This window comes from Daucus carota, chromosome 6 (assembly GCF_001625215.2).
Source record: "Daucus carota subsp. sativus chromosome 6, DH1 v3.0, whole genome shotgun sequence".
Lineage (NCBI taxonomy): Eukaryota > Viridiplantae > Streptophyta > Magnoliopsida > Apiales > Apiaceae > Daucus > Daucus carota.
Window position 1 is genome coordinate 28067376 of NC_030386.2, and position 120440 is coordinate 28187815.

General features: G+C 34.8%; 15 protein-coding genes and 1 long non-coding RNA gene across 32 annotated transcripts; 6 read left to right on the top strand and 10 right to left on the bottom strand.

Annotated features, from left to right (window-relative positions):
- Positions 1–2136: 2136 nt before the first annotated feature.
- Positions 2137–3915, bottom strand: LOC108225406 (gibberellin 3-beta-dioxygenase 2). The gene is made up of 2 exons (XM_017400257.2): positions 3227–3915; positions 2137–2799 (listed from the first exon to the last, which is right to left on the bottom strand). The coding sequence occupies exons 1-2, from the start codon at positions 3913–3915 to the stop codon at positions 2226–2228; spliced, it is 1263 nt and encodes a 420-aa protein (XP_017255746.1). The 3' UTR covers positions 2137–2225.
- Positions 3916–8885: 4970 nt separating this feature from the next.
- Positions 8886–12984, top strand: LOC108224883 (uncharacterized). 10 transcript variants are annotated; one of them, XR_001807492.2, is made up of 9 exons: positions 8888–9290; positions 9394–9470; positions 9563–9661; positions 9997–10055; positions 10447–10541; positions 11222–11494; positions 12259–12444; positions 12526–12622; positions 12753–12984. XR_001807492.2 is itself a non-coding variant. In XM_064078889.1 (8 exons), the coding sequence occupies exons 4-6, from the start codon at positions 10044–10046 to the stop codon at positions 12304–12306; spliced, it is 333 nt and encodes a 110-aa protein (XP_063934959.1). In that variant the 5' UTR covers positions 8886–9290; positions 9394–9470; positions 9563–9661; positions 9997–10043; the 3' UTR covers positions 12307–12444; positions 12526–12622; positions 12753–12984. The 10 variants fall into 10 exon arrangements, 4 of the variants coding, with proteins under 4 accessions (XP_063934959.1, XP_063934958.1, XP_063934957.1 ...); XR_001807494.2 differs by having other exon boundaries at positions 8886–9290; positions 9563–10055; positions 12354–12444; XM_064078889.1 differs by lacking the exon at positions 10447–10541 and having other exon boundaries at positions 8886–9290.
- A 751-nt stretch (positions 12985–13735) lies between these two features.
- On the bottom strand, positions 13736–14055 carry LOC135147117 (uncharacterized). The gene is made up of 2 exons (XR_010284612.1): positions 13933–14055; positions 13736–13820 (listed from the first exon to the last, which is right to left on the bottom strand). It is a non-coding gene; the product is annotated as an uncharacterized LOC135147117 (long non-coding RNA).
- Positions 14056–16666: 2611 nt separating this feature from the next.
- On the bottom strand, positions 16667–18263 carry LOC108226977 (uncharacterized). Of its 2 annotated transcripts, none has more exons than XM_017401970.2 (5): positions 17827–18263; positions 17646–17723; positions 17435–17557; positions 17209–17322; positions 16667–16919 (listed from the first exon to the last, which is right to left on the bottom strand). In XM_017401970.2, the coding sequence occupies exons 1-5, from the start codon at positions 18095–18097 to the stop codon at positions 16840–16842; spliced, it is 666 nt and encodes a 221-aa protein (XP_017257459.1). In that variant the 5' UTR covers positions 18098–18263; the 3' UTR covers positions 16667–16839. The 2 variants fall into 2 exon arrangements, with proteins under 2 accessions (XP_017257459.1, XP_017257460.1); XM_017401971.2 differs by having other exon boundaries at positions 16668–16919; positions 17239–17322; positions 17827–18259.
- A 3551-nt stretch (positions 18264–21814) lies between these two features.
- Positions 21815–23378, bottom strand: LOC108226833 (auxin-responsive protein IAA1). Its single transcript, XM_017401826.2, has 2 exons — positions 22734–23378; positions 21815–22138 (listed from the first exon to the last, which is right to left on the bottom strand). The coding sequence occupies exons 1-2, from the start codon at positions 23111–23113 to the stop codon at positions 22078–22080; spliced, it is 441 nt and encodes a 146-aa protein (XP_017257315.1). The 5' UTR covers positions 23114–23378; the 3' UTR covers positions 21815–22077.
- Positions 23379–30295: 6917 nt separating this feature from the next.
- LOC108227821 (ABC transporter F family member 4) lies at positions 30296–33873 on the bottom strand. Of its 2 annotated transcripts, none has more exons than XM_017403180.2 (2): positions 33738–33873; positions 30296–32813 (listed from the first exon to the last, which is right to left on the bottom strand). In XM_017403180.2, the coding sequence occupies exon 2, from the start codon at positions 32803–32805 to the stop codon at positions 30607–30609; it is 2199 nt and encodes a 732-aa protein (XP_017258669.1). In that variant the 5' UTR covers positions 32806–32813; positions 33738–33873; the 3' UTR covers positions 30296–30606. The 2 variants fall into 2 exon arrangements, with proteins under 2 accessions (XP_017258669.1, XP_017258670.1); XM_017403181.2 differs by having other exon boundaries at positions 33743–33857.
- Positions 33874–34792: 919 nt separating this feature from the next.
- LOC108227862 (N-terminal acetyltransferase A complex auxiliary subunit NAA15) lies at positions 34793–53793 on the bottom strand. 2 transcript variants are annotated; one of them, XM_017403227.2, is made up of 26 exons: positions 53573–53793; positions 52531–52609; positions 51456–51538; positions 51207–51356; positions 49868–49983; positions 49101–49206; positions 48507–48578; positions 48304–48419; positions 47956–48088; positions 47382–47459; positions 47248–47301; positions 47048–47118; positions 46650–46704; positions 46408–46503; positions 44860–44988; positions 44643–44719; positions 44323–44553; positions 43963–44092; positions 43784–43888; positions 43557–43688; positions 36458–36514; positions 36153–36250; positions 35995–36053; positions 35806–35917; positions 35585–35682; positions 34793–35463 (listed from the first exon to the last, which is right to left on the bottom strand). In XM_017403227.2, exons 1-26 carry the CDS (start codon positions 53621–53623, stop codon positions 35261–35263), a joined length of 2691 nt encoding a protein of 896 aa, XP_017258716.1. In that variant the 5' UTR covers positions 53624–53793; the 3' UTR covers positions 34793–35260. The 2 variants fall into 2 exon arrangements, with proteins under 2 accessions (XP_017258716.1, XP_063935718.1); XM_064079648.1 differs by having other exon boundaries at positions 35107–35463; positions 35585–35679; positions 53573–53761.
- Positions 53794–57605: 3812 nt separating this feature from the next.
- Positions 57606–60334, top strand: LOC108226193 (myb family transcription factor PHL11-like). Its single transcript, XM_017401136.1, has 6 exons — positions 57606–57768; positions 58794–58870; positions 59225–59261; positions 59704–59791; positions 60039–60102; positions 60197–60334. Exons 1-6 carry the CDS (start codon positions 57606–57608, stop codon positions 60332–60334), a joined length of 567 nt encoding a protein of 188 aa, XP_017256625.1.
- A 3027-nt stretch (positions 60335–63361) lies between these two features.
- On the bottom strand, positions 63362–69284 carry LOC108228146 (uncharacterized). The gene is made up of 5 exons (XM_017403640.2): positions 69018–69284; positions 67395–68532; positions 66144–66898; positions 65333–65389; positions 63362–63974 (listed from the first exon to the last, which is right to left on the bottom strand). The coding sequence occupies exons 2-5, from the start codon at positions 68374–68376 to the stop codon at positions 63729–63731; spliced, it is 2040 nt and encodes a 679-aa protein (XP_017259129.1). The 5' UTR covers positions 68377–68532; positions 69018–69284; the 3' UTR covers positions 63362–63728.
- A 2063-nt stretch (positions 69285–71347) lies between these two features.
- Positions 71348–78501, bottom strand: LOC108227720 (protein MLN51 homolog). The gene is made up of 11 exons (XM_017403024.2): positions 77732–78501; positions 76548–76650; positions 76233–76465; positions 75356–76143; positions 75064–75172; positions 74287–74412; positions 73462–73517; positions 73328–73373; positions 73020–73225; positions 71748–71829; positions 71348–71668 (listed from the first exon to the last, which is right to left on the bottom strand). The coding sequence occupies exons 1-9, from the start codon at positions 78268–78270 to the stop codon at positions 73198–73200; spliced, it is 2028 nt and encodes a 675-aa protein (XP_017258513.1). The 5' UTR covers positions 78271–78501; the 3' UTR covers positions 71348–71668; positions 71748–71829; positions 73020–73197.
- Positions 78502–83083: 4582 nt separating this feature from the next.
- LOC108225530 (glycerol-3-phosphate acyltransferase 1) lies at positions 83084–86137 on the bottom strand. The gene is made up of 2 exons (XM_064078954.1): positions 85182–86137; positions 83084–84116 (listed from the first exon to the last, which is right to left on the bottom strand). The coding sequence occupies exons 1-2, from the start codon at positions 85917–85919 to the stop codon at positions 83247–83249; spliced, it is 1608 nt and encodes a 535-aa protein (XP_063935024.1). The 5' UTR covers positions 85920–86137; the 3' UTR covers positions 83084–83246.
- Positions 86138–88702: 2565 nt separating this feature from the next.
- Positions 88703–92128, top strand: LOC108224723 (ribose-phosphate pyrophosphokinase 4). Its single transcript, XM_017399429.2, has 7 exons — positions 88703–88961; positions 89767–90082; positions 90469–90564; positions 90701–90769; positions 90855–90983; positions 91579–91678; positions 91769–92128. The coding sequence occupies exons 1-7, from the start codon at positions 88834–88836 to the stop codon at positions 91903–91905; spliced, it is 975 nt and encodes a 324-aa protein (XP_017254918.1). The 5' UTR covers positions 88703–88833; the 3' UTR covers positions 91906–92128.
- A 762-nt stretch (positions 92129–92890) lies between these two features.
- On the top strand, positions 92891–94657 carry LOC108227154 (anthocyanidin 3-O-glucosyltransferase 2). Its single transcript, XM_017402152.2, has one exon. The coding sequence runs from the start codon at positions 93023–93025 to the stop codon at positions 94487–94489; it is 1467 nt and encodes a 488-aa protein (XP_017257641.1). The 5' UTR covers positions 92891–93022; the 3' UTR covers positions 94490–94657.
- A 1314-nt stretch (positions 94658–95971) lies between these two features.
- On the top strand, positions 95972–97841 carry LOC108227155 (anthocyanidin 3-O-glucosyltransferase 2). The gene has a single exon (XM_017402153.2). It carries the CDS (start codon positions 96187–96189, stop codon positions 97633–97635), a length of 1449 nt encoding a protein of 482 aa, XP_017257642.1. The 5' UTR covers positions 95972–96186; the 3' UTR covers positions 97636–97841.
- A 41-nt stretch (positions 97842–97882) lies between these two features.
- On the bottom strand, positions 97883–104521 carry LOC108227153 (protein MEI2-like 2). 5 transcript variants are annotated; one of them, XM_017402151.2, is made up of 13 exons: positions 104003–104521; positions 102873–102935; positions 102633–102773; positions 102100–102551; positions 101787–101945; positions 101589–101705; positions 101331–101482; positions 101129–101217; positions 100123–101032; positions 99925–100009; positions 99769–99837; positions 99327–99506; positions 97883–98520 (listed from the first exon to the last, which is right to left on the bottom strand). In XM_017402151.2, the coding sequence occupies exons 2-13, from the start codon at positions 102901–102903 to the stop codon at positions 98401–98403; spliced, it is 2505 nt and encodes an 834-aa protein (XP_017257640.1). In that variant the 5' UTR covers positions 102904–102935; positions 104003–104521; the 3' UTR covers positions 97883–98400. The 5 variants fall into 5 exon arrangements, with proteins under 5 accessions (XP_017257640.1, XP_063936684.1, XP_063936683.1 ...); XM_064080614.1 differs by having other exon boundaries at positions 104113–104465; XM_064080613.1 differs by having other exon boundaries at positions 102873–102950; positions 104003–104462.
- Positions 104522–112702: 8181 nt separating this feature from the next.
- Positions 112703–118233, top strand: LOC108227903 (mitogen-activated protein kinase 15-like). Its single transcript, XM_064079668.1, has 10 exons — positions 112703–113063; positions 113612–114020; positions 114281–114408; positions 114504–114563; positions 115333–115482; positions 115593–115748; positions 115882–116093; positions 116201–116302; positions 117060–117238; positions 117329–118233. The coding sequence occupies exons 1-10, from the start codon at positions 113040–113042 to the stop codon at positions 117766–117768; spliced, it is 1860 nt and encodes a 619-aa protein (XP_063935738.1). The 5' UTR covers positions 112703–113039; the 3' UTR covers positions 117769–118233.
- Positions 118234–120440: the final 2207 nt, after the last annotated feature.

Consider the following 120440-nt stretch of genomic DNA (forward strand, 5'->3'; position numbering starts at 1 on the left):
AGCATTTGATCATAACCATTGATTTAACAATAATCTAATGATTCTATATGAGTTCTAAGTTCTAATTTAAAATGGGTTCTAATTTGAACCTCACCCATAATATAATACCTAAATTATTAATACTGCAAAGCCATTGGAGCATGTGGAGTTTCTTGGATTTTACTTTACTGTCCAGAGGCTGGCCAAACATGTCAATCTGCACTTGATACTCACTATGCCGCTAATTTGTCTGCTACCCCCGACGTACGTAGGGCCGCTACTCAACAACTTGAATTTGTTCTATAAATGTTACTGTAGACATAAGTTGTTTTGGTTATGTTTTTTGTTCTTCTACTTGATGGAACATAAAAGCACTAGCCTTTTATACGTGATTACCGTTGGAAATCATCTTCTTCATTGCTGGTTGAATTTAGTTAGTGATCTTTACACGTAAATATTGGATTCCAGGGACCATATACTGTAGCATTTCCTCAAATTCAATCCGTATAGTCAATCTTATACTCTTTCTTGTTGTTGTCGACTGTTTTTTTTATTTTTTGGCGTTTCAATGTGGTATATGTTGTTGATATACATCTAAATCTCGATTAATTATATTTTTTCACAAGTTTTATTTGTTTTTCGAATATTTATTCATCCCGGTTCAACCTTTTGGATTTTTCTGGTTTTAAAAAAGCTTTACATTTTCATTTATTTTAGTTGCTAATTATTTTAGAAAACTCATAGTCATGACTAATTAGTACCAGAGAATGATTTCCTTCCAAAATAACCAAATAAAATCATATATGAATGAAGCCCGTGATTATTAATAGTTATTTAATAGCACAATAATATGATTCGACGTAGATTATCTTTGGAAACTTTTGAAATAATTCAGAAATATTATTCTCTTAGCATTATTACAATCACTGTGAGAAAATTCTGGAACTCTTTGGACTAACATGCATTACTCAGATGTTGAGATATGGAGTACTATGATTGTGTTCCGCAACTGTAGATGTAGCTGGAGCCTGGAGCATAAATACTCAACTAGTGTTTACTGGAAGTTCTAGCTGTTACAAGTAGTTGCAGTTGTTTTCACCAAAATTACTGTTTGTCTGATTTCACTTTTCAGTTATCTCCTGTGACTCGAGCTTGGGAGATTCCCCCACCCTCTTTTTCAGGAGTAAATTTGTTTTTTGTTTCTCGATATATGTAAACGCTATGTACAATTTGCACCACTATCAATCAACCATTGTTCTACTGTATATTCTCAAGTTGAGGTTGTTTTCAACTAAGGCTCCTGGTCCTAGTATCGAGAGATTGTTTTCAACTAAGGATCCTGATCCTACCATCCTGGATATACATCGAAACTGTGTATTGTATAAGAGTTCCCAGGATACACGTGCTGAGGACCAGGACCCTTTAACTAAACTCCAGGTTATATCTTCATACATGTAATAAGTAAGGAAAGATTTTTTCAATTTTCGTTGTTCATATATAAAAGATGGCATGGTAGCTAAGAAAGCTCGATCCTGTACTAGAGTTAGAACATTTGGCGGAAGTTTGAATAAAGATATGGTTCAGACATGACCAAGTTAGTTGACTCCTCTCTCCGTTTCAAAATTACGACGCTTTGACTTTTTGCACGTAATTTAAGATCTTTTGATCATATATTTATATTTATTATTTTTAAAATTTTATTTTTTTAAACAAAAGTATATAGTCAAAATTTTAAAGTATAATTTTTTTTAAAAGAAATGATGATTCTAGGTGATTGGTTAAAACACTTTGAGATGTATGTAAAAAGTCAAAGTGTCATATATTTTGAAACGGAGGGAGTATCTTGTGAGTGTTGCTAATGAGCATATTGCCTCTCTTTGGTATTTCAAATTTCGTTGAAAGACAGCTGGCGATGAATTGTTTCAAAAATGGGATTTTACCATGTTGTAGGGCAGGACAAAGTAGCAACATAGGCCCGTGTTGTGCTGCCTATAATAAAATGAAGGAACAATTTAATCTTTGATTTGAAATCTTTTTCGTTGGAAAAGAGAATTTGCATGATTGATCGCATGATTCCAAAAATTCCAACAGTGAAATCTTGGATCTTATAACCACACAACATACTCAGATAATAATTAACTAAAGTACTCTGGAGAACAAAGCAACAACATACTAGAACTACTAGCAACTAAACAAAAACACAACATTAATATGATCCAGGACAGGATCCATATATCTCTAGGAGCTCAAAGCCTAAGAGAAGAAAGTGCGTTATAGAAAAGGATTGCTTTCATTCCAAGATACTCACTCCAAGTCACCGGCCTATATAGAGGTGGATGCTGATGATCCACTAATTTGGATAGAGGCGAGATCTCAGCACTGTGTGGTGGACCATACAGGTAAGCCATGGAATAACGGTGTCGCTCCCGGTTGACAGTGACCCGGTGGAGCACTGACGGATACGACCCGTTTGTTAGTATGTGGAGCAGATCACCAATGTTCACTACTAATGCTCCTTCAACAGGAGGGACAGTGACCCATCCCATTTCTTCCCGAAACACTTGTAGTCCACTTTGGTTGCTTTGGTGCAGGATTGAGAGAAGAGTGGAATCAGTATGATCTGCTAGACCCATGGCCCGATCCGGGTCGGGACAGACCGGGTATGAGTTCAGCTGCAAGGCAGCTCCAGAGGCCTCAAATTCTCCATTTGGCCCTGCCCATATGATGTCTTCCTTTGTTATGCCTAGTGCCTCCAGCATTATCCACATAATCTTTCCAGCTAGTTTTTTCATTTCTTTCTGGTATTCTTCTGTTACATCACTACAATGCAGAATTACATTGTTGATTAGAAGAACACTGTTTTATAAGATAAGGAAAAAAAATTCTTGTCGGATAAAAAAGATGATTTGATTTATGTGAATGCTATATCTCCTATATCTTTTATATGGGTCCATAATGAAATTAATAATTCATTTCTTGCTTTTTTTGGACAAGGCAACTAGTAAATTAAAGAAAATCTGCTTATCTTTATCTAATATTTAGATTCTACACCTATCGATATGTAGGTACCCCACCTATAAAATATATCTGTGGCCTTGTTTCCCCTCAATTTTCATGAAATAAATCTGACAGTACCTTATGATATCGAAACATTGTTTACAGATTTTCTTGAAAAAGGGGTTTTTCATAATTGAATGCATGCAACATAAGATGTGAAAATGCAATATAATATTTGATATTTAAATACCAGAAAACAGAGTAATCCTCTGGCCAAAGTAGTCGAGCATGTTGAAGAGGAGAGCCAACAATGGTGAAGCCTTCAGACCACATGCGTTTGGGAAAGAAAGAGGAGATCCGGAAAGGGCCATAGCCACAACCCCCTTCTTGGCGCTCAGCTTTGAGCTTCTGTTCAATAGGCAGTGAGAAGAGCTTTCTTGTAGCAGCCTCCATGCTGTCTACAAGTTGGTTAGAGATTCCATGGTTTATTAATTGGAAAGCTCCCCATGTTTTGCATGCATGAACAAGATGTTTCGGGCCATTTATGGGGTCACTTAAGTCGATTACAGGTAAGTTGGACTCGCCATGATCATCTGGACTAGCCGAAAGCTTGTCTAGCTCAGAAGACCATGCATGCGAATCAGGCAACTCTTCGAGGGAGTTCAAGTCCAAATATTGGTTGTGGTTATGTTGGAATACAGGGTGAAGGGCCAGAGAATCTGAAACTCTTGAAGGCATGACTGATGCTAGGAAACTCAGGACAATGTGTGTACAAAAATGGGAGGAGGTGAGTGAAAGAAGCTTCTTGTACTTGGAAACAAAAGTTTTAAGCTCTAGAAATGGATATGTGTTGCAAGGTGGAATGTTTTCAAAGTAATTTTGGTGAGGAAACTTGATGGGATATGTATAGCTTATATATAGGGTAAAATTTGAGGGCATCGAAGGGTTACTACCTAGAGAATGATGGGAAGTATTGGGAAGTGTGTTGATAAGAGACAGGAAATTTCGTGAAAGGAAGTTTGAGGTTAATTGTCATTAGACAATATAATAACAACAATCCCTCGATAGTACATAATATGAGTCTCATCTTGTCCTCACAGACAAAGCAATATTGCAGCAGCTCTCACGGCCACCAATTCTTCTGTCCCGAGAAAGTATCGGGGACTTGGCCGACTTAAAAGCCCAGCTTCTTATGACAAAATAAAAAAATAAGACCCGGCTCCTGATTATATAAGTTAGAAGCAATTTATAAAATATCAAGAAATATTTGTAAAATGCTGAGAATTTTGTTTCACGTTGCTTCTAATTTTTATTCATTTATTTATTTTATTTTAAGCACATTTATTTTAAACCCACCCAACTGGCCAGATAATAGCGCACTCAACCATTTTAAAATAATAATTTTATTTGACTTTTTAATAATTAAATAAACTAATATGTAAATAGAAATTTATCTTTTATAATTTTTAAAATTACTAAAAATTATAGAATAGATTTAAATATACATTCTAATGATATGTATTTTAATTTTGTTTTAATCATATGATATGTGTGATTGTTGATCAAATTTTGATAATTTGACTAAGTCAAAATAAAATAAGACTATTTTTTTTAATTATATAAAAAATTATAATTAAATGGTATGTTCTTAAAATTTATTGACCGGTGACGGTAATTGATCTTTCATAATAATTTTATTATTTTAATTTTTTGAAGCTAAATAAAAATACAAATATTCCATACTTTTTCTCAATAAAAGATTATTCTATTTATTTGATAGTATACACACACATCATGATTAGGAAGAAATAAATTGCATTATATAAATTGAGTAATTTAGATTATTTGATGATATAATTTAAACTAACAGATATATTAGGGAGCGTGTTTGGCAAATTTTAATACCAGTATTAGATTATTTTCCATTCCAAGTCAAAAGTATATAGTTGGATGTTAAGTTAATTTATTATAATTCAAAATAAACTCAAAATCGGGTTAATATTAGAAATAGATAGGATGTATTTTTTTGAATACTATTATTGTTTTCAAATAAATATTAATTTCATTATTGAAATGAATAATTATCAAAATTAATTTTATTATTATATGTTTATCAACATCTATGATATAACTAAACAGATAGCACTCGGGACTAAGTCGCTATGGAAAATTAGTCTCATATTTTTAGTCATTTTTTTAATACAAAATACTTTTTTTTTTATGTATTTGCAGATGGGTCATCCCCTGTCTTCGAGACATCTACTTTATAGGAGTTTTTTCTTGCTGTGGAAGTGCTCGCAGAATGTTGAGAAAAACGAGGGACCATCTCATTGTTAACTAGTACTACTTATGGTGGTCATTCGTTTAGAGATGTTTATACAGATATGGCACTTTTTGGGTTGTCACTGTTACAAAGCAATGCGATTCATCAGAATATCATTGACAGAAAGGGAAGGTAAGTTCAGATTTTCATTTTGAGTGAATATTAATCTCAGTATTACCTTAATTATTCATTCATGATTGTAAAATTTAAAAGTAGTATCTAATTTAACCTGCTGATTATTCTTGCATGCACTATCACTAATAACTATATCATTTTTTAATACATGTTTATATTGCATGAGTTAAGAAGGCAAAACACGGTTAAAATTTCTCATCAATATGTTGAATATGTTGTAGACTTATCACTGGCAATTGAAACAATCAATCTCATTTGCAATAAATTTATTTCTCTCACGTTGTTTTAACAGTCAGTACTATTTAATAATAATCACAATTCCTTTTATTAGCATGTTTTATCAATTATAAAATGATTATAATTTTAATAAAGTTCATCTCTCAGTATGCTTCTATTCTCTTAGACATGATTCCAAAACAATCCAAATTTTCTCTCTCAGTATCTACACTGAAATTTAGATAATAAATGATATTCAGTACTCCCTCCGTTTCAAATTAGATGTACACTTTAAAAAAATTACACAATTTAAGAAAAATAAATGTTCACCAATTAACTGCATTAAATGATCAAAATATGTGGAGTGAGATTGATCTAGGAAATATAAATAAGTGATATGTGGAGTGGAATTGACTTTGGAAATATAATTTTGCATTGAAAGTTGAAGTAGACAATTAATTTGAAACAATTTTTTTTTTGAAAGTGGACATGTAAATTGAAACGGAGGGAGTATAATTATCACTGACACAGCGTCCAGCGTCCTTTCAGTGAGTATAAACTAGATAAACAATGTCTCTGTATTACATCACCTCTGTCATATACGAAAGGCCAACTGTCAGAATATAAATACGAAAGGCCAACTGTCAGAATATAAATAAGTCAAGGGAAGGTGCCAGAAACTGAGAAACTCTGCTCTTGATTTGTCTGTGAACGTCTGTGAACGTGGATATCAGTGCTTAATTAATAGGTCATTGACTGTTATGAATTCTGGTGATTGGTTGTGCTGCAGTGCATACACGTATACTCTAAATTTTCTATCCACATAAAATGATATATATACATATATACACACATGATATATATACATATATACACACACTAAAACATATACATAGATTTTACTTAAATACAATCATTGTATGATTTATTATTAGTTATATTAGTTTTGAAACGATAACCTAATTGTATGGATCAATACAAGTATATCATTCTCATCAGAAACACTTAGTTCATATACATGATTAAAATTTTAGTGTGAAAAACATTACACAATAAATAAATACTTAATTTAATCTTAGATTTCTAGTATACATAATCACTGTGTATAAAAATTTGAACTTCTTATATGTCATGGAGGATTACTTTTTCAAAGTAACACATTTTTCAAGAAAATCAAATAAAAAGAGAAAATGATTAAAAAAATTGTATACGTTGTAAAAATTTCAAAAAAATTATTATAAATTAAAATGTTATTTTCGTTGAACTTTTAAAATTTTTTTTACATAAAATGAGGAGGAAAACTCCTTTAAAACAAACAGTAAATTATATTAATAATCAATTTAGTCATTTAGATTAGTTCTTAATGATCTCATGGATCCGGGAAACAACTGCCAGGCACACATGTACAACATAAAGAAACAACAGTTAGCTTTCTGAATCACCCCCTCTATCTTTTTTCTTTGATACTTGGACCTTTAACACATAGTTGATTGAATAGTAAAAATTATTATTTAATTTATTTGTAGATTAAAATTTATTATAATAATATATTTATATATTGAGAAAGAAAATTTTAAAAATAATATGTTTAATTATCCAATCAAAACAATTAAAAATTTGTGCCAAAAATTAAAGTGTCATATAAAAAATTAGAGAAAATCTACTAATATATATTGTATTCAATTTGATATGACGTTTTAGTTTCTAACTTTCTAAATATGATATAACATTCAAAACTCTCATTTTTAGCCTATTTTCTAAATTTCAAACTTGGTCTATATAATTAATGCATTTTCCGAAGTAGATAAGTGAAAGTATACTTTTTATTATTATTTGTCACTAAAAAAATGCCCATTTTCTTATTTCATTGATGCAATAAATATTTTAATCATACAATTATTTTCTCGTTTTAGTAAAAAGACACTCTACTCGTACATGAATTCATTATAGTATCTATTATGAATGTATAGAAAATGAATACTTCAATTGTAGGTTTTTACTTTTTGTTATATATTTTCATCAAAGACATATATGGAGCTGTTTAAACGACATAGAGGAGTATTAGCCGGGGGAGCTCCGACGAATACCAACTTTCGACATGTACAGTACCTCATTTCAAATATCTAACATATTTTCCTCACGTGGAATCAACATGGTGAGGTTCCACTTGTTTGCTTTTGCTTGAGAAACTTTTAAATTTTTGGTGCAAAGTTCCTGTTTGTTTCTCATTTGTTATTCAAGTGTATTTATTATATTTTTCATTGCTTGCATATAATAATAATAATTATAAAAGAAACCAAACAACTGATAGTGCTATTATGGTGATCGAACCCTGTTTGGGACCAGCTATATATCAGACTCTGTCTTAGTTCTTTTTAACATGCTGCTAATATTAGAACAAACAGAGTTGAAATAGCATCAAGCTTACAGTAAAAACTAGAAACATCGTACCAGAAATTCAAGTAACCCAAGGCCCCAAGCAAAACAGGCGTCTCAAATTTTTAACTCTTCTATGATGCTTTTTTTTCCTTCTTTGAGTTCATATGACACTAATTCGTTGAAAAACAAAATAATTAATTATGAAGACGATATTTCTTTTCTAAGAATTACCTCTTAGAATCAGGAGAATTGAGTATAACTATACATAGATACTTCTGCTAATTGATAGGGTAGAAGTCATGGGTTATTTTTTGCCTAAAAAAAGAAGGATTTTTATAACTGGCCTATATAAACCGCGAGATCAGCTCAATAGGAATTGCATTGTTATTCTTCAACTCATCTCTGGCCACATTCATGTTATAAAGACTAATGCTATTGTCGCTATAACAATGGCTTGAAAATTCTTCATAATGTTCGATGCTCCACTTTTTCTTGCGCCCAAATCAATCAATAGAAAGTAACTTTATTAGTTAACACTAGTACAAAAAAGTCTTTTTGCAACGCCCCTACTGCGTCGGTTCTATGAAACACCGTCACCTAAAACCCTTTAAAGCGTCGGTTCTAATATTAACCGACGCATAAACTCAATTTCTTTACATTTTAGCGTCGGTCTTTTAAATGACCGACGCCTAAGAGCTATTTCCTGCGTCGGTTTGCTTAACTGCGTCGCCCAAAACTGTTCTTTTGTGTCGGTTGACAAACCACCGACGCTATAGATGAGAGTTTTATGCGTCGGCATGTTTTTTACCCGACGTAATAAATAAATAATATACTTAAAAAGAAAATATAAATTCTGAATATTAGCCTCAATCAGCCTAACTCCCAACTCAGTAAAATCAATCCCACAAAATCACGTTCGCTCCCACGACGAAGGTCGCTACATCGCCCCAACTCGATTTCTCCATCGCCCCGACTCGATTTCTCCATTGCGCTGGAAATCAATTGCTTGTTGCCTCCATCTCGACTTCTCCATCTTAATTTCTCAGTAAAAAGGTTGGTGTCATCTCGATAAGTTGCTGCAAATATTCATCTCGATATGTTGGATTTTGATTTGGTGGGTTTCAATTTGTTGGGTTTGAAAGCTTAAATTTGTTGGGTTTGAGAGCTTCAATCTGCTGGGTTCAATTTGTTAGGTCTGAGAGCTTCAATTTGCTGGCTTCAATTTGTCAGGTTCATCAAAATTAGGGGATTTTGAAATTAGGTATGTATGTATTATATACATTAGTTCAAATTAACGCAATTTGAAGGAACAGATATTTGAATTTGAATTTGAAATTGGGGTTGTGTGTTGACTGTTTATGAAGGCGAAAAAGCTGAATAAAAATCTTGCCTGGTCTCCGAATCAGAAGTCAAGAGAAGCGTTAGCTTTAGTTCTGTTCTGGTGAGCATTTTTTTAGGATTGTTGAATGTTTACAACGTGACTTCAGTTTTTAAACTCTCACTAACGGGATTTCATTTTCTTTATATTTTCAGTATTTAGATGAGGTGCAGTTTTACATTCCTGTCAGAAGAACTAATGAACACAATAATCTAGCTTTTGCTGCCAACAGTGTATCTGTACCTCTTCACCTGGTTTGCACTATTACTTCTCTCTCTTTTGTTTTCTTAATATATATGAAATTTCCTAGCTGTTTGACTCAGTACTCTCACACGTGATAACTAAGGGATATTGTGAATAGCATGCACATGAAAATAGTGTATAGATTGAGCACATTTTTGTTGCCCTGTATTGAGTCTACATTTGTGTCATATATAGAGATTAGCGATTCTTAGTAGTTTAATTAAGTACATTTTTTTGTATTATACTTTTATTTTGATATATTAGTGGACATGTGTTTATATGAAATTCTAGTTTTATAGTCTAACTATGATAAATTTTGTTCTGTTTTATTCACAATTTTATAAAGATGGCAGGGTTGTTTAAGGGAAAACAGAACATCCTGGGATCAGTTGAATGACTTTGTTGGTGAGAGCTGAATCTATATACTGTTGGTATTTTAGGTCACACTCATTTGCAAAATATGTAGACCGTGCCTTTACCTATTTTAAACTACACCACTTCGTTATCAGACAAAATAAGAGTACAAATTTGGCAAGATTCACTCTCTAAATGCTCTACATGGAGTAAGCATCAGAAGTGGCTAACCTGCATATGTGAAAATGTTAAATAACCAATAACCACGCATGACATGATTTTCTTTTGATTAAAGTTATAAATGAAAATTCCTTAAATACAGAGCTCTATTCTAAGTCAGTTTAGTTATCAGTGTGTTCCCCCTTCCATTTTTTGACAAATAGACATCTAGTCATCTTAACTCTATCTTTTTTTTATGGCAATAAGTTGTTCGGTGTTTCAGAATTATTAAAATCAAGATGCGGGGTTATGTCAAAGGTGCAGAATATTTAGTTGTTGAGGGTAATTTGGAAGCTTGACTATATGGATTGATGGAAGGTAATAAGGTCCTCGGGATATTTACATACTTATTACATTTTTTTTCTAGTAATAAGGTCCTGGTAATAAGATTATTTTCTAGTAATTAATAAATATTTTTTATTTATATAAATTTGTATTCTTGACAGCAAATAAAATAAAATGCCAACTAATACAAGGGTCTATGCTTTGTAAATAATATCATTTATGAACAAAAATATGAAAATATCAAAGTGAGGAACCTTTTTTTATATTTATAGGAAAACTCAAGTAAGATCTGTATATAGTGGTATGGTGGTAACTTTTATGCTATTTTAATTCTTGTAAGTTGATTTGGAGTTACCTAGTGGGCTACATGTAGAACTTTAGAACATAGGGATTAAATTTCCTTCCAACACCAAAGAAATTAGTAATAGATAAACAAGCATTTGTCGTCGCTGAATATGGACAATTATAGAGTTTATATAGGTCAGTTTAATCAAAAATTGAAAGAAGAGTGCTATTCACTGTATAGTAATACAGGTTAACTGAAAACTAAAATTAAAGTCTTTCTAGATCAAACCAGAAATGTTATAGTGTATCATTCAGTGTATATTTATAATACTGATAATTCTGTTTGCACGCTACCATTGAAGTTTTTAATAGTTGAATTCAAAAAACCTGTTGCTAAGCATACATATATGGATTGTTTTCATATGCAGGTAATAGTCATGGATGAAGAAGATAATGCAACATCGGGTTCTGGTTTAGCAAGCAACAAAAAGACCAGGGGTCCTACGTTCTGCAAAAAACTGAAAAAAAGACTTGGAAAGTGTACCATTAATTTTGATGAATATGGTCAGCCATGTGGGGACATGCTTAGAGATTTCACCATTTATTTAGGATCGGTTGTCCGGTTTCAAGTTGATATAAATTTGGAAAGTTGGGATGCAGTAACTCAAGGATTAAAAGATGTAATTTGGAATGACATTAAGGTATGAGTTCTATATGAAAGTTTGTCATGGGTACTGCAATCTGATGATCCTCTGTTTCTAAATTTGTTTACAGTTTGAAATAATATACTATCCTGTGTTTCTAAATTTGTTTACAGTTTGAAATAATAAACTTGTTTTCAGCCATTACTTCATACTGCAATATGAGGTTTGTTTTGATTAACTATTCTTATGTGATTTTTATATGATTCTGATGTCTGGCCTGATATCAGTTTTAGCATACATGAAACTTTTACACCTTAACTAATAACTTGGACTTAGGGACCAAAACTTTGTTATGTTTATCATATATAGCAGCCTGAATAGACCCATTAACCTTGATGAGGCTTAAGGCTTACTCTGGAACTACAGGGTAGGTTGTGATTGTACTGTTTTCTTTTGAATAGATAGTTCATTCTTAAAGGGTGCTTGACCTTTTACTGATCCTGAAATATAGCTATTCTCTTAAAGTCCAGTAACTTTTATGAAACATTTCCTTGTGCTTGATTTGATTTCATTTAACTTATCTGAGTCTCTAACTTGGTTGACAGTAGGCGGTATTCCAGAGATTTAACATGTGCTTGATTTGGGATCTGGAACATAAACTTAATAATGAAACTGCCCTTAAGTCATCTACTGGTAGCATTCTGCACAAATAATAGTTGATCACCTTAAACTATAACTCCTTGACTGCAAGATTTCTCAACTACTCTAATATGGCCAATGCAGACCATTTATTGTTGAACAATGTTTTATGTCATTGATAGGTCGTATTGCTGATTGTCATGAGCTCTTCTGGGATTTTCTTTCCATAGTACAGAATACTTATTGCTGGATGCTTATGTTTTCCACGCTTGATTAGTTGACATTCAGTGTTTTACAAAGGAGCTCGTTTTGGAAATGCTGAGGGTTGTTTTGTGCAGTGGCCTAAGGAGCTCGTGATCTTAGGACAGGTATATAATTTATATTAAGGTACTGAATTTTTTTCGCATTCAATTGCTTTTCTTTTTGTGCTTCTAACTGTGATTTATTAGGTACCCGTATCGTTGGAGAAGAAAAAAGGTCATGAAAAAAGGCCAGAAAATGTTGTCACAAAGCCTGAGTTTTTTACAGTTGAATGTCTATGATCAGGTTTGCAAACAACTTCTTCCATTAATTAAATTATATTTTTCACTTCACTATATAATCAGGTACAACAAATTATATGTATTCGTTTGTAATCATTGAACTCCTTATTGATTTGTTTTGTTTATATATACAGCTAGTTGACAAACTATAATGGCCACTACAAGCTTTTTAGTGCTAAGGACGAGAGCGAAGACTTCGAGGCAACTGGCTTATTACTACACTGATTTCATAATTTTTTGTGTTGACATGTAATTTCACAAGAAGAATTATGGGTTGTAATACATTTTAATCTTAATGTACATTGATTAATTCCCACATTTAAGTTTTTGTAATTTAAGTTTAATTAGTGCTATTGACTTTGGGTATTTGTTGTTGGATTTAATTTACATGAATGAATGATGCGCAGGGTTAATATATGTATTATATAATATAAATATGGCACAACAGCTAGGAAAAAAAATTAAAAAAAAAATACTTTAAGCCACGGCAGTTTGATTGCCGACGCTTTAAGATTAATCTTTAGCGTCGGTCGTTTGACTGGCGACACTTATGACTTACCAACAAATCATGACTTTAAGCAACGGCATATTGACTAACCGACGCTAAAAGAATGACTTATAGCGTCGGTTCTTTTGACCGGCGACGCATAAAACTCTAGCTTAAGCAACGGCATTCTGAAGAACCGACGCATAAAATGGACTTTAAGCGTCGGTCAAAAGGTTTATTGCGTCGGCGTTTAACCGTGGCTTGATCACTTTAAGCGTCGGTCTTTTTAACCGACTCAAGAGAGACCACCCTATAGCGTCGGGTTCATATACTACGCTGAAACACCGACGCTAAAGGCCTAATCTGACCGTAGCTAAAAGCCTATTCTGTACTAGTGTAAGTACAGCATAATATTAATCGGTCTATGTATTTTAAATATTCATAATAGTTCGAGTCATCTAATTTTGCTCGATAATAACTTTTGCATAACAAACACTTAAGATCATCTACTTAAATGATAGAGGGCCAGTGATTGGCCGATTTTATGAATGAATGTGCATATTTGTTTTATGTTAGCCATTTTATAACTGTGACCTTTTGTATCATCTTGATGTTCCTCCGTAGTCCGTACCAGTTTTCGGTGTGCCTGCAGAACTAGTACTGGGAGGTGGTGCCGGCCCTAATCCAAGGTCTTTACAATCTGCTCCAAAGTAGCCTGAAAGATGAATAACATCTCCGAAGAGGTTAATTTCATCACTTGTACAATTTTTCGTAATCGAATTATTTCACACGGGGATAATTCATGACTAAAGAGAAGAGCAACTTACATTGTTCAAAACAAGCATCTGTAGATTTACCGAACAAATTGGCGTACCCTTGGTCACATTGGCAGTAGTAGCTAGTACCATTTACCACGCACTTTCCGTTCCCGCAAAAAACAGAATTACAAGCTGCAAAATCATGAATGATCATATTTTTGTATTATAATTTGTTTAATTACATATCCAAGTTAAGTAAAACATAATAACATATACTATTTTATATTTATAACTTACGGCTTGTAGAATTGTCGGCTGGTTTATATTTCATGTGTGAAGAACATGGTAAAACACTGTTAAAATTTCTCAGCAATGTGTTGCATATGTTGTAGACTTATAACTAGCAATTAAAACAATCAATGTCATTTGCAATAGATTGTTTCTTTCTCAAGTTATTTTAACAGCCAGTACTATCAAATTCCTTTTGTCAATATGTTTTAAAATGATTATAATCTTTTTTAAAATTTAAATAATTAATAATATTATTTAGATTCATCTCTCAGTAGCTTGTATTGTCTTACACATGATTCCAAGACAATTCAGGTTTTCTCTATCATTATTTGCACCAAAATTTAGATAATAAATAATATTCAGTATAATTATCACTGACACACAGATTAGATTATATATATGTGTGTGTGTGTCAGTGTGTGTATCAGACAAACTATTACTGAATGTCTCTGTATTGCATCGTCTCTGCCATATACCAAAGGTCAATCGTCAGAATATCAATAAGTCAAGCGTAGCCTGCAAAGGTGTCAGAAACTGAGAAACTTGATCGTGGTCTGTCTGTGAACGTGGATGTCAGTGCTATTGACTGTTATCAATTCTCGCGGTTATTCGTTATGCACGCTGTATACAGATATATCCTAAATTTTCTATCCACGTAGAAGGATATATATATATATATATATATATATATATATATATATATATATATATATTTATATATAATATATGTATATGTATGTGTGTGTATATATATTAAAATATAGAGTTAAGTTCTATGGAGTACACAAAAACAACTTTAACAAGTATTAACATTATTGTTCTGCTTATTAGTTATATTGCAGAACATAGAGTCCTTTAATGTATAAAAATCATTATTCTACTTTTTGATTACAATGTTTATGTTGTGTAGAACATAATGTGCAGGTTATTAAATGTTTACGAATATTATTGAACAAAAAAATTTAAATTTAGATGAATAGATTACATTTTATCCAATTTTGTACTCCAATACTCGTACTCCATTGAACTTTACTCTTAAAATATATACATAAATTTTATTTAAATACAATCATTTTAGGATTTATTATTAGTTATATTAGTTTTGAAATGATCACCTAGTGGTATGAATCAATACAAATATATTATTCTCTTAATAATAAACCCTTAATTCATAAGATGTGTGTATATATACACTGATTAAAATTTTAGTGTAAAAACAATGTACAACAAACAAACACTTAATTTAATCTTAGGTTTCTAATATACACTATTAATGTGTATAAACATTTAAACTTCTTAAATGTCACACTTCTTAAATGTCACAAGGATTACTTTGAAATAGTTCACCTATCTCTAGCATTTTTCATGTATACACTTCAGCAAGCGCACATGTGTTCAAAAGTTAGCCAGATTAGTTGGGTCACGAATGGCTTCCGTTATATTTATGCCTGGACGTCATGTTCAATTTTTAATTGATATATTCGATTAAAATTTGATAATTGTGAAAAAATAAAAATCAGAAAATATAAATTTTTTAAAGTTAAAATTAAAAGAATAATTTAATGTAAAAAATACAAAAATGTTGTAATTAGGATAAAAAAACCATTCATCAATTTTGGATAAATATAATATAACTATGTATAACATATATCTTTGTATTAATTATATAATGTAGAAGGTCGAATTATATATGTAAGATAATTTATTAATTTGTTAGCGATATTTGTTAAATATCTAATATGCATTATTTTTATGATATATAGATCCTTAATTATAGTTTTGATTTTATTAAATAAAGTCTAACATATTACACGTAAAATGATTATAGATAATTTAAGCTTAAATTAGTCATTGGTTTTAAAATACTACCTCTTGCTTGTATGTACCAATCACATATAAATCTAATTAATTCTCGATAATTTGTTTTAATTTTAGTTGGTCGAGATGATGCGGCAAGAATAACTATAAACATCATTAATTTTAAATATAAAATTAATTATTTATTTATGTATTTACAAATTTATACTATATATGAAATAATTATATATTACTTGCTCCCTATGTGTCATTTTGTGTGAACCAAAGTGACACATTTTTCAAGAAGATCAAATAAAACGAGATAGAGATTATAAAAAATTGTAATACAAGAATGTGTGGTTATAAAAACTTTAATAAGATTTATAAATAAAAATGTTATTTTCTTGGGATATTTAAGAATTTTTTTTCATAAAATGAAGAAGAGGAAAACCCTTTTTTAAATAAACAATTAATTCTATTAATAATCTGTTTAGTCATTTAGATTAGTTTTTAATTATCTATCCCGGACACAACTGCGAGGCAGAAATGCATCGATGCCAAGACATATTTCACTTATTTCTTCTCACTTGCATGGAATCAACGTGGTGAGGTTCCAATTAATTTGTACTATATCTTTTCTTGTTCTAAAGCTTTTGTTTTCCTTAAGTTCACATGAATCTAATTCGTTGAAATACAAAATAATTAATTATGAAGACAATATTTCTTTTCTAAGAAGTGCCACTTAGAATCAGTAGAATTCAGTATAACTATACATAGATACCTCTGGTAATTGATTTGGTAGAATTCATGGGTTATTTTTTGCCTGAGAAATACTTTAGGTACTTCTATGTCTACACCAGTACACCCTTACATCATCTCTAGCCACATTCATGTTATAAAGACTAATGCTATTGTCGCTATAACAAGGGCTTGAAAATTCTTCATAATGTTCGATGCTCCATTTTTTCCTGCGCCCAAATCAATCAATAGAAAATAACTTTATAAGTTAAGTACAGTATAATAGTTGGTCGAGATTATGAAGAATGCAATCCTAAAATAATAACTAATACTCAAGAGAATATTCTACTGTATATTAAATATTCATAATAGTTTGAGTCGATCTAATTTTCCCTGATAATAACTTTTGCATAACAAACACTTAAGATCATCTACTTAAATGATAGAGGGCCAGTGATTGGCCAATTTTATGAATGACTCTGCATATTTGTTTTATGTTAGCCATTTTATAAGTGTGACCTTTTGTATCATCTCGATGTTCCTCCGTACCAGTTTTCGGTGTGCCTGCAGAACTAGTACTGGGTGGTGGTGCCGGCCCTAATCCAAGGTCTTTACAATCTGCTCCAAAGTAGCCTGAAAGATGAATAACATCTCCGAAGAGGTTAATTTCATCACTTGTACAATTTTTCGTAATCGAATTATTTCACACGGGGATAATTCATGACTAAAGAGAAGAGCAACTTACATTGTTCAAAACAAGCATCGGTGGATTTACCGAACAAATTGGAATACCCTTGGTCACATTGGCAGTAGTAGCTAGTACCATTTACTACGCACTTTCCGTTCCCGCAGAAGACAGAATTACAAGCTGCAAAATCATGAACAATCATATTTTTGTATTATAATTTGTTTAATCACACGACCAAGTTTAGTAAACAAATATTTTATATATTTACGGCTTGTAGAATTGTCGGCTGGGGGCGGAGGAAATGATATTGGTGGAGCTCCGCTTCCGCATTGGAAATCAACTGTGCCTGCAGTTACATAAATCAAAATGTCAAGGACTCGAACACATAACATTGTCACGGGGTAATTCAAAGCTCCTAAGGAAAAGCGAACACTTGGGATGAGACTTACAATTAGGAAGAACACAAGAGGGAATGGCGAAAGAAACAAGAGGAATCTGCTTCCAACCAGGACTACAATCACATTCGAAACCAAGCGCTGTTGTGTTCGAACCTCTGCATGTTCCTTCTCCACAGTTCACTATTCCGCATGCTAGGCCTTGCAGAAACCCTGGCAGACCTTGGGAACTAGTTGGAACGATATTGGTGTAGGAGAAACAGAGGAGGAGAAGGACTAGTTTGAAAGTGGATTGGAGAGAAATTGTCAAAATGCAACTTCCCATAACTTTAGGCTAATGGGCTCCCACTTATAATTTCAAGTTGGTTTTTGAAGACTATTTATCTTTGGTCATAGCTGTACATTTATACAGAAATGCAGTTTCTACACACTTTCTTATTATGATAACTCATATTAAAGTATAGATTGCTGTCATAACAATAGATATAATGTTTTATAACTTAGGTCTAGATATAATTTACAATGGAAATTACAATAGCAAAAGTTGGTTTCAGATATTGGTTAGTCCACCCTTGGAGCACACCTGTGGGAAAGCTAGAAATATAATTCTGCTTTTTGGACAAAATTACTCCTGCTAATTACATGCTTTTGGCTTTTCCTTTGTCCTTTTTCAGTGATCGACTGATGCCGATCATAATTTGTACTTTCTTCGATCCAGGTCCGGAGTTCGATTCTCTTTCGATCGAGAATTTTCACCACTGCCCCACAGACTAACAAAAGTTCCTCAAATACACTTGCTATATGAACTTCTAGTTTATTGTTTGTAGGAGACATTTTTTAATTCTACTCAGTATAAAGTATCTTGGCTATTTTGTACCCATAGAGACGAATCAATTTAGAAACACATCAATTGTATATAAATAATTAAGCCCAGAACAGTTAAAAACTTGATGCCAACGATCATATTATCTCCTAGCTCTCTGTCATATAGGGAACGGGGGCGAAAATAACGAAGGATGTGAGAGAACGAGATGTTTAACGACCAGTCGACCATATTTTAATACTCCACAGCTACGAATCCAAAACAAATTTTAAAACAGACAATACCATACACGCTTCCATTATATTTTTGCGACAAAGCTGTTGTTTAGAACGAGTAGATTCGTTGAAACCAATATAAACTATCTTCTAGAATGAGTGTCTAGCCTTGGGGATTAAATTTATGAAACAAACGTCGTTTTCAGAGAGATTCTCCAACGGAGGAGAAGGGGTCGTCGATGATACCGCTGGAACACTGATCCTTCGTTAGTTCTGGTATTCAAAACCATTTTTTTATTCACTTGGAGAATCATCACAGTTGAAAGAATTGATTACATAGCACGAGTCGCAACATTTCTTTAATTTGACGTGGCAGGGGTGAACATTGTTAAACCTGAGAATAAGATCAGAGATATGTATCGAATATAATAGAGCTAACTCATGCCGAAAATTTTATGATATAATTTTTTGTTACAGGTTCAAGTTGTAGCATGACTCGGTTATTGTGAAATTATGGAATTCAAAGAAAGCAAGCATAAGAGCCTTAAGTATAAGAGTATTTGCTTAAAGGTTTTCCGGGACTCATAGCAATTTGTTGACATGTCCCGGAAACAACAGAAGTTTCTGGAAATCAAAACAAGCCTGTATTTTCCTCGAAATTATTTCACTTCGGAGGATATATGCTATCTGCATATAATAAACATACGTATCTTTAAGTTCCACATTCACCATAACACAAGCTGATGTCAATCTTGGCAGAGAAAGAGAAGCATCTTCGGCTTCATTTCCGCGAACGCATACATGCTGCCTCAAGGCAAGAGTTCTTTCGACCATTATCACTTAAATTCATAATTAGAGTCTTAAGATTTTTTAAGAAAACCGCAAGAGTGCTCTCGAGCATCTTTAAACATCTAACATCGAACATAGCTACCAGTACAACTGCAAATAAGTGAAAGCTTTCAGCTTTTAACTTCTGCAAAATGCAAACCACGTTCATTATTTTATGTTTTACTTTTCTTCATGTAATATTAAAATTCACTAAATTTGTGAATTTTTTTTTTTGGAAGAAGTTTGATTTAGCATTTTATTAAATAATAAGCATGACACAATTATCCTTGCAAAAAAAGAAAAAGAAAAGCATGACACAATTACACCGAGATGCAGTGCGTGCATGGGAATCAAACATATCGGCATTTTTAGAATAAAACTGGCTTTTGCTTTTTCAGTACCGTTTGAGAAAAGATTAGAAGCGCTTATAATGAGCGGTGAGAAGCCCCAAAAAAGCCAAAAAAACTAGTTTTTTCTAAATAACTTATAACTCATGATATTCAAACACATTTAATAATTTATAAGTACAAATCAACTTCTCAGTTGTAATCCAATTTTTTACTTTAAACAGTAAGTTGTTTTTTAATCTTAAACAAACGACAACATATCTTAAGTCAAATTGGCCTCTATCTTTTCTGGTACGTTTTTTTATAGTAATTATTTTTGAATATTTTTTTTGAATTACATAACTTTGTATTTACAAATTTTATTTAGAAAATTGTAAAGGAAAATTTACCTGTGTATCTAAATCTATAGAATATGGTCGGCATAAATTTTCTTTTCTACTCTTTTAAAACAGATATATGAAATACAAAAATCAACCGGAGCAACTTCAGGACCAATTATTTTATTTACTTAAAATGGATGTCGTATTTTTTCCAATTTTTACCAAGTGATTTGGTATGTGAATAAGATGAGTGTTAGGTGTACAAAATTGTGTATAAAAAAGTTTTATATAATGATATAACAATTGATGTGGAATATGAGATGTGTAATGTGAATACACTAGCCTTATTCCAATTAAAACCCGTCACATATTATTATGTATAAAATTTTGTATCCAGAAATATTTTTTCATAAATAAAGTCGATAGGCTGCAAGTAAACTAATAGTTGCGCCCCTCAACTAATTCTCTCCATCATTTATTCGATCCGGATCGAGAGACAATCAGACAACAGCTCAAATATCGTACAAAAGTTTGGGTCACATCATTACAGGAACTATAACGAATCATTACAGGAATTGTAAGGAATGTAATTCTGTGTTGTCGATGTCATGTATAAAGTTCTAACCATTAAAGTTCAACAATTTACAGACGACAACTTTGGAATTGATATAAATCAAACGATTGGATCCGTTGCTCTCAAAGAGGTAGACATTCCGACTACTAGTAATTTCCAGTTTGTCGTTACCTGGGGGCTCCGCCTGCGTAATTTTCCTTCAGACAACGAATTAATAGATGGTTTTGTACTTTTTGTCTGTTGTTTTCGCCTCCACCCTTCTCTTTTCACCTTGATTTCTTCTTTTGTGTTCTTTTCGCTAATAACAATCATTTTAATTGTGTCAAACTCATGTTTGAGGATTTTTTTTATTTTTTTTTTGAAAAAAGCATGTTGAGGATTTTTAATTTTTTTGACGCAACTATATAAAAATTTATCATTTATTTATAGGCTTAATGACTATTTAGCCCTGAAGTTTGGGTGGAAGTTCCGATGTGGCCTCGAAATTTAAAAACGTACCTTTCGACCCTCAAAGTATCTTTATCATACCTTTTAGCCCTTACGGCGTATACCGGTATATAACGGGGTGGACAAAGTTGACATTTCACACGTGAGAGTTAAAAGGGGCATTAAACATTAAGGGTTAAAAGGAACATCTAATGTATTTTAATGTATTTTTTAGGGGTTAAAAGGAACGAGATGTATACTTTAAGGGTTAAAAAGTATGCCCAAACTTTGCCCCGAATATGAATTGTCAAATTTATCCCCCGATTTATATTGGTATTTTTAAAAAGGGCTAAAAGATACGACAAAGATAATTTGAGGGTCGAAATGTACATTTTTGAACTTCGAGACTGCATCGGAACTTCCACCCATCGAAGTAGGCTAAAAGGTCATTAAACCTTATTTATAATATTGATTAGACGAGTTTATTCATTTATCGATACTTTGTACAAGTAGTACTATCAAATATGTGCATAGTAAATATATTGCTGAATATAGCAGTACAGCAACATGCACGATCCAAAAATGCAGTTAATCCCCATTACAATAGATTCTACTTGTATGTATCACCAACTAGAGCTAGCTGTATAAGGTGTAGAATCTGAACCATACATGTATGCTATATATTGTTCTTTATCAATCTACAGTTCTTTCTGGTTTAAAAGAAGAGAGAAAACTCTCTCCCCTTTACATAATGATATCCATCAATTTGAACTTAGCATATTGAAGGTGTTCTCGTCATCAACCTTAGCCTCTTGCACGACTGAGCAAACATTCTGAAATATGCCAAAACAAACATTGGTCAGTTCACTACTAACAACTCCATAATTTTATGTAGCTTGCAAACTCTGTACAATCTAGCTAGGTCACTTCTACTAGCTAGCGAGATGGGTAATTTGTGTATATGATTCAAGGAGCAAATTTGTACTAAACCTAGCTAACCCTATTTATAAGTGTGCAATTAATATGACTGTATTTATGTAAAGATATATATAAGATCCGGGTCCTGACATACGAATATCAGTCATATTAGCATCCGGAAATTAGTTGAACAGCTTAACTCTAAATCTTTGAGATATATGCAGAGTTGCTACACTATTATCTAGCTGAAAATTGTCTCATTCTCGTCCTTTGTTTTTCTTTCTTGTGGGATGTATGTTACTAACAAACGTATATATATGGAGGACAGCCGTGCTACCTCTGGTTAGCATTTTAACAATAATGAAAACTGTTTTGTACTTTTTAAACATTATTCTGAGCTTATGTTACACATTTTTTTGTTAACTTTTAAGAGTAAAAAAAAATTATTACATTTTTGGACTAAAAACTGTGTTTATCTCTGTTGACAGTACTAATTAAATAAAGACTTACTTCCATGGAACATCACCAAGAAGCATCCAGTCACCATCTTTATCTTCATAAGTCGGTACATATTCAAGTGTCCCATTAACACAATCCACGAGCTTCTTCTCATCACTCTCAGTAAAACAGCCAAACAACTCCTGTAACGCACTCAGCAACTCATCGTAGTTACCATAACTTTGTAAATCAACTTTTCTCAAATAAGGAGCTCCATCCACCGCCACTTTCACGTATCTCCGACTCATTGTAATACCCTTCCGATGCTCCTTTACCGGCGGCCATCCCACCACCATAGGCTTGTCGCCTTTGGTTGTCGCCTCCCCGGAAAGCAAACGCTTCGTGCCTCGTCCAGGCAACCCTAGAGTAAGCTCAGTTTCCTCATAGTTCATGTTAACTAGCAAGTGATTGATAAATTAATGTATTAAAACCTTGTATGTATGTGGTACAACTTTCTCTTTTCTGTTTTGGCTAAGTTAAGATGTACAACGTTAATATTGAGACAATGTGATAAGGAAGCTTGTTTGGGTGGTAGCTAGTGTTTGTTGTATTGAAAAACATGTTATGTACCTCTATATTTATACAAGGCGGAAGGGTTTTGATGGGCGGGAGATATGATGACCAAACTAGACACGTATCTTCATGTCACCCGCTCTTTCGAAACGGAGTACAAATTAAACTTATGCGTGCATGTGTTTCCAAATTTGAGTAATAATAACTGGGATCCGGATTGTCGGTATAAGTCGGTCCCTCAATATTATTCCTTCCCGTTATGTTAATTATTAGTACTCCTGGGTGCTTTTTAGTTGTCACCTGGTTTTACCGATCAAATTGATCAAAATTTGACCAAAATTTATTAATGTTTTATCAATTGTGATAAATAAAAAAAAATCACCTGAAATAATTTTTAATTTATTTTAAGATGTAATTTTCAGTTTTTTAAAATATGAAAGAGTAACTTATAATCTTTGATCAAAAATTAGTTAATTTGACCAATTAAAAATAGAAATGTGACAGCTAAAAAGGGACGAAGGTAGCATATGTTTATAATTTTTGTATGATTTATTCTAATATTTATAACTTAATTATACAATTCGTTATAATTTTTAGTTTCAGCTAGTATTCAAATATATATATATATATATATATATATATATATATAGTTTTCATTAATTTTAAGATTATTTTATATCCATATTATAGTGGGTATATATATATATATATATATATATATATATATATATATATATTCAAATAATTATTCTCAAAAATATAAACTTTAAATTAGGTAGAGTATGAGACCTAATATCAATTAAGTAGTAAAATTCAAATATCACCATCTATGCTTCTATACATCAAATTCAATCATATCGTATGTATTGACTTTAAGCATAGTTTTGGAAACTTTATTTTATAGCATGAATGAATGTAAGCATGCAACATACATGTCTCTCTTATTGTTTGCCTTGATATATTTACAATATCAAGCACTTCACTTCCATCACTTCCATCACATATATAGTCATAATTCTTATAGTTGTGTGCATAGCTGAATGAGCATTTTCTCTTCATTATTCATCACAATATTTTGGTCATGAGTGTTCCATGATCACATCCATTTTCACATAAAGCATATGTTCCGATATATTATTATAAAATATATTTTGTCCTCAATGTTTATATTCAAATGATATTTCATTCACTAGCCCGTTTCGTAATGTCTTTTTTTTAATTTAATTTCCATTTAAATAGTCATTATTGATACTCTGTGATAGTAAAACTGAGAAGACATTTTGAAATATAAAACTTAACATATTACTGCATTGAATCACGTCCTAAATAAAAATTCAAATTTAGTTTGTAAAATTAAAACCCAGACCAATTTAATATGAGCTCGACATAATAAATTTCCGCCATAGATTTCTAGACTAGTCGCACTGTCGCGGGATATGTTGGTATTCTCATGGTGGCCCCTTATCTTAGGCCCCAACTAAGCGTAAGACATGCAGCTAAATTTAAGGGCAGGATTAATTTCTATTTAGCCTGTGGAAAATGATTTCTTGCATTTTTCACATACCGACTATATATAATAATCTCCCGTCCAATATCAAGTACTATTAAAATGCATAAGTTTCAATGTAGTTTTTTTTGACAGAGGTGTATGAAGTACTCAACACTGTATTTATATAAAAATTACATGAATAAAGAGTGTGGCATTAAAATTTCTTATTCAAAAGTTCGTATAATCTGCTCTCTTAAGTTAATATGAAATATAAATGGATTGGAGTTTTTTTTTTGAATAAATGGATTGGAGTTGATTTTATAATATATATAAGTTTTATTTAACTCAAATTTAATATTATTGCTAATAATGTGCTCAAAGTCGTAATTGAGTCTGGGAAGCATTTCAGTCTGTCTTGTTTTGGTCATAGTTAAGTTTAAAATTATAACAGCCGTATGCTTCAGATTTTGCTGATTGTTCCTTCCAGTTGCAGAGTTTGTTGAATTTATGTCTCTTAGTATTAAATTTTTCAGCATTTGCTTAAATTTTTTTGTCAACTGCTTTGTTCATGAAAGCTGCAGATTCAATAGCAGGTCGAGCAAGATTAACATGATCTTTTTGTCTTTCTTCTTGATAAATAAGAAATAACAACTGTGAAAGCTTAAGCATTTGAATCAGCACTATAAGTTGTCCTCTTATGTTTGTATATAGTTCACTCAATCTCATTAAGAGTAGAGTAACCTTCATTAATTCATCATAATATTGCTTCAGTATGATACTCCTTCCGTCTCATTTTAGTTGTCACCTTTGGTTTTGTGCCAGTCAAATTGACCAAAATTTGACTGAGATTTATTAATATGTTATCAATTGGAAAAATAAAAAATATATGTCACATGAAATAACTTTTAATCTACTTTAAAATGTAATTTTCAATTTTTTTATATAATAAAAAATGATTTATAATCTCTGATAAAAAATTAATCAATTTGATCAACAAAAATAGAAATACGACAACTAAAATGGAACGGAGAGAGTACAAGGCATCCCACAACATCTTAAAGTAATTATTGACGGTATTTCTTGATCCAACATATCAAATCCTTTTTTTCAACTCGAATATTTAAGGTCCATTACTCTAAGTTTAACGAACATCAATATCATTCGAAAAATTAACACCAAGAGGAATAAAACTAGCTAGGCCACATCGCATCTCATGTCAATAGATGATTCACCTGGAATCTTGAAATTTCCAGCAACAAAGTTGGCTTTTAGCTGACAACGAAATTGACATCGATCGTTTCCATTGATTAAAGTTTTAACCAGTAAAAACTGTACTAAGACCATCTCCAACCCATGACACCATTTTGGTGTGAAAAATACACCAATTTGGTGTGAAAACTACACCAAATCAAAATTTCACTCCAACCCATCAACACCATATCCAACACCAAAAAGAATCTTTTACACATTAAATGGAATATTCTCTCTTTTTAAGGTATTTATATCATTATTGAATTTGTACTTAAATTTTAACATGTTCAATAAACAAGGACCTAAAATAATTATAAATTCATTAATAAATTCAAGAGGACAACTTAATTATATGAATTCCCATGCTCTTCCCATATGTGCTCGATCAAGGCATTGCGAAGTTCAAAATGAGCTTCCTTATCTTTAATTTGTCGATATCTACTAAGAAAATCTTGAAATTCGTCATCTCCATTTCTTTCCATTTCGACAGCGGCAGAAGATGTTTCCACGTAATCATGTACATGTCTCGTTCATCCTCAACTATCAAGTTGTGCATGATAATACATATGTGAGGGTATACATATGTGAGGTAATTTTAATCATTGTGTATTCCATTTTTAATCAAATCTATTTAAAAAACATATCTTCTATATAAGAATATAAATTTATTGATATTTGGAAATAAATAAAAAACTTGAGTAAAATAGTAAAGAAAGAAAATTTAAAACAATTATGATTAAAGAATAAATAATATAACATAAAACAACTTTAATGGGACATAGATGGAATAATTTTGTTTTCATTAACATATGTGAGGGTATAGTAGGTATTTTGGAAAACTCCAAATTTGATGTAAAAGTTGCACCAAATTAATACTTGACACCAAATTTGGTGTCAACTTTACATCAATTTGGTGTTGGGTTGGAGTGAATTTGACACCAAATTTGACACCAAAATGGTGTTTTGGTGTTGGGTTGGAGTTGCCCTAACAAGAACTAATCCCAGAGATGATTAGAAGCATGCAAGTAGGCTGGATGACTTGCAATCAAGTACAACTGAGTTATGGTCATTTTCAAGATCAGTCTCAGCACTTATTCGATCTATATCGTCCCTGTTTTCTTCAATAACAGCTATTAATGTATGCTCATCAGATGCGTCGAACAAAGAACAATGTCAAGTCCAATTATTTTTAATTGAGATTTACTCCACAAGAGCAAGAACATAGATCAAGAATAATAACTTTATATGAACGATTAAGACTTCATACGCGTTTGGTTCATGATTAATGAACCCGATTAATGGAAATCGGAACCTCAAACCCATGTGTTAGTGTTTGGATCAGCAATTTTGTGATTTTCAGTTGGAAGATAAATCATTCCTTCCACTCGTCTTGAGATACCCATTTTCATATATACTCTTCATTTTTATTTCTGATTCTCATTCTCAATTCTCACTCATGTCATCTAGAATAGCGTAAAAATATTGAGCTATCACTTATTGAAAAGTTAATGAAAAACATATCATTACATTTAGTAACTATTAAATTCACATAACTTTTCTTACAAGATCGTTGAAATTCTGATTTCATGTTTCAGTGACATCTTGTGTGAAGTAATTGAGGATATAAACCATCACGATACACCATTGCCTCATAACAAGTTTAAAACTTTAAATACATAATTGATAATAGCAGTTGTGGTTTGAAAATAGAAAAAATAGGAAAGGGCGACAAGAAAATAAAAGGGATCGAAGCTGAGTTTGAAATTGAAGCAGATAGGTAGGTGAGGGAGCACCACATGAGTGTTGAATATTATGTGTTATTCCGTGTGTCGAACTGTCTAGAAAGGGGCCCAAGTCAAGTGTGATGAAGTCTCGTGTGGATTTTACTCTATCGTTAAACTGTAGTGTTAGCCTACTTGTACAGTACGCGCTTCATGTGATGCTGTTGGTTTGTCGGCCTACATGCAGATTCTAGACTATGCGTCTTCAACCCGTGGCCTTTCTGCAACCGATTATCATCCCAACTACACTACATTTTGGAGTCTTCTTGCGAGGGATAATCTAGAAAATTCAGGAATTGTTGGAAAACTGCAGTTCGGATGAGAAAAACTCAGTCGCATAATCAACTGGAAGAGGTATATAAAGCTTCCATGATTAGCTAGGTTCGACTTGCTGGATCAACTTAAACTGCATTTGATTAATTAACTGGTGATTATATTAACAATAATTTCGAACAGATCCCATGTATATCATGACATGAGATGATGGCTTGTAAATTTATCTCACTCTCCATACTCCTCGACGTGGGAGTGGGGTGTTACAAATCGTTAGACTACCCGTCTTTAAGTTTTCGAGAGTTGGCTCTGATATTATACCTGACAACTCAGGTCAAATCCCGAGTCTTTTTCGAACATTGGGTCAAGTCCCAAACTCCGAATCCAAAAATAAGTTCAAATACACTTGCTCAACTACAACAACTTGATAATCCAGAAGCCAATCTCATTGGTGTAATTAGTAGCAGAGTAGTAGAGCTTATACCTCCTAAGGAGTAGTAAACACTGTCCAGGACTGTTCACTTATTGAACAACTTAAAAACAGTATCAAACTTGCATCGAATGATTATGAGATCGTTTGGAGTATGAGTTATAGTCCTAAGTAAGTAGTTTAAATAATTTAAAATATAAGAATAAATTCAAGGGTGGGATTGAAATTTCCAGATTTTCATAAAATATGGATCTATTTTAAAAATAGCTATATTTTTTCAAGGGTGGGAGTACAAAAAGATGGGGGCAAAATCATATTCTTTGCTCAATCCAATTTCTGCAGCTAATTAATTTCACTTTGTTTATCATCAAATCTGTGACTTTTGACAGACTAATTCCTTGTGCACAGATCAACTCCATGCTTTCTCAAGCCTTCATTATGTTTTAATGACTAAATCCAACATTAAGTAGAAAAGTAGCAATCAACGCCAGAAGTACAATACTGTAACTTAAAAAAAATATTGGACAGGTTTCGAAGTCATTGGATCCTTTTACGCGTTCGAAAATCCCCCCCTTTTCCACTCCATCCCGAAGAGTAACTAGGACCAATTTAGTCACGTTTTCATGTTTCAATTGAACACTTTCCTTTTTTGATTATTCTCAAACTCAAAGGAGAAGATTATTCTCTTTACCAAACATATGCGTATCCAATCACGATCTTATAATAAGAACAAGAGATCTTTCTCGATCAATCCCTTTGCCCCTCATTCTTCGAGAATCAGAAAGATCCTTTTCAAGTTTCAATTTGTTCATTTGGAATCTGGGTTCTTCTATATTGACTTCTTTTTCTTTTTTTTTTATTGAATATTTTCCCTCTCTTTTTTAAATTTAGTTTTAAGTTTTGAAATTTGAATAGGTTGATTTTAGTATTGTAGATCTTTATTGTATTTTATATGGTAAGTTGACTCCTTTTAAATTTGCTCAGATTTGGAATTTGAATTTTCTTTAAGTACTTTAATTTGAATATTTTCTTGCTGATTATTGTACCTGAATTTCATAATTCATGGGGGCCATATTAGATGGTTTTATTGTGCCTTAATGAGGTATTATTACGTCTTAATGGTTGATTGATTAATTGGTGTATACCAAATTTGTTGTGCCTTAATGAGGTATTATTACACCTTTAAGGTTGATTTATTAATTTGTGTATACTAAATTTGCATTGTGTTGATAATAATAGTGATACATATATTTGCCAAGATTTTGTTTTATATTTGACCAGATACATCTTAACTATGTTTTCAATATCCAAACTATTTATGTATTTTTGTTCTCATAAGAAAGATTGATTTATTTAGTATTACGTGTCTAACCAAAGTTCTTACTTTGGTTAGACATTATCACTTTTCATAATTGTATCTTATTTTTATTAGTTCTAAAATTCTTATTTTTGAATAAGATGTTATATTATTATAATTATTTTTGTCAGGATTTATATTTCATAATTGGGTTTATTTTCCTCCAACATACTTTTTTTCTTTAATTTATCATTCTTATGCTTGTTTTTGCTTGCTTTGTTTTTCAGGATATTGGAGAGAGACCTTACGGGTTTTCTTATCAGACTTTAAAGTCTTATTATCTAAACGTCCGGAGATATATTTGCGTATCTTTCGGTTAGATGATAAACTTTATTAGATGAAAGTAATCCCTGATATGGCTATTGTATCTATGATACAACTCATCTATGTAGATCCTGACAAAAAAAAATGAAGCAAAACCAAATGGAAATTCTAAGGACACGATGCTATTTATATAAGATGGCAAAAGCAAGCCACCACTTCCAAGAAAAGGATATATGAATCCATATGTTTGCATATAGTATTATCTTTGTGAGGCACAGGCCTACAGGAGGTAATCAAGTAAACATCAGACAGACTAAACTTAAATGCTGAAAAAACTATTGTGTTCACACTAAACAGATAAACTTACGCCTTTAATCCCGCAAAACAAGTGGGTTAATTAATAAAATTCTGAAAAACACAAATATAAATTCTTATATAACATCTGCAACAGTGAAAAAGCTCATCAAGAAGCCGAAACAAGTACCTAATGCCACTGAAAAAAATAGGTACATTGTTCACAGGCTGCATCAGTCATCAACCTCTGCTCGAATTTCCTGTTGCAGCTCCTCTTTGTACTCATCAAAGGTACCAGGGAATTTCTCCACAGTTCCATTCTCAACCACCCATATCTCACTCTTCTCTTCATCACCACAAACACGAGATATTAATCTAGAATCATGGCTGACAAGGACAACTCCGCCTGTAAATTCATCAAGTGCATCAGCCAATGCATCGATACTCTGCATATCTAAATGATTTGTGGGCTCATCCAGTAACAGTATATGTGGCTTTGACATAGAAATTGATGTGAAGACTACCCGAGCCTTTTGTCCTCCAGATAATTTTGCGATTGGGCTGAGGTGATTATGACTAGGAAGTCCATATTTCCCAAGCTTTGCACGTACAGCCTCTTGTTTACTAAATCCTTCTTGATCTGGATGAAGACGAAGAAGATACTGAACAGGAGTTTCCTCCATTGTCAATAGATCCACAAAGTGCTGTGAATATCTCCCAACTCTTAACTTTTGACTCCTTCGCATTTCACCCTCACTTGGAACCAAATCCCCTGCAAGAAGATTAAGCAAAGTAGATTTCCCAGCCCCATTAGGTCCAACAATAGCAACACGTGTCCCCATATCAATACCAACATCTACATTAGAGAGTCTGAAGTCATCCCTGTTGGGATAACTAAAGCTGACTTCAATTAGCTGCATAAGAGGTGGTGTCAACTCAGTTGGTTCAGGAAAGTGAAACTCAACAGTGTAGTCCCTCCACTTTCTCGGGGCATCTGGTAGCGGCTCATCGTCATCAACTTTACCTTTTGATTTATTCTTCGAAGCTTCCTTGGCAGCAGTAAGCTTGGCTCGATTTTTTACCTTCTCCTGAGCAACCCGGCTCCCGGTCCTCTTGGCAGCTTTAACCTGCTTTTCATGATTTTCAAACTTCTTGTTTGCTTCTTTGCGTCGCTGCTCATATCCAGTCTCAAAATCGTCAAAGTTACCACGGTACAAGTGGAGTTTCAAATCATGTAGATGAATGATCTCATTGCAAACTGTATTAAGGAAATCTCGATCATGTGACACAACTACAAGTGTTTTCTTCCATCGACATAAATACTCTTCTAACCAAAGAACAGCCCTCAGATCAAGATGGTTGGTGGGTTCATCCAACAATAATAAAGTTGGTTGCACAAAAAGGGCCCTAGCTAGTGAAATTCTCATTCTCCAACCTCCACTGAATGAACGAGTAGGACGACCTTGCATTTCTTTGGTGAAGCCCAACCCAGCGAGAATCTTTGCTGCTTGAGCCTCAGCAGCATCTGATCCCATGATCTGCAACTTCTCATACAGCTCAGTAAGCTTTTCCGCTGCATCAAGGCTAGCGGTACCATCAGCATCTTCATCATCACCAGCAGCAGAAGATGACTTCATCAGAGTAGCAACTTCTTCACGGATCTGGATGAGTTCTTCGTTTGCTGAAACGACAGCATCAACTGCACTTCTGTCATCACCAACTACCTCTTGCTCAACCAATAGCACATCAATATTTTTTGGTACAGGAATCTTCCTCCATGCAAGAAGCTTTAATAAGGTAGATTTACCCATTCCATTGGGTCCAACCAACCCGTACCTTTGCCCATGAGATATCTTTACTGATGTGTTCTTCAAAAGTTCTTTCCCTCGAGCTGAAACAGAAAAATTTTCTATAGTTATATCTTTAACATTTGCATCAGCATCATCTTGACCCTCGAGAACAGCTGCCCTACTGCCAATAACAACAGTAAAAGCATCACGATCATCCTTAAGTGCAACTTTTTTGGCATACTCAGCAGCTTGGGCAGTAATCATTTCTTTCTTCTCCCTTTTCTTCAACTCCTTCTCAGTTACAGAGATTTGAAGAGGTTTTTCTTCGGTCTTCTGGTGCCGAACTGTCTGCTTATTGGCATCACTTGTTTCAATCTCTTCTTCAGAAGCAATATCATCATCTTCTTCATCGGAGGGAGGTAGATCTAATCCATCAACATAAGAAGACACCTTTGGAGCTGCTTTTGGCTTTGATTTGCCCGCAGTTGAGCTTGATGATGCTTTTTTGGTTTTATCTGGTTTCTGGTCCATGCTGGCAAGCATTGCTGAGACGGAGATCTTCTTTGCATCTTTTGGGGCATCTTTACTGTTTGTTTTAGCCTTTGCATTTGCTCCGCTTTCGTCTGATTTTTTCTTTCCCATTGCAATATCTAAAAAATATATCCGATAAAATTAGTATAGACGTTCTACAACCTAATTAACACAATTATTCTAAAAAATTTCACATGTATGTATTTTAATTTGACCTAAGCTTGAAACATTTTTATATAACATTAAAAAAAAAAAAAATCAGTTACAACTGTAATATGAAATCACACCCAAAGACAGACAAGGTTAAAGTACGATTTCAAGACCGAGCAAACAAATTAGTTGAAGGCAGATTAAAGGGAAGATTCATTTAATAGTTTGTGCAAAATACACTCAACATCGAACAGAACAACGACATTTCATGATTGATATGTGCAAGAACTGCAGAAATGAAACAGCATGAAAAAATCCCATCTTTAATACACCCATACTCTTCTTCTGAAAGTTGAAATAATAGAGCAGAAGATAGACAAACAATTACAAATTACAGCTTTTTACCAACTATACTCCATTTATAGTTTCATCGTCTTTGATTGTCAGGGCAACTCTATAAATTAGCCATTTCATATAAAAAAAATCGAAAATCAGCAATTATAAACATAAGCATCTTCTTATAAACTACCTCATATTCTATTCTAATAAAAGCACGAAACCATATCACCATAGCCGCAAGCTAAACACTACTTAAGCATTAAAGACAAAGCTGAACCCCCATCAATTCTAACACTAAATCTCACACCCACAGTAAAAGCCCTAAAAATCAACAATTTTATCAATTCATCGAGTTTAAAATACACTGCATCCGTTACATTCAGGCCTTAATTTAGCACATATCAACAAACAGAGTATAATTAAAAGGCTGTAGGAATCAATATAACTATAATCGGATAGATCGGCAGACTCGAATCGATATATGTGTACGTGCAGAATCAGATAAGCTTTATATGTATATAAAAAGAGAAAAGATAGAGGCGTGTGTTGTTTACCTTACCGGAGATCGAGTGAGCGGAGCGACGGTAGGATTTTAGATGAAAATCTGCGCGATAAGGTATAGAGAAAGAGATGTATGTATGAGATTAGGAAAACCCCAGGGTTATAAGTGTAAACAAACTAAGCCTGCTTATATGATTTTTCTTTTAGGGTAACTGGGTTCATTTTTTTTATAGGTTTATAATTTTATTATACAGTTGTGTGTATTTTTAAATTCAATATAAGGGTGTTATAAGAGTGAAGCAGGCATAGAATCGTTTTTTAGAATTAAATCGTTTATTTATAAAAAGTGTATGTAAATGTATATTCTTTTTATAAAATATATAAATCATTTTGTAATTGAGAAATGTTAAATATTTAATAAATAAAGGGTTTTTTGAAAAATATACCATTTTTTCTTCTTTTTGTATGCAAAAATATGTTTATTTTTTAAAAAATTGCAAAAAGTTATTCTTTTGAACATTTTGTAAATTTACTGTGTTGCAAATAAATATAACTAAAATCAAAATTAACTGTAATTTTTTAGCGTCATTAAATTTGCAGAATAAAAATCAAGGTCTCGTCACTAATTCAGTATTACACATTTACACTTAGTCTATATATTCCATGTGCAAAAAGTTGAGATCCAATGGAACAGGCTAAGATTGTGTTCACTGAACGGCGTGGGAAAGAATGGAATAAATTTTGTACTCTAATATAGTAAAATGGTGTTGATCAAAGAAAATGTATATAATTGTCATTCCTTCAATCATTCCAACATTACTATTTTAACTATAACTCTAACCCACATGTTTCGGAAGGAATACTCATTCCAATTCAACATCATGTTTCTTCACAATCTTTCTCACAAAAAAAGTAACTGCATTCATATTTGTCACCGTTATCTCATACTTTCTTCTTTCTCCTTAAAACTTCTATATAATTTTTCATCTTATTCTCCCCTCATTCCATTTCATGAAGTGAACACAGCCTAAATCTTTAATGTTTACCCTTCTGAACATAAAGTGAAATCAATCAAATGGGAGCAGAAAACATATCTTGTACTATGACATCTTCTCAAAAAATTTCATTTACTTGAGACTACTCTGTATAGTACATTATACATGTCAGCTTAATGGGCAACAAAAAGGGAGGCTTTAGCAAATACAACATGCTCTCTCAGATAATTTACTGCAGGGTATTTGTTCTATGTTTGACATGAGTCTATAACCTCGAGCTGTGCAGTTCCTGCAATAAAAAAAACATATAACCCTCTTCTCTCCTGGAAGGGATTCAAATGTACTTGAGATATGCGTCATCTGATAACATACACATTTCCAAGGAATATTAAATTATGCGACTCGAACATCCTTTGAGGGTTATATCAGCAAACATATGACAGCATCACCTTGGAATTTGCATAAATCTGGATAATGGTTCCCTGGCAAGCTCTACTAAGATCAACTTTTGCCGGAGGGGCATCTCCAATCAGTAACTTGACATGGATGTATTCTCTTGCACATACATATATTGTGTGTGATTAGATGGCAAGGTTCTTAAGTGCCTCTATATTTTCTAATTTTCCATTTGTCGAAAGAGGGGCTGCATTCTGATCAGCTTTTAGATGATTCATGCCTCCGTTTACATTGTTATCAGTTACCCGGTTTTTGGTAACCACGGAACTCTGACTACCTTCAAAGTATGTTGAGTATGGGAAGTACTCACTGCATCTCTTTTTCCATCCTACAGTATAAAAAGAATTATCACCCTGAATGGGACTGCAAATTAAAAGTTTAAGAATTTTCCAGAGAGAAGTAATATTGAATAACTAGATAACATGTGGGCATTTTGTCACTTGACTTACTTGATGCAACAGCATGATCATCTGATATTGTTCCTAGAATTTTGTGTACTGCTATACAGTCTTTCAGTTTCCATTCTCTCACTACGCCTGATACACTTCTGATACAGCAACAGTGAAGAACATTAAAAAATAAAAAATATTAGACAGTATGCCAGCACAACCAACAAAAATGGTATTCAACAAAGATTGCGGATGAACACTACATAAATACAAGGCATTACTTCAGTACAGGACTGTTCGGTGACTCTTCGATAATCTTAATAGCCTCAGCTTTCCTCTTTGGCTCTAGAAGATGTAACATTTCTGCTGCTGCCACTCTATGCATCAAGGAATCTGCCAATATTTACAGGTGTCTTAGTTTTAAACTAAGCGTGCAAAGTATGCACATAAGTATTAAAAAACCAAGTTACCTTTATGCTTTTCAAGGAAAAGAGCATTCGCGTCTAGGAGAGATTTGCCATGCAACTGACTGCAAAAGCACACAGAAGATGCATTTATCAAGTAATTTTCATATTACTTGTTTCTAAGCTGTCATTTAATAAAACTAAAACTACAATAAAATTGAAACCTGAAAGTAGGTTGTTCCGCTTCTAAGACACTCCAAATAAGTTTCTCAGCTTCGGTAACTGGAGTAGGGATAGAAGCCACCTTGTAAAAGAACCTAACCTGCAAAACCCATAATTGAAAATTATATTGACAAGACCATTGCCAAAACACCAGGTAGATTTATTGGCTGATAGGGGCGGAAACTAGAACGGGAAGGAATCGTACTATGACGAGTGTAAGTATTTACTATTACTTAAGCAGTGGGTTTTCGCCTTAACATTGCTAACTAGGCACATTGGCGACTTCATAAAGGTGATGAATTATTACCATGCAACAATGCGAATCTGGCTTCTCAGCATCCAGTCGATGTAGATGTTTCAGAGCCTATCAGAATGTGAAAGAAAATTTAAGAAATATAAAATTCAAAGTAAAGCAACAGCACAAGCCTTTGTTTTATGCAAAGTAAAAACTTTTAACATGTTTAAGAAGAGCTATAATCTCAGTAATGGAGAGGGAAATGTAAAGAGCAGTAGATGTAATTATATAGCATCATTCCAAACCAAAAGACAACCAAAAGTTCATTTTGAAAATTTTGTGCTTCTCTTAAAATAGTAGAGTTTATATATCTCGCTAAAACAGGATGTTTAGATGAGTACATCAAACAGGTGATATATGTTCTGCATGTCCCAAATCAGAGGGACAATCTTTATTTTTAATATCCCCTCAAGTGGGTCCATCAGAAGCAATGAAGCTTTATGTAATGAACTACGGAGTTGGATTACTGAAATATAGTACTGATTAGAACAATTACAAAGAGAAAAGCTACAATCGCCTGGACTATTCGAGATGCCCAGATATCTCCCACAAAACCCTACTACTTTCTTGATACCCTCATTTCTCGTTACTCCTCTAACTTATCCTTTCCGCCCTTTACTTTCTTCCCAGACTACCCCTTGACTCAACTACTTTGACCCAACTCTCCCAAATGACCATTCAGCCCTTTCTTATTTCTTCTTGCAAATGTTATTACTTTCCTGTCTCCCACTCGAGGCATTACATTACCCTGCTCCCAAAGAATCACCTTGTCCTCAAGGTGGAATTCCGGAAATTGCACATTCAACCTGTCCGCTTCCTCCCATGTGGCTTCATAAGTCCGGTAAATTTTTCCACTTCACCAAAACCTCCAATTCTTGCTTAGACCCATGCTGTCGATGTCGTACTTCCAGCACCTCTTCAGGTTCGACCATCATTTCCAAATCTGCAGTCAATTGCTCTAGGATATGAGGAGATACAAGTGCTTGCCCAACTGCCTTCTTAAGCTGTGACACATGGTATACCGAATGAATTTTGCTTCCCACTGGCAACTGTAACTGATATGCCACCTTCCCAATTTTCTTAAGAATCTGGAATGGCCCATAAAATCGACTGGCCAGCTTTTCAAATTGACGACGAGCCAAAGATTGTTGCCTATACGGCTGGAGTTTCAAATATACTAGGTCCCCGACCTCAAAAGTTTCATCTCTCCTACGTTTGTCAGCTGACACCTTCATCTTTGCTTGAGTCAACAGCAAGTTATGCTGTAACTCATCCAGAATCGCATCTCTTTCCAGCAAAAACTCCTCCAAACTATCCACCATTGTTTGCCCCTTATCAACTCTTAATACATGAGGTGCCTCGCGCCCATACAGAGCTTTGAAAGGGCTCACTTTCGAAGACAAATGCGTGGCTGTGTTGTAAGAAAATTCAGCCCAATGCAACCACTTAGCCCACGACCGGGGTTTTCCACCTACAAAACAACGCAAGTATGTCTCGAGTACTTTATTCACAATTTCCGACTCACCATCCGTTTGGGGATGGTATGCAGCACTTCGTTTCAACTCCGACCCTTGCAGTTTAAATAATTCTTTCCAGAAAGTACTCATGAAAATTCGGTCTCCGTCCGAAGTGATCGAGCCTGGGAACCCATGTAGCCTCACAATTTCCTTGATAAACACCTTGGCTACAGAGAAAGCGTCAAATGGATGGCGAAGGCCTATGAAGTGAGCATACTTAGTAAGGCGATCGACCACCACTAACACCACATTATAGCCCTGAGAAACCGGCAAGCCTTCAATGAAATCCATAGTTATCTCTTCCCAAACCAAACTGGGAATGGGCAGGGGCTGTAGTAGCCCGGCTGGGGACTGTTGATTGTGTTTATTCTGCTGACAAGCGGTGCACTGCTTCACAAACTCGGCTATAGTTTTCCGCATACCCTTCCAATACCAATCCCTTGCCACTCTCAAGTAAGTCTTTACTTCCCCGGCGTGACCTCCAACTGTGGAGGTGTGGTATTCCTGAAGTAATCCAGGAATCACTTTCGAGTGTTTAGAAATCACCACCCTCCCTTTAAGTCGCAGGGTGTCATCCACCAACTCAAATTTCCCACTCTCATGCCCCGCTGCCAAACTGCGAATCACCACTTGCAGGTTCTTGTCTGCCATACTCTCCGTGCGTAACTGATCCCAATTAATTTCATGGGTGGAGGTTAGAGCACACAACACTATCTCCCCTGTAGTTTTTCGGGATAATGCATCTGCCACCCGATTTGTTGTGCCTGGCTTGAACTGAATCTCAAAGTCATACCCTAACAGCTTTGCCACCCGACGCTGATATTCGGGATTAATTTCCCTCTGCTGTGTAAGATACCTCAGACTTTGTTGATCGGATCTAATGACAAAGTGTCTGCCCAACAAGAAATGTTTCCACTTTTGGACTGCCAACACGATCGCAATAAGCTCCTTCTCATACACAGATTTTTGCTGCCCTCGCATTCCCAACAGTTTACTAAAATATGCTATAGGCCTTCCCAACTGCATGAAAACGGCCCCAACACCGTACACCGAGGCATCCGTTTCCACAATGAACAACTGCTCAAAATCAGGTAGCTGTAGGACTGGGGAGTTGGTAAGTGCTTGCTTTAGACTACAAAACGCTGCAGTGGCCTCGGCATTCCACCCAAAATTATCTTTTCGGAGTTGGTCCGTCAAGGGTCGAGCCAATTGTGCATAATGTCGCACAAATTTTCTGTAGTATCCTGTCATTCCCAAAAATCCCCAAAGTTCTCTCAAATTAGTAGGCACTGCCCACTCCAAGATGGCTGCCACCTTATCTTTATCCACTTCCACTCCTTCCCCAGATATTACATGTCCCAAATACCCAATGGAGGTCCTGCCAAACTCACACTTACCCTTGTTCGCATACAACTGGTGTTCCCGGAGTTTGGCCAGGACAGCTCGTAGATGTTGCTTGTGCTCTGCTTCCGACCGACTGTAAACCAGGATGTCATCGAAGAAGACCAACACGAACTTCCTCAGAAATGGTCTAAACACGTCATTCATAAGCGACTGAAAAGTAGCCGGGGCATTGGTCAGCCCAAACGGCATGACCAGAAATTCATAGTGCCCGTCGTGGGTCCTAAAAGCCGTCTTGTGGGTGTCCTCACGCACCCTGATTTGGTGGCATCCCGCCTTTAAATCCAGTTTCGAGAAGATTTTTGCTCCGTGTAATTCGTCCAACAACTCATCAATCACCGGAATCGGGTATTTGTCCGGGATTGTCTCCTTATTCAACGCCCTATAATCCACGCAAAATCTCCATGACCCGTCTTTTTTTTTCACCAACAGAACAGGGCTCGAGAAGGGGCTGGTTGATGGCTTAATGATCCCAGAGGCCAGCATTTTTTTTATCAGTCTTTCAATCTCATCCTTCTGACATTGGGGGTACCTGTAGGGTCTGACCCCTACCGGATTACTGCCTTGCTTCAACTGTATGGCATGTTCGTGTGAACGTGAAGGAGGGAGGCCTGTCGGAGTTTGAAAAATCTGATTAAACTCACTGATGTCTTTTGCCAGAAAGTCTGGAATGGAAGGCTGCTTAACACCACTCTCTCCAGTTGCCAATTGCCTTAATTCCATCACCTCCATTCGCTGACACTCCACAATAAATCCCCCACCACTTTTCCTCAAGGCTCGAGTCATGGCCTTCAAGGATATTTTCGCCCGGACTAGTGAGGGGTCACCTGTAATGGTCACTGGTGCTCCTTGGAATTCATATGTCATCTGTTGCTTCTTCCAATCCGTCATAACGACCCCTAAAGTTTCCAGCCACTGCACACCAAGAATGACATCCGAGCTGCCCAACCCCTTGGGCAAAAAATCTGACTCGATATCTACTCCTCCTTCCAGTCTCAGCTTAACTCCTTTGCACAGTCCATTTCCCTTCACCGAGTCACCATTACCCAAGCAAACCGCAAACTGACCCGACTGCTCTATAGGAATGCCCAATTCATGCACAACTTCTAAGGAAATGAAATTGTGCGTTGCACCCGGGTCGATCATCACCACTACCTCAAAATCACCTATCGCCCCCTTTTAACTTCATAGTCTTCGGATTGGGAATCCCAATGACCGAGTTCAACGACACTTCTGTGACCACCTCCTCAGTAGGTGACTGCACCAGGTCTCCGTCCCCCGTTTCCACATCCTCCTCTTCCTCCTCAATCAAGAGGACACTCAATTCTTTCTTTCTACAGCGATGCCCCACCATCCACTTTGCATCACACCGATAGCACAAGCCTTTTGCCCTCTTCTCCTGTAGTTCCTTCTCCGTCAACCTCTTCACCTCCCACGTAGCTACAGAACGTGCCGGAGACAAAGGTGTGGGTGAGTGTACTGAAGACTAGGGCTGTGCATTCGGTTAACCGAAACCGAAACCGAATTTTTTTTCGGTTAACCGAAACCGAAATTCTACAAAAATCCCTACCGAAAACCGAACCGAATCAATTTCGGTTTATAACCGAACCGAAATTTAAAATTCGGTTATTACCGAAAACCGAATTTATAAACCGAATTTTTTTACACAATCTGAGAATTACTGCCAAAATAGTTTTAAAAAAAACCAAAACCATATCATCTTTTGTTTCTTTCAGGCTGCAGCACTTCAACAAAAGTGAAGCAACACACACTCTGCCACAAAACACACAAATCTGAAGCCCCCCAATCGGCAGTGGCGCACAAAGAAAAAGTAGTAAAAATACAAACCTAGGATGATAAGCATACTGGCATAGTGGATGATTCATATACTGATAGTCTGATACCCACAAAGATTCAAACATGAATCAATTTAAGAAATCGATTCAAGCATATAGACACAAAACTGGATCGACGATACAAGAATATATACCTCGACGTGTTCGAGTTTGATTGTTTGATTCTTTTAGGAGCTTGGTTTGGAACCTTCATAGACACTACTTCAGTCCCACAGTCACAGACTCAGAGACATACACACTTATAAATTATAATATTTCTATTATTAGTCAAAATATTAATTTTTTTATAAAATATATAAAAGTTCGGTTAACCATTCGGTTTTCGGTTAACCGAGTTTAGAAAACCGAAAAACCGAAAAACCGAAAAATCAAAATTTGGCTACCGAAAACCGAACCGAAATATAAATTTCGGTTAACCGAACCGAAATTATTTCGGTTTTTCAGGACAGTTTTCGGTTAACCGAACCGAATGCACACCCCTACTGAAGACTGAGAGTCCATTGACCTCGCACCCCAGTTTCTAGATATTGGGGGGCTAGTTGGAGGTCCATAAGAGTAACTGGCAACTGAGGGCGCTCCTTTAGAGAACCCTGACAACGAGCCCGTCCTGATGGTACTCAACCCCGACCTCCTACTCGCCGCCACTCTGTTGCGTTCCTCCACCTTCGTAGCCAGCTCCATTGCTTGCTCAAAACTGACAGGGTTTAACAGCCTCACCTCCATTTTTACCTCCTCTTTCAACCCATTGAGGAATTGTCTTATAAGTAAATTTTCAGGAATACGTTCTAACGGGGAAGCAGTTTCAATAAACTTGCGACTATATTCACTTACAGTGGTGGTTTGGGTTATAGCGAGCCATTGCTCGTACAGAGATCCGCCTTGCAGGGGCCTAAACTGCCTCAAGATAAAATTCTTCAAATCGTTCCAACGCCGAATGGGATGCCTTTTATTTTCCCATTGATACCACCGAAGTGCGTCTCCCTCCATTGCCACAGCCACCGCCTCCAACATCTTTTCTTCTGTTAGCTTGTAGAACTGGAAATACCTTTCAACACGCAAAATCCACCCATCGGGGTTCAGATCCGTCAAATATGGGCATGTCCAGCTTCCGAAATCGCCAGTGGCCCGGTCCCCCACCGGATCCGCCACCGCCCCCAAACCCACTGCCATCTACGCGCCCACCACCCTCAACAAACTCCTCACTGCCTCTACCAGGTGTAGGAAACCCATTCAGAGGAGTGGTCATACCTGCCATCACAGATCCTGGGTGATTGATGCTCCCCTCGAACTTCTCCTGTCTCGGCACAAGGAACAGCTGCAACTCCGTTAACGAACTACGGATCTCAGCTTGAAATTTGAGTTGATCCGTCCTCATAGTGTTAATTAGAGTATCGTTGTACTCCCTACTGCGCGCAATCCGCCCTTCAAGCTTGGTAGCCACCGCATCCACCTCCGCCCCCAATTTGGCAGCGAGGAGCGAGGTGTCCAGATCTGACAACCTCTCCTCTATCGCGTCCATTCTTTGATTCACCGTCGGCGGCCCCATTTGATCTGTGCTCTGATACCACTTGTAATGAACTACGAAGTTGGATTACTGAAATATACTCCCTCCGTCCCAATAGATAGTATACATTTGGTGTGGACACGGAGACCAAGAAAAAGTGTAAAAAATGAGTAAAGTTAGATGAAAAGTGAGTAAAGTGGCGGGACCCATTTATATTTAATTATAGATGTGTGATAGTGGGGGGAAAATAGTGGGTGTAATAGTGTTTATATTATTATAAAATGAAGATAGTGGAAGAAAGTAGTTGGTGTAATAGTGTTTTACATTATTAAAAGTTGCTATTTTAGGAATGTATAGAAATGATGGGACGTCCCAAAGAGGAAACTGTATAGATTTGACCGGGACGGAGGGAGTAGTACTGATTAGAACAATTACAAAGAGAAAAGCTACAATCGCCTGGACTATTCGAGATGCCCAGATATCTCCCACAAAGCCCTACTACTTTTCTTGATACCCTCATTTCCCGTTGCTCCTCTAACTTATCCTTTCCTCCCTTTACTTTCTTCCCAGACTACCCCTTGACTCAACTGCTTTGACCCAACTCTCCCAAATGACCATTCAGCCCTTTCTTATTTCTTCTTGCAAATGTTATTACTTTCCTGTCTCCCACTCGAGGCATTACACTTTATATACATGCACAGTATAATTAAAGGGCAACACACCACATGCATGCTGAAGTAATAATTATTCAATACTCATAGGCAAACATCAACCCCTCTTTATTAATATTTGCTGAAAATAAAAGGCTTAGACTACCATCAACATTGAGCTACCTGAAGGGCAAGCAGGATTTTTTGCTTTCTCATATATACTTCAAAAGAAAGTAAATGTGTCTCCAAGGAATCAAGTGAATGCTTCTGAAGCAACTTTAAATATTTTGCAGCTTCCAACAAAGGATCTTCAACCTACATCATTATATTTACTCAAGAATATAAGAGATCAAGGCATGATAAGTGATATTTTTTATACCTAATTTGTGAGTGGAGGGGTTTAAGGAGACCTGCAATAACTTTTCACCATGAGGATCTGGATCAACTGGTTTGACATGCCGCATTCCTGCTTTCGAGACATTAACACTGGATTCCTCAGATCTTACTTCTGCCTCCTGCAAAAACAAATATTAGTAAATAAACTGAAACAAAAAAAATAATAATGAGTAACAGGGAATGTCTGATTTACTTTCTTAGCTCGGGCTTCTGCTTTCCTCTGTTTTTGCCTATTCTTTTTTTTCTGAGAAGCGGGTAATTTTGACATATCATCTTCTTCAGCAACAGTTTCTAAAGGGGCATCATACAGCTTTATATAGCACCTGCAGCTTAACTAAATTAATGAACATGTAAAACTAGAAGAATACTGTAATTGATCGATGAACTTTTACAAAACCAAATTTGTGTATGACAAATGATTAAATTGCATTACCAAGTTATTGTGAAAGCATCTCAACACTTAGAGAACAGCATGATTTTGAACAAAGAGAACAGCATGATTTTGAACAAAGAGGTGTAAAATGTATAACCAGCAAACAGATGAAAGTACCACCTGATAGCACCAACTGCTGCTTTGCGAAAATAAGTATGTGAATGAAGCCTGTCTTGAAATTTTAACATTTCAATATAACCTCGTAGAGTCATTTTTCTTAAGCAGTAAGTATGGAAGTCAAATTGGTCCTCAGTGATATCAGCATAATGCTTCTCCACAGCTAAGAATTTCTTCAGAGCTCGTCCAAGGTCACCTTGGCGGAAGAAACTTTCTCCAGATGCAAGCTCATACCTTGCAATAATTTAATTTTACATCATATTTGACAATCTAGTCAAACTAAGCACTGACATAACATGTGTAAGAAACAGAGGAAACTGTACCACATGCACTGCATATCTTGTAGGCTCTGATCCCAATCTTTCGTGAACAACGCAGCGGTTTTTTCTGCCAGGATAACCTTAAAAGCATTCGATGCAAAAGGTCAATTATCATAAGAGGTGAGGTCACAATTAGAGAAGAATGGATTACTGAAGCAGCACTTCAAAAAATATAATAAATGCCTGGTAATGAGACAAAAGAGTGTTGGCAACTCAGTACCTGATCAGCTTGTAGCATGCGTTTCACGCAGTAACTATTTGCATAACGATCAGAAAGGTCCATGCACCTTGCTTCATCTGCCAAAGCAGCAGCAGCTTCCAAGTCACCTCCATGCTTCAAAATTCGGCTCTGATTTTGATAACATCTAATATTAGCAATCAGAAGAAATACGCCCCAAATCCAACAGGGCTAAATAAATTACAGCATCATCTACCTATATACATTAATCATAGTACAAAGGAAAGAAGGCAATAATCTACCACATTCGATTGCAACCTTCACAAGCAATATAGTTATGCCACCACTATACTCATTAAGCAATAGGTCATATGGCGTATTATCGATGTAGAGAAGAAGCACAATGACCAGAAATTTAAAAGATGCAAGTAATTTGTTCAAAGAACAAAAAGGATTATGAAAGAAATCTGTCACAAACATGCAATAATTGTGGGTAACGAAGTTTGAAAACAGTGCATATACAACAACCTAATGTGTTTTCTTGGAGGTAAATTAGTATTAAAGGTTATAAGGACTTGCAGCTCATGTGGTTATGGTAGGAAAGCTGATATGCCTATTTGCGTAAGGTGACCCATTGGTCATATAGGCTTTAAACTATGTGAGCTCCCCAGATGTTAATGCATCATTAACCTTTGAGTATAACCATATATGTGATAACCTGGGTCAAAGACTGAGCCTTTTTCAGATATCAGGTCAAGTTCCGAATTCCAAATCTGAAATAAGCAGAAGTACACTGGCCCAAGTTGTCAAGTATACAACTTGGGTAGTCCACAAGCCCACCACATGCCCCCAAAAGATCATGATTTGTTGGTGTACTTGGTAGTAGTGCTTTGTTAGTGAGTTTGGCATTCTGGTTTTCATATCATGGGGTATGCCCCTAGACATGTATCTTGCTTTTTCATTATAAATGCTTTACTTAGTAAAAAGAAATCCACTCTACTAGATGTGCAACTGGGGTGTAACAATATAAGTCATCGGTCTCTCAAGCTAGGGAAAGGTAGCAGAACCCAAGTGGTCATTAGAACTCAATGAAACCCGTAAGTGTAAACTATAGTTTAGCACAGTGGGTGGCAAAAAACAATACTACAAACGGAAAAAAGGACAGCAGTTAAATGTTTTCAAGCATACATTCATCTCAAGGCAACAAAGTAGATGAAGTTGCAAATTAACTTTTTAATATTGCAAATCAACAGCTGGAAAATCATCTTATTAGATAAAAGATTTATTTTTTGGAGGAAAAAGTTCTAATGCATTCACCCTATAACCATAAACTTCGATTAATGTGAGTTTAAACCCTACTTTAAGACACTCCCATGGTGAGATAGGCTTGCTCTGATGTAAAGTTTATAAACTCAATTTGTTGTTGCCATGTTTCTTCTTCAACAGATACCTATCTTAATATTATCCATTGGACCATTAAATAGAACCAAAAAGTTCTCATAGCATAGTTAAAGTTATAAGCTAACTGATGGCATATTAATTAATTTATACTGAAGACATATGAAATTAAATGCACAAGTATAATCAGACCTTTATAGTGTATAACTCGATCACAGTTGGAGTGTGTTTGATAGCTTCGTCAATTTTAGCAAGAGCAATAGCGTAATTGCCTCGTCTATCATAATTCTAAGAAGAAGGAAAACAATATTAGCAAAAAGGTGAAAATTAATGAAAACAAGTGCAACATGATAAAACTAACAAAGTTAAAATCATATTTAAAATGATAAAACAAAAAATTGCACCTACGGATTTCCAAATTTATGGCAACAAACCTGAGCAAGATACAGAAATGTCCACATAAGGGTTGACGGGGGCTCTTTATCTACTCTGTAGGTAGAAGACACAAGCAGCAAATTATGACATTCGTTACAGACAGAAATTATAAGTTTTACATGGCTTACTAGATAATAAAGTATTAAAATTTAAAAACGACAGGTCCCCAAGAAGAAAGGTTGGCAGAAATTTGACGTAGCGATCTACCACCTAATATCAACCTTCTCCAGAGGACTAATAAAATATATATTGTAGTTAACCTATCCAGCAAGGCTGGGTCTACCAAGCCAGAACTGGAACGGAACGAGGTGTAACTAATAACTAATTCTAAATAAAACAATGAAGATGATAAATGATTCAACTGTCAATCTAAAGAGCTTGAGCAAGTTAATGTTACCTTCCTGGATAACCTCCTGCTGTCTTAAGGGAATGCTCAAACCTAAGGGCCAATTCCTCTAAAATGTTAGCCTGTAATATGGAATCATTTTCAAAACGTTCCGAACCAGAAATAGGACCGAATAAATTAATATATAGACGAGCATTAATAGTTTAGTCATCATTATATGCGGATATAGAAACTTAAAGACCTTTACAAACCTTGCCAGGTTGATCATAGAGCGGAGAAAGATCAGAAAACAGTGAAGGAACTCCCTAAGATGAAATAAAAATTGTGAGTTTCCAACCTCGAGACAAGTATAACCAGTCAAACAGAAGATACAGGATTGGATTACCTTTGTTAGGAGAGGCCGCATATAATTATCTGCTGCCTCCCGAAACTTTTCACCACTAAGGAAATCAAGTGGTATTCTCTGGGTCAAGAATACAGATTTCAATAAGCATAATGTAACAGATTTATGATATACAACTTTATAGCAAAATCTAAAATCTAATTAAATCACTGTCGGACATGCAAATCTATGTCAGGTAACACAATTAAGTACTCTCTATATACATAGAAAAAACCTAAAATGCAGACAAGGAGAATAACAACTGAATGAATTAAAGGTACACATCCAGGCAGATGTACCAAAAGAAATTGCAGGTTTGATAATTCTTAAAGGTTATGTTTCAAGGTGGGTGAATATGTTTCACTTTTACTAAAGCTAGATTCCTTAATGTAAGTTGTAACATTAATGATGAGGAAGGTGGGGGTCGGAGACACGTGATTGCACACATGAATCTTTCAAAAATCACAGACATTAACTGACAAAGTTTTTCCAGCTAAATAGTTATTGCATTACAAATTTGGTGATGAAAGATTATCTTAAAATGAAATAAGAGGCAATCAATCAAAGGATTTTACACCTTAGCAGCAGATGACCAACTGTATTGCAGCGCAAGTGACTTGTACAAAGCCTCCAACTGCTCAACTTCATTAGAGGAATACTGTGCATTTTCAGAATGTAGTCCTAAACACTTGTGTAACCCTTCATAGTATCTATATAGATCCAAATAATAGAAAATGTAAGACAAATTTATTTCAACATAATATCATCTACTACAGACCCAACTGATGTTTGAAGCTGGAATGTAATATAACTAACGAAAAATATCTCCCAATATAAAAGATAATATTTGCTTTAAGTAGATAATGTCCTAAAGAAACGCAGTTATTTGAGTCTTCAGTTTCAACAACAAAAACAAATATATTACCTGTAATTGTCAGGATTCATGGAAAGCAACAATCGGTACAACTTTTCACCTTCTTCTAATTGGCCAAGCTTTACGAGAAGAGAAACCTCAACTTCCTTATAGGACAACTTATCAACCTGTGGAAACAAGCACCAATATAGTCCATATTAAGGTTCATCCCGAAATATAACCTACTTGCAATGCTTGTTGTAATAAGCACTTACAATTTTAGACTTCTTTCTGTGCAACTCCTCAAGGGCTTTCTCAAGTAAGTTACATTCCTCAAGTAAAGAAATCTGAAAAGTACAAATTTCACTAAACAGTAAGCATCTTGTACAGTGTAATAGTTTCCTAACCTTATGCATCACTGCTACAATTAAGTACTGTAATGTCATTCTTAAACTATTTCATGGAGACTGAGAACCTGTACACATCTACTAACGTGCAACATGTCATTTATTAAAATACAGAGTCCTTGAAAATATATAGAGACAATGGAGAGAGGAAGACTGAAAATTTTAAGCTCTAAGAGTACTGATTCATGTTTACAAAGTAAATTATAGCATACAAAAACCAAGCACTGTGACTGGATTAGTCAAAAAAATGTCTGGTTAGAATGTTTTTAGGATGCATAGGCTCAGTATATTAGTCAGATCAAACCACTTGGATATTTATAATTCATAAACATTGCAACTAAATGTGTTTGCCGTAAAATATGTTTTCTCAAACAGAGGATAAGGACACAACAATTCGACTCAAAACTTGAACACGCACGTTAAAGCGTTTACGATCTAAAATTCGTATTTCAGGCAAGCTACCTTGTACAACAGCATTTCCCCATGCTCACAACGTTCATTTTCTGGAGGATGATTATTGTCGAGAGTTCCCTCATAAGCTTCAAGGATGTCAAATGCCTTTGATGCACTACATAAGTAGAATAAACCAAAATGAGTACTGCATCTAAATAAGATATGGGGGATTCTTTAGTTTCAGCCACCAAATGTTTAAGTTGTTGCTGATAACACATAGTATGACAAGATTGCACAAAAATAAATAATCCAACTAAACCAAAAATTCAATTGCCTCTCGAAGATTTTAACCTTTGACTTTCATGTTTTATCATATAATTGTCAAGTAACTTTACTATCTAATATAATTAAGTATACATACTATTTAAAGGCACAATCATATCCAATAGATGACAATTGACAAATAAAAATTCTATGGTTGTAATACTCACAAACGGTTAAAAAGCTGATATAAGATCCATGACATTAACAATCAAGTTCACCAATTATTACATGTCAGTGCATAAAACATGCATAATCTCTTACGTTATCTAGCTGATTCCTATGTAATTAAATATTCTGAACAATAAATCAGAGCAAATTGATGCAATTGAACTCAACAGGCTTTGCTGAAAGAATTACAAACAATTGGTAATACCATATGCGATACACAAATAACGTATTCAATCTGTGACATATTGCATTAGATCTCTAATGTTAGCGTCACGGCTAAATTTACAAAACTGCAATTAAGTTTCTAATGATTAGTTTTAACATTTATTGTAGAACATATATACTTGGAGTTTAAGTGATGGGCTACAGCAAAGCCAATCCAGTTCATCCGTTGACTTGGTTTCAACGTTAGCAACTGTTGTCTAGTTTCCACAAAACCTTCCAAATCCCGCATCTGTGCCTGTAACAGAGAAGCTCCTCTTTGGTGAATAATCATAAAATTCCATCAGCTGTTAATGGCAGAATATCAATGTGACAGACACTCTAATACCGAAATTAGGACAGAAAACATAACTTACATATAAGTTTAAATAGTTTGCAAGTATTCTTTAACATATATTTTGGAACTGACATTAGGGGTGGCAATACCAGACCCGACCCGACAACCAGACACGAATTCGAACCGCAAAGTATGAATTCGGGTTGGACTTTTTTGGGTTCGGGTCGCCCCAAAATCAACCCGAAAAAAGCGGGTCGAATTCGGGTTACCCGAAATAGATCCGAAATTATGTATATATAATACAAAAGTCTTGTATATTTATGAAAAATACATATATTTATATTAATTTTGTATTATCTATTATTTAAGTTCAATACATATTTTATTTTGATTTTATAAAAATTAATTTATTTGGATTAAAAGGACTTATTTATTTATTTCTTATTTAAAAATATATTTATTAATATATTATTATGGGTCGGGTCGGGTTCGGATTACCCGTGGGTAGTGCCGGTCGGGTTCGAATTGAGTCAAATTTTCCTAATCCGCGTCTGTCAACCCAACCCGATACCTGAATTACCAGGCACCAGCCCTAATTAACATATGGGTAAAATCTAATGATATATCAACAACAAAAAATTACTATTGTTATATTTGAGATAGGTGACCAATGCAGGCATTGCTCTTGATTGGACAGTAGGCAAGATAAACATAATGTTGTGCACAATCAGGCTTTATATCTGCCATTTGTTCTGTCACAGTGCTTCCATTAATATATGGTACCATCTGATTTATAGGGTTTTTTGTCATTGCTTCTTTCAATTTTCTGCATCACAAAGGAACTAAGAGATTTATCTCCCAAACTTGTGAAATCTAATTCTTATAAGTCCATGTATGTCACTCAAAGGCCAAAGTATACAAAAATGTGGCATTGGGCACATAATAGCACTTTAACATAGAATACCTGCCAGTTAGTATGGAGAGACATGCATATATGCGAGGGGGAAGGACATTTATAAGCTCATTTATTATTATTGTAATTTATTATTATTGTAATATAAAAACCTTTATATATATGCATGTGTGTGTGTGTATAATGACATTGAATCTCGAAAAAGCTCAGCAAACTACTAATGTCCAACTTTAATCCTAATGCCCACATACAATTTGCAAATGCAGCATACCTGTAAAAGAGACAGGTCCCTGAGTATTTCTAGGTTGTCAGGATCAATCCTTAATGCATTTCGGTAGCATTTAATCGCCTCTCTATAATTCCTGTCCGACCGGTATAGGAGACCAAAAACGTGCCAACAAACATGACTTTTTAAGTCATTCTGTATTGAAATTGTGAGAGATTTAGTTTCAAAACAGATAAATGTGATATTTAAATGTTAATGTAGCAAGTACTGTACATAAGGAGGAAACCTTCTCACCTTCAGTCCAAGTCGGACAAGATCATAAGCTTCTGACTTCCGGTCCATGCAATTCAATGTGAGCCCCTTCATTGACAAAGTTTCTGGCATTCAGCCAATTAGAAATGTGAGCACATGATTAGGGGTCCATCATAACATTTCTAAGTCGTGTAGAAATTATACAAATAACACTAGTTAATTCTATAACATAGTTTCTGAAACTTTGAGCACTTGCTAATACATTAGGTCCAGAAAATACCCATAAAAACAAATATTATTTCCTCTTCCAACAAGAACGGCTACAAAACATACAATCTCTAACTAATACTACTAACTAACAACAAGATACACGGCAATCACTAAAACTTGAAAGCAGGACTAAGGCAAGATTAATATCACTAATTTGCATTAGATTTAAAACATTCAACGTCTTTTTACCAACTCGGGAAAGCACTTGTTTGATTCAAATAAAGAATCATGTAACGGCATGTCATAAAAACAAAATAAAATAGATTGGTTGTGCTGCTGGAAATAGGTAGATCTCATATAAAACCACAACACACTTTTATACCTCAGAAATAGATATAAGTGGTCTTTACTGCATAATAACAAAGTCATGAACCTCGCCACATCATTAAATTATTTTCTACAAATTTTGAATGCATAAAGCAAAAAATTCGAAGTACATGTCTCCACAGTAGGAAGTCCTATTTCATCCTTGTGTCGTTTTTTATTATTTCTCCAGTTTCATCATGACTACCACTACCCTGAGCATTATGCAGCACATCAAATCCTAAGCTTCAAGAAAGAGTGACAGTTTCTCATTCTTTCAATTGAAAATCGTAATACACAGAACACAGATTCCACTCTATTTGAGTTGAATACTTCAGCTCTTTGAGTATATTGCCAAAGAACATATAATGAAATCAAACAACTGATAGCATATATAGAAGAAAAAAGATTTCAATGAAATGAACAAATATAGGGAAACAAGTACAATTACACAAATAAGCTTATAATATCAGTTCTCCCTGCATATATAATATTGAAAAAAACAAGCTATGTAAGAGTACAAATAGCATAGATTCTTACTCACCTCCATGATCGGGAAATTTCTTTAGTATAGAGTCTGCAGCCTTTAACCCCTTCTTATATTGTTTTGTTTCATATGATTTCTGCAACAATATAGGCATTATTATTACATTATCACGCTTCTTGGAAGTATTTAATCTGCCAGCTCCGTCATAGATAGGAACAGCAGAAAGATGCTGACAACAAAACTGTGAGTAGAAAGGTATTTATTCTTTTCTGATAGCTTCAGAACAATATTTCAATCATTTCGTGCCATGAAAAATTCCGTATGGAAGGATAATGACTTTAGAGACACCATGTAAACTCCTGGTGAAAGAACAGTATAGGACATTGTATACAAACCCGTCCAAATGTCCAATAAGGATCTAAGAAAACTCAGAATGCAATATTATGTGATCCAGTGTAATCCTTTGCCTTAGCAAGATCAAAAATAGTATTTTGTGTTTGGATAATTGTTCACTATGTGTATTATATATCCAATGTAAGCCAGCTAAATTAAATTAAATGACGAACGCTGCCAGATGATTATGTTTGTGACATCACAAAGCAACAAGTTCAGGTGATGGAAAAGATAATAAGTCCTAGTCAACATCAAGGAAATTCCTCTTAGTTGACTTGGTAATACATATTTCTCGAGAGTCTTTACTTCATCCTATTTGTTCAATCAAAACTCCATTCTTCTCGTGTTCGCTCTCAATAAACATGTGATTGCACATTACATGCAAACACACTTGCATAGCATATAAACCTTCAAATACGACATTTTAAAGCCAACTCAAAAGTTCCCTATATAATATCAATTCAATTTTAAGTTCACAAGGCCAATAATAGCATTCTCACCAATTTTAATTGAATTAGAGCTAGGTATTAATTCAAAATTGGACAGAGCAATCAAAACAATAAAAAACCAAAAGAGAAGCAAAATCTAGGGTTTTAGTGAAAAAAGAGCGTACAATTTAGTTAAACGACAATTAATAATTAATTTAATTTATTCTGTAGAATAATAGTGGAAAATTGAAAGTGAAGTGAGAACACATAGAGCTTACGACGATGAGTTTGAAGAGCGTGGCCTCTTTTGGAGGAAGAGAAACTCCCATTGTTAGAGTCCAAGCTCAGGTTGTATGTATAGATGAGTGCGTGTGTGTATATATGGCGGAGAGAATCAGAGTGGAGTGGAGTGGTGGCGTTTATTTGCTGCAACCCTACTACTGCGAACGACCAAGAAGATGAGAGAAAAGGAACATGTAATCGTAAAAGAATTACGTGTAAATTTTTTACTTTTTTCTGACAAAAGAGAATAACTTGTAATTAGGATTTCAAATGATTTTTTTTATTTGAAACTTGATAGTATTAATTCGTATTTTAAAAATGTATTACAATTTTGGGATATTCAGTTGAAATTTTAAATTTATATTAGGTGTTATCCAAATAAAATTTTAAATTAGGTTTAGAAATCAGAATATTCTATACTACACTAAGAGCAACTATAATGGATGCGAAATGGGTGCCAAAAAGAGTGTAAGTGTCATGTGCTAAAATGTGGCATGGCACTCTTGGCCTCTTCATTGGAGTGGAAGGATTGCCAAATAAAGTTACCAATTTTGGCACCCTCAAAATAGAAAATAGAAAATAATGTATATATCATTGTAAAGATATATAGTTTTCTATATTGTTATACTTGTACAAATATGTGGCAATTTTGGGTGCCAATCATTGGAGCAAATTTTTATGTAAAAGTTGCCAAAAGAGAGAAAATAAAATAATGATATTTTTGATGATTTGTCATTTTAAACAAGTTTAGTTAGCACCCCAATTTGGAGATGCTGTAATGGAATTGGTTTTTGCCGATCATACTATCACATTTTTGACTTCCAATGATGTAATTATAATTTTCTAATATAACACCCTTATATTAAGTAAAATTTAATAGAAATGATTTCGGATTATAAAATACATTGTACATTTTAAATCCTTATTAAAAATATATGAAATAGGCTTTTAAATCATGTAAACTGAGTTAAATTGAGTGAGATGTATATTTAAACTTCATAACCGAACTTTGATCATTTATAATTCATTTAGTTTATCTCCGGTTTATATGATTCAAAAGTCTACTTCATGTTTTTTTTTTTACGAAGATTCCATTATATAATTTATTTTACACTCTAAAATCAACTTTATTAAAATTTTACATACTAAAAGGGGTGTATTGGATTGGGATTTTAAAACTCTTTTTTTTTTGCATTAATGAAATCCGAGGGTATACGATTGGGATTGTTTGAAATCCATTAAAATCTTGAGGTATTCAATTGAGATTTTAAATTATGCTACAAAATTTGGTGGCATTCAATTGGGATTTTAAATTATGCTTTAAAATCTGATGACATTCAATTGGGATTGTTTAAAATCTATTAAAATCTGATGGTATTCAAATGCTGATAGATTTTTTTGCATTTTATAAAATGATGGATTTTGTGGCATTCTTCAGTGTATTTTAAGTTTTTTGAAATCCCACCAAAATCAATGGGATTTTGAAGTATTGTGCTTAAATCCTAAATCCTATCAACTCTGCGATATTTTATCAAGAATCCGCACAAAATCAAAATCACATACCATCTATTAAAATCCATAGACTAAAAACAATCCATTAAAATCTCTATCAAATACACCCACGTAAGTTATCATCGATAGCAGTCAAAAATATGATGGTATCAGAGGAAAAGTCAATTTCACAAGTGTACCACAGTGAATATCTCTTAAAATTTGATGGTATTTAATTGAGATTGTTTAAAATTCATTAAAATCATGATATTCAAATGTTAATCGGTTTTTTCGGACTTTGATTCTTTGAGACTTGTTCGGTGTATTTTAACTTTTTCTGAAATCCCCTCAAAATCACAAAAATTGTGCTTAAATCTTAAAAAATCCATTTATCAAAAATTTGCACAAGCACAAAATCAAAATCAAATATAAACCATCAAAATCATTAAAAACAATTGATTAAAATCCTAGCTGAATATACCCCTCAAAATAAAGATAGTCTCCGCATTTTTCAAGATAAATACAGATGTTATAGAAAAAGCATTAGAAATTAAGTACTTATATTTTTTAACATTTGGCCCAATTTTGGGGAGTTTTTATATAAAATTTTAAGGATTCGTTTCAAAAAAAATGTATTTATTTAAAAAAAAATTAGATATAAATGTTAAGAAGATATTTTATATTCGTTATTTTAAAAAACAAGAGCTTATTTCAGAAAAAAGATGAGTTGCGTGTACTTTTCGCCAAAAATAATCTTTTATTTCTGAAAAATAAGTTTAGGTAAATGGTTATAAGAAATATAAAAAACAAATAAACATTTTAAAAAAAAATTAATTATGTATTTTTTTCAAAAAAAATAGTACTCTCTCGTATTGGCTGACATTAAACAACACTAGGATTATTCTAGTTTTAAATTCAATTAAAAATTATGTAATCGAGATTATTAATTTATCATGACAATTTTAACAAAAAAATATTTATTTAATTAAAAATAAATTATTAATTATATATGATATTGGACATAAAATTTAATAATTATATTCACATATAATTTATATCATTGTTTCATATTTAAAAGTTATAATATTTAAGATATAAATTTTAAATTCCCTATAATTATATGAAAAAATGATTTATTGATGTATATATATACTATAATTAAAAAATATGAAAATTTAATATAATAAATTCAAGATAAATATTTTCTAAACTATATTTATACAACAATTATTATCTCTGAATTTAAAATGAATCAAGATATTTAGCTTATAAAATATTAGCCAACAGACCATGGACTTGAAGGATTAAGGCATTCGGTAATAGCTAAATCACTTTGTCCCATCATAGCTAATCATAGCTCTCATGCAAGGAATGTCTTAGATTCATGGAAATGTTGTAATGAATCCTTCAAAGTACTGTTTGATCAAAGTCCAACTGATATTAATCTCCATGTTGATGGAAATGATTTTGAGATTAGACTGGTATTGACATCATTGGAGAATATATTTTTCTTTTCTCTGTGCTATTGTGTATCTTGTCTATACAAGACAAATGCATTATTGTGACTAAATAATAAATTTGTACTGAATATAATAAGATAAAAGAGATATTTAGAATTAATCACTTAATGTTGTGTATTAAAATTAGTTTAATAGCATCTTCTTAGTTAAAATATTTGCTTAAAGTGATGTAAAATATTGATTAAGTTAATGATTATGATATATGATGTATGTATGAATTTATCATCTCTTAATAAAGGATAAGTTTGTAAACAAGTATGCTTTGTGAATATAATAATATAAAAAATTATTAATTAGTAGTAATCGCCTTTTGTGCATTAGATATAATATAGAGTATTGCTTGATTAAAATAATTGTATAAAGTGATTTAAAATATTGATCACTTTGAATTTCCTGGACTTGAAAATAGTTTGTTGAACTTGCAAATAATTATTTACAATTTCAACAAATTTAATATAATCGATATTTTACATTACTTTAAGCAATTATTTAAACTAAGGTCATGCTCTTATACTAATTCTAGTGTATAAAACTTGGTGACTAATGTTAAATATTTTCATTACAATATTATATTCAAAGACATATTTTAATATAAATTAATTCCTCATTCACTCAGTCCTATATATATTTGTCCTATATATATAAGAGACCATAAAATTCCACAACATCATATATAATTTTTATGGTGGATCATACAAACTTACAAATTTAGCAAAATTAAGATGATCAATATTCATATCACTTAAAGAATTAATTCAAATGAGGAGATGCTCTTATACTAATTCTAATGTACAAGATTATGTGATTAATACTAAATATCTTTTTTATATTATTTTATTCAAAATATACTTTTTTATAAACTTATTCAATAACATGTAATCTTTCATCACTCACCCACTATATATATATACAAGTATAAGAAACAGAAAACCCTTCAACATTTAGACAGCGCCGCAGAGAGAAAAGATCTAGTTGAGTTTTCACCACACCTCTTTAAAAATTCGCCTACAACATTGCCATGAATGCAAGCCACTCCATGCAAGGGCCGCAAGCCCCAAGGGGAGTTCAAGAAGATGCCATAGTCCTTCAATTCGATCGTCTCTTAGACGGACAGGGAAAGCCTCGTCTACGCTGGACAAAAGAGCTGCATGATCGATTTCTTGAGGTGGTATTTGAACTGGGTGATTTTTTTAGTAAGTTTTCTTTGTCCATCTCATTCACAGAATTTTAACTTTAATCTCTTTGTCAAAATATTTGATTTTAATTATAACACACTCATTGTATGTTTAATTGTTAGACTCTTATGCATCTATCTATTTTTAGATTTGTTCATTGTATGTTTAATTGTTAGACTCTTATGCATCTATCTATTGTTAGATTTGTTAAAATTTAAAGCCTATGAAACCATATGCAACCTTTGCCTTTACATAAAACATTTTATAATCTGTTTATTTAACAAATCTGCTAACATTGCAAAGTTTTCCAATTACAAAATCCTCAATTTGTGTTCTATAATTAAAATAATAATATAGCATGTTTATGTTTTATTTTCGTACAAGAGATAAAATGTAACTAATATCTATGTACAGAGTGAGTATACATGTATTACAATATCGTATGTTTGTATATATTAAAGAATTTATCTGCAATTTATGAAATAAATATCTAAAAAAAATGTCAACTTCTTAAAAAGATTGAATGGTACTTGAAAATGTATATCATTTTACTATTATTTTTGTTAAAAAATTATACCATTTGCTTCATATCATTCCCATTAAATAGAAAATTTAATATTAATATTATTTCACCTACTACATTCAACCATTTTATTATATTTATCAATTAAATACTAAAAAATTCCATCATTTTTAAAAAAAATCTTTTTATTTTTTTATATCTATAACTTTTTTTAAATTCAATATGTCATCCAAGCAAAAAGAACTAGATGGAAATGTTATCTTTAAAAAATTTTCTACACATTTCAAAAGTTAAAAAAATTATCTTTTATCATCTATTGTGTCCCGTTATGACACAAATTCCAATATTATTTCATAATGTGTTTTTCTAATTTGAGAAGATGTTATTTTATTATACTATACTCAATATCATGTATTTTCATATGATATTCCTACACAATAATTAATTGATGATAAATACTATCCAAAATATATTTTCATAATTCATTTTTCTTATTATTATCTTATAGGTGTGAAGGCTAAAGACGTACTAAAGAAGATGAATGTGGAGGGGCTGACAATCGACCATATCAGGAGTCACCTCCAGGTTTAACTACTTTGTTCTGCATTATGTCTGTTTTAATTTGATTTAATATTTAAAAAATCACACATCTTACTATCTTAGATTAATATTATATATATATATATAATATATATATATTATTGTACTTATATTTACTTATTATACTTAGAAAATATATAGTTAGATGTGAAGTTAAGTATTACAAAAAATAATATATAATTCTTTTGGAATAATCATAAAAATATACTAAGTTAAGATATAGACATTATATAAAAATAATTTTTTCCAGAAATACAATTAAAGATAAAGAAGGCAGTATTATATCTATATATTGGAATGGTAGTCATTGTTCTTAGTTACAGTTGTTTATCATTGCAGAGATGTCGAGAGCGCACCAAAAAATCAAAGTCTCAAGGTAAGATTCTTAACGTGTTTATCTGCTATCATATTAAATTCTTAAATTATTTTTCTTTAATCTTTCCAAATTTTATTATTGCATATAAATTAGTTTCATCGAATTATATATTAATTACTATTTATTACAAATATAAATATATATATATATATATATATATATATATATAATATGATTATTGTCTGCATCAATTTAACATCTTACCACAATAATAAAGTCAATTTTTTATGTTGAAAATGATGTTCTCTCGTAAATTTTGCTAACCGATTATAGTATATTATTGATATTAAAATTATTGAAAAAAACAATAAAAAGAGCTACGATTATACAGATGTTTAGGAAAACATATACTATATCATATATAGTATTTTTAATTATTTCCTCAATAATTTGTTCAAAACCAAAACCTATTTCCTCAATAATAATGTAATAATCATTTTAGGTAACCAGAAGAGCGTTAATAGCCACTCTCAACTCTCAGGGGAAGGATCCTCAGCATCCAGGTCAAGATCAACTGCTCCTGTAAACGGGTAATTAAGATGAAGTTTATATTCATGCATCTCTTATTACAAATTACAAAAACACAAAACTGCTTGGAGTTGAAAATTCAGTATTGTCATACATATTTAAATATTTGATGTCTTGTGTATACAAATGTTTTTCAAGATGATATACAAAATTTGACTAATTTTGTCAGAATATAAATACAGTATTAAATATTTTTAACGAAATAATTGTTATACTATCTGCTCATTATATTTTCCCTCGTCCCTATAGGAATGGTTTGGAGACCTCTCAAGCTCAAGTTGTAGGGTATGGAAATTTTCCACAGAGTTTTGAGGTATAAACATTTTTCTAAACAACAAACACCAATGCAAAATTACTTGTCACTGATATTCTTTTCCTTGCAACTTGACATGTGTCATATGATGCAGGCTCCAAATTACCATCAGAATCTTGTGTCTGCACAAATGGGAGACGATGGAGATGACTCCGTACTGGTTCCAAATTACTTTTTGGAACGCCTAGGATACAATGGAAGCAATGCAAATAGTTCAAACTTTGGCTTTTGAGGATGGTTCCGGAGATCATGGAGATGCAACGGTTCAAACTTTGCCCTTCGAGGACTGTTGCAATTTATTTTCCTATTCTTGCATTTATTTTCAGACATTTGATGTTCTTGTTGAACCAATGTAAACTGTTTCCAAATTTGATATGACGATTTGTGGAGGTTATTTAATTTCTAAATTCTGGAGATTATTATTTTTAAATTTGGTATTATTGGATGTTTAAAATATATGAGGATGAAACATACATCTATTTCTACTTGATTGTATGTACCTATATTTTCAGCTGATGTAATATAAAAGATTACACGCAGCTAAATAGAACTAAACCAACAAGGTGGTGAGCACGATTGGATAGTTCGGTGATGGATTTATCCTCTGTTGCAACCTTGCGAGGGCTCAGGTCTCCATCCTTGATTTCTGTATCCTCAATTGCCGGTTGGATCACCATAATTACCACCCCCATGCATCCTCCACCGACAAATTATACTAGCTAGCTTCACCACCAGTAGATGAACTATTCGGGAAACCGCCAGGCCCACCCCCAACAGCACCATATATATGTGCAGCTGGATTTTTATATGGTGGATAACCACCACCAGTATTCTGATGAGATTGCATGTTCCTGCTGGAATCATGACCTTCATATGTACTTGCATTGTTTGCCACTAGATGCGCCATAGCTCTAATACCAAGTGTAGAAATTAAAAATCCAAAACTTAGGTACTGTATTTTCAGCTGATACAATATTAGATTACACGCAGTTTAAATAGAACTGAACCAACAAGGTGGTAGCATGATCTCTATAATCATGTTGCTTTTTTGGAAAATCGCAAATCTCTGTTCTTACTATCGAGGTGTGTTAGCAGGAGTGTGGTTGGGCATACTAACAGACGTAATTTCCTGTGACTTCTCCACGTTTTCTTTGTTCTTCCACAAGTTTAGGTTTTCTGTTTACTTCCTTAGTCTATGCACATTATTATTTAGTTAGTTTCTTAATAGTTTTGCATGTGAATGACTAGTTGTGCTGTTAGAGTTTTGATTTATTTGAAAATAAATAAAATAATATTCATAACATTCAAAGTTTCAAACGATCAAGTACATCTCCAAATTTATGCGAAAGATTTACATATAATATTACTTAATTTGTGTAGTCCGTCTAATCTGAATGTATTCAATGTTCATGGGAGGAAGCAGGCAAGGCGCAGCCATGACTGAGGTGATGACTGCAGCCGGAATGCCGGATAGATTCAAAAATTACAAGAAAAAAAAAAAATAACGTCAATTATAAGCAATCCAAGTAGAAAAATTGTAGCCCATACTTTTAGTATAAGAGCATCTCCAATGTGAGGTGCCAACCAAAGTTGCTAAACATGCTTATTCATCAAAAATATCAATATTTTATTTTCTCTTTCCTCTGATCCAGGAGGCATAATGACAAATTCTGCTCCCTTCGGGAGTCGAACCTGTGACCAAGAGGATACATGTCCTCTCTTTTAACCAGCTGAAGGCACCCCTCTTATCAATATTCACTCCAATGGTTGGCAATTAAAGTTGTCAAAAATACTATAATTTTGTTTATCTAAAATTAGATAGGATATTATAGGCTTTTATGACAATAAATGAATTTTTCCCATTTTGGGTAGGTGCCAAAGGGTGCCAAAAATTGACAACTTTGCTTGGCACCCCTATCACTCCAATGGGTAGCCAAAAAGATTGTCATGCCATGTCATGCCACATGGCATTTTGGCACCTCTCTTGGCACCCCCATTGGAGATGCTCTAAGTTGCAACCTGCAGCCCAATGTACTACAGCCCAATGCACTAAAATCTATTTACTTAAATAATAGAAATCCATGGCCATACACTAAAATGTAAATTTTAAAAACGATTGATATTATATGTGTGTAGGTGTATAATATTTCAGCAATTCGATTATTCCGGATCTTTTTGTCCCGTCATCTCGATAGTAATAAGAAGGGTTCTTTACTAATTACAATGACATCCCAGACTTCTTCTATATATTCTTTCTTATCTTGTCTTCTCTTTTTTATCCTTTTGAAATTTGTAAGCATTTAGATTTATCCAACTGGGAAGATTTCGGACATAGCTTCACATTAAAACAACCATATGCATTTGATTTTATCATAATTATTTAGGAAAGTTGACTCACCATAATCTCATCATCACATTTTCGCTTAACAGCCTTCAATAAACTCAATGTCTCCGAGTAGGAAGCAACTATAGAACCCGTTATTTCCATTTCTACAAATAACGAAATAAGAAATCAAAAAATTCAAGCATCTCATATTCAAAGGTTTCTGGTATCTCATCTATTCAAGCATATGAAATACTAATACACACAACTGATATACATATAGGTAATTATACATATATAATATAACAGATTTCATATAATCAATAGATAAACTCATAAACATGAATAGTTGAGCAGACAAAGGAAGACATTGTCATTTTGAAGTTTATAGTACAGGAGCTCTATGTGTTCCTCTAAAAACTGAATTGTCGAACTTTTTGCTATGAGGTATCCATTAGACTGTAAATGCTAGATATCATACTATTAAAGGAGCATATCTCATTTGTGTTGTCTTTATAATTTACCATTTTCTAGTATTTATTGTTTTTCGTTGTTCCATTTTCAAGTTGTTTTGTCTCGAGTATGGACCACCTTGCAGGACCTTGCATATGTGGCAAGTTTATTATTTCCTTGTTTTATCTTTTGCACTCTATAAAGATCTGATTCATACGAGATCAAGTGAAATGGAATAATATATTTCTTCCCCATTTCTGTGTTGTCTTTTGTAGTAATGCTTAAATTTGTTCGCCATTAAACTTGTTTACACATGCCTTTCATGAGACATGTTACCTTGTAATTTACTAATATAAATACAGAAGAAAGTGCATGACTTTTTTTCAAACTGCAACACTTCTGAGGCGGAATAATGAAAATAGGGAGCTTTTAAATCACAAGTGAGGCTTGGATTGGATATCGATATAATTTAACAGAGTAACAGAAACAAACAAATTGATTCACTTGATATATCTAATCTAATACACGATAGCTGATAGGAGTGATAGCTCAACATTGGTCAAAATACCTATGTCTCTTTAATAGTATAAGAAGAAAAATCACAACAACGAAGTTTATACAGTCTTGAGCAGAAATGAATAACCTGCTCATCTCTTTTTGCTGGCAATCTAAGCTACAAGGATTAACCAGAAGTCCAGAACTAGGGATATGTCCAAAGATTCGATCCTGTAGATGACTAACTGGTGAACCAGCAAAGACGACTTGGTGGACAGTGAAAAGATAGTGCTGCTTATAGCTAGCTCACAAATTCCTCACCAATAAAAGAATGAAGTAAACCGAGTGGCTGATGTTACTTAATTCTCATGGACTTGAATAGAACTCGTGCAAGCAGCTTGTACATGTGCTTTTTCAAGTACATCTTTTCAACTTTCTCTCTCCCTCTAATTCCCATCTCCTGCCTTGCAGAAGGATTTTGAAGCAGATATCGAAGATTTTCAGAAAGAATGTGAGACCCAGGACGCCCTAAAGGATGAAGAAGACCGGTTAAATTGTGTTCAACAATCTCCTTTGTGCCTCCAGCATCTGTACCAAGTACCTGCATCACAAAATCAAGGCAGAAAGAATGTATGTGAAACAGTGTTTGCTGAGCTTCATGTGTAAATCAAACGGAATTTCTTGCATACTGTTCATCCTGTGGAGAGCTTTTTAAAATATTTCAGCAACACTGAACCATTTTCTGATACAAAAAATTGTGTCTCCTTAAAATGTTGCTTTTACAACACTGGGTTATATAGTTGTCTCATAATTATGGCCTAATGAAAAGTCTCTAGAATCTGATAATAAACATGCTAGAATATGATCCTGGTAAGCCCTCCTCCTAACACCTTGAGGTTTTAGGAGAATTGGTCACTTAACAAAACAAATAAATAAGTGTTTAACTTTTCAATAGTCATGGGCATTGCTTTAGTGTTGGACAGCAAAAATTTTCTATCCAGTCATGACTAATTTTAAGCAATACAATATCTTTTACCATGACAGATAAACTGTGACCAGATGTAAACAGGTGAGGTCCTCAAAACTCATTCTATGATTTGTAAACTAGCACAAGACAGAAAGTACAGGAGTTACTTAAAACCACATCCATACAAACACTTGTTTGTTACCCATAAAAACTCAAGGTTCCTAATTACTGCTTTACTGTATCTGCAAAAGTATCATGATTTTTTTTTTTGCAAATATCATGAATGGAATATTAAACTACTTTTAATACTCCCTCCGTCCCCTTTTATATGTCCCTTACCTTTTGAAAAAATTACGCATCTTAAAAAATGTTGGTTGAGTTTTTTGTTTCCTTGTCTACCCCTAATAATTGCAGTGAATTAAATTGAGTTGTGTGAGCATGTATATTAGTCAGACATTAGAAATTGAATTCCAAGAGTATTCTTTGGAAAAACATTCAAAAAGTTGTTTGAGAGAGAGAGAGAGAGACAAGTATTTGGGAACACTTTTTTTTAAAGGGACTAAAAGGGGACGGAGGGAGTAGAATATAGTTAAGTTGTATGTTATGCTGAAAGACCAAACACCTAACCAAAAGTTCAAAATGTCCCTTTAGATCTTTGCTCACAAACATGAGATGTTTAACTTATCGCACCCATTTTAAAGTGCTTTGAAAATATATTTACTTCTTAATATTCATCTGTATTTCTTTCTTCTTTCTGGAATAAAACTAGTGTCACTATATTTGCATATAGAAAAGAAATACAAGAATAATATGAAGGTATAAATATATTTTTAGTGCACCTGAAATGAGTAAAAAATATATAGATCAGATGTCTTACATTCAAGAGCGAAGGGAATACTTTATAAACACATGGAATTTGATTGGTGGAAGCTGATTTCATTTGTAACATATCAACTACTATAAACAGAAAGCATAAAAAGTTGAGAATGTACCGGAAGTCCAAATGCCATTGCCTCGATCGTAACTCTTCCAAAAGTCTCTCCCAGTCCCTGTACGCAAGATGAAATAAATTAATACCACTTGTTTTGCAGCACTGGTCGTGTCAACATTCGCAATTGCAGATATGGATGGTATAAGTTGGCACACATACATAGCATATACGAAATGTCTTAACCAGAAATCCAGCATAAAGAAACTGAAATATTTAAGTGGCAAAACCCTTTACATTGTACCTATGCAATCTACTCTAAAATGATACACCAACATAATATAGAGAAAAATTTACTTCAACTGAAGCCCATAAATTTGAGATCTTGCTAAGGACAGGTGTGGGGTGCTTCTGAAGGTATAAAAGCTTAGAACACTAGGGTAAATACAGGTCACAAGATTTGCATTCTCTAAAGGTTTTAAAGTTGTACATTTCCTAACAGAAACGAAAAGAACTGCCAGAGAAAGTTACAGAAAATTAGAATTGGAATATATTAAAAGAAATGTAAGAGTTAAAATAATATTAAACACCTCTAAGAGACGCGTAACATTTTTAATAAGAGGAAGAAATATGATCCATTACACAACACTGTGATGTGTTATGTAACAAACATGAATGATAGATGCTGTACGTGCCAATCTGAAGCAGTGCAGCCCCGCAGGGAAAATATTCTGGAGTATATTGGTCAACTATAAAGATGTAAATACCAAATATATGTATACTTGGTAGTAGAGTATTCCATAAGCTATAAACATCTGCACAAGCTACACTAATAATAAGCTTTCTACAATTTATAAAATTTTCAAATTAATCACCTGAGAGTTTATAACATATACATCTGCTGCTGCATAGAGAGAAGCAACACGTGTAGTTGCTGGAGTCCAGAGCACTGACTTTGACAAATTTGGTTGGTGAGATAAAAGCCCTAGTATTGCTTTTACATATTTAACTTTATTGCTCTTAGATCCAACTGACCCAATCAGGACCTTAATAGTTTTTGCCTTCTTATCTACATTATCAGAAAACAGTTTCCTCATATTGCCCAGACGTTGAGCATCAGAGTTATTCATGGACTGATAATATCCATCCTTTTCAGCTAAACTATCAATCGCAACATCATCAAGAAATGATTTTTGTTCAATCATGTACCGTACTGATTCCAGCAGCAAGAAATGGCCCTTTCCAGGATTTATACTGCTTAATGACATCACAAGCATATCATCATCTGTCAACCCTAACTCTTCTCTGACTGACTTTCGAAGTAGCTGCCTTTTCTCCAGCATATTTTCTATGCTAAAAGCTGGGGTATTTAGCGAACAAGGAATGCCTGCAACAAAAGCCAATTCGTCGTTGACAGAAAGTGTGACTAGTGCAGGCTGCATCATCAACTTGATATTTTCTTCCGCACACCAGGCAAGCCATTGCTTAGACTGCAAATCGGATAGAAAAATCAGCATTCTCACACGACTGAGAACACTCTTTGAACGATCAAAGTACTCGCGCCTATTTTCCATTATCCACCATACAATTTGCCGTGAAGCAGTAGCAGTAGAATGGTCAAGGTATTGTTCTGATTGCACAATTAAAATAATCATTAGTAAATGAAAACCATAAACTCATTACCAGTGCATAAAAGACAGTTTCTTTATCTGAGATAATTCAATCAATCTAGTGAACATATCCAGACAAGTAAAATAAACAATAAAATGAAAACAACACCAAGATACCATGTCAGACGTAAACTATCAACAAATATAAATGTTTTGTTTTGACAATGTATGCTTGTTCACAGCTGTGTATGGTGTATACTTGAAATCCTTTACCATCCAAATCAGGACAACTTTTTACGAGATTGTTCAAACCTGTGTATCTGTTGCCACCAACGGATCACAACATCTAATTGCCTACTTTTATTATTTTAAAATTACTTGCTTTAAAGCTTATCTTGGCACTAAATTTGGAAAATTTTTAAGTATAGGCAAATATTTTAAAATTAGGACCAGATTCTAGAAATGAGATAGTTATTAGTTAAAAAGGTTTGTGGAGAAACTAAAGCAATATACTACCTATCCATGATGCACAGACTGCTGATCCTGCAATGACAAGATCTGCCTTCATCGCCTTCTTAAAGCTAACTTTTTCTTTATCTTCTACTATTTTAATCTTTCTTCTAGCAAGCTCAGGCATCAAACCACCCTTTTGGCTAAGAACTACGGCAGAAACTGTTGCCCCACAGCTCAGAAGCTCAGTTGCTAATTCCATCATTGAAAGAGGAGCTCCAGTCATTGAAAGCTCATGAAATACCAACACAAACTTTCTGGACCAAACAAGACGTTGAAATTCACTCCTCCTGTCACAGGTTCCTGACCGCTTCTCAGGACTCCATTCCAAAATGGCATCCTCTAGCGAGCCAAAAGGACCCACAAGAAGCCCATAAGAAGAATTGCTCCTAGGAATGTCCTCCTCCTGCACTTCTTGCACCTCAGTATAATTGTTTACTGTATGTAGAGGTGTTACTTGCTTACCACGAGCCCCCCTGCGTGAACTACGTCTAGATTTCTTGCTCTTCTTCTTTACAAGTATAGGTGGATGAGATGCGGCATCTTTCCCCTTCTTTTCTAAAATCCCATCCATATCCTCTGAATCAGAATGATTTTTACCTACCTGTATCTTAGTTGACGAATTATCTTCATCTACAATCAAGGCCCGACGATGATTTTGTTCAGATACAGGATCTTCATCACTTTGCGTACTTACATTACCAAAAATCCCTTCCTTATTGTCCCCATGAGCCCACCTTGACTGGACATAAAACCCAGCATATGCCCAAAGAGTAATTAAAAGCAGCCACAACACAATCCGATTGCTACGAAACCAACTGGCACTAAAGACACTACTACTTCGACCTTCCTTTCGCGGTGTTCGGCTAGAGTTAATTCTCCGAAATGAAGGAGAATTCCTCGGACTTGATCTTCCTGATAATGAAGACTTCATCTGTTTCCCAAAATTTCTCTGCAAATCTAATCTATTTATATTCACTTCCTCCATTACTCACTTTCAAAAATACGATAATCAGCAACCAATTGCAAAACACATCATTTCTACTAAACCTTTATTTTAAAAGGTCAATACAACTCCAAAAATCAAAATCTCGACTGCACGACAATGCTTCCCGTGCAGCTATAAATATAAGAGATTCTGAATCTGCACAATACAGAAACCAAGCAATCAAGCTGAGATCAGTAAATATCAGTGCATACTTGCCAGATGTCCCGCCTTTACTCTCAGCTAATAAATGAACAAAAATGTTACTTAATACAAGTAACCGACACTACTTAAGCTACGAAGAGGACAATCCAAACACGAATTTGGAAACAATTTATACATACACACACAGATTACACACAATTTGTTATTTATTGAACAACACATGTTGAGTGACACAAGTAATCATCACTAATTAGGCTTAATAAACGACATTGCGAAAACATATAGTGCTGAAATTAGAGTGATTAGAGTACGAAATACAGTGATTGAGATTCAGGCTTTCAGCACATGATAATTGAATATATATGTGTATATATTAAATATTGATATAGTAAAGAGGAGATTGAAATTAGAATGCAGCGTAATTAAGTTAAGTTGAGTAAGCAAATAAATATACAGCGGATCTCTTGATTATGACTTACTGTATCACTTAGATCGCCATAGCTGAGAAGCTGCTAAAAGCCCTTTTAGACACAGATGCAATGTGTATCTGCGTTATACACGTATTTTATATAATACATATATGACGATGGCAGAGAGAGAGACAGGAGATACGTTAAGACTGGGGAGAGAGGGAGAGAGAGAGATAAACAAATAAAAATGGTTAAAAAAATGTGAGCGAGAGAGAGGGGGAGAGAGACAGAGACTTGGAAGGAACGGTGGTGAAGAGATGTTTGGGGGTGGGTTTTAACTTTTGACTTTTTTGGCGGGGTAAATTAAATTGCCTCTTCTGTTGTTTATTTCGAGGGTGTTTGTTTTAGTTTTTTTTTAAGCATAAAAATCAAAAAAGTTTACTCGTACTACTAATTAATAAATTAAAGATACTATATTTTAGAAATTAAAAACTTTATTTTTTTGGTGACTTATTTTTCTTTTTAAAATTTTATTTTTATAAAAATATTTTAAATGATAATTTAGAATACTTTATTATTATATTAATAATTTTATATTCTAATATGTTGTAAACATCAGAAAAATTATCAAAACAAATAAATCAAAAGTTACAAATCCTTTATAGCGGCGATTGTATTTCGAAATACAACTCATCTAAGAACCCTAAAAAACACGAATTATTTCATGTAATAACATCTATTTATGGTTTTTCACATATAATACATTTATACTGTGTATGATTTAAATGTCTATTTCATGTTATTTTTTACAAAAATTTCAAATAATTAAGTTATTTTACAATCTGAAATCAATTCTATTAAATTTTACATAACATGGTAATATTATATGTGGAAAATTATAAATACATGATATTAAAGATAAAATTCGAAAATGTGATGTAGCCATCGAAAAAAGCCAATTTTACGATGATACTGTATAGAATCTCCCTAAATAATACATACAAATTGTTTTAATATTTCAATAAGACATTAATATCTTGGTTTTCTTAACCACAAACGGCAACTATTTTATGATTTTTGTGGGTTTGTGCCTGTGGAGAAGTGGAAACTGTGCATACCATTTGACTATACCAGTAGTATAGTACTGTAATAGATAATTTATATGACGCTTTAACTTTTGGCACACACTTTTAAGTGCTTTGATTGGGTAGTTAAAAATATTATTTTTTGAATTTTCTTTTTCTGAATAAAAATATTGATTATATATTATTATTCAGAAAAAAAAAATTTAAAAAATAATATTTTTAACTACCCAGTCAAAATACTTAAAAGTGTGTGCCAAAAATCAAAGTGTCATATAAAAAAAACAGAGAGAGTATGTAATATGGCTGTCGGTACCACCACTAATACTGCAAATAAGATACTAGTACTAGCTACTAATATCCTAAACAATTTTGTACAAGGAACTACAATTGCTACTAATCTTGGTCCGTCTCCTACAGCATATTATATTATTATTAGTGTATGTATTTTTTATATTATTTCAATATTTTGATGAAAAAGTAAGACATTATTAGATAATCTTACGGAACAATTATCGATTTGTTAATATTGATTTTATCAACATCTTTAGATATGAAGGTCGATGTTCTCCGTGTCAATATTTAGAATTTTAATTGGATCGACGTATAAGCAACATAGAATATTAAAAATGACATCCACGAGTTCTACAATAAACTTATTACATTAAATCAATTTAATATCCCGAATTAAATTGAAACTACGAATCCTCAATGAACTGAATTACAAATCATAGATTGAACTAAAATGCCCCTGGATTGGTATGCACAGTACATAATCTAATACTCTTTCCGTCCCGCTAATTGTTTACGTTTGAACACAGAGTTTACGAAATATGTATAACGTGGTATAAAAAAGAACAAAAATGTGGATTAAGTGGCGGGACCAATTAATTTTTAATGAATAAAAAAGAGATAGCTGAGTAAAGGTAGTGTGAAAAAGAAGGAAAAATTGAGAAATGATGGGATCCATCGACTATCTTTGATAAGTTTTGTAAAGAATTGGATGAAAAATCCAAAAAAACCCGTAAACAAATGGTTGGAACAGAGGGAATACTACTTTGTTAAAACAAGTCCAAGAGATGCCAAGTTATATAACATATAGTAAGAAATGCCCTAAAATATAACTTAGAACATGATATAGCAGTTCAACTTAAAATAGAAACCAGAGTCGAGATGCATCTCGGGTTTAATTGGGAGATTCATAATTTATCACTGTGATACTGAACTCCTAGAAACCTGAGTACAGGGCCATTACCAGAATATATATTAAAAAAAAAAAAAAAAAAGAAATATCTACACACAACAATAGCCAAAAAAAAAAAAAACAATAGAAATAAATTAACTTGGAGAAAACAGCTCAACACTTGAAGATATCTAGGAAGAAGGTACTGTCTCCTAGATAATAAAACTACCCCAAATTCCTTAGGAACTCAATGCAAACAGCAATATTAAGCAAAGACTAGCTAAAATAAACTAATAATCCACTTTCAATAATAAGGAAATACCGACTCTTGAAAGTATCAAAGAAAGTAGCTGCACAGTACAGTGCTTTCTTTCCCACGTTTCCCATTCTAATAATATGAAGCCAGCACTGAATTTGACAAACTTCAATAATAGAAATACCAAGCCACAAGAAACCTGAAATTTTGAAGCATACTGTCACAAAATTAAAATCTCAGTGCCCCACAATAATTAAAATCTCAAAAGCATTTCCTACCACAAACTTGAACAAAGAATTGCCACCCGTCAAACTGCTACTATTCTGTTTACCACAGCATGAGCAGGTGTTTTGTACATACCTATAAAATATAAAAACGAAAAATGAACATCAACAATATCCGGAGTAACAAATGAGAATTCACATGTACTATAAGAAAAATCATCACAGAGATGAACTTCCACAGAATACTTAAAAGGCAGCTAAATATCCATTCTCTAATAACAAAACACAAGCACAGAACATAATCCCGGAAAAAACAAACTACATGACAGTGAGCATAAATTGTTCACGGCTAACTTTGATGCCTACAAATTTTCAACAAAATAAACAAATTACAAACAGAACTTCTGTATAGGGTAACAATCCAAATTTCTAGATGCTATTAACAACAAAATTTAGTGTTGGTGATGACAAAGGTCATACTTACTAACACAAACCGATGCGTGCAAGCCTTCATCGCATGGTGTAGGTGGAGCAATGTGACCGTCTCCACAAAACACATCAAACGCAATAGAAAACTAAATGAGTTATATTGACAGTCATAAATAGCAGATCTAGAAGTCTTGAGACCCAACACATGGACATACCAATCAGATATCATATAAAGAAATATAAATTAAGATTAAAATAGAAAAAAATCATATTATAAAATATATAATTATACTAGGTCACAATCACATAAATCTTTAAATGTCGGGAAGCACCCAGTGTTCAGAACTCTGAAGGATCATCATCCGGAAGGTCATTAGTTGACATGAAGGAGAGGGAGGATAAAAGGGGGTTTTGGGGATAATGTGAACATAATGTTGTATATCCATACTTGTTCATTATGTAAGCTTCACTGTGACTTGTTCTATAAAGCTATCATTCTTATCAATTCGGCCATGCTTTGAATGTGAATTCTGACAAAAAAATAAATAATTCTGACATGCTTCAGCATCTTATATATTACGAGTACAGATATTAAGCTTTAACAAATTTTGCATTACAGTATTAAATTTTTTCATGTTTTGCCCTTCACTTCGCATTTGGGCATTGCGCTTATGCTCCATGATATCTTCATGCTCTTAAGAACTATGAGAGAGGTGGCCAAAGAACATTTAAGTGTAAAGAAACAATACAAATGAATACTATACAGTATACACTTGGATATAATCCTAGAAAATAAAATATATCACAATCTGAATAATAATTGTTTCATGTTGAGCATAAACAAAAGAAAGCAAGAAATAGAAAGCATAATGAATAAAATGCATATGCTGTGATTACCTAAAATTTCATGGAAAGTATAACAGCCCAAAGTGATCGAGAAAGGATGCTGATGATTACAAAGGGCCCGGTAGAAGGCCTGCAACACAGTACCACCAACCACATTTGGAACAGGAACAACAGCAATAGTTAAATTATAAACCTTGGAAGAGGTCCAGCTCTTAACTACCCATGCCCTTCACTGGTCAAACTTCATCTCTGTATATCTGCAGAATATGTAAGAGGAATTTCAAGAGGCTATGACACATTAGATGGATACGTATACTGGAAATTAGGAAATTCCACCAGAAAAAGACACAATCACTTGCCTGCGAGCTTTGTTTTGTCTTTGACCAAACTCATCATTTGCAAATTCTGTAGAGAAAAAGAATTGTAAGTAACATATCACTCAAGATCAATCTATTCAACCATTTATATAGGTTCCTAATGGGTGAAAATGTACCTTGTTTCCGAGAAGGCATCATATCATTAACAGGGTTATTCATATCGTTGTCTTTGCTGAAAAATTAAAAAAGTTCATATCTAATAAGATGCGCAGCCGAACTGATGAAAGCCACCAAATTGTAACACCTCCAAACCCCCTCCCATCCCCACCCCCCAGAGAAAAAAAAAACCAAGGTAAACTGTTTGTTCAATATCCAACTCTGCTCTCTAAAGTATGAATACGTTACTTTTCTCAAAATCTATTCTATATAAACTCAGCCTATGTTGTAACACGCGACACTAAAATGGTATTTACCCTAAAGTAAATTGCATCTTCACCACTAAGCCAGAAACATACATTGTTTCAATGTAGGATTAAAATGGACCTTACCTGCTTCATAGTAAATAAAACTTATAAGGTAAGCATAGCCATGCCAGAATGTGCAACTAGAATAGCATAGTATGTCAAATTACAGGGAAGAAGTGCAAACCCCATTATGTAAATCTTATTAATAGACATTGGTAACAAGTATCCGAGGATAAGGACATATGACATATCCAAGTCTTTTTTATAGTTGTGCTGATACTGTACACCTAGCCAAAAATGCCACCTCAGGTAAATTTTGTGTTGATTTCTTTCTGTTGAATAAAAATAGTTCCCAACATATACTTGCTGTTTAATGAACTCAAATTTAATAATAATTTTGTCCATGTTCTGGATTTCCTACCTTTTTTGTTTAAACAAAAGATACGAGTTATTGCTCATCAGAAAGAAAAAACAAGCAGCATGGAAGATAACCAAGTACGAAGTCAGAAAACTACTTAAGACGTCTACACCACTAACCTTGAAGCAGCAGCCAAGGAAGGAACTTGGCCAGAAGGACGAGCATGATAGCCACCATCAACAGAAAGGTACGGAGAGTTATATGATGCGCCTAAGGCTCCTGCAGGCCCTGCCAAAACCGGAAGCCTGCATATTACAAATAGAATGTTAAAAATTGCTCTAGAAGAAATTATAAACCTCAGTGAATATATATATATATATATATATATATATATATATATATAAGTAGATTTGATAATAGAAAATAATTCAGTATGCGGGGATAACTAACAATTTTCGAAAATGGCTGAAGAGTGAAGATCAATTTCAGACATGCATTACTAGACTACATTCTGCCACCAATACAAACTTATGTTATATGGAGTTCTCTTACGTTACCGACAAATTAAACATAGCGGGCATCTGGACTGTTGATAAAAATGATTTAAAATACAATGGGGTATGTGGAGAAAGTGTCACCTGTTTAACTGGAATAGGTTTCCCTCTCCAACCAATTAAACTTTTCAATCACACTAGAGAGATGGAAATAACTTCCCGATTTCCATTAACTAGGCTGAACTACAATGAATCAAACAGCCCCAAAGAGTAATATGATTCTTTTAATGTGATTTCAGGGTTATGCTGACTAAACCAATAATATATATTTGAAACAACACAAATAGATGTAGAAAAAAAAAACTAACGACTGGATTTTTAAAACAATTGTTCCAACAAAAAGTTAAAAAAACAAGTAACAAGCTCTGCTGTGCCGAGAAATTGTTTTAGAAGTTGAATTACCATGTCATTTCAGAACTCCCTGACCCCGGATTATTAACATATCCCGGGAATGCCATACCAACAGCAGGAACCCCAATTCCACCGGGATGTTGACCACCAAATTGCATAACTGCAAGTGTTTCATTTACATGAGAGTTTATTTGAAAAAATCGAGCAGAAGAAAATTAAAAATACATATATGATTGTCAGGGGATTAGTAATTAGTAATTTAAAAGGACGTTTTAACTAAGACAGGTATTACTAGTGCGTCATATTTATTATCAAACTTTGATGTAATTCAAAGCAGTATTACCTGGCAAGAAAGTCGGCATTCCAGGAAAGTTAACATCACCATGGGTGTTGCCCAAATTTCCAGAAGCTCCAATAACCTGAGCCCCACCATAGGGAAAAGAGCCTCGCCCATTACCTTGAATGTTCTTTCCTTTTCCAACTAACACGGTATTAGGTTTACTTGTTTCCGGAGGTGATCTGGTTTCCCTATATTCAACTGAATTAGCCGTGAGAGCTGAATCTGGCGAAGAGGAAGCTTGAGTTCGCTGTCCTAACTGCCGCCCAGAAATTCGCAAGGAAACCTGTCGTGTTTGAGAAGGAGCTTGCTGGCCGTTACGATGTTGAGATTGATTAGAGATTCTGTGAACTTGGTTCTGGGGAGTTGACTGGTGATTCATCTTCCCCATTTGAGAATGAACCTTTCCTTGAACCCGTGAACGAGGAGATTGTGCAGAATTGGTCAATGGCTTCCCATTGTGTGTTGGGGCCTGATCATCAATGTAAAGCTTGTTTATACCAATAAAATCAGTTACATCCTTTCCTCGCATTGTGTTTGATTCAGACATAGGGAAGCTCTCATCAATAACAGATGTTTGCTGATCCCGGTGAAGTGGGACAGCTTGATCCTTTTTCTGTGCTGAAATAGTTTCATTGCTTGATGAAGCCGAGGGATAAAATGGAGGAGAAGCAGAATTCAGACTCGAGAACACATGTTTTTGAGCTGGAATTGTGTCAGATTCTGCGGTCAATGTACGTTCTGACACTTTTGCATGAGTAGCATATGAACCTCTCTCCCCCGACTTCCCATGTCTATTTAGGAAAACAAAATTAAGTTATGTCACATTCTGATGGGCAACTGAGCAAGCATAATGCACAAAAACAAAAAATTGTCTACTCACTGTTTATTTTGTGGAGGAACCTCGCTCCAGTTAGATTGATATCTCCTAGGGCCTCTGCCTCTTACACCCTTGGGTACAAGGTTTGGATTCTTAGGTGCAATTTTCTGATTGTTGGGTGTGTTGTTCAGACTGTCATTGCTGAACGTTTTAGGCCTGTTACCCCGTGGATAACCATGTTCTTGGCCTTGAATTTTCCCACGACCCCGATTGCGACCTCTAGAGGCCTTTCTTCCCTGCAAAAAAATAAATATTATATCAGAACATCATGGAATAAATCTAGATTCCGCAAGTACCGGTAATCATAACACCATTCACCTCTCCATAGTGTGTTTCTTGAGTAGTCAGCTCCTCGAACTTGTCATGCCCCCATTTTCTGTCATCCTTTGATTCCCACAAATTTCTGGCACCAGGATTCCGCCTAAGCATCATGCAAAAAATCAAAAAACCAGAAGTAACACTTTATCTAAAGAGTAAGAAATCACTTAAATAAAGTTATACAGCATATAATCACCAACACTACATATCCAAAACAGATACCTACTTTTTTCCTTTGTTTTTTTTTGCAAGTCAAAATATATACCTGTCTATTCATTAATTTTAAGAAAAGCAAAGATATGAACCCATCACAACCCAAATGTAGTTGCAGAATATAAATGCAATCTTTAACCAAAAATCCAAGGTGGCCAATTAATTGTATGGTGAGAAGACAGAAATCCAAAGGTAAACTCTTAGTAAAAAGCAGTTACGCGTGTTTATTTTTCAACTAACTCTAAGTCACTGACTTGAGCGCAAATAGTTGGTTAAACAAATACTGAATTTACATTTTGCCTTTGATAGTGCACAATTATAAAACAATATACCAATACAGTTTTGCAAAATATAAGAAGCTATTATCATAGAGATTTAGAATAATCCATTAGATTGCATGCTTATCAGGCTTTAATCTATTCTGCACATATGAAAAATGAAGTTATCTCCAACATTGTAAAGAATATAGTAAGCTGGCTAGATTAGGAACTAAGCTTGTCCCTGGATATTCTATTTTAATTTCCAAGATTGAATCACCCATATTTTCTTTACATGTCTTCATTGTACAGAATCGATAACTCCTCCCTACTCTTCTGTCTGTAATGAGGTTAGGAAGAAAGGGGTGTTGGTTTGTCATAAAAGGGTGCAAAAAAGGGAAATGCAAGGACTTCTACAGGTTTATGTTTGACGATTCAATTCTCACATAAGAAAGATTTGACGGAAAAAGCGGAGAAAACCCAATCTATATTAACTAAACGCTTTCATTAATAAACACAACTAGCGGGAACATAGCTAAAGAAAGTTATTCATATTTCTACACCCCATAATAATACTACAGACTAATTACACTCGATATCACAAATCACAAATAACCTAAACAAAGACAATGTAATTAGAAACCATACTAAACAAATAATTCATAAATTCCATAAACCTCAATTCAGCATCTCAACAAAATTCAAACACAGTACCTATGACGGCCGCCGCCACCACCGCCGCCAGGTCCACCACTCTCACGAAACCGATCATCGTGCATGTAAAAAGCCCCAGCAGTCGGAACCGCAAACGGCTCATTCTCCTTCTTCTCCTTCTCATTCCTCCCATCCCCGCCATTCTCTCCACCCTCACCATCCTCCACATAATCCCCTCCATCAATCACTTCCTTCTCCTCTTCACCCGCCTCGTTCGCCCTCGAAAACTCTAATTCCTCCCCATCCACATCCAATTCAGCTCCACCAACCTTCACATCACACTCAATCACCTCAACCTCCTCATCATCATCGAGTTGATCAGACTCCTCGCCATCGTACTCCGCAGCTGCACCTTCAGACACACTATCCCTATCCGATACTCTAGAATCGAGTCTCCGCCGCAACGACTCCTTATCATCTTCTTGTTCGTCATCATCTTCATCGTCACTAGCTTCTCTTCTCCGCATCTTTAGCGATAATTTCGCGTCTTCTGGATCACTCTCCAAGTCCAACAACTCATCTTCCGCAACACTCGCCATTGAAACAGGCTGTACAAAAACCCTAGGCTAGGAATTTAGCAGTTGATTTGATTGAACAAAATCATGGAATTGAGAAATTGGAGTTTAATTAGATTTGATCTGTAGGTACGAAGAACCCTAGGTTAGGATAGATTGGAGTATTTTGTTTTAGGATTAGGAGAAAGAAGAGGGGGGGAGTGATAGAGAGAGAGATTTTTATTTTTTAGTAGCACGTCACTCGTGTATACACGTCACGTAAAAGACGTTACACGATTTCGCCCGGAAAAAAAAATCTCGAAATCCGGCCCAAGGTTCAGTTGCAAGTCGGAGTAAAACGCGGTCTGAATTATTAAATTTATTTATAAATCTGATGTAGTTGTAATTTATTTTTAAGTACATGGCCAAATCTATCATAATTATCATGTGATTAGTTCACTCACATGTCATCATACTTGCAACAGATTTCGACAATATATCATATATCATCTTAATAATACATGAACAAGCTACTTTCACTTATGTTTTAATAAATATTATTTAAATATGTTTTATAACTGTTTTTCATTATTCCTTGTAACAATTTTGCGCAAGTCTTATCTATATTATAATTATTTTTAACTTTGACTCTGTTGATAGAGGAATTTGGTAATCAACAAAGATGAGGTTCATGGCCGGAATCAAGATCTGTGACGGTGGTTTTGGTCGCCGGAGAGTGGTGGTTGTTTGTTTTAGGGGGTGGCTGAGATTAGGGTTTTGAGTTGGTCTCACGTGCTCTCAACTCATGATCCCCCAATGTGCCTACGTACCCCTATATTTATAGGGGATCAAGCCATACGTAGTTCTATTGAACCAAGACTCCTAGTTTGATCAGGATTAGGCCTCTTGGGGATAAGACCAACCCCGGGGTGGTGACTTATCTCTTAGACGTCCAACGCCTTCAGAGTCCTACTCCAGTTAAAATTAGTCTTAAGGCTGACTACCTCAGATTCCTAATCCAAGTAGATCACGGATTCGACAATATCTCCACTACGAGAGATAGCATCTACCACGACCCTTATGGAGAAGTCATCTGGGAGAGCTATGACCGCTTCCTGAGGTGTGGGGACGCGTCCTCACCTCCCGGTGAGGTCTTCATCGTCAAGTAAGGTAAACAAGAAGCCAAATTACACGATCGTCTCAATCCCCCGATGAGGGCTAACTCACCAGAATATAGGATTCAGACATATGATCGGCCTTCATGTTACCCCGGAGGGCCTTCAAGAGTCATGATCACCTCAAGCCCCCACACGAGGGTTAACTCGGCAGATAGCAGGATTGAGGATTGTAGATCATGCCCGGATGAGCCCGGGAACTATCAGATGAGCCTGATAACTACCAAATGAGCTTGGTAACTACCAAATGAGCTTGGTAACTAGTCTTCATATCCCTCGGAAGGGTCGTCGTATCCCCTGGAGGGGTCGTCATATCCCCCGGAGGGGTAGGTCTTCCTATCCCCGGAGGGGCGGTCTTCGTCTCCCTCGGAAGGGTCGTCACTGAGACTCACTCATCCTCTCACTCAATATATTTACATGTGGGAGCGACCCCTGAGGGCGCGCCCTTGCCTTCGCCGTCTCGTCCCATCGACCACTCCAACAACACATCAGACAGGTCCTTCTTTAACATGAGGTCGCGCCCCCGAGGAGGCGAGGACACCCCGTTAAAGGCACGCCCTTGGTCTTCATCTCATGGTCATCTTCTTACGAGGGACGCGGCCCTCGGTCACCTCCGAAGAGGGCGCGCCCTCCTCCACAGATTACACGACGTGGGTGGACGGAGGTCGGTCGCGTCTCTCCATCAACACTCTCAAGTAAGGCGTCCCTCCTTGTGACTCGGAGGACGCGTCATCTTCACGCAACACCAAGGGTCGGTCGCATCCTCCCTTTATAAGCAGGAGGACGCGTCCTCTTCATGCAACATCGAGGGTCGGTCGCATCCTCCCTTTCAGCATCCTTCAGGGTCGCGTCCCTCCTTGTGACCCGGAGGACGCGACCTCTTCATAGGACACGTGTGACCTGGAGGACACATCCCTCCTTCCGACGCGGAGGACGCGTCCTTTCAACTTAGCTAAGCATGTGCTTAGCCCAAAAATGATGTAGCCAAAGACCTCTGCCAAGGGCCGCGCCCTTCGGGACAGACCCGGAAGAGGCGCGCCTTCTGTCTTAAGGCAACGACCAGATTTGGTCATAACAGACTCCTCATGAGATTATGAGGTATTTGGAAGGTTGGTGGGAATGAAAATGAAAAATGGGAATGAGAGTATGGAAAAGGGAAATGATTTAATGTCCAGAGGGATTTCACACAAAAAAATTCTAATCCAAACACAATGTATGGGTATGAAGTTCCGATTTCTGTTAACCGGACTCATTAAGCATGAACCAAACACCCTCTATATATTTATTTCTTAATAGTAATTATAAAATGTCATTTAGTTTGTAATATAAAACCAAAAAAAGAAGACTAGAGCTTTTTCCATCATCATGCTGCAATAACTCTTATATAAAAATTTCAATTTGATCATGTCATGAAAAATGAAACTCCATGAAATGAAGTTGTGAATTTAAAAATGTTATAAATATTGTGTTAAAATAAAATTGTGAATTTATAACTATTTTGAATATTGTGTCAACGAGTATAAAATTCCTGTACATTAATAAACCAATTCAGACTTAACATACTGCAAAGTCATTTGAAAAAGGACTAGTGTCCCAACCTGGAGTCTGGGGATGGACAAGTGCTTATGTATCATAAAATTTCCTCCAAACCTATCTCATATTTTCAATCACAAACATTAAAACACTATTATAAAATATGAGATTTATTGAAATAATGAAACCAATATTCACATTAACATTCACGGTAACCACCTCTTCGTGCATGGACCATCCATCCTTTATTTTACATGTCTTTATTTATATGTCTTTACCTCTGGTATCTAATACTATGTTTGCTATCTGATCAACATGTTTTTTATCATTAGATGAATCATATAATTGGCTATTTAATTAAGACGTTTTTATTGTAACCATATGAATTACATGTCTTTACTTCCGGTATCTAATACTATGTTTGTTATATGATTAGCATGTTCCCTGTTGTTAAATGAATCCTATAATTGACTATTTAATCAATACGCTTGTATTGTAACCATATGAATTATTATTGAGCTCTGTTGTTTGGCCTCAAAATTATGTGTGTGTTCATTTCATTTAGTAAACAGTCAGTTACAATGCAAATACAGATTCATTCTCGATTTTGCCAAACTGAAACGTCTCTTTTCATTCTCTGTTATATTCATCTTCCGTACACAAATTTGAAGGGGTATAAGACTTATAATACATCTTTATACTTTCCGCCATATTTAGTAAATCTCTCGTGAAGATGATTATGGCAAATTCAAGATGAAATTGTACTAAACAAGAATGAATTATCATTGCTGCAATATTAAAGCACAATTCATGTCTCTTAACATTTCATTTTTAACATTATTTTTGTTGTAATAATATAGCATCGAGAAGTGTTGTTTGTTGATGTTAAACCAAAAATTATCCTCCGGTGCTAATTTTATAATAGCTTCAAAATTTAGTTTTTCTTAATTTTTAATTTCAATTTTAATATGTATTAATATACATACAATAATAATTCTGTCCTGCAATTCATTCATAATTGTCTTATAAATATTGGAAACATAACTCCTAGCCTAGATGTGTCCGGATGAGATTGAGGAAATTTTGGGTGTGTATAAAACATATGTAAACAATGTGTCTATTTGGCAATCAAATTTTTAAGAAAACAAGTCCTTATTTTTTTTAAAAAATGTATGCTTTTAATTTTTTTTGGATATAAATGTTAATGTTTCATATTCGTTGTTTGATAAAAAAATAAATACTTATTTAATAAAAAAATAGAGCGTCGTGTACTTTTCTCCCGCATTAAGTCCTTATTTATGCAAAATAATTTAGCCAAACCGTCCCAATGTTTTCAAATTCTTGCCTACTTCCGAATTTTTTTTACCGATTTATCGATTACACTTCGATTCGACTAAAAATCTTTGATTTATCTAAAAAAAATTCGATAACTCTCCTATAAATTGGTAGCTCAACTTATTAGATCCGATTTCTGATTTCATTTAATTTTAATTCAATTTTTATTTAATCATTTACCTATATATCTATTTATCTAGTCGCCGTCAACTAACAAATTTAAAAACATGGCAACAAAATGTAGCTGTAATTAAAGAACGATTTTTCTATTGTGTGCACATGGGCACATGCTAAGCGCGGAATTTTATAAGTTTTGGAAATTTTGATTGGCCCTTATATCTTAATAATGGTGGACCCCCTCCAAATACACCAACCACATCAACCAAAAACTCTCAAACATATCAAATTCGGCGCTTAGCATGTGCTCGTAGTCACACAAATACATGCCCACAGTAGAAGTATTTAAATACCACTTGGGGCTGGAAAGGAATGGGCCGACCTGTGTGTTTCTTCGTGAAAGATCTTCTTAATAATGAATATCAGTGAATCAATTATGTTAAATACAGTGGTATATCTTAGTACTAAACAGCAAAGAATATATATACAGCAAAAATCACATGCCTCAACAGCCAATATAATACATCCTGGATTTATACCGGAACCAGAGTTAGGTAGAATTTTAATATGCAACAAAATAATGCCACTACACTACTGTGTTTGAACAGAAAGTTTAGCTAGTGCAGATAAATCCCTGTAAAATCCTGCATTTAGCCGAATTTATGAAAATAAAATGATCAATTCATAATAAGGTGGCGTTAATTAACAAATTAATAAATAATATTAATCTCATAAGTCATAACAATATAAAAGTAGAAAACCTCTCTACTACAGTACTATAATTTACTCAACAATAGCCTAAGGAGTACTGAACAAATTAACATAATTCAAAGCAAAAAGAAAAAAAAAACAATTATTTCTTCATCTCTTATTGTCCTTGACCACTCCTTCATTTCCAGCCAGCATCAAATACTTGTCCCTCCTCGTAAGAGTCGTACACTCGAATCCCAATGCATCAGCCAGCTGTCTCTGAATGTTATTCGCCACCTCATGGCTCGTCTTGCCGCCAGCACACGTCATCTCCCTCGGCACTTTCCCAAGCACATGAATGTAATATGCGGGCCGAGGATTCATCAAGAAAAATATAGGATCCAGACATTTTAAGCCACTTGCTGTCGTCCCATAAAACATCCCAACCTTGGTGTCTATAGCCACTGGGACAATCTCTTCTGTTAACTCCGCGAATAATGAACTGAATCTCAGCAAATAAGGCTCTCTGCATGTGGTTCCTTCTGGGCACACCACGAGATCTCCTTCACTTAATAATCTCTCCATGGTCTCGCCGTCGATCTTGCGGTCTCGGGTTAATCGGACGGTCTTGATGGGGGCGATGATTTCGGAGACTTTGCTGAGGCTGTAAGTGACTGCGGTGAGGGATTTGCCGAGTGATGTGCTGAGGAAAACCGGGTCGAGGAGGGTCCGATGGGTGCAGACGTAGAGGACGCCTTTACCCGGTTTCTGACCCGGGTCGCAGCCTTTGGCTTGGATGGTGACGCCGCTGACGCAGCCGAACAAAATGGCGAGTTTGTAGGGTAAGTAAATGCCTACGAGGAGTCTGAAAATGGCGAGGATGATTCCGGGTGGGAGCCACATGAACATGGCGAGGGTGGCTAAGGGGGTTGGTAAGAAGGCTAATCTTCCGTCGTGAAAGATGAGTGGCTTTGGGTACTTGTTCTTTGGCATTATAGTTGCACGGTTTTTCAGATCTTCCTTGCTCACCACATAAGCTTCCTGTCAATTAGTCAAGGCTTAATAAATTAATAATAGTAACTTTAAAATGTTTAAAAGGAAATGAATTTATAAATTTATGTACAGTATTATGTGCAGTTGCACCTAGCACAAGGAATAATAAGAGAATTTGGGTAAGAAAAAGAGAAGGAGCTTGCATCATCTGAGTGTAAATGTGTACTGTAATTTGTTTAACGGTTTTTCTATGGTGTGCCCATGGGCACACACTAAGCACCAAAATTTATGAATTTGGATGGTTTCTATTGGTTTAGCTTCTTTAATAATGGTGGACCCCCCTGCAGTTGCAACAACCACACCAATGAAAACTCTCAAATTTTATAAATGTTAGTGCTTAGCATGTGCCCATGGGCACACACTAGCCAAACCCTTTGTTTAAACTGGAGTTGTGTAGGTACTTTAAGTTGCTAGTCTCATGAATTAGGACACCTAACTAGCGGATTTATACGACTTGAAATCTAAGACAATTGGCTGAGCTCATGTTTTAGGTAAAAGACTGGAGTACTACTGGACAAAGAAAGCAGAGTTGGCAAGAATATTTCGGCTGTTACACTAAGGGAAGGTAAAACAAAAGGATCAGATATATGACATGAAACGTGATACAGATAAATTTCGGGTTGAGCGATAATCGAGAGTAACGGAAAATTAAACAGTCATTTCATAGATATAACGGTCACATAAATATGTTTTTTATGCTTGATATATACATATGACCAAGCCTAGCTCCCCTGTGTTTGATTATTCAAACTGCATCTGAGTTCTAGGGTGAAACATGCATGATCCAGCGTTTTGTGTTAGCATCTCGTTTTGCTTTACATCTATTCACATAATGAAATAACCGACAACAAATACTATAGTACTCATATTTATGTAGATGCACAAATATCCTGACAGAACAACTCACTGCTAAATATACTACTAGTACATTTATACGGCATGTTTTACCATACTGCACATAACAAAAGAACAACTCACGTTTTCAATAAAAAATTGTATCATTTGAAATGCATAACGAGATTTACAGTTGTGTATCAAGAAGCTGAATTTTACCTTGCATAGAGACATGAAGTGTTGATCACGAGAATTTGGACCTCCGATTCCGACATCAGGCCTTGTTTCAGCAAACAACTCTTTAACAGCCTTGTGCTTGACAAGCAAGCCTGAACTAGTTAACAGACCAGTAAAACGTTTACCAGAAGTGTGCAGCTCTGTTCCAACAACATTGTCAGCACTCAGATACTCCTTAAGGAACCCTTCGACCATAACTCTGGGAACACTAGTACAAACCACTCGACAACCTGCGGCGGCCCAGACCTCGTAGACTTGAAGATTCAGGTTTTCAAGAAAGAACTTGGGCAGCACAGCCCTTCCAACACTGTCCATGTCTTTCAGTCTGAGTCCGCAGAATGTAATGAAGATCATGACTCTTAACTTCAACTCGTAGTTCAGAAAACAGAGGAATGGATATGATAAGAGCAGTAAAAATGCTCTCAACAAGTTACCGCCTTCGAAAGCGACTAACATGAAGTAAGGGAAGATGGAGTGTGACCTTAGCAAAGTACTATCTATGTCACAGACCAGAGTTTCGGATCCTCTGTTTTGTACTCTGCATTTCGTTACACCAGGGTAAATACTGGGAGAAGCCTGGTGCTGTTGTGATCGAAGAGGTGGATTTCTCGAGAAGAAACCGTAATTCTTTACCTTCATTGCAGCTCGGTAACATGAATTTGCTAGAAGCTGGTAGATTAGCCACTCTACTAGCTTTAGAAACACCATGGTAAAAACCATGCTTTGTAATGGAAAAATGATATGTATGCAGTAGGGTTGAGAGAGAGAGAGAGAGAGAGAGAGAGAGAGAGAGAGATGAGTTTATTGGAATGGGGTGAATTGAAGAGAAGATGAGGAGATGTGCAGAGGGATTTATACAAGTGATTAAAAGGTGTGAAGCCGAGGAATGGCGCTAGTTGACCAAGGGAGCATTTGGTTAGCCACACCGGTGGCATTAATTGCTTGCTCAATTTTACTTCTAATATTCACATTTTATGGTTTTTGCGTGTTTTGAATATTTAAAAAACAAAAAGAAATAAAAATGGGGAAGCACTCTCTACGTGGAGGTTTCATATTTCTCTCCTTGGTTATCAACATGCTTGGTAGGTTCAAATGTTGGTCACCACCTTTTTTTCCCCAAGTTAACTTAGAGATCTAGGTATGTTACGCCGTATATATGTGACCATGTACTACTCTTACTAACTAAAAATTATTTATCTTAATAATTTATAATCAGCAGATATAACGAATAACTATAAATGATTTTAACTTTCATTCAAAATTCACAAAACACACTACTATGCATATTCATCATGCATGCATCTCTTATGATATAACTTTGGTCTATATGGTTTGAAAACAAATCCATTCAACTTTATTGGCGGTTGGAAAGAGCGAATCTCATGCTCTATTTTGTAATCACCCTTGCTCATTTTCTTAATAAGAGGATGATACATCACATTTAAAGCCAGGCCTCACTCTCGCATATACAATTATCGTGCACAGTTTGAATATGACGTTTTTCAATCTCAACTCTCAAGTTATGCATGAATAATAAACTCCCATAGCTTTATACTACTGCTACGTATTTTGTAGTAGCAGCATTATGCATGTGTGTCTCTGTGGACATGTACTGGTACAGTAGTATTTGTATTGAAATGTGTGCAGAGGCTAAATGAAGCTTCATGCCACACTGCTTGATGAACATTAATCAACAGTCTGCAGATGGGCACAGAAAACATCAATGTTCCTAGCACTTGATCGATCAACTTGAAGCTTAATGTTGATCATCTACACAGGCTCCTTCCATTTTGACTTTTTAACGTAAACTACTCAGTAGCATAGTAATTACTCCTATAATTTGGTTGGGAAAGCTACTAGTCAAAAGTCGCTGCTATATCACTTGCAGCAAGCTACCATTTCACAGGGTTGACTTCTACTCTGTTGCAATTTCTCAACGTCTGATTTGTTAATTACCATTAATTTTGTAAGTTTCTCAATGGAAATACGGTTCTGTTCACTTGGAGTGAATAGGATGGAGGGAGAATAGAATAAATTTTGTACTTTAATTGGGGTTATCAAAGAAAATATATATAATTTTCATTCATTTAATTATTCCAACCTTATCATTTTAACTATAACCATAACCCCAACATCATGTTTTCTTCACAATCTTTCTCACAAAAATATTAACTACATTCATATTTTGTCATCATTATCTCATAATTTCTTCTTTTTCCTTAAAATTTTTATATAATTTTCATTTCATTCTCCCCTCATTTCATTCCATGAAGTGTACAAGATAGAAAAACCTTGATAACTGAGTATTTTATAAATTAATAATTTTAAATAGATGACTTTCCTGGATTTGGGCAATATAATAATTTAATAATATGACAAAATGTATAAAATAATGATTTATAAAAAGTTTCTTAACGAATTTATATAAATATGAAATAATAATTCATAAAAAATGCCGCTTTTTTTATATATAATTCACGATATTTAAATATTTTCTAACTTTACTGTTAGGAGACTTTTTTAAATAAAATTTCAGCAAATATATGTTTTATTTTTTCATTTTATTTTGCATTTTATTTTCTATATTCATAATAAAATAATATTATTTATTTTATATCAGTTTCACGATAACTTCATGCTATTTTTGAAGTAGAAGATATTAAAGTTAAAAATTCGTGCTTGTTTATATATATATTTTTGAATTCTGGTTTGTCTTTTTAAGTTATATATCTGTTTTGTAAATATCTTTAATATTTTGATATATTTTTTGATGGTAATTTTACTTCTTTTTTTTACGTTTTATAAATCATATTTTAGAATGATATTGATGAAATTTTTGTTTTATAATACAAGTAATTTTAGTATTTAAAACCGTTTGAAACTTCTTAGTGACGAGAGTAGTAGGCATTCATGTACAGTTACAAATGTAATGGGTCAGTGCTCCCATTATTTAAAACAGACCTTATAATCACTAATCACTAATTTAAATAAGTTTTAAGATTTAAATCTAGTTTAAAAATAATTTTAAAATATAATATAGATATTTTTTTGCATATTAAATTCTGAACTCTTATTAATACTAGAGGTTCTAATGGGTTCTTAGACTAAGATTTGTAAGATGCCTAATTTTTCAATATCAACTTTTTTATTTTATATGTGAGAATAATTTAGGGATAAAAAACATTATCAAGTTTTTGTACTACACTCGTGTTAACTTATTAGAGCACAGTATAGATAATTTTAACTTCACGCGGGTTAATGGCAGAATTTATTTCCATGTGAAGCTGTGTGCGAAACATAAAACATTCAGTATAATAAATATATAAAAATGAAAAAAAAAACACTTTACCATTCATGCGACATGCCGAATAATAATATTCTTATAATTTTTTTTTATAATTTTCCAAGAATAAAATAATTGAGCTGGGTGGACTAAAAAGGACAGCATGGGCCATGGCTAATGACCAATAAGTCACAAACTAGAGTTGTGTTTGTGTGTAAATCCCAGCTCAACTCAACTATAGTTACAAAACCACTCGACACATATATAACTTGGCGGGCAAAACCCTTTATAACCGCCGCCGCGAGAGAGACAAAGAGAGAGGGGGATAGAGATAGAGAGAAAACGAGAGAGATGAGCACCCATATAGACAAGGCAAAGAAGAAGCAAGTTCTTCTTTTTTACTGCTTGGAATCTGAAGATTTAGCTCGTAAAATTGCTTCTCAGTCTGAACTCATTCAACTTCAATCCATTAATTGGAGGTTCTTATATATATATTTGTATATTAATTTATATTCTTTTCCTGTACAATTATACATGTATGTTTCTTTTGTTGATTTGTAAACTTGTTCTTTTCGCTTAATATTTATTTTCTTCTCCGATTAATTTATAGTGTTCTTTTTCCCATATACAATTTGTGTTACATTTGAAGATATGGGCATATACAGTATACATGATTTGCAGGTAGTGGAGATGCTGGAATTTGCCACACTTGAAAACATTAATAGTTGTGGCTTTTATTTTTTGTTTTGGAGGATTGAATTAGTAGTAAAATTAGAAAAGTGCACTGTAAATATGTGTGATAATAATGTCTCTAAAATTAAATAAATGGTCGATAATTTGAGCCCTGATGGAGGCATGTGTGTGTAACGGTCCCTTGCAAACCCTACTTGCCTTTCAGACTTTAGCAATGAGATTACAATATTGTGTTTTCAGATCAAAAGGGGTGACCTTTTTTATGTCGAAACATGAAACTCACATCAGTTTCTGCAGCTTTACTGATTTACACTCTACTGCCTGCTGACCTGGTCCTCTCATTTCTATGGGGTGCAAATCAGTAACGCATTATGCCAAGTATAAGACTATAGGTTTTCAATTGAATTGAAAATATTACTAATTCATCAGCTGTCTTTGTTCACATTTTTTTTTTCTATTGCTGAATGTGTGTCATACTTGTCATGGTATATTATTTAGTTTTCTTTATTAATTGTTAGGCTTTTGGTGTTATCTTTTGTTTTTAGTTAAACATAATTTAAATCTTCACATGTACTTTGGTAAATGTATCAGGAGTTTTGACGATGGATTCCCTAACCTATTCATAAACAATGCACATGAAATCCGTGGGGAGCATGTTGCGTTTCTAGCATCTTTTAGTTCTCCAGGTGTCATATTTGAACAGCTCTCTGTCATATTTGCGCTTCCCAGGCTATTTGTTGCGTCTTTCACACTGGTATTACCATTTTTCCCCACTGGTTCCTTTGAGAGGATGGAAGAAGAGGGAGACGTAGCAACTGCATTTACTATGGCAAGAATATTGTCAAATATTCCGATATCGAGAGGAGGCCCAACTAGCTTGGTTATATATGACATACATGCTTTGCAGGTTGGTTTTGTGGCCTCTCTGTCTGAATGTATTATGATTATAATATGCAAGACACATTTTGAACTAGGATGTGTTCCATGTTTTTTTGTTTTGCTTTAGTGGTCAGGAATGACACACGTTTATTGTAACAACTAACAGTTCTCTTTTGAGGTTTTATCTCCACAAGTAACTCGCAGACATTAATCACATGATTATTCATTGATTATCTTTTATTTATTTTATGCTATAGTGTCCCTTTTATTATTGTTAAACAGGGCCGTTTTTATTTTCCATCTTATTTTTACAAGCTCAAAGCATCCCATTTTCATAAAGTTTGCCCTCTTTCTCACTTCTGATTATGATAAGTGTTTAGCAAGATAGTTACTTTTCTTTTTAAAACTTTGTAGGAAAGGTTTTACTTCGGTGACCATGTTTTACCTTGTTTTGAAACCGGCATTCCATTGTTAAAGCAACGGCTTCACCAGCTCCCAGATTCAGAGAATGTGAGTATTAAACTTTAACTCACAGTACTGGCTTGCCTATCATAAAGCTTCTGGGTTTCCTGTGTATTACTGCACATATATAATGAGTATGAGTCTATATTCGATCACCATTAATGACAATCTATTTATCTTCCAGATAGTTGTTGCCTTTCCAGATGATGGCGCCTGGAAGCGATTTCACAAACAATTAGATCACTATCCTATGGTTGGTGAAAACCTCTGACTCTAGGCAAGGTTACCCGTGTTATTCATTTCATCTTAATAAAGGGTTACATGCTGTTTGATGGCAGGTTGTTTGTGCAAAAGTTCGTGAGGGAGATAAGCGAATTGTTCGGCTAAAAGAGGGCAATCCTTCCGGTTGTCATGTAGTCATTGTTGATGATCTGGTGCAGTCAGGAGGTACCCTGATTGAGTGCCAGGTAATATCTGTTTTTTAAGATGATCTTTAGTAACGTGCTTTTTTTTACCCATTAAATGTTTCATCCATTGAGACACTGTAGAGTTCGGGCTTACATAATCATTTTCCCAAAATCTCTTAAATGATGCCAAAATTTTATCTTAAATATAATTAGTGAAGGGACTTTATGTGGTTGGTTGTCACGCCGTTCCACAATGCTAAAAAATAGTAAAAAATAATATAATGTACTACATACTATATATATTTAATAGAAAATAAAATACATATAAATAGAACACATCAATAATAATAATCTAATATTTTTAATTATGCCTGTAATTTAGATAAAAATATAAGTAACCAATTTATAAATTCGATGATATATTAATATATTTATGCATTATGTCAAATAGAATTAAAAGATATTGAAAGAATAACGATATATGTAAATAAGAGAAAACCAAAAGAATATGATAAACATCAATTATAAATTATAAAAGTAAAGCAGGGGATAGAGGCAAGTTGCTATAGAGCATGTAACGAGTAAGTGGTGTTGCCTTTTTTGATGAATCGTGAGATCCTGATTATTATCTAATATTATATCCGTCATCCACCAGAAAGTTTTGGCAGCTCATGGTGCAACCAAGGTGAGTGCATATGTCACCCATGCTGTGTTTCCAAATCGATCGTGGGGAAGATTTCTTCACAAGAATTGCGGTAAACACCTAGACGTGTATTTAATATCCTCATTTAATATACTTGTATGTGCCTCATTCTGATTTTCCATCCACTACCAATGTCACTTAGAAAATTCCTCCGAGAGAGCCTTTGCCTACTTCTGGATCACTGATTCATGCCCCCACACTGTGAAGGCTATAGCTAACGAAGCTCCATTTGAAGTTTTGAGTCTCTCAGGCTCCATTGCAGATGCTCTTCAAATTTGAATTACCCCAAGGATTCATATATATGATCTGCTGAAAATGGCATATCAAAAATAACCTTGTAATATTTATCATTCTCCAAGACAGCTGAACTAATGGGCTCCCCTCATGGGGGAATCAATATGTGAACTAATCGCTCTCAACAAAGTATGAATCATATGTTACTATTTGCACATTTGTCTAGATGATGAAGAGAATCTTAATTCATTGACTTTGGATTTGCAGAGTTTTTTTAGTATTAAATGTATATTATCATCTCTTGATTTACTTGGATTTGCCAATGTTTTCAACATATAATGAGGGGAGACTTATAAAGTCAGCGTGACAAAAAGTTCGATACGTAGTTATATCAGTTATCTGTTCTGCATTTTCTATTTTGCAGATATTTCACATTTTCAATGTTATTTGTTCTTCAATTGAATTTAGTGTTTTCATTCTTTTCATGCTAAAACGTTTTCTTCACAGATGATTCAATTATATCATCAAGACAATAATTATAAACATACATGTGAATGGTAAACAATAAAGATATAATACATACTCCCTCCCTCCGTCCCAATAGATAGTATATATTTGGTGTGGACACGGAGATCAAGAAAAAGTGTAAAAAATGAGTAAAGTTAGATGAAAAATGAGTAAAGTGATGGAATTGGTGTGAATGCAGGGGGGCCACAAATATTTATTACCTATCCACCAATCAGGAGCTAGTATTTTCATGAAAGTTGGTGACTATTGTGTGCCCATGGGCACACCATAGAAAATTCGTTATTATAAAATGAAGATAGTGGAAGAAAGTAGTTGGTGTAATAATGTTTTACATTATTAAAAGTTGCTATTTTAGGAATGTATAGAAATGATGAGACGTCCCAAAGAGGAAACTGTATAGAAATGACCGGGACGGAGGGAGTAGGTAAATTTCTCCGTGTAAGGGTAAATCTTGTGAGGAGAGGAAATCTACTTTTATGGTTTGAAGTTGAAGGATAACAGTTGATTCTTGTAGGTCCATCTGATCATGTACCTTGTTGTTCCCGTACTGTAACGTGTGGTCAAGTTTTCTTGGATCAGCTCTATAGCATTTAGTGATTTCAATTTGTTGTTCATCACGTTCAGCTAACAAATTATGAAAGCGGAGCTTATAATTATCCCCGCTCCGGGGGCTGGTCATCTGCTATCCATGGTTGAGCTCGCCAAGCTCATTGTTAGTCGAGATGCGCGAATTCATGTCAGCATCCTGATAATTAGGCTCCCTTTTGAGTCCGGCGTTGATGGTTTCAACAAAGATGCTTCTGAAAATGTAGCCTTTCTAGACGTCCCTGCTCTGGACGACATCGCCCTGGCAGAGGTCAAGTCCCTGCCACGGATATCTTTCCTGGATTCCTTCATTGCGAAGCACGGGAGTGCGGTGAGAGATGTGGTCTCAGCAATTCTGAAGCGCTCCGAGTGCTCTAAGCTATGTGGATTTGTCATTGATATGTTCTGCACCTCGATGATAGACGTGGCCAATGAATTCAATGTCCCGGCTTATGCGTTCTATACTTCTGGCGCTGCTTTTCTTACGCTCAAATTTTATGTCCAAGCTCTCAAAGATGTGGAAAGCAAGGATATATACAAGTACAAGGAGTTGGATGTTGAGAGGCTGGCTGTCTCGGGTTTTCTTAATCCAGTTCCTGTCGAGGTTTTGCCTTCGGTGATGCTGACAAAGGATGGGTGTCCTGTGGTCATTGCTGCAGCCCGAAGATTACGGGAGACCAAGGCTATTTTGATCAACACGGTGTGGGAACTCGAATCCCATGCTATTAAATCCCTGGTTGATGATGCTAAAACCCCTGTTATATACCATGTAGGCCCTGTAATTAATTTCAAGAGTGGCGAGGAGCCATCGAATGGCAGAACATCAGGAGAGGATGTTGTTTCCTGGTTGGACAGGCAGCCACCTAGCTCGGTAGTGTATTTGTGCTTCGGGAGCAGTGGAAGCTTCGATGGAGAACAAATTGGAGAGATAGCGCGTGCACTGGAGCTCAGTGGACAGCGTTATTTGTGGTCTCTACGACGCCCGTCTCAAGGAAAGGATCAAGTGGTATTGCTACAAGATTATGATGACTACAATGAGGTGTTGCCCCAGGGGTTTTTAGAGAGGACATCTGGAAAAGGGAAAATTATTGGATGGGCACCGCAGTTGAGCATCCTTTCCCATCCAAGTGTGGGAGGATTCGTGTCTCATTGTGGATGGAACTCTATATTAGAAAGTATATGGTGCGGTGTGCCAATAGCCACTTGGCCTATGTATGCTGAGCAGCAAGTGAACGCGTTCCAGCTGGTGGTCGACTTGGGGTTAGCAGCCGAGATTAAGATGGATTACAGAAAAGATAGGGTTGCTGACATGGAATCAACGGGAGTAGTGAGTGCAGAAGAGATAGAAAGGGGCATAAGACGTGTGATGGATGGCGAGAGTGAAATGAGAAAGAAAATGAAGGAATTGAAAGACGCCTGCAGGAAAGCCACTCAACCGGGTGGTTCATCTTACACTTCACTTGGGGAGTTTATCCAGGATGTCACGAATAGCATCAGGGAAGGAGCTCTAAACTGAATGAATAATACTTGCAAAGCTTTGAACTCGAGTTATAACTAAACCACATATACAACTTGAGTTTCTGGCAAATGTGGCACACTGTTTATCTAGTTATCCATATATTCTGTATATGCTACCAATGAATAAGCATGAGGTGAATATGTTTGCTTCAGTTCTTTCGTCCCATGTCGGATACTTCACATGTTTCTAACTATTCTTGTTGTTTAAAAATCAATAAAAGAAGTAAACAGGTAGTGGTTGTGAAAGGTTAGGATGGAAAACGAAACGGAATGTAAAACTTTTACTAATTTTTAGATTTCGTTGTAGGCTCTTTGGCCACCCAGAGAGTTTGTTTCCAGGTAATTTTGTGTAAATTTCAAACATAGGTGCTCGAAGCCAAACATTCAGATATGTTAACTTTATATTTACTAGATTGAGTTACACAAGCTATCCTTTCTTCTCATCTTTTAAATTAAAAATGCAAATTTTTGGTTAATTAGTCAGCAATCTAATCTTGCAATTAAAAATTTAGAATCAACAGAATATGGCTAGCACAGCTTGATGAATCCTCTTCTCTGCAGACTGCTTGAAGACGGTGAGCCTGATGTGACGACGGAGGTAGCATGGGTACTTTATAAGAAGTTCATGAACTTGTCTTGGACATGGAAGGAAATCTGGCTGCATAAAATGATATTTAGTTTGGATTTTTTTAGCAAGTCTACGGAGTTCATTAGAATAGTGAACAAGTGTTGTGGGAGGTTAGTAGTACAGAGTTCTGGGGGACAGAATTATTAAAGCAAAACTTAAAATTTTACCCACTCTGGACCATAAGCTTATTGCAATCAAGTATCAACATACAAAAAACATGCACAAGAAAATGTGAATGACATGGATAAAATAATAGCATCTTTAAACAATGAAGAGATCATCCAATCCACAAAAGGAGAGTAGCATTTTCCTCAACAACAACAAAAAAAAACTTTCATACTATAACCATACTTTTATCAAACGGTGAGAAAAACAAGTGGTAGGTGAATCGGGTAGGTGAATTGGGGGTTATGCAAAAAATCTTATTTTCACGGAGAAAAGCATTCCAACACCAAAGCTTTCACTATCTTTACCACACACTTCAAGTTCTCTGATCCGCTCTGCATTTTTTGTCACAGTACAAAAATACATCGTTTAGTCCTCATCTTTTAAGTAAGTACTATGCTTAAAATTCATTCTCATTACAATAAACACAAATGGAGAAAATGGATTAATCGAAGTATCCTGCACCCTAATTTTCTTAGAACCCTAATTTTCGCTCTCCGCGCGATTGTGCAAGATAAACCTCTTTTGGACCAAAATGATTTATAGGATTACATGTCAGATATCAGTGTTTTAATTTTAATTTCTTGTTTTTGTCATGTCGGCATTGACTAAAATCGTTAGTTCCCTTTTAACGGGAGGATGTGAATCAGAAAAATTCGAAAATTTAAAGATCACGTTATTGGGAGAAAAAAAGAAATAGGGGCCTGAATAATATATAAGCAGTTCAAGGACGTCTGAATTTATGATCCCATCTATAAACAGCAGTAGGAATAAAGGCTTTTGTCTTAAAGTTGTTATCTTGTACTATGTCATGATGATCACGCCCCTTGTTGTTTCTATACCAATCTATGCTTAAGTTTTGTTGTTTCAATTTGTTTATCTCGTTCAACTAAGAACAAATTATGAAAGCGGAGCTAATAATTATCCCCGCTCCGGGGGCTGGTCACCTGCTATCCATGGTTGAGCTCGCCAAGCTCATTGCTAGTCGAGATGAGCGAATTTCTGTGAGCGTCCTGATAATCAGGCTCCCTTTTGAGTCCAGCATCGATGGTTTCGACAAAGATGCTCCTGGAAACTTAGCCTTTCTAGATGTCCCTGCTCTCGACGACATCGCCTTGGCAGAGCTCATGTCCTTGCCTCGGGTATCTTTCCTCCATTCCTTCATTACGAAGCACCGAACCGCGGTGAGAGACGTGGTCTCTGCAATTCTGAAGCGCTCCGAGTGCTCTAAGCTATGTGGATTTGTCATTGATATGTTCTGCCTCTCGATGATAGACGTGGCGAATGAGTTCAATGTCCCGGCTTTTGCGTTCTTCACTTCTGGCGCGGCTTTTCTTTCGCTCCAGTTTTATATCCAAGCTCTCAAAGATGTTGAGGGGATAGATATATATAAGTACAAGGAGTTGGATGTTGAGAGGCTGGCTTTCTCGGGTTTTCTTAATCCAGTTCCTGTCGAGGTTTTGCCTTCGGTGATGCTGACAAAGGATGGGTGTCCTGTGGTCATTGCTGCAGCCCGAAGATTACGGGAGACCAAGGCTATTTTGATCAACACGGTGTGGGAACTCGAATCCCACGCTATTAAATCCCTCTCTGATGATGGTAATGCCCCTGGTATATACCATGTAGGCCCTGTAATTAATTTCAAGAGGGGCGAGGCAGGAGAGGATGTTATTGTTACCTGGTTGGACAGGCAGCCACCTAGCTCGGTGGTGTATTTGTGCTTCGGGAGCAGTGGAAGCTTTGATGGAGAACAAGTTGGGGAGATAGCGCGTGCCTTGGAGCTCAGTGGACAGCGTTATTTGTGGTCTCTACGACGCCCGTCTCAAGGAAAGGATCAAGTGGAAGTGCTAAAAGATTATGATGACTACAACGAGGTGTTGCCCCAGGGGTTTTTAGAGAGGACATCTGGAAAAGGGAAAATTATTGGATGGGCGCCGCAGTTGAGTATCCTTGCCCATCCAAGTGTGGGAGGATTCGTGTCTCATTGTGGATGGAACTCTATCTTAGAAAGTATATGGTGCGGTGTGCCAATAGCCACTTGGCCTATGTATGCTGAGCAGCAAGTGAACGCGTTCCAGCTGGTGGTGGACTTGGGGTTAGCAGCCGAGATTAAGATGGATTACAGAAAAGACAGGGCTGCTCACATGGAATCAACGGGAGTAGTGAGTGCAGAAGAGATAGAAAGGGGCATAAGACGTGTGATGGACGGCGAGAGTGAAATGAGGAAGAAAATGAAGGAGATGAAAGACGCCTGCAGAAAAGCCACTCAACTGGGTGGTTCATCTTACACTTCACTGGGGGAGTTTATCCAGGATGTCACCAATAGCATCAGGGAAGGAGCTCCTAACTGAATGAAGTATACAACTTCAGTTTCTGGCAAATGTAGCACCGTGTATATCTAAGAATCCATGTATTCTATATATGCTACCTAGTTCTTTCTTGTTGGGAAGAATTCCAGGCCTAGGCTCTTTATAATTCCCTCATGTTAGAACCATTGTAATCAATAAAAAATGCCTCCAAGTATTTGGTGGTGAAGTCTTAGTATATTCTTAAATTACTCGAGTCCCTGGCTATAGTAAACTCTATCAAAGAGCTAAGTACAAGATCAATAAATATATGTGCATAGTTATACAAGTCCATTAGTTTAGTTTGGTACATAACAAAAGATCATTCCTTGGGGGTCTGTTTCCCTTTCTTCTATACACTTTAAAAAACATCCCCATCCTTACTTACAGTAATTTACATAAACATGTTTCATATATTTACATAGAAAATTCCATCAGCAACTAGAGGAAAACAGTTGTACTTGAAAATCTGAGGAAATTATGGGAAGATCATCCACAAGCTGCAGACCATGTTAAAAGCTTCAGCTGGAAGAGCCAAAATATTCTTCTTCCTTGCTGATTACGATATTGTTGCCTTAAATGAAAATACTTCCTTCGCCAGTTCTCTTTGATGCCTCCTGCGCCTGTTAATTACTGTGGAGTATCCCTAAAAAAACGGATACTGCGTAGTGCATGAACATAGTGTCCTTTTTTCTTTTTCTTGATATGTACAATGAAATTGTTAGCACTCATAAATATCGCCTATGAACGCTAGCTACATTCGTTGCATGTTTAGCTCAGATAAGGGTTTTTGTCCTCAGGGCTACTGGTGGGACTTTCCAAGGAATCACCTGAATATGATCCATCCGGTTGACGAATACATATGTTCAAGTTGTTGTAGGGAAATGGTTCCTGGATGATTCAAAAGAATACTCGTTAATAGACCTATCAATCAAAGTTGTTTATATTTAACATGATATCCAGAGTGACAGTTATTAGGTCTGGTTCTAGTACAAACCAACCATATCAGAACTAAAATGAGAACCAATAAAGTTCAACACATTTAATACTTCAGTTACCTATGTTAATACTTGAATTACGTATGTTGAACCATGCCTAATATATCCCCTAATTGAGGAACAGTGAACCTCAATTGGATCAGTGCCAGAAAATAAAATTAGGATATTCGGTAAGTTGAACCTAGTTATAGCCTCTGAGTGTGCTAAACCTTGGTGTTTTTTCATTGGTTCACAATTTATATTTGGTTTGTATTTGATTCAACCCCTGTAATCATCTAAATCATTGTCAACATATCTATTTTCCCAGGTATGTATATTCAATCTTTTCCTAATCAGCTACATTGAGATGGGAACTGACTGTGGTACATGGTACTGAGTCTAATGATAAAGCTACAGATGTGGAAGGAAGCCTGGTCAAATCAGCAGTATTATTCAAATTTCCAAGGCTGCCCCTCTGGAACCATATACAGTACAAATCTAAAAACACTGCCCTTTTGTAGGATTCTGACACGATAGGATACCTAAACATACATCCAACATACAACTATCTCAAGAAAATAAAATATGTCTATTGCTGTGCAAATGGAAGATGGAGCAGCCAATACAAATAACTGAGGATGACATAAAACTGGCATATGCAACCCGAAGTGCAAAGTTAACTAGTAGAAAATTAAAAGGCATTCAGCTTAATCATGTTACCTTATCGCCAAAACTTTGGCCCTCGGATTGGAAAAGTATAGGCCTGCATCGCTTGTCTTCATTCATTAGATTTGAATTCTGGAAATGAGTAACAAGGGCTACCTTTCCCTGGATGCGTGCATATGCTAATGACGCAACTTTTTCACTATTAAACTTTTCCCATTTCTTTCCATTAAAGGCCTGCAAAAGTTAAGTAAAAAAGCTTTCCTTAAGGAAAATAAAAATTATAGATTTAGGTTTCCTACTTTGGCAAGTAAAAACTAAAACCTCAAATTTTCTGAAAGAGTAGTGGTATAAATTATTAAATTGCACTATACAAATACCGTGCAAGTATTACGATGGACATAATATAGCTTGAAGTCTCTTTGAGCAATTTTCGCAAGTTAAAATGTGTTGAAGATAATTAACCTTACTACAATAAAGCAAAGAGTAGAAGCTCAACCTGATAGAAGGAGATTATATGTGAAGGTGAAATCATGTTGATGAAGGCATAACCAACATTACATTTATTCTGTAGCCAAAGAAGGAAAAACGTAACAGTTATGTGTCTTGTCCAGTCAAACAAAAAAGAGATTAATTGCATATGTATTGATGTTACCTTGAAATCAATTGGCAAGTACAGAAAATCATAAGTGCCACCGTGATTTTCATCAATAGCTAACAGCAACATTTTTGAAGTGTACCTTAAATAAACAGTGTAAAACACAAATATAAAGTTTTAAGATGCAGGAATCTTAATGAAGAAATAAGAATCTATAATAATTTAACATTGATGGATAAGGATAACAGTTCTTACTTGTTGGGGATATTTTTTATCATTAAGGTAGTCCTACGGTCTTCCCCACTCATAATCTTATCCAATTCAAGCTGATACTGTTTCTTGTTTTCTAACTGGTTCCCAGCATACTCGATCTGCCTTGCCCTTGCCCTTTCAGCCAATCCATCATGTATTAGTCCAGTTCCCTGATATGAACCATTCCCAAAATATATAGGACCATTCCTTGGAATTGACATCATCCTGGAGCTAGGAGAACCATTTTCAAACATGTTTCCAAGTGGAGCAATGCCAATACCCAATCCTGCAAGAGGAATGTTTGTCATATAGCTTCTGTTATTGCGATTTAAACCTCCATATGCCACTGGGCTCAGAAAAGATATCTCTGGCGACTCAGGTAAGTAGCTGATGTGCCTGTCAAGTGGCATGCCAGTCGGAGCAGATCCCACGTGATGGTAATGATGTGAACCAATACTAGTGCTAGGACGACTGGGAAAGAGGTGTCCTTTTCCCTGTCCATTTGATGTAAATGAGACCCCCGTGGATGAAGTTGGCCAGGCAGAAGTATTGCTGCTCATGGAGTTAGTAGTGGGACTTCCCCAGAGAAACTGAGGACCGGAAAGAGTTCCAACGCCTGATGGATTAGAACTGGAGTCACCTAAAGAGGACACAGCTATTGGACTTGCACTTGGTTTTTGGTCTGGAAAAGAATGGGAATGCTGATAAGCCACTCCTTGCAGAGACCTTCCATGTTCTTTAGATTCTTTACCAATCGGGGCAATTTTGACAGGGTTTGACAAACGAGCCGGAAGAATGGAAGCCAATCCATGAATTTTCACCTGATTGCTATTTACAGGGCTCAGTGTTTCCCATCCTGGTGACAGATTAAATCCTTGAACTGAAACTGGACTACCAAAGTGTGTCCAGTTACCTGTCATGATTACACATCATCAGATGAGCATTTAGTTGTCAAAAACTTTAATAAAATTTTGTCTCATTTAATAAAAAATCATGCAGAGAGATATACCTGGAGGAGAGTTCAATGGTGAACCAACTTGATTCCGAAATGTCCAGGTTTCATCTTGATCCAGCTCTTGACTTAATTGTTGCAACAAGCTACAGGTAGAAGGCAAATAAATCACATATGAATCTAACTCAACAAACAGAAAAAAATCTTGAATATTTGCTTCAGCCTAGTATATTCAACAAAATGCTATTATGATACGTACTTCCGACGGGCCCCACCAGGCCGGCTAGGTTCAAGCTTTATGCGTTTCCCAGCTATATCAATCCTATTTAATGCTTTAAGGGCTTCCTCTGCAGCTCTAACATCATAATACTCTATGAACTTGTGGTGTCTCTTGTGAGGGGTTTCCCTGATCTGTAAAAAGGTTAAAGGATTAACAGGAATAAAATACTAGGAAAATGTGTCCATCTTCAGTTGAACAATAGGTTCATAAAAAAAGATATAATTTTGAACGACTCACCTCTTTTACTTCCCCGTAAGCCCCAAATATATTGCGCAGGTCATCATTTGATACAGATGCATCCAAGTTGAAAACTACTAGGGTGCCTTGATTAATATCCTTTTCGGATGGGTTATCCTGTATGCAGCGAGTATGATACAGATGTCAGTCTTACAACAGTACAAAGGTAATGCCAAGAGATTAGCTCATTGTTCAAACCTTTGGAATTGAAAAATGAATGTCAAGCTTTCTGCGTCTCAAAGGCTTATTTTGGAGTGCACGCATAGCAGTTCTAGCAGCTCGAATGTCATAGTATGATATCATGACAAAGCCCCTGTGCTTGCATGCAGTGTATAGGGTTCTTATATCTCCATATTGCTGCAAAGTAAAAAAAAAAATCGTCACAAAACAATAATTATTTCTGGATCTGACAAACAAAAACTCAAAGTTCCCAGTAAATATAGATCAATGGAATCAATTATACACGATCACAAGTATTAAGAGGTAAATGGATACTAATTACTACAAATACCTCAAAGAGGGATTTCAACTCAGAATCCTCAACGTTGCTATTAATATTACGAACGAATAGTGTCCTTGAAGGATGTTCACCATATGGATGTTCACCAGCAACTGTCCCTCCACTGTTTGTAAGACTATGGCTACCAATGCCGTTGTGAACCCCATCAGACATGCTTAAACTGGAGACACCTGTCAGTAGGCTATCTTGGAAGTCAAAGTCCATTTCCATCCCCCCTCCGCTGTCAAAAAGTTCATCTTCCAAATCCTCCAGTTGTGTAGGCAAATCACTAAGATCAAAATCGTCCATTACACCAGCCAAAAGATCATCTTCATTTCCAGGAAGTAAGTTGCCAACTGCATTTGACTCGGTAACTGCACTTTTACCTTCAGCTCCGGAACGAATCTTGCTCAAGGGAGGAAAGTCATCATCAACAGATAGACCAGAATGTCCGATGTGATTTACTACAGGTAAAGACAATTCTCAATCATATTTCAAGTGATACTAGGCCAAAAAGCTTTAAAAAAAATTAAACTCAAGCATACACTTCTTATGTGAGAGGATGGGCAGGGAGCTTGAAAACAAGCTAGCATCAGTTGACGCATAATGCGCATCAGTACTGTGAGGGATATTCCAAGCATTTCCTGCTTTTCTTGATATGTCTGCTGAGGGTATTATTGAGGAATCTAATGATAAAGATAATTGAATGTCAATACAAGCAAGTTAAAGTGGTAACATTCCCTAAATCTGTAAAACGAAGAAAACAGTAACATCTTTATAATTACCTGTACTAGAATTTCTCGAGAACTTTGACATTGAATTATTTAAAGCAATCCGTGTACCATTACCTGAAATAAGTATCACTGTATCACATATTGAGAAAAACAAAACTTGGTGAATAAAGATCCAAAATTCAAAAAACGGTAACAAAAGGAGCCAAAAAGCCCTCTGAAACAGATATCAGAACCAGAACGAAATGCTATTATTCAACTATACCACAAAAAAGGTCTGATAACAAAACAGTGCTGGAGTACAGCAGAAAATTTGTTGTGAGGAGCTGCAAACTCACAATAGACCTATACTCTATACACGCTTTGAGTTCACATTATGCTTGACAAATAATATTACTGATAAGTTCAGGTAGAAGAGAAGGTTGTGTTGGGATAGATCATCAAAAAGACAAGTCCGGCCAGAACTTGCTTATTATCGGTCTTCATAATGTACACGGGTTGTCTATGATCAAGTATAAATTACCATTTTTCGCATCATCCTGTTTATCAAATCATCAATTGTCTCGAGTGGAATGCACTACAAAACCTATCCAACATAGAAACAGAAACAAATAGATGCAGCCCTAATCTGAATCAGTCAAAGCACAAATATTATATGTACTTGTGATCGAACATGGAAATATTTGTAAAGGCTAAAAGTGAAGTCATTAAAGCAAAAACATGCAACATGGCTTTACCTACTTTAAACCAACATCACCCATTACTAAATCTACTGCAAGAAACAAACAATTCTCTTCTGCCTTTTCAAGTGAAAAGATGATTGCAAGTTACAAATACAGTTAATACCATTATTAGCCCTCCAACAACCTTCATAAAACACACAAGATTCTATTATTGGACCTTCATTAAGCACATACACTAGTTCTGTTTGATTCACCTAAATTAACACCACATATTTCTAAGAGTAGCTAATTTTAACATTCTTAAAGTGAAATCATACAGAAACACTCAAACAAAAAAAAGAAAAAAAAAGGTCAACACTGATCAAAACTAGAAAAAGACAAACATAATTGAACACAAAAAAAATAAACAAATAAGCAAATACACACACAACTTAAACTCAGTTTGAGCAAGATAAACACAAACATAAGCTGATAATCAAAGAACCCTCATAGCCTTCTTACCATCTGACTCTCACATGAACAAAAACACACAGGAATGAAGATAAAGATGGCAACTTTATGGAAAACCAAGAAGATAGAAACCTAATTATGCACAGAAATGGAGGACCCACCAAGGTTTGGAAGAGAGTGTGGTTGAAAAGGGAGGATATATACACAGAGGAGAGGAGAGAGAGAGAGAGAGAGAGAGAGAGAGAGAGAGAGAGAGAGAGAGAGAGAAGTGTAGTGGAGATTAAGTAGATAAATTAATAAAGGAGAGTATTATAAACAGAGGGCAGTTCCGTAGAAGCTTGAAAAATGATTTCTTCTACTCTTCTACTTCCTTCTCTCCCGCCGGGGGACTAGTGAGAGATGATTATAGATTAAACAAAGGGAACAAGTTGATTTTTAGAGAGAGAGAGCCGGAGAGAGATACAGAGAGATTGATTAACGAAGAAAATGAAAACCCACAGACACCGTGGTCCCTGATTGGAGGGAAAGTAAGTGATGTCTTAAATAATTGGGAGATGTCCTAAAAGTGTTCTGTTCGTAATAATATTTCAATATTTTTATAAATACTCCGTCTTGTTTTTTTCTCTCATGTCACATTATATTTTCTTATTTAGTTATGATAGATAATTTATATATTATCAAAAATAATATAAGAGCAGCTCCAAAGACATTAGACATGTTGGGTAAAACTACTTATGTGGCACATTTTATTCAACAAACCATTATCTTTTAACAAAAAAATATAGATAACCAAAATTGGGGTAGTTACATTTGTAAAACCTCTAAAACTATTATGTATAATTTTAGATAATATAATTATACATAATACTATTGGAGCGAATCTAGAACTTTTAGCTCTAATTTTAGATGATTATCCATATATTATATTATAACTAACAAATATACATAACATTTTTGGAGATGATCAATTTTAGAAAAATTGATGAATATATAATTTAATACGGATACATGTTTGGAAGGACGTAAGAAAATCGGTATTTTAAAATCAAGATAGAAGAAATAAAAGATGAAAACGATATTTAAAATGCGAACTGATGATGGGATATAAAAAAGTGGGTATCATTTTTTTCTGCTTAAAAAAAGATTATTATAATAAATGATTGTGATCTAGAATATAAATTTATTACATGGATCATGGATGTGCATATATTTATGTAAATAATTACTTAAGTACTAGTACATGTTTATGTATTTATAACTATTTGAGTACAAAAGAAAATATTCAACAAGATGCTTTAAGTACTACTGCTCCTAAAATACTCTTTGTTTCTCTCTCCAAAATTATTTGAGAGGGAGGATATATAAATTTGATTTGGCGTCCGTTGACGCAACTTGTCCCGCATTCATAACACAACCATGAGTGCTTTTGGAGTAAAATATTTACAATATTATTTGATTATTAGAAATTTTTATTTATTATTTTTATTTATATTCTTAAATTCTTAAAGATCATATGTTATTGTGCTCATTTTAATTTGAAACAATAATCTTCTCAGAATTATATCATATCAAATACTCCATTAATTATTTCGAGGTTTTCAGTTGGGCTTTTATTGCTGATTTATTTATCAGGATTTCCAGTTTTCCACCAACGGTGTGGATGAGCCTTGCTGGTATAAAATATCTGGATTATGTACGTCCAATTGGATATGCCCACGCACACTAGGAGCCGAATAGGTCACCACCGCGTAATGTACTTAAAATGTTTTTATTATATATTCTCTCTCGCCCCGATGCATGTGATTTCAATTTTATAGTAGTACTCATGTAATTGGAGACCACTCTTTTCCAAGTTATTGAATTGCTCTTCGTTTTAGTTTAAAAAAAAAGGGTGGTAGTATTGTTTCCATCTTACTCTCTCCGTCTCAATTTATTGGTTCTTTTTGAAATAAACACGCATATTAAGAAAATAGTTGGTTAAATATAACTTTATCTAATTCTTTCTCGAAGGATCAACAATAAGATCGAAATATAACTCTCTCTCTCAAAACCCTAGCCTCCCTAGCCTCCATTAAAGATTTTTGAAGGGGCTTCCATCGGTTTTCATCGGTGGAAAGCCCCAATTCCTTGTTTTCTGTGTTCTTGTTTTGAAATCTTATTTCCTATTCAATAAGTTCCCAATTTATTTGGGTTTTGTTTGTCTCTCATTCTTGTGAGAGTTGGTTTGTTTTGTTTTGGTGTGTTTTGATGTTCTTCATGACCGAGGTTATAGATCGGCATGATTTTCATGGGTTTGATTCAGATTTGAAAGTTATTATGGGATCGCATCTATGGTCGATTGTTCAGAACACTCAGGTGAAAACCAATCAGATGGAAACAAGTGTGTATATTCAAATCATCTTCAAATCGCTCAGTTGCCTCTCCAAGAAGGAAGGATTCAACAGCGATATTCTTCAGCGTCTGTCCAATTTCGATTGTGTTTGTAGATGCCGTATGGCTTTAATTAATGAAATGATTCCTTTTTACCAAAAAAAAAAAAAATATAACTTTATCTTATGTATCATTAATTAGTACATTGATAAGGGAGAATATAGTTGAGTTTAAAAAAAATCACAATAAATATACTCCCTCCGTCTCAATTTATATGTCCATTTTGGGAAAAAAATTTGTCTCAAAATACTCGTTCCTATATTCTTTCAATGCAAATTTATCTACATATTAATTGTGATTTTTTTGAAACTCAACATTATTCTCATTACTCAATGCACTAAATCCCTATATTTATTGTGATTATTTTGTAACTCAACTATATTCTCACTTATCAATGCACTAATTAATGATGGCATGAGATAAGATTCTATGTAACCAATTTTTTTCTTAGGGTTTGTCTAGTGTGTGCCCATGAGCACATTCTAAGCGCGGAATTTTATAAGTTTGGGAGGTTTTGATTGGTGTGGTTGTTGCATTTGCGCGCGGGGGGGGGGTCCACCATTATTAACATGCAAAAGCCAATCAAAACCTCCCAAATTTATAAAACTCCGCGCTTAGCATGTGCCCATGAGCACATACTAGAAAAACCGTTTTTCTTAATATGTGTGTTTATTCTAAAATGTACCTATAAATTGAGACAGAGGGAGTAGTGATTTAGTGCATTGAGAAATGAGAATAATGTTGAGTTTCAAAAAATTCATAATTAATATAGAGATAAATTTGTATTGAAAGAAGAGAGAGAGACAAGTATTTTGGGACAAATTTTTTTTTGTAAAAATTACCTATAAATTGAGACGGAGGGAGTAAGATAATACATGGGTGATCAACTAATAATGTAGCCGTTTTCTGAAATCGTAAACCAAAATAATACAAGTATTTTGATCAAATAATCAAGGTGCACCGTTAAATGTTGAACTATAATTATAAAAACTCATTTATAATTGACATAGATGTTTTAATAATTTTTCAATATTAATAAAACACGACCTTATTCGACATCTTCTCGCACAGTCCCAGGACAAAGCGACCCCATTATCAGATAAAAAGAAGTTAGTGCTGGAGACTTTAGATACTCTTCCTGAGAAAAACGGCATCTTTGACGCTGATTTCCTTGCAATGGAATCCCATTTAAAATTACAAGAGTTTTGATCCAACAAGCAACTCCACCTACAGCTTAAGGAAAAAAATGTAAGGGGTAACCGTACCAAGAAGCTTATAATCTACATTTAACAAACTTGCAATTTTGTATTTTTCCATAATGCTGTTAAAAAAAATGCAAGTTACGTTTTGTCGTGATGTTTAATTCTCTGAGTTGTAGTTGTTGTTGTTGTGTTGATAAGAATCTCTCTAGTATTATTTATCTGACTCCATCTTAATTACTCTTTCCATGGATAATGACCACTAGTATCTGTTACTCTATCCATTATCGTGACGTAAGAAACTATTAAGGTTTGGTGTTGATTCTGAGTTTTTGATTAATTTTATGGGTCTTTCTAGTGTGTGCCCAAGGGCACACATTAAGCACTAAATTTGATGGGTTTAGTGGATTTTGATTGGTGGAGTTTGGTGTAAATGCAGGGGGGCCATCCATATTTATGATTACATAACCAATAAGAATGCACCAAACTCATAAAATTTAGTGCTTAGTGTGTGCCCTTGGGCACACCATAGAAAAACCGTAATTTTATATCAGAGGCTACATCATCCAATAATACTCACCCCGTCTCGTTTTAGTTGTCATTTTGATTTTGTGCCGGTCAAATTGACCAAAGTTTGACTGATATTTATTAATATTTTATCAATTGAAAAAATAAAAAATATATGTCACCGGAAATAACTTTTAATCTACTTTAAAATGTAATTTTTCATTTTTTAAAATAATTAAAGAATGATTTATAATCTCTGATAAAAAATTAGTCAATTTGACCAACAAAAATATAAATGTGACAACTAAAATGGGATCAGAGTACTGTCACCTTCCAAACATTGCATATATACAGTATATGATATACATTAATAATAAACATGTCTGGGAAAAAAATTCCACATTTGTTCTCTCTCTACCAAATATTTAATTGTTTTAAAAAAAAATAGTCGATCAATTGCTGTTCAGATGAAAAATATCTTCATTAATCACTAATCAGATAAAATATCATTTTTTAAAAATCAGTCAAGAGTTATATAAATCGATCAAAAATCGGCCAAAACCCGATCAATTAGAAGAATATCTCCGAAACCTTATGAGTTATGACCCAGCTTCTTTAACTGGATTTGTTACTCATGCAACCCGATCACCCGTTCTCATCAAGTGTCTGGGTCTGAACTGGGCCAACAAAACTGGATAAGAGACCAGATGTATATGCGAGTGTGGGATACCAAATTTCCAAGTTCCAATCATGTTGAACTCACTAATTCAAATGAAATGATATACCTATACAATTAAGGATTTAAAAATCATGCCTGCAAAATAGTGAAATTCTAAATTATACTTGTAAGTAATTTTGCAAAAAGGTTTTTTTTTTTTTTTTTTATAAATGAGTTAATTCAATAATAAAAAACCATACGGAATCTACATAAACAGTCGCGTCGAACAAACAAAATACAAAAACAATCACCGATTAAACCATTTTTTTTTGAGATAAAATCACGTGATTTTGTTGAAGATAATATATACATATACTTCGCTACTTTTGCTTCCGCCACAAACAGTTTGAGTTATCGACTGAGAATGCAGTCCCCTTGCAATTTCTATTACTAAATCAGGCATCATACCCACACAAACGGTGAGAAAATAACAAAAGTTACACAAAACAGTGAGACAACGAAAAAATCAAAACCAAACGTGACAATCAAACAATCAAATGAGTAAATAAAATATTAGCTAAACCAAAGCAATCCTTAAATCTGGAGAACAAACCCACAAAAACAAGATAACTCGGACCACTTTCGAGGATAAAAGCACCGGAAAAAACGAGAAATCCGTAGCTCCGTAGAATTGAGATCTAAAAAAAGAAGACCAAATCGGAAAAGATTTTGAATTCTTAGATCCAGAAAAATAAATTAATGTCAAAAAGAATTTATTGAAATAAAGAAAAAAACACAAAAAAAAAGGAAATAAAAAGTTTTGGGGTTTTCCACCCGTAGAGATCCGGTAGCATCTCATGCCGTTGCTAAGGAAAAAAAAAGACTGAGGAGAGAAAACTAGAGTTTGCGGAGGATAAGTATGCTTTGTTTTGCGCCGTAAAAAGTTATTACTCTTTCATTAGATCGATTCTCATATCTTAGAAAATTGAAGAAAAGAAAAGAAACTATGAGACTTAATTTGTTCATGAGTCAGAAAAATAATACTTTTTCATGACTAGTTTTACTTACTATTTCGGTTTTACCATTAATTCAAACCTAACATTAAAGTTGGATGGGTTAGTTCTGAATCAAGATATCTTCAACTTCTTAATCTTTTGAATAATTTAATCTCTTTTTTATTTAAAATATATTTTTTATATGAATAATTAAAGAAGGATATGCTGAGCTAAATATGTAAATATATTTGTCTGAAAAAGATAAGATTAGAAACAAAACAGAATAGCGAATCATGCTGATAACGTGTTATAAAATAAAATAATATAAGAGACTTGAAGAGAGAAATGAATAGAATATGGATCTTATTAATCTTATCTCAAACAATTTACACGCACCTCTTTATATAGGATAATTGACATAGGTTACAAAAGTAATAAAAAGTCAAAGGTTGGCAAGTTCAAAGGGTAAGAGTTAAAGAGTTAGGAATACAAGAAGTCATCCATATAATTGTTCATAACAACGCAGCATTTGTTTGATTTCTTTCATTAATTAGCTTCATTTTGGATTTGTAAATTTCTCAGACTATAATTTCTTTGAACTCAAACTAGAGTTTCAATATGTTTCTAAAAACTCGGTAAAAAGATTCATCTATTTATCCCATCTTCTTTTGACAATGCGCATTGGACCTATTTTTAATCGATAAATCTCTTATTCTTGCATTATACAAAAGATTGTAATATACAAACTAATAAGGAGCCCCCTAGTTATTGTTAACGAAGAAAACTGGTAGGTTAACAGATACGAGGTTCGCGGCGTGAATCAAAATTTGTTGCGGCGGTTGCTCGTCGGAATAGAGGGTGGTGATTGGTTGTGTTTGGATGTGGCTGAGATCGTAGGCATAGGGTTCAAGATCGCGAAGAAAACTAGGGGTCTATTCATCGGCCTCTCGTTCCCAAGACTTACCTATGCCCACGATGTGCCTACGTACCCCTATTTATAGGGGATCAAGCCGGTACGTAGTTCTTTCTCCTAAGAGACCCAAGTGGGCTGGGCCTCCCCTTCTAGAATCTTCCTCCCGAAAGGGGTCCAATACGATGAGGCCTAGCCTTGGGCCTTGTAGACTCTCGAGCACCCAAGGCTTACCCCAAATGCAAGGACGCTTCTCTACTCTCCGACAGGGACAATCCGCCAGACTACAGAGATAGAGCCTTTCAGGGCGCGCCTTCGAGAAGGTTCCACATGCTCCCCGACAAGGACAACTCGCCAGACTACAGAGCAAGGCCTCCTCTAATCTTCTTTCTCTATCTCCCAAAGAGGGCAACTCCTCAGACTACAAGATAGAGTCTTCAACAAATTAACAGTAGGATCTATACACACCCAAGGGCGTCCCCTTAGGTAAAATATGTCCCCTTCTGCCCTTCAAACGATGATCTTTCTCTGTAAGCTTCAACTTGGTGCGCCCTGAAGATAGGGGGCGCCCAATTCTTGAAGTGGGTTCTTCTGATTGACATGGCTAGTTTGGGCTAGGTCCAATCTTGAGCCCATCTTAGTCTTTTTTTATGGGCCGGGTTTTTATGATGATTTTTACGTATAACAGTTATATTATTAGTTTGTACTCACTCTGTCCCACCAGATTCTTTACAGTTTGCTTTTTAACCCTCCCGTTTATTTTTTTATATTATTAAATTTTTCTAAAATAGTTAACGGGTTACACCACTTTCCCACTTTTTCTTTCTTTTTATACTACTCTTACTACACCATTGTTATTTTATATATTAAAAATCAATAGGATCCACCATTTTACCAACTTTTCTTTCTTTTTTCTATTAATTTTTATATATATTAATTAACCTCCTGCCCAAATCCAATGTAAAGAATTGGATGAGACGGAGGGAGTAGTAATGACTTGAAATCTATAAAACTTTCATGTATCGTTGCCTCGAACCACCGAGTCTTCACTGCCGCTACCGCCAGCCATCCTCTTCCGCTTCTTCTTCCACATCCATCATTTATTCCTGCTACTGCGTCTCGTAATCATCTTCGTTGATCATCGTGAAGCCTCCTCCAATGAAGCCCATACTCATATTTATAAAAAAGTAAGCTCTCGATATGTTATAAAAAAATAATAATAAGCTCCTGATAAGTTACATGCCAACAATATAAATAAGCTCCCGATAAGTTATAAAAAAGTAAAACAATAAGCAATACACAAACATGCCCACAATTTTCTGCGGATTTCATATTAACACTTCTACTGTCGGTTCAAGCAAAGTATTGAGTCTTGTCCTGACTAGTGTCGGTTTTAACATAGAAGCCAATGATAGAACGAGGCATTTAAATAGTTCGGGTAGGACCTGACCTCACACGTTTGATTGGCTGCTCATATTATGGATTGTTTTATTTTCTCACAAATTTATATGCCTATGATAAATAAGCTCTATAGCATATACCACTTGTTTTGTTTATTTGCAGCACACTCATCATTATTGATCACCGACGAGGATTGCACCCATCATAAAGCTCAAATTAGACCGTTGTTTACCCCTATTAGGCTATTACAATTCCTTTTTTTTATTTTTTTTATTGATTTTATTGACTTGTAAATTAAGAAATACCACGACGCATGCAGTCTAACGCACCTGAATTCACTACTCAAAAGTGAAAGCTCAGTTTCACCGTATATACTTTAATTTTCAATAATATATCAAACTAATTTAAATAAATTGCATTATGCGCAAAAATTATTAGTCAAATTACCGCAACACATGTAATTGCGAAGGAAAGAATACACGCACACAAATAACAGTTGATATTTTTAATTTTTTTAATGATTAAATTTATATATTTTAAAATTGAATATTTATTCTGAGAATTATTTACCGATAAAAGATTTGATCATAAAATAATACACTTATGTTTAATGTGATGTTAAATTTGAAAAGGGTGAAAGATATGTTGATTGAAACTGAACGCAACGTACACCTAGATTTACGACGTGTATATCTACACGGCACACATTTCATCTCTCTCTCTCTCTCTCTCTCTCTCCTGCTTACATATATCATTTGTAGCACTAGTTTGTGTATTTGAGTTTCAGATCTTCTGTTTAATCCATTTACTTACTTGCGTCTCCTGTTTCTTCAGATCCTGTTTCTCTGAACTCAATATTTGCTGATATTAACCCATTTTTTGGATTTTATTCATTATATTTCTTAATTCGCAAGAAATATATATTTATATTTTCAGTTTCAGTGCTTGAATTCAGCTTTGCAGTTCGGTTATCAAACAGATTGCAACAATGCAGCAGGACCAGAAAAACAAAGTGAGTTTTTCAATTTTTTATAATTTTTTTGGTGTTCTTTTTTTTTTTCATTGCGGTGCCTAATTTAGAATTTTAGATTTCGAAGACTGGAATGTTGAATTATGTCACCGCACAACTGATTTGACTTTAGTTTTAACTTGTAGTATGATTCTTGTGCTTTTTAGAATCTCAATTATACTCGCTTAATATCAATTGACAAGTTATGAATCCTAGATATATGCTCCTTTTGTTAATTGGTAATGGTGATTTTGGGTTTGTGTTTCGACAAGTGCTTATTGGTCTTCTCAAATTGATTCGTATGGCTTGAAGGAATACAAATCATTGAATCAACTACTGTCTGGATTAAAGGACTTGTGTTTTCATATTTGGATTTTGTATCTTCAAAATCGAGTCGAATTAGTCTGTCATTGCTCCCGCAAAGGTCCAAGGATGATACTTATGCATGTCATCGGCTATGAAAATGATGGGGTTGCTGACTTTTTATTATACGGCACTATCTTTATGGATTACATCCTCGTGTTTAAATGACTTAGTGATATATGTTGCAGAGTTCACCAGAGAAAGATTTTTTCTCAGAATATGGTGATGCCACCCGATACAAAATTCAAGAGGTGATTGGCAAGGGAAGCTATGGTGTTGTTTGCTCAGCGATTGACACCCATACTGGCGCTAAGGTGGCAATAAAGAAAATTCATGATATTTTTGAACATATCTCTGATGCTGCTAGAATTCTTCGTGAGATAAAGCTGCTTAGGCTTCTACGACATCCAGATATAGTGGAAATCAAGCACATTATGCTTCCTCCATCTAGAAAGGATTTTAAAGATATTTACGTAGTTTTCGAGTTGATGGAATCAGATTTACATCAAGTCATCAAAGCCAATGATGACTTGACAAAAGAACACTATCAATTCTTTCTTTACCAGTTGCTAAGAGCTTTAAAGTATATTCATACAGGTAACTGTCAAAAGTCCTCTTATAGTCTAATGAAAACCAAGTTGATGACTGTTTAGTAGAACTATTTGGTGCATTTCTGTTTGTCTCTCTATATCAGTTATTGCTTTTGAAGTTAGCGTAATCATGTTTATACAGATCCTATTACTTTTACCTTTGAGGTGATTTTCCCAATATTTATTCCGGCATCATCAGTTGAGTGGTCCTTGTTGATTTTAATTAGCCTCACGTTATGTTCTGATAGTTGACTAATTTTGCTGCAGCAAATGTTTATCATCGAGACTTGAAGCCTAAAAATATTTTGGCAAATGCAAATTGTAAGCTTAAAATTTGTGATTTTGGGTTGGCGAGAGTTGCTTTCAATGATACACCAACAACTATATTTTGGACGGTACTTAAATTATATTATTATACACGTATCTATTATGCTCATTGCTGTATATATGTTGTTGGTCTTAATTTAGTTTCACTATATTGCATAAACAGGATTATGTTGCGACACGATGGTATAGGGCTCCAGAACTATGCGGGTCTTTTTTCTCAAAGGTATTTTTCACATACTCCATAACATTTTAGTTGAGTAATTGTGTTATGTTCCTGTTATGTTTTCATATAGATATAGTGGTATTGATACAAACTACTTCGGAAAGTACCTTTTCAAGAAAACTTCGAATTCTAAATGTTAGATGTTTTCAACACTGAACCATGAAGAAAATGTTAATGATGTTTATAGAACCTTTTCACAAAGTCTATTAATTTTAAAGGTGAGAGCCAATCTTGGTTCTAGTGTAGATTTTGTTTTCTTAAATATGCATAGGGAAAACTTTATAAGCCTATCAATTGAAAATTTTATTACAAATATTATCTTTTAAATGTTATAAAATATCATTGCACTTTCCTCTCTTAAAAATTTGATATGGTACAGGAAAATAAGAATAGCTTTAGTATGGGGGGGGGGGGGGGGGGTTATATCATATAATCTAAGTTTTTACTCAGATTTTATATTTTTGCTGAAATTGATTTCTCTTGCAAGAGGAATTCTGTAAATTGTTGCAGTTGATAGTTTCATCTACTGTTCTGCACTACGAGTGCTATAAATTATGATTTTTTGTCTTGACCTCAATGGACTAAACCAAAAATCATATTCACTACTTCTCCACTGGACGTAGTACATTGTATTTATGTTGTATTAATTTTATATACCGACATCACTATAATATTATATACTGAAATCTTTATGTAAATCTGTTTCGAAGAAATCTAGAAAACTATCACACTTTTGCTGATATATGTTTTGTTGATGTTTTGAATGTAGTATACGCCTGCAATTGATATATGGAGTATTGGCTGCATTTTTGCGGAGGTTCTAACAGGGAAGCCACTCTTTCCTGGAAAGAATGTTGTTCACCAGCTGGATTTAATGACAGACATGCTGGGGACACCGGCAATGGACACTATTTCCGGAGTATATTTTCCCCATGAACTTACTTCCTGATCTTATTGCTAAATTTCATTATATCATCCGTGCCTTTTTTAGCTTGTTTTCTTATCAAGGTTCTCCTGTTAACTTCTCAGGTTCGGAATGAGAAGGCTAGGAGATACCTTTCTACCATGAGAAAAAAGCAACCTGTGCCCTTGAGCCATAAATTTCCTAATGCAGACCCTTTAGCACTGCGGTTGTTGCAAAGGCTACTTGCTTTTGACCCAAAAGACCGGCCAACTGCTGAAGAGGTTTGTAATTTGATTGATCATTTATTGTTATGTACTACATATCCGTATGCGTCAGGGAAGTTGTTATTGGCTTTAACAGTCTTCAATGATTCTTAAGAATCTTAACGTGAACTTGGTTTAACATATCTATCAGGCACTTGCTGATCCATACTTCAAAAGGCTTGCCAAAGCTGATAGAGAACCTTCCTGCCAACCTATTTCAAAGATGGAGTTTGAATTTGAGAGACGAAGGGTTACAAAGGAAGATATCCGTGAATTAATATTTCGTGAGATACTTGAATACCATCCTCAGTTGCTCCAAGATTATGTGAATGGAACAGAGAGAACTAATTATCTGTACCCAAGGTAGCATTTAATTGTTGCTCACATGTAGATAAGTAATATGGCCATTTTCTCCCAAAATTAAAAAAATCTGATCTCTAATTGTAATTTTTTCACATATATCTATGTAGTGCTGTTGACCAATTCAAGAAACAGTTTGCTCACCTTGAAGAAGGTAGTGGTAAAACTGGTCCGGTTATCCCGCTCGAGCGAAAACATGCCTCCCTCCCCAGGTAGATTCTAGGATATCTGAACTACTTTTAAGATGCTAATGTTTAGGACCCTTTTATTGATTAGTGTATTTATTTGGAATTGTCTAATGTTGATTTGAACTCTTTCTGTGTTATGTGCTTCTTGGAGGCCAAATTATAAGTTTGCTGATACCAGTCTTGTCCAGATACTCTATAAATTATTGCCAAATACCAATTTTTACTGCCAATTTAACCGTGTTAGAATGCAAATTAGTGTCCTACAGGCTAAGGTTTATGCAATAATGTTACAAATAACCAAGTTATTTTATATTCGGGGGTCATGTGTGCGGAGGGTTTTTATTTTGGTGCCATATTTCTCGCAGGGTGTTGTTTACCTATTGGTATTGAAAAAACTACTGTCTGTCTTAATTATGCATCTTGGGCAGTCACTTTTGAGAATCATGAATTTTGGGTGGTACTATTAAAAAAATGATAAACTTTGGAATCAGCTTAATGAAGAGCCACATGATTGTTTCGAGTTTATGCAGAAAATTTTGGCATGGTCGTAGAAATTAGCAGTCATGTTTCTATCTGCAGTGCGGCGGTAATGAAAAGAATGTTAGTACTGGAATTTGTTGTGAGAAAATAATGTATATATGGCTATGCGATCAAGTTCTTTGTCTAGTTTCCAGAGTTTTGTTGTCTTGTGATAAATCTTCACTTTGTGTGCGTTTTGATAGCTCCAGGGTTGCTTTCTATGTGGCTTGATAGTCATCTGGGTTTTATTAACATTTTGTAGGTCTACAATTCTGCATTCTAATATAATGCCGCCCAAGGAGCAGCAGTCAAATGCTTACATTACAAAAGATCGACAACTCAAAGAATATTCCTGCAATAATCACTCCAAATTTGGAGATGACATTCCTGGAAGTCTGTCTAAAACCTTACAGGCAGCAGCACCACAGAGGATTCCACAGGGTAATTTCTATTTTCGATAGAAGTAATTATACTTGATGCTGTTTACATCATATATTTTTCTTGCTAATAAAGCTAACCTTTATATTTCAGCCAAACCAGGAAGAGTAGTGGGGACACTCCCACCTTATGAAAATGGAAACCTGATTAATGAAGCCTATGACCCCAGATCATTGATAAAAAGTACAGCCGTTCCCTCGCAGGTTATTCCTCCAGCATACTGCTACCGTCGAAACAGCACAGTAAAACAAGAAAGATCAGTGGAGACGGAGAGGAGCTTGTCATCACAAACCAACCAAGTCCCACAAAGTAGCATGGCTACCAAAGGACGTTCAGAGATAGCCATAAACATAGATACCAATCCATTTTACATGACAAGGGCAGGAATAAATAAGATAGATCATGCTGATGAGAGGACAAGCAGCAGCCCAAACTTGTTGCAGCCCAAATCACAATACGGCAGGATCAGTAAAGATTCCTCTGCTCACAGAAATGTGGGAGCTGTTCAGGTTGGCATGACTAGGACATACTAAATAGGATGTCAAAATGGGTACTTCCGTTGTGTGTACATAAATCAGGGCAGTGACACCTGCCTTTGAGGGCCATGAACTGGTTGTCCGCACTCCGCACATATATACATTTAGAGACACATGGATGTCTCTTTGGCGCAAATTTATGTGTTCTCGTGTGGGAGTTAGTGCCTGGTGTATATTTCTGGGAGATTACTACTCAGGCTTCTTCCAGTTCATTCATCTTCGGGTTTAGGGCAAAACCAATATGTTCAAATGTTAGGAGACACAACAAAGAACCAATATACTTGCTTGGGGAGACCAGACATTAGAGAAGGAAAAAAAAGAATTGGGAAGAAATAAAGTGATCATTTTTTAAAGTGGTGCCGTGCTTCTTGTATATGTATGTTGCTCTGTACTCTGGGATGTTGCATTGTTCTGAACATGCTCTAAACACTGTCATGATATCAAGTTTATTTTTCTGCTCAATTCTCGGAAGTAGCAGGGTCTATTCAGGAGTATTGTTAAAAATTGTTGGTTTTTTTTGGGTGTTTGCATAGTTTGAGATATAGCATATAAAAATAATATTTTTGACGAGATTTGACAGTGAAATCTATGATTGTTTCTGGTAAAAGGCGAAAAACAATTTATTTATTTTTTTGGCAAAAACAGTTTTTTCGCAAAAGCATGACCTGGTTTTTCTGAAAAATTTTAGATTTACGAAACAATTTTTCACTTGATATTGTTGTTCGTAACAAAATGTCAAATAGCGCGCCGGTGATATATATAGATAGTGATAGTTCTTTTTTTAATATATTTTTTTGTGATGGGATATCTCTGGCACAAAAGTACATAATAATAATACGGTTTTTCTATGATGTGCCCATGGGCACACAATAAGCACAAAATTTGATAGTTTTTCCTTGTTTTCATTGGCTTACACCTTTTTAATAATGATGACCCTCCTGCATTCACACCAACCACACCAATCAAAACACACCAAATTTATGAGTTTTCGTGCTTAGCATGTGCCCATGGGCACACACTAGACAAACCGATAATAATAAATGATTATTATAGAATAAAAAGTAGGATAAAATTAATAAAAGAGTGTGTAAACGATTATTACAATCTAACCGATTTGATTACCAGTCTCTAAACAGCATCCTGTTATAGGGTTTTGTTGTTTGCTAATCAATTTTCTATATATAACAATGTCGGATCCCAGTGTTAAAATCGAAGACAGCGACTCAAACATTCAGGCATTGATGCATACAATCGATACATTACAGCACCAAAATACAAAATTAAGTCAGCAGAACCAAGAAATGAACCACAACATCGTCAAACTCACAGGCCAGATCCAAGCTTCCAGATTGCTGAAACAATCATTGCATGCAGACGTTAAATCCATCCAATTCATATCGTCTAGGGTAATTGATCTCGACAATGAGGTTACCAGGCTCCAGCGTGAGTTAATTTCTTCGATTACTCGGTTACAAGAAGCTAATGCTGAATTAGACGTGTCGAAACATGTTTTGGAGGAGTTGCGACGGAGTGATTATAAGAAGAGTAGGAAATTAGGGTTGGTTAGGAAAGAGAAGGTGTATTTGTTGGGGAAGATAAGGAAGGATAGTGAAGGAGTTAGGGTATCGAATTGTCGGATACGTGAATTGGAGAAGAAGATTGAGGCGTTGGAGTCGAGAGATCGTGTTTATAAGAGTGAGAAAGTTAGGGTAGTTGAGGAAATGAGGTTGATGATTGAGGAGAGAGATGGAGAGATTTGTGATTTGGAGAATGTGGTGGACGAGTTACGTGATATGATGGAGAGGTCTAATAAGGAGCGGGATGAGTTGGAGATTGTGAAGAATGAGTTGGAAGCGCATTTGAAGAAATCCGAGAGGAGGAAGAAAGAGATGGAGAGTAAGATGGGAGTTTTACATATGGAGTTGGAAGGGAGTGAGAAAATGATTAGTGGACTTAAAGATAAGGCTCTTGATGGTATTAGAGGGGATTTTGGTTTGGACAGGAGTTGTGTTAATAGTTATGGGGAGGATGGAGTGTTGGGACTGAATCTTGATTGGTCTGCCTTGGTTGCATCCTCGTGTTCTATTGCTCTTGTGGCGGTTGTTTATCTTCGGTATACATAAGGAAGGTAAATTTAGTGGTAGGAGAGTGATTCAAGGCGAGAAGTAGAGGCTTATTCTCGAGACAGATTACTTATATTGCTTCTTATGCATAGGGGTCAAAATGACCTATGTGTCTGATAGTAATTGGCACTGAGCAGAAAATGTCTTGCTACATGTTCTTCAAATTTCTGTACTCTTCATGTTTTGCAGTATGAAATTTAGAAGAGTTTAACTTTGCGAACATAATATCCTGCTCTTATATACAATAATAGTTCTGTTAAAATGTGGATTCTGTTTGATGTTGCTGTGAGGTTCGTTGCTCTTGATTTATATTTTTTAGGAAAGGCAATGTGTACTATGGTAAGCAGAAGAATGGAGTTTAAATGATTTTGTTTCCTGATGCAACATTATACAAGGGCATTGTTGCAAACATTTCATATAGCATTATTACAACAGAATAAAATGATATCTAGGATGATGACTGCTGCAAGTATTAGTACACACAAACACAATCAAAAATGAATATTAGGTGATAGACTAGTTATGAGGGTTAATATAAGAGTTTGA

Excerpts from the sequence above, each read along its gene's own strand:
- LOC108227862 (XM_017403227.2), bottom strand. The coding sequence starts at position 53,623 with ATGGGAGTTTCTCTTCCTCCAAAAGAGGCCACGCTCTTCAAACTCATC. Across the intron at positions 44,989-46,407 it reads TCGAGTTATACACTATAAAG|AGCCGAATTTTGAAGCATGG; the intron begins GTCTGATTATAC and ends TATCAAAATCAG. Across the intron at positions 35,918-35,994 it reads TTTCCTTGAAAAGCATAAAG|ATTCCTTGATGCATAGAGTG; the intron begins GTAACTTGGTTT and ends AAATATTGGCAG.
- LOC108227903 (XM_064079668.1), top strand. The coding sequence starts at position 113,040 with ATGCAGCAGGACCAGAAAAACAAA. Across the intron at positions 115,749-115,881 it reads ACCGGCCAACTGCTGAAGAG|GCACTTGCTGATCCATACTT; the intron begins GTTTGTAATTTG and ends CATATCTATCAG. Across the intron at positions 117,239-117,328 it reads ACCACAGAGGATTCCACAGG|CCAAACCAGGAAGAGTAGTG; the intron begins GTAATTTCTATT and ends TTTATATTTCAG.
- LOC108227153 (XM_017402151.2), bottom strand. The coding sequence starts at position 102,903 with ATGTCAAAGTTCTCGAGAAATTCTAGTACAG. Across the intron at positions 102,774-102,872 it reads CTCGAGAAATTCTAGTACAG|ATTCCTCAATAATACCCTCA; the intron begins GTAATTATAAAG and ends CTTTATCATTAG. Across the intron at positions 99,507-99,768 it reads ATATAATCTCCTTCTATCAG|GCCTTTAATGGAAAGAAATG; the intron begins GTTGAGCTTCTA and ends TAACTTTTGCAG.
- LOC108226193 (XM_017401136.1), top strand. The coding sequence starts at position 57,606 with ATGAATGCAAGCCACTCCATGCAAGGGCCGCAAGCCCCAAGGGGAGTT. Across the intron at positions 57,769-58,793 it reads TGAGGTGGTATTTGAACTGG|GTGTGAAGGCTAAAGACGTA; the intron begins GTGATTTTTTTA and ends ATTATCTTATAG. Across the intron at positions 59,792-60,038 it reads TCAACTGCTCCTGTAAACGG|GAATGGTTTGGAGACCTCTC; the intron begins GTAATTAAGATG and ends TCGTCCCTATAG.
- LOC108225406 (XM_017400257.2), bottom strand. The coding sequence starts at position 3,915 with ATGCCCTCAAATTTTACCCTATATATAAGCTATACATATCCCATCAAG. Across the intron at positions 2,800-3,226 it reads GAGGATTACTCTGTTTTCTG|TGATGTAACAGAAGAATACC; the intron begins GTATTTAAATAT and ends TCTGCATTGTAG.
- LOC108227155 (XM_017402153.2), top strand. The coding sequence starts at position 96,187 with ATGAAAGCGGAGCTAATAATTATCCCCGCTCCGGGGGCTGGTCACCTG.
- LOC108227720 (XM_017403024.2), bottom strand. The coding sequence starts at position 78,270 with ATGGCGAGTGTTGCGGAAGATGAGTTGTTGGACTTGGAGAGTGATCCA. Across the intron at positions 76,144-76,232 it reads GTTCCTCCACAAAATAAACA|ACATGGGAAGTCGGGGGAGA; the intron begins GTGAGTAGACAA and ends TTTCCTAAATAG. Across the intron at positions 73,518-74,286 it reads TCCTTGGCTGCTGCTTCAAG|CAAAGACAACGATATGAATA; the intron begins GTTAGTGGTGTA and ends TTAATTTTTCAG.
- LOC108224723 (XM_017399429.2), top strand. The coding sequence starts at position 88,834 with ATGAGCACCCATATAGACAAGGCAAAGAAGAAGCAAGTTCTTCTTTTT. Across the intron at positions 88,962-89,766 it reads CTTCAATCCATTAATTGGAG|GAGTTTTGACGATGGATTCC; the intron begins GTTCTTATATAT and ends TAAATGTATCAG. Across the intron at positions 90,770-90,854 it reads AATTAGATCACTATCCTATG|GTTGTTTGTGCAAAAGTTCG; the intron begins GTTGGTGAAAAC and ends GTTTGATGGCAG.
- LOC108227821 (XM_017403180.2), bottom strand. The coding sequence starts at position 32,805 with ATGGGAAAGAAAAAATCAGACGAAAGCGGAGCAAATGCAAAGGCTAAA.
- LOC108228146 (XM_017403640.2), bottom strand. The coding sequence starts at position 68,376 with ATGGAGGAAGTGAATATAAATAGATTAGATTTGCAGAGAAATTTTGGG. Across the intron at positions 66,899-67,394 it reads AGTCTGTGCATCATGGATAG|AACAATACCTTGACCATTCT; the intron begins GTAGTATATTGC and ends TTGTGCAATCAG. Across the intron at positions 65,390-66,143 it reads TATATGTTATAAACTCTCAG|GGACTGGGAGAGACTTTTGG; the intron begins GTGATTAATTTG and ends TCTTGCGTACAG.
- LOC108225530 (XM_064078954.1), bottom strand. The coding sequence starts at position 85,919 with ATGGTTTTTACCATGGTGTTTCTAAAGCTAGTAGAGTGGCTAATCTAC. Across the intron at positions 84,117-85,181 it reads ACTTCATGTCTCTATGCAAG|GAAGCTTATGTGGTGAGCAA; the intron begins GTAAAATTCAGC and ends ACTAATTGACAG.
- LOC108227154 (XM_017402152.2), top strand. The coding sequence starts at position 93,023 with ATGAAAGCGGAGCTTATAATTATCCCCGCTCCGGGGGCTGGTCATCTG.
- LOC108226833 (XM_017401826.2), bottom strand. The coding sequence starts at position 23,113 with ATGAACTATGAGGAAACTGAGCTTACTCTAGGGTTGCCTGGACGAGGC. Across the intron at positions 22,139-22,733 it reads CTTGGTGATGTTCCATGGAA|AATGTTTGCTCAGTCGTGCA; the intron begins GTAAGTCTTTAT and ends GGCATATTTCAG.
- LOC108226977 (XM_017401970.2), bottom strand. The coding sequence starts at position 18,097 with ATGGGAAGTTGCATTTTGACAATTTCTCTCCAATCCACTTTCAAACTA. Across the intron at positions 17,724-17,826 it reads CTCTTGTGTTCTTCCTAATT|GCACAGTTGATTTCCAATGC; the intron begins GTAAGTCTCATC and ends ATGTAACTGCAG. Across the intron at positions 16,920-17,208 it reads ACATCGAGATGATACAAAAG|GAAAAAATGGAGCATCGAAC; the intron begins GTCACACTTATA and ends ATTTGGGCGCAG.
- LOC108224883 (XM_064078886.1), top strand. Across the intron at positions 11,495-12,258 it reads TAATTTGGAATGACATTAAG|GTCGTATTGCTGATTGTCAT; the intron begins GTATGAGTTCTA and ends TGTCATTGATAG.